Genomic DNA, 144,179 nt, shown 5'->3' with positions numbered 1-144,179 from the left:
CCAATAAAGTCAAGTACATAGAAAAAATTTTCATTGTGTATCTGTATATTTACCTAAGGGTTGCAGAGCAGTGTGGCAAACACTTTTCTGAGGGCAAAGTGAGATGACACCACCCTCGGAGAAGGGTGATTTTGAATGTTTGCCCATGCTGAGCACGTGAAGGTGTGAATTAAGAAGGAGCTAAATTTTTCTATATAAGGAAAGAATGAGAGACCAGAAGACAAATTTCTATGTAGAGAGTCAGCAGTCTGGGAGGTCAAGGCCAAAGGGAGAGGGGGCAGAAAAAGGAGAACCAGAGGTGAGAGGTAGCAGGGTCATTGCTGTTGACATTTGCAGTTGACTTTGCTGACACCATCTGAAATTTCCAAAGAAAGTTCTCTACAGGGCTTGATGTGAGCAGATTTATTTTTGAGACTACCCAGAAGTATGGCCTCAGTTGGCAAGTTTGATGCAGGCAAAAACAGACTTCTCTGGTGGATGACTTGCAACTTGACCTCAAAGTTAGGATTATCTGGGAAGCAAGAAGGATCGTGTTTCAGATTTGTGAGGCACTGGTTTGAACGTGTGGAATTGAGCAACATTGTGGATGTCAGGAAAATACGTGAATTTGACTCTGTACAAAGGATCTAGTGAGATACAGACATGGGCTGTAGATGTTGGCAACCTAAGAGCTTCTCAGAGAATTCAACTTGTGAGCCTGACTAGTGGGGGAGCCTTAGCTGTCACAGGCAGTATGGTAACTCCCCATGGGAGGTCCACCCAGGAGCCAATCTCACTGAACTCTCACTGAACTCATCAATCAGTGAAACAAAAACTTTTCCCTCTCTTATCAAACTTGCCTACCCTAAATATATAAATATATATATGTAAGACAGAAAAGCTTGTACATCATTAGGGAAAGAGCAGTATAGCTAATCATCCATCCAGGGCTGTAGTATGTGCCATTTTTACTGTAGACCCCCACAGAGTCTTGGACTGCTTGACAGCTATAGGACATTGGTGATGGAGCCCAGAAAAGGCGAGTCCAACAGAGTAATGGCGGTATCTGACTATCAGCAGTGCCTGCTTGCACTGTGGCATCTTGCATGATCTTCAGGCTAGTGGGGACCCCCAGCAGGAGAATAAGGTGGCAAGGCAGAGATGACTAAGCAGGACTAATTTGAGAATGACATTTGGTTTGCATTCACAGCATCTAGCTTCTTGCAATGCTCAAAGGAGCTGTGAGCTTACCCTGCCTGTGGGCCTGGGGAATAAGAGAAGTAGAATGGGAGAACCATAGATGGGAGCAGGGTAGCATCCCTGCCCAGTGAAAGTGAACTTGTTTTGAGGAAAAATGAACATCAGCTGGGGACTCCCAGAAATATCTGGGTAAAGTGTATACTGGGCTCAGGTCCTGAGCAATGTCTGTGAGGCCATGAGGCAGTGCTATTTCAGTTATTAATGGTAATGTGATCTCATTTGCTTCCATAGGCTTGTGTGGCCTGGGGAAATTTTGGTTATATTGTGTGTAATGGGGAGCTTCTCATTTTTAAAAGCAAAAGAGTTGGTATAATGGAAGTAATGTTTTAGAAAGATTAAATTCCAATTTGTGAGGAAAGAGAAATGACTTTAACAGTAGGAAAACATTAGTTACATTGCTTTAAAAATTGAGGGAAAAAAATTCACTGTTGGTTTTAAGCAAAGCCATGCCATTTAATTTATATACATACCTCAAAGAAAAAGCAAAATACCCAAAACTTTGGAATGACTCACAGAAGTCTAGGAAAATGTTGGTAATTAAGGTCTTCAGAAATTCTTTAGCTTGAAGCAAAGGCAACATGACTTCTCATCTGTGCTAATACCTCTGAATAATTGCTAATATCTTGTTTTCATGTATATATTGCCAACTTCATGCTCCTTGAGCTGGTTTGCGAATCTTACTGTTTATATACAACTTACAATGCTTCTCTTCAAGCTGTATAAGTGGTGGCAAATGACATCAGGTCAACTTCCTCCAGGCAGTACATGACAAATGGTGATTAAATCATTTCAACAGGCCTAAATACTTCTGTTTGACTATCTTAGACAAGTTGCTAATTCTCTCTTTGCCTCATCCTTATTCTGTGTAGAATAAAAATGTTCAGATGATCTTCAAGTCTTTTTCCATGCTAAAATAATATGATTCTAGAAAAATATAATTACTTGAGAATCATTTTATTTTCCCATATGGACAAGTTCCTCATGTACTTTTCTTTCAATCCAGGTTGAAAGATTCAAAATTTCTCTTAAACTACAATTGCTCTATCTTTCAAAAAGAAAAAGGTAGACAGCAGCTTTAGCTTAGAAAAAGGAGCAGAAAGGAAGTGAGGAGTAACTTCTGTCTAAATGAAAATTTCATTAGGAAAAATGAACTAATCAGTATACTCTGAGAAGTCTTCTGTTCAGAAGGGCATGCCTCTGCTGCTACATGTACTTAACATAATTTATATTATTATTATAATCACTATTTAAATATATAACCAGGTATATTTTTATTTATGCATTTGGAACACAGCTAATGGATCATATTTTACAATTTATATCATTTCTATCAGGAATTACTAGCTATTGTGATATTCCACTTAAATATGGATGAGATAATATATTTAAGCAAATATGTGCACTGTGGTGTTAGGAATAGGAAATAAATTTAGTAAACAGAATCTTCTGCAAAGTTCCACATTCTGAGGTGAGTCAGTACATGATAGCACAGTTGAAAGATCAGTCCAAGTCTCACCCAATAGCAATTTTTTGGATCAAAAGATATCCTAAAGATATTTATCTATGTTAAGACATAGCTGAAGAAAAATTCAGTACACAGAAATACAAATGCAAAATACTTATGAACAGTTATTTGGTTTGTCAAATACCCCAATTCAAAACTTAAACAGCACAGAATTTCACAAAATCTCAGAGAGTGTGCTTTAAAAGAAAAAAAAAAAAAAGGAAACAAGAGAAGAAAAGGAAAAGGAAAGAAAAAAGGCAGGAACCATCATAAAATATATGGTTACAAAGAGATATTGGAGACTTGTGGTATAAAAGAAATGATTTAATCATGGTTTAAAGATATGATAAAATTAATTGAATACAGAAAACAATTTTCTAACTAATTTCCCATAATTTTACAGGGGAAATGGAAGCAAAAGAGAACTAATATTTATTGAAGTCTGCTATGGATTTCAGTTCAGTTCAGTTCAGTCACTCAGTTGTGTGCAACTCTTTGCGACCCCATGAATCGCAGCACTCCAGGCCTCCCTGTCCATCACCATCACCCAGAGTTCACTCAAACTCACATGCATCGAGTCAGTGATGCCATCCAGCCATCTCATCCTCTGTCGTCCCCTTCTCCTCCTGCCCCCAATCCCTCCCAGGATCAGAGTCTTTTCCAATGAGTCAACTCTTCGCATGAGGTGGCCAAAGTACTAGAGTTTCAGCTTTAGCATCATTCCTTCCAAAGAACACCCAGGGCTGATCTCCTTCAGAACGGACTGGTTGAATCTCCTTGCAGTCCAAGGGACTCTCAAGAGTCTTCTCCAACACCACAGTTCAAAAGCATCAATTCTTCGGTGCTCAGCTTTCTTCACAGTCCAGCTCTCACATCCATACATGACCACTGGAAAAACCACAGCCTTGACTAAACGGACCTTTGTTGGCAAAGTAATGTCTCTGCTTTTGAATATGCTATCTATGTTGGTCATAACTTTTCTTCCAAGGAGTAAGCGTCTTTTAATTTCATAGCTGCAGTCACCATCTGCAGTGATTTTGGAGCCCAAAAAATAAAGTCTGACACTGTTTCCACTGTTTCCCCATCTACTTCCCATGAAGTGATGGGACCAGATGCCATGATTTTTGTTTTCTGAATGTTGAGCTTTAAGCCAACTTTTTCACTCTCCTCTTTCACTTTCATCAAGAGGCTTCTGAGTTCCTCTTTCCTTTCTGCCATAAAAGGGTGGTGTCATCTGCATATTTGAGGTTATTGATATTTCTCCCAGCAATCTTGATTCCAGCTTGTGCTTCTTCCAGCCCAGCGTTTCTCATGATGTACTCGGCATAGAAGTTAAATAAGCAGGGTGACAATACACAGCCTTGACGTACTCCTTTTTCTATTCCTATTTCCTACAGACATGGAACCAGTCTGTTGTTCCATGTCCAGTTCTAACTGTTGCTTCCTGACCTGCATTTAGGTTTCTCAAGAGGCAGGTCAGGTGGTCTGGTATTCCCATCTCTTTCAGAATTTTCCACAGTTTATTGTAATCCACACAGTCAAAGGCTTTGGCATAGTCAATAAAGTAGAAATTATTCTTTCTCTGGAACTCTCTTGCTTTTTCGGTGATCCAGCGGATGCTGGCAATTTGATTTCTGGTTCCTCTGTCTTTTCTAAAACAAGCTGGAACATCTGGAAGTTCACAGTTCATATATTGTTGAAGCCTGGCTTGGAGAATTTTGAGCATTACTTTACTAGTGTATGTGATGAGTGCAACTTTGCGGTGGCATTGCCTTTCTTTGGGATTGGAATGAAAACTGACATTTTCCAGTCCTGTGGCCACTGCTGAGTTTTCCAAATTTACTGCATATTGAGTGTAGCACTTTCACAGCATCATCTTTTAGGATTTGAAATAGCTCAACTGGAATTTCATCACCTCCACTAGCTTTGTTCATAGTGATGCTTTCTAAGGCCCACTTGACTTCACATTCCAGGATGTCTGGCTCTAGGTCAGTGATTACACCATCGTGTTTATCTTGGTTGTGAAGATGTTTTTTGTATAGTTCTTCTGTGTATTCTTGCCACCTCTTCTTAATATCTTCTGCTTCTGTTAGGTCTATACCATTTCTGTCCTTTATCGAGCCCATCTTTGCGTGAAATGTTCCCTTGGTATCTCTAATTTTCTTGAAGAGCTCTCTAGTCTTTCCCATTCTGTTGTTTTCCTCTATTTCTTTACATTGATCACTGAGGAAGGCTTTCTTATCTCTCCTTGCTATTCTCGGGAACTCTGCATTCAGATGCTTGTATCTTTCCTTTTCTCCTTTGCTTTTGGCTTCTCTTCTTTTCACAGCCATTTGTAAGCCCTCCCCAGACAGCCATTTTGCTTTTTTGCATTTCTTTTCCATGGAGATGGTCTTGATTCCTGTCTCCTGTACAATGTGATTAACCTCTGTCCATAGTTCATCAGGCACTCTGTCTAGCAGATCTAGTCCCTTAAATCTATTTCTCACTTCCACTGTATAATCATAAAGGAGTTGATTTAGGTCATACCTGAATGGTCTAGTGGTTATGTCTCAATAAAATGGGAAGAAACAACAACAACAACAAAAAAGAGACATTAAGCTCTCTTGGCACATTTTTAAAAGTGTAAAATAAATATAAAACTTACCATTTTAAGTCATTTTAAGTGTACAGTTCAGTGGCATTAAGTAAATTCACATTCATGTGGCATGAGTATCACTATCCATCTCCAGAACTTTCTTGTCATACATATTGAAACTCTATACCCACTGAACACCACTCCCCAGTCCCCCTGCCTGCTGTCCTTGCTAACTGTGGTTGTCCTTTCTGTCTTTATGAATTTGACTACTCTAGGTATCTCACATAAGTAGAATGACATAGAATTTCTTCTTTTTTTGTTTTTTTGGTAACTGGCCAAAATAAATATACTATGTTCTACTATGAATTCCACATGAAAAATGTTTGGAAGTGGAATACATGTATTAAACAGTTTGGAACATTTTGAGCATTTTATTTTGTCCTGGCAAATATTTTTCCAAAAATACATTGTAGAATTATCCCAATTCCTTAAATCCTCGAGAACATTAGACATTATTTAAGAATTAAAAGAAGACAAGGAGGAAACAAAGTTGAAGAACATTTTTGCTAAGCACACTGTCCAAAAAAACCTCATTTCATTGATTCACTTTTTAAACCCCCAAAAGCCATTATTATCTTTTGGCTTGCATGCAGTTTTGATGACAGGGAAAACATAGTCATTTTTTGGTTAATTTTTTTTTTCCTCATAAAAGCGTTTGCCACCAAATTACAGACCCATGTACATTATTCACTACTTTGAGGAAGAACTCTAAATTCTAACATATGGAAAAATTTGTCTATCTCTATTGGCCAAAGATTCCATAGAAGTAGTTGCTATACTAGCACCTTAGATTGACAAAGTCCAAAAGATAAGGTTAAAAAGTATATTCAACTTTGTCTTTCTCTTTTATCATACAGAAACTGACATGCCATCACCTGAAAGAGAACATCTGTTGTATCAGGAGTGAACACTTCCCAAGAATAATATTAGAATATGACAGATGAATAATCATCTCCCATCTTCATCACTGTGTCTTTATGTCTTTACCTCACCAGAGAGCTGAGTTAAAGGTGGACAGCCCCTGAAGAAGGTACAAGCCCATGAATCCACCAAGTGCTGAACTTCCTCCTGGCCCTCCTGTGCTTGGTAGACTTCAGCAGCATGTGAGCTCTTGCCTCAAGCTATTTACACCATGATCAGGCTAGTAATTAGCAAAATGTTTAATATAATATAGAAGCAATTAGGAGGTGATAACATGCAATTAAGATGTGTTTTCAGATTAAAGATTTTATAGTGCTCTTTTTCTTAAAAAGATAAAGTGCCTATCTCAAAATGTCAAACTGCAGTGATTTAATCTGAATTATTTTCAATTAATATGCATGTATTCTCGCGATGTGTTCACCGTTGTTATTGACATTGATAAATTAAGCTCATCCCAGCTGAATTTATCCCTGAGTCGCTCTATATTTCCTGAATGTCAGCTCTTCATTCGTGCTTTTTTCTTTGCCGACAAGCTGTGCATGATCTAACTATAAGTCCCTTGATTCATCTCTGGGATTACAGTGATGTGTCAGTCTGGAAGAACAATAATCTGAAAGGGCATTGTTATAAATAGAGTGTTAGAATATAATTGTTTGTCATGTCATTTCTCCTCTTTAAATTCCCTTGAGCTCTGTTGAAGTAATTTAGACAGCTAAGATGACAAGAGTCTTGAGACTGTACTTATAGAGTTGTCCAACACATCTTTAGCCTAGTCTGCCTTTTGAGACTGTGTTGTCTGCGAAGTAGGAAATGCAAACATCAAATGAGTTTTGACTACAGTGTGGATTTAATTTGAGAGTTTAAACAGGCCACTTTTCATATAATACAAGCATTATGTCTCCTAATTCATCTGTACTTGTTGGACAATGATGACAATGGCTATTAAATGCCATTTAAAATTAATTAGAAATTGTCATGAGCACAGCAGCTATTGCAGATAACTTAGAGGAATTAAGTATTTAATGTGTAGGACTTTGTTTCTGTTTTTTGTAAAGATAATGTGCAGATAATTGGGTAAGCAGTAAAATATATGATTTTTAGATGTTATTTTATATCAATTCACTAATTGTAAATTACTTAAGGAATAATAATTATAGCAGTAATATATGTCATATAATATGGTGATAAAATAAGAAACAAATTTATTATTTCTTTCTGAGCAAAATACACAGAAATGCCTCAAATTTGAGAACTTTTATTTATTAAGAAGCACTTCAACTTACAATTGGTTTAGTAATTAAAATTGTATTTTTGCAAATTATAAATAAGATAATTTAAGAGGCAATAGTTCATAGAATGATAAGTAGGCCATATCACGTGAAGTATTTATAAATACACTTATTGGCTCTAGTAAACAAACTTTTATTTTAGGTTCAATTGAATTTTTTTTACCTGTTTGGGTTCACTAAAGTGAAGAAACTAAATGTTTTGACAAAAATTGTAGTGTTTATAAAAAATAGTTTAACATTCTTTATTTGATAGGCGTTGTAAGCTTGACATTGTCAATGACTGATGCCCAGGGTCTTTGATGTGAGGTACATCCACCTGGGCTTCCCCTGTGGCTCAGCTGGTAAAGAATCCTCCTGCAGTGTGGGAGATCTGGGTTTGATCCCTGGGTTGGGAAGATCCCCTGGAGAAGGGAAAGGCTACCCACTTCAGTATTCTGGCCTGGAGAATTCCATGGACTGCATAGTTTATGGGATTGCAACGAGTCAGACAACACTGAACAACTTTCACTTCACTTGGGCTTCCCTTGTGGCTCAGTTGGTAAAGAATCTGTCTGCAATGCCTTAGACCTGGATTTGATCCCTGGGTTGGGAAGATCCCTGGAGAAGGGAATGGCTACCCACTCCAGTATTATGGCCTGGAGAATTCCATGGACTGTATAGACATCCATTTCTATCCACTGTATAGATATCCACCTAGAAGAGTTAGACAATCCTTGAAGTAAGCCAACAAAATATTCATTTAAATGATATTTACATTTCATCTAAAAATAAAAATATATTGAACTTCCAGTGTTGTAAACCACATTCCTCTCCTCATGCTGTCCCATGTCAAGGGCTCACACAGAGGCCAGGTCCTGTGTGTGTGGGCAATGGGTCCAGGCAGGAGGGGAGTTCACGACACAGAGGTATCAGGGAATCCTCAAGGCATTTGTTTGCTTTTGTTGTATTTCCATACAGTGCATATTTAAGTGGACTTGTGGACCATGTTTGTTTTAACAAAGCTAGCCCTCAATATTGACAACTGATTTTATAAGATGCCTGCAAAGAAAATGCATCTGAATATACTCATCATGCAAGTGTGAGTGAATTTAAATAAAAATTGTCATAATTGGAGATCGTGCTGAAAAATTAGCATCCTGACTTAGTAAGAAGGGCTGATGGCATTCTTCTTCTATTTGGGACTACCTGTCTTTGAGAAGTATCTTTTTCAGTGGTGATAATAATAATCATTAAGCAGATAACAAAGTAAACTGAGCTTACAACTAGGAATTTAAATAAATATCTATATTTCAAATTATTAAACTAAAAAAATTGAAGTAATGAATAAGAGCAAATGGCATTACTTTTCCATCATATATCACTCTAGTGATAAAATTAAGATGCAACATTCAATAAATAAAAAAGTAGACATTTAAAAATTATGTTTATTCTAGATGAATTTCATTTTCAGAGTATCTTTTATGCATTCAAAGAATGAATATGGATAGACAACAATAAAATATATTAGTCCAATTTAATATATATACATATTAAAACAAAAGTTATTTTTGTAAGCATTTGGCCTAATCAAGTAAAGTAATGTTTGATCCAAAATGTTTACTGACCACTGTTGTAGACCATGGGTCCTTTGCTCATTCAATATACTGAGATATGTAAAATGTGGTTAAATGTATGTGAACTTAAATACACACGTGTGTGTAAAAAAGTACACTCCTAAACCCATGTATAAGCTTATGTAGGAATGTAATTTTATTCAATACACTTTTATTAAATATTAAGATACTGTACTAAGTATAGGATAGAAAATATGTAGTAGGTTTTGCCTTCAATGGAACTATTGTGTGAATTCTCGTGTTTGCTGCAAAATTATTTGAAGAAAACATGATGGAAAGAAGGCCAATATCTTAGTGAAAATTATGTCTTAGAAAAATATCTGATAATTATCTTGTGGTAGAAAGTAAATACTTATTTTTTCTGTATAAATTATAATAATATTGTTTATAGCTTTACATCAATTATTCTAAAAATAAATATGAACAAAAATATAGTTAGATCCTATGCAATTGACATCTTTGCAGGTAAAAATTGTCATTCTGATGATTTATGTCCAAATCCCAAGGATGGGGAAGCCTGGTGGGCTGCCGTCTATGGGGTCACACAGAGTCGGACACGACTGAAGCGACTTAGCAGCAGCAGCAGCAAACATTATAGAATAATATTTCTCTTGATTTTGTACAACTTTCACATCTCTTTAAGACTGTAAATACCTAGAACAATGCCCTGCCCATGGTAGGTGCATAATAAATATTTGTTGAATAAACACTGGCATCAGTGCAGCACTTCTCATGCATTATTACCTAGTCATGCATATCCCCATTTCAGTCTCCTTCTTAGAGAAAGTATTGCTTGATGGCCACAGTTGATGCTCAGTTTTGGTTGTTGTCTTTTGTTTCTTTCTTTTTATTTTGACTGCACTGTGCAGTTTGCAGGATCTTAGTTCCCAGACCAGGGATTGAACTTGGGGCCACAGTGGTGAGGGCACCAAGTCCTAATCACTGGACTCCCAGGAGGTCTCAAATTGCCAAGTTTAATTCTTTCTCTTTCCAAAATGAGACACTGGCTGACCAGAGTGTGTGCATGCACGCTTAGCTGTATCTGACTCTTTGTGACCCAGTGGACTGTAGCTTGCCAGGCTCCTCTGTCCATGCAGAGAGGAGGCAGGCACAACGCATCTAATGAAGCTTGGTGAGATCTCTTGAGACCCAGACTGGATGAGGACGTGAAGCACTTGGTACATTCAGAGAATAAGGGTGATTAAACATGGTTTTGTTAATGTTGCTTTGAGAATTTTAATGAAGAGTATTCAGGGTCAACCAATTCACATAGACCTTAGGTGACCTTAGCTTTACACTGGACTAAGTGCAACTGGAAGTCCATAGACAGTGAATGGGCATTAAAACTCTAGTTATTTGATTTTTAAACTTCAGTGAATGATGTCATAGTGTAAGGATGCTTCCTCACTGCTGATCAAATAAGACTTTACTTAAAATTTTGATTGAGCTAGTTTTCTAGTTTCAAAAAAATTTCTCAGATGGTTTTTACTGCTCAAAGGAATGTGGGTAAATACTGTGTCTGATGTATAGGTCAGTTATTTCTGATTCTACAGTGTACTTACTGTCAGTCTTAAGAACACACACTCAACAACCAATTGTATCGGCAATATGATAAAGAATATTGGTCCATTTGAATGATACCACTTAAACAGATTTATGTATAAATCAGCCATTTTAAATAATCAGCAATAATTTTTTAGTATTAATTTTTTTGATTTGGTAAAATAATCTCTTGAATTTAATCAGGTCAATGAAGCATTGCTTTAAAATTCTAGCAACAAATTTTTAATTGACAAAATGCATTCTTTTCAGCTTATTCATGTCAATAAATAATGTTCTATCTACAAATCATTTCACTCATTTAAAAGTTTTTATTTTATATGAGTGTCTTGACAACAACATTTCTGCTACTATGTTATTATAAAACAAGAAAGTATGTTTTGAAGTTAATTTTTAGAAAATGTCCTACAAACTTCATTTTAAACCTCCTAAGCATAAGATGCTGTAGGAAAATTGCCACTACTTTTATCAGAGAAATAGCACCCTTTAAACACTAAAGTCAGTTTCTAATATTTGTATAATTTGAGGATAATTTTTCAACCACCTCCTTAAATGGCCTTGATCATAAAAAGAACACTCAGTCCTTAATTAGTATTCTGTATATTATAAAAATGATAAGTAAACTACTGGTATTCAGGACAGACCCATGATTTTAACTTTATGCTTTGTTTATTTTTAGCCAGTCAATAAGGGGTTAAGTGGCTCCCCACAGTAGTCAGTTTCTGTAGTTCATTGTGGCTAAACAGAATAATGGGACAATTATACTTATCATCTTAAAATAAATGTATTCATATATGTTACATATGTTCAGAAAAACACTTGAGAACATGCCATGTTTTTAATTCATGAAATGTTTCAGTGCATCAGCAACTTAGCTAAGAGTCTGCAAGGTAGTCTTTAAAAATCTTCCTGATCAAATTTAATTCTACTGGGTGATTTAAAGGGCCCATTTACATTTCTGACACTTTAAGGAAAATTGAAAGAAGAATTTTAACAACTGTGAGTTTAGTTACAATTGTTTGCTAATAAAAGACTGATTTTATTTCAGAGCAAGTAAAAATTACCCACAGCAGCAATGCCCCAACTAAAAACACAGACTGCATTATGTCCTACCTAGACATATGCATGTGTTTATAAAATGTGGACTTTCTACTTTACAATACATCGAATAACTAACTAATTTTGAAAATCCGATCTTAAAACCTAATTCAAGGGGAAAAACCTCTCAACCTGACAAAAGGAATTATTGCCGGAGATTAAACTGCTTGATGCTCTTCATTGTTCTAGTTGAGTCAGGAGGGAATATTAATTGAGATGTGCCATGGATTCCGGTGTGTGTTCCATAGTGGTTCACAGGTTTCCTGGTGGTCCTTCCAACAGGAATAGCATAAATGAGTGGAATAAGACGGATCATTCTGAACCACCGTAGTTAAGCCATTGTTCTGTTTGGCACAAAAGGTAATGGTTGGTTGATTTGCTTTATTTTTGTGCTGTTCTGATTTTTCCCCAGTACACCCTAATCTCTACCACTTCCTCTGTGAGTCATCAGCAGCTGGACCCAGAGAGACCACAGGAACTGGCTCCTGGAAAAGAGCTCTAATAGAGCTATTACTCAAGTTCAATTCTCTTTAAGTCTGGTAAGAACTTCGAGAAACAGGAGATAAAAAAAAAAAAAAAGAATTATTTTGCATTCTCTGCTTTGAAAAGCCTCCAAATCATGCTGATCTATTTATGTCTCTTTGCAGACACATGGATAGATGTATTTATCTCAATAGTTCATATGAACAAATACAATTTAGATAGAAAAATAAGAATATTTTACACTATTACCCACAGTCATTTAATTATTTCTGGTGGAGTTTCTTTGTTTCTTGGTTTTGTATTGTAGTAGTCTATATTTTTTTTGCAAATTCTTAAAGCAATATGTTAGTACTTTATTTCCCACATAGAATCTGTCCAATAGTTTCTGTTAGTCTACATCTGACAGTTACTATTATAGCCTCCATTAAACATAAACATTCCTATTTCCTCTCCATACAAGGGAATCTTGAATTAGATTTACAAAAATCAACTTGATTTATAATTGTTTTCTCTTATTTTAAAAAAATTAGCACAGCATCAGGCTTTGATATGAAGGAGTTCACACAGTCTATTGGGTAAAATCTCTAGTTTATGTGGTCTAGAGATTAGGCTAGAGATTTTACTAAAGGGGAAAGTGTCAGATACACCTGAAACTGTGGTTATGGTGCTGGGCTAGACAATGAGACTCTGAATCAGATCAGATCAGATCAGTCGCTCAGTCGTGTCCAACTCTTTGCGACCCCATGAATCGCAGCACGCCAGGTCTCCCTGTCCATCACCAACTCCCGGAGTTCACTCAGACTCACGTCCATCGAGTCAGTGATGCCATCCAGCCATCTCATCCTCTGTCGTCCCCTTCTCCTCCTGTCCCCAATCCCTCCCAGCATCACAGTCTTTTCCAATGAGTCAACACTTTGCATGTGATGGCCAAAGTCCTGGAGTTTCAGCTTTAGCATCATTCCTTCCAAAGAAATCCCAGGGCTGATCTCCTTCAGAATGGACTGGTTGGATCTCCTTGCACTCCAAGGGACTCTCAGAGTCTTCTCCAACACCACAGTTCAAAAGCATCAATTCTTCAGCACTCAGCCTTCTTCACAGTCCAACTCTCACATCCATACATGACCACAGGAAAAACCACAGCCTTGACTAGACGAAACTTTGTTGGCAAAGTAATGTCTCTGCTTTTTAATATGCTATCTAGGTTGGTCATAACTTTCTTTCCAAGGAGTAAGCGTCTTTTAATTTCATGGCTACAGTCACCATCTGTAGTGATTTTGGAGCCCAGAAAAATAAAGTCTGACACTGTTTCCACTGTTTCCCCATCTATTTCCCATGAAGTGATGGGACCGGATGCCATGATCTTCGTTTCCTGAATGTTGAATTTTAAGCCAACTTTTTCACTCTCCACTTACACTTTCATCAAGAGGCTTTTCAGTTCCTCTTCCCTTTCTGCCATAAGGGTGGTGTCATCTGCATATCTGAGGTTATGGATATTTCTCCCGGCAATCTTGATTCCAGCTTGTGTTTCTTCCAGTCCAGCATTTCTCATGATGTACTCTGCATATAAGTTAAATAAGCAGGGTGACAATATACAGCCTTGATGAACTCCTTTTCCTATTTGGAACCCGTCTGTTGTTCCATGTCCAGTTCTAACTGTTGCTTCCTGACCTGCATACAGATTTCTCAAGAGGCAGGTCAGGTGGTCTGGTATTCCCATCTCTTTCAGAATTTTCCACAGTTTATTTTGATCCACACAGTCAAAGGCTTTGGCATAGTCAATAAAACAGAAATAGATGTTTTTCTGGAACTCTCTTGCTTTTTCCATGATTCAGAAGATGTTGGCAATTTGATCTCTGGTTCCTCTGCCTTTTCTAAAACCAGCTTGAATATCAGGAAGTTCACAGTTCACATATTGCTGAAGCCTGGCTTGGAGAATTTTGAGCATTACTTTCCTAGCATGTGAGATGAGTGCAATTGTGCGGTAGTTTGAGCATTTTTTGGCATTGTCTTTCTTTGGGATTGGAATGAAACTGACCTTTTCCAGTCCTGTGGCCACCGCTGAGTTTTCCAAATTTGCTGGCATATTGAGTGCAGCACTTTCACAGCATCATCTTTCAGGATTTGGAATAGCTCAACTGGAATTCCATCACCTCCACTAGCTTTGTTCATAGAAGAAGCTGAAGTTGAACTGTTCTATGAAGACCTACAAGACCTTTTAGAACTAACACCCAAAAAAGATGTCCTTTTCATTATAGGGGACTGGAATGCAAAAGTAGGAAGTCAAGAAACACCTGGAGTAACAGGCAAATTGGGCCTTGGAATATGGAATGAAGCAGGGCAAAAACTAATAGAGTTTTGCCAAGAAAATGCACTGGTCATAACAAACACCATCTTCCAACAACACAGGAGAAGACTCTATACATGAACTTCACCAGATGGTCAACACCGAAATCAGATTGATTATATTCTTTGCAGCCAAAGATGGAGAAGCTCTATACAGTCAGCAAAAACAAGACCAAGAGCTGACTGTGGCTCAGACCATGAACTCCTTATTGCCAAATTCAGACTTAAATTGAAGAAAGTAGGGAAAACCACTCAACAATTCAGGTATGACCTAAATCAAATTCCTTATGATTATACAGTGGAAGTGAGAAATAGATTTAAGGGCCTACATCTGATAGATAGAGTGCCTGATGAACTATGGAATGAGGTTTGTGACATTGTACAGGAGACAGGGATCAAGACCATCCCCATGGAAAAGAAATGCAAAAAAGCAAAATGGCTGTCTGGGGAGGTCTTACAAATAGCTGTGAAAAGAAGAGAAGTGAAAAGCAAAGGAGGAAAGGAAAGATATAAGCATCTGAATGCAGAGTTCCAAAGAATAGCAAGAAGAGATAAGAAAGCCTTCTTCAGCGATCAATGCAAAGAAATAGAGGAAAACAACAGAATGGGAAAGACTAGGGATCTCTTCAAGAAAATCAGAGATACCAAAGGAACATTTCATGCAAAAATGGGCTCGATAAAGAACAGAAATGGTATGGACCTAACAGAAGCAGAAGATATTAAGAAGAGATGGCAAGAATATACAGAAGAACTGTACAAAAAAGATCTTCACGACCCAGATAATCACAATGGTGTGATCACTGACCTAGAGCCAGACATCCTGGAATGTGAAGTCAAGTGGGCCTTAGAAAGCATCATTACGAACAAAGCTAGTGGAGACTCTGAATAAGAGAGTCCAAATCTCAGATTTCTACAATTACTTTGCTCCTCAAGTGGAATCTCAGGTTCCTTCAAGTAAACAAGTTATTTTAAAATGTTAATAAGTATTAAAGAAAGTTTATGGATTAATAATACATTTCTCCGATAGGTGGTATAAGGGAAATATGCATGAATTACAACTACAGATGATAGTGTCTCTTCATTAACTATAAGCATAAGGAAATAAGATGAGATTTTGTGTGCATGCTAAGTTGCTTCAGTCTTGTCTGACTCTTTGTGACCCTATGACCATAGCCCAACAGGCTCCTCTGTTCATGGAATTCTCCAGGCAAGAATACTGGGGTGGGTTGCCATGCCCTCCTCTAGGGGATCTTCCTGACCCAGGGATAGAACCCAAGTTTCCTGAATTGGCAGGTGGGTTCTTTCCCACTAATACCACCTAGGAAGACCCAAGATGAGATCTCTGAAAGCAATTAGGGTAGTAGAGACTGTAGTTTTCTAGTATTGGAGGTTTCTCTACATATTATATCCTCCCTACCCATGTGGACTTGCCTTCTTCTATTAGCTCTTACACAAATCTCTTTGCTGTAGTTCCCATATCAGTAATCCCATCATGCCATGTGTTGCCCAAAAGGCTCTATCTGCTGAGCCCAACTTGACCTTTGTTCCATAAGGGTCATGTTTCCTGAAACTCTTTAGACATCCTTCTGTTTCTTTCTACAATTTAATGGTAAAATTGTTCCCCCCAAATCTAGTGATTTGCTCTACTTAGAAATATCTTCAGCCAAAAACAACTCCAAGAGTTTTTTAAAAAGCAACATTATTCTCTCATATATCTATATTTAAATCCTATTTCCTCTGAAGGGGATTAAGTCTAAATTATTGTGTCAGGAAGAAAATGACTTTTTTAGACTAGTTATATTAGGAATTGGGAAGTTTTAAATATCTGTATGTTAGCATTAATTCTTTCTAAAAGTGTATTTTTAGTACCACAGAAATGCCTACAAAAATGTAATGGTAGCTTTCTAGAGAATTTTAATGATCTCTATTTAAATTTTTTAAGAATCTTTGGGAAATTGAGAAATATTAAGGGATTTAAAGACTCAGTATTATAAATCCCACATCTGTCTTCAGCAATGGGTAGTTTTAAAAATAACCACCTCAAGCCCTGAAAATAGCTGTTTTTTTTCTTTTTTAAATATATGTGTTTTACATTTTATGGCATTGTCAGATATTCTAAGACTCATAATTACATACTGAAAATATCACTACACCTTTCTCAAAATGAGTGACATGGTAGATAAGCCCAATTTCACCAGTTCAAATGTAAATTAAGTTTTGGTTAGGAAAAAATAATTAAGATTTACTCATGTGTTTTAGAGACATTTACTAAGTTTTATAGCATTCCATTGCAAATTAATCCCTGATTAATGCTCATTTGCTTTCATGCATGATCTCTGGTACTAGGAATGCAATACTTTCCCCCATATGTTTTAGCTTTTATTCATACAGCATGGATTAGTTTTACATAATAAGACATCTGACAGATTTCAATCTTTTGATATAATAAGAGGTTAGGATAAGCCTGAAAGCCTTCTGGTTGTACTCAGTTTTAACAGATTTGTTTGTTTTATAAAGAAAATGGGTTTTTTCTTTAAAATTTTGAACTATTTAAAATTGCTTGTTTTCTTATGATAACATTTGAAATACTCTAGACATATAACTTGGCCTCAGTGACTTTTATTTTACATGAAACACAAAACAGATCACAATGAGAAATTCCAAAAGAGATGTGTATTCTATAAACTGATGTATAATGGTGATAGACAAATATCCCATATTAATCATTACTTCCCTTTTCTCATTATTTACTTATTTTCTCATAAAAATTTCTTAAGCTTCTTTTTTATATAAGGCATTGTTCTAGGTAGTTTTTACTTAAACACAAGTGGATAATTTTCAGCTTTACAAAAATGTATAAATGAGAGAATAGCAAAAGAGACACTGATGTATAGAACAATCTTTTGGACTCTTTGGGAGAGGGGGAGGGTGGGATGATTTGGGAGAATGGCATTGAAACATGTACGATACTGGATGCTTGGGGCTGGTGCACTGGGACGACGCAGAGGGATGGTATGGGGAGGGAGGAGGGAGGAAGGTTCAGGATGGGGAACACATGTATACCTGTGGTGGATTCATTTTGGTATATGGGAAAACCAATACAATATTGTAAAGTTAAAAAATAAAATAAAAAAAAAAAGAGAGAATAACCACCTGGTATTTGCTGTATAATTCTTTCTAAATTTTCCTGAATAAATTTGCAAATATTTTATTTCATGGAACCTCTGTACTCCAAGAAAACAGAAAGGAAAAGTCTTCTGTTGTCTTCTCTAAGTTCTCCCACTTCGAAACTTTTGCCCATTCAGCTTTTCCTAAACTAAATGTCTTATCACTTTATCCGTTTTTTTTTTTTTTTTTACATTCTAGAAACACAGTGTGAGGGAATTAAGTATCAGTCTCTCTAGTCACTCATGATCAAAATGATGATAAATTAAAACTGAAAAGTAGAAGGGGCCCTACAAAGCCATCTCTTCCTTCTGGCACTGTTTTGTATCTACCTGAGCAAAGTAAGGATGAAGACCCGTGATGACTCCTTGTAATACCTGCTCTTCAGTATCCATTACACCAGGTACTGACTCAAGACATAGGCACGTAGTTTTGTAATAATGGGTTCAGTGGTGAATTTGGGGATAATGTAGAAAATTTGAGCTAGGAATATAGTAATGGAGAGGGAAATGCTAGGAAACTTTCAAGTTACCACTAATAGGATGCTCTCACCAGTGCTGTCTGTATAGACCTGCTTTACTTGGTTCCAGTTGCATTTTTGGATGCTCAAGCAGACTATAGAAAATATGAGCCCAAGGGATATTTGATCAACAAGGGATTTGGGGACTGAATTAATGTTGGAGACAATAACAACATGAGAATAAACTTATGGGGAAATTCCATATTTATCGCATTTGAAATGGAATAGGACAGCTTTCCAAATATACTGAGATCTATTGGGAGATAGAAATCACTCCAAATTATGAAAGAAGATTCATTGCACCCACTACACACTTAGAATAAGAATGAAAATATGGAATATGTAAGTATTACCTAGAGACTACAAGTTTCAACATACACGCATCTATTAAAATATCAGTGTATGTGGCATCATATCATAAAACCAGGAAAATCAGAGAAGGTGTCCCACAAAAAGGACAGTAAAGATGTGGTTGAAAGCATGATTCTAGAATCAGACCAGTTTAGGTTTAAATCCAAGCTCTATCTTTCTTAGAAAGGTTACCTTTGACAAATTGCTTCTCTAAGAGCGAGTTACCTCATCTGTGCAATGGGAACAATGGTAGTCCCTGACACATAAACTGGTAATGACTATACAGTGATTCCTCAGTGCCTAGAATGGATTAAGTTGTCACTACAGACAACAGTTAGAATTGGACATGGAACAACAGACTGGTTCCAAATAGGAAAAGGAGTGCGTCAAGGCTGTATATTGTCACCCTGCTTATTTAACTTCTATGCAGAGTACATCATGAGAACCGCTGGGCTGGAAGAAGCACAAACTGGAATTAAGATTGCCAGGAGAAATATCAATAACCTCAGATATGCAGATGACACTACCCTTATGACAGAAAGGGAAGAGGAACTAAAAAGCCCCTTGATGAAAGTGAAAGAAGAGAGTGAAAAAGTTGGCTTAAAGCTCAACATTCAGAACACAAAGATCATGGCATCTGGTTCCATCACTTCATGGGAAATAGATGGGGAAACAGTGGAAACAGTGTCAGACTTTATTTTTTTGGGCTCCAAAATCACTGGGATGGTGACTGTACCCATGAAATTAAAAGACACTTACTCCTTGGAAGAATAGTTAGTTATGACCAACTTAGATAGCATATTGAAAAGCAGAGACATTACTTTGTCAACAAAGGTCCATCTAGTCAAGGCTATGGTTTTTCCAGTGGTCATGTATGGATGTGAGAGTTGGACTGTGAAGAAGGCTGAGCACCGAAGAATTGATGCTTTTGAACTGTGGTGTTGGAGAAGACTCTTGAGAGTCCCTTGGACTGCAAGATCCAACCAGTCCATTGTAAGGGAGATCAGTCCTGGGTGTTCTTTGGAAGGAATGATGCTAAAGCCGAAACTCCAGTACTTTGGCCACTTCATGCGAAGAGTTGACTCATTGGAAAAGACTCTGATGCTGGGAGGGATTGGAGACAGGAGGAGAAGGGGACGACAGAGGATGAGATGGCTGGATGGCATCACTGACTCGATGGACGCGAGTCTCAGTGAACTCCAGGAGTTGGTGATGGACAGGGAGGCCTGGCATGCTGTGATTCATGGGGTCACAGAGAGTTGGACACGACTGAGCAACTGAACTGAACTGAACTGAACAGACAAATCATTACTGCCTCCAGGATTTCCACAACAATTTATTAGTAGCACTGCAGTGTCTACATTGTTGGTGTTCTTTAGTTGCTCAGGCATGTCAGGCTCTTTGTGACCCCATGGATTATAGCCTGCTAGGCTCCTCAGTCCATGGGATTTCTTAGGCAAGAATACTAGATTGGGTATACATTCCCTTCTTCTGGAGATCTTCCTGACCCAGGGACCAAACCCACATCTCCTTCGTGGAAGGCAGATTCTTTACCACTGAGCCATCCAGGAAGCCCCAGTGTCTACGTTACATTATAGCTATTTGTCTATTTAGCTTATCAAGTGAAGTGAAGTAGCTCTGTCGTGTCCGACTCTTTATGACCCCATGGACTATAGCCTACCACTCTCCTCCATCCAGGCAAGAGTACTGGAGTGGGTTGCCATTTCCTTCTCCAGAGAATCTTCCCAACCCAGGGATCAAACCCGGGTCTCCCGAGCTGTAGGCAGATTCTTTACCATCTGAACCACCAGGGAGTCCTATTTAGCTTATAGTTTCTACCAAATTCTTTATGAAGCTTGGAGCCACATCTGTTTCAACTTTAAACCAACAATTTGTCTCAAAAACTGTTTTTCCCTGAAGATTTATTTGAAGTCGTTAGATTGATGTCACCAAAATTGCAGCACTGGAGACCTCAGTCTCCATCCAACTTCAAGACTAAGAGGTCATCCCAAATTTCATTTCCCATTTCCCAAGTTTCTCCGACACATTACAATAAAACTACTTAAAGGGAAAAAAAATTTCAAAACTTTTAAAGTTTTAAAACAAGAGAGAAAAAAATTCGATCTCATACAAAGGAACACCCCTTAAGGCTATCAGATTTCTTAGCAGAGACCTTGCAGGACAGAAAAGAATGGGGTAAATTCAAAGTGCTGAAAGAAACCGGCAGCCAAGAATAGTTAACCTTGCAAAGATGTCCTTCAAAAATGAAGGCAAGATAAGGACTTTCTTTAAAAAAAAAAAAAAATCCTGCTGAGTTCATCACCACTAGATTTACCTTACAAGAAGTGCTGAAAGAAGTTCTTCAAGCATTTTCTTGGGCTCCAAAATCATTACGGATGGTGATTGCAGCCTCAAAATTAAAAGATGCTTGCTCCTTGGCAGAAAAGCTATGACAAACCTAGACAGTATATTAAAAAGTGGAGCCATTTCTTTACCGACAAAGGTCTGTCTACTCAAAGCTACGGTTTTTCCAGTGGTCATGTACAGATATGAGAATTGAACCATAAAGAAAGCTGAGCACCGAAGAATTAATGTTTTTGAATTGTGGTTCTGGAGAAGACTCTTGAGGGTTCCTTGGACAGCAAGGAGATCCAAACAGTCAATTCTAAAGAAAATCAACCCTGAGTATTCATTGGAAGGGCTAATGCTGAAACTGAAGCTCCAATACTTGGACTACCTGGTGTGAAGAGCCGACTCACTGGAAAAGACCCTAATGCTGGGAAAGATTGAGGGCAAGAGAAGTGGGTGCCAGAAGATGAGATAGTTCGATGGCATCACTCAACGGACATGAGTTTGAGCAAACTCCAGGAGATAGTAAAGGAAAGGGAAGCCTGGTGTGCTACAGTTCATGGGGTCACAAAGAGTTGGACAAGACTTAGCAACTGTACAACAACAACAGCAAAAGGATGCTAATTAGTAACACACAAATGTATAAAAATACACAACATGCTGGTAAATATAAGTATATAATCAGATTCAGAATGCTCTCTTAGTGTAACATGGCAGTATTATGTGGCTCTGTTATACGGCAGTATTAATATGGCACTTTGATAAACAAGTAAACGGCAAAAGTGTGAAAAATAAATACACTAATTTGTTAACAGATACACAATACACAAATGTAAATTGTGATATCAAAAATATAAAAGAGGTTAGGAAAGGGTAAAATTTTGTAGGCAATTGAAGTTAAGTTATTAGCATAATAGAGACATATCTGTAAGGTGTTTTATATAAGCCCCATGGTAACCACAAAGTTATAACCTACAGTATATTCACAAAAGAAAAGTGAAATAAAGGCCTACGACCTCCAGTAAACATGACAAATTTGAGAACCTAGAAATAAGCTCTCTTATATATGGTCAACTAATTGTGGGCTTCCCAGGTAGCGCAGTGGTAAATTACCCACCTGCCTATGCAGGATATGCGGGAGAAGCAAGAGCTGCACGTTCGATCCCTGGTTGGGAAGATGCCCTGGAGCAGGAAAGGGAAACCCACTCCAGTATATTTGCCTGGAAACTTTTATGGACCCTGATGGGCTACATTCCATGGGGTCACAAAGAGTCGGACATGACTGAGCACCCACAAACAATGGTGACGATAGAGGCAAGAATATAACATTGGGACAAGATTATTTTGTCAATAAATGGAAAACCTGGATAAGCTCATGCAGAAGAACAAAATTGGACCCCTTATCTTACACCACTCACAAAAATGAACACAAAATGGGACTTCCCTGGTGATCCAGTGGTTGCCACATACTATGTGGCCAAAGGACACAAAATGGATTGAAAAATTAACTTAAGACCTGAAACAGGAAAACTCCTGGGAAAAGCAGGGGTAAAAATCTCCCTTACGTTGGCCTTGACAATTATTTTTTTGGCTATGACACCAAAAGCTTAAAAAAATAAAAGCAAAATTAAATAAGTGGAACAACATGAAACTGAAATTCATCTGCACAGCAAAAGAAAAATCAACAAAATGAAAAGGCAAACTACAGAATGGAGAAAAGATTTCAAGTTATGTATCTGATAAGTGGTTAATATCCAAAATACAGAGAGAACTTATATAATTCAATATCAAAAACAATAATTTTAAATAGAGGAACTGATTAGACAATTTTCCAAGGAAGACATATAAATAGCCAACAGGTACTTGAAAAGATGCCCCACATCATTAATCACCAGGGAATGCAAATCAAAACCACATAACTGTTGGAAACTCCCTTATAACTTAGAAAGGCTATCATCTAAAAGAGGGAACAAGTATTGGTGACAATGTGGGGAAAAGGACCCCTGCTGCACTGTTGATAGGAATGTAAATTGGTGTAGCCAATTGGAAAACCAGGTCATTTCTTCAAAAGTTAAAAATACAATTACCACATGATACAGCAATCCTACTTCTAGGTAATATCCAAGAAAAGAAAAAAAAATGAAAACAAGATATCAGAGAGGTATCTATACTGCCCTGTTCATTGCAGCATTATTCGTAATAGCTAAGATATGGAAACAACCTAAGTGCCCATCAAAAGGTGAATGGATAAAGAAAATGTGATACACATACAAATATACACAATGAGGTATTATTCACTCATGAGAAAGAAGGACATCCTACCACTTGCACGGACCCTGTGGGCTTTATAAGTCAATGAAAAACAAATTTCTTGTATGTGGAATCTAGAAAAGATGAACTCATAGAAACAGAGAGTAGAATGATGGTTACCAGGAGTCGGGGAATGGGAGCAATGGGAAGATGTTCATTAAAAAAGTATTTAAAAATTTAATAAACTGTTCAAAAATCTGTTTTCAAAAAGGATTTGAGGAGACTTTTTAAAAGTGTTTACAATTTTTTCATTTAAAGACAAGTATTTGTGTTAAGGTGTAAATCCACATTCCCTTTGACTCCTGCATTGCAGGCAGATTCTTTAGAACTGAGCCACCGGCGAAGCCCTAAGGTATGATCAATATTTATTTAATGAAATATTAATATATATTTGAATTAATTAACCAATCAAATAGATTGTGTTTTGAAATAAAATAAATGGGCTGAATTAGAGCTGAGAAAACTTTTGAAAAATTTTGAATCTAGAAACTCCTCTTATTTCAGTGTTTGAGAAAAGGCTTTATAGTCCCTGAACCTCAAAAACCGAAAATTTAACAAGATGCCATTGTGTAAAAGCACCCACTCATAGTGCTTGGCAACCAATAGCCCTTAAGAAAGTTTTGTGATATTATCTTTAATTTGATACACAAAATGGCTAGAACTATTTTGCTGTGTTTTCAGCTTTTTATGTTTCTCCCACAAAGTATGTATTCATTAAGCTAATTCATCTATGAAGCTGTACACAAATAACTTGAGATTAGTTATGGAAACAAAACAGAAAAATGAGAAAATTCTCCAAAACACAGATGAAAATGAGATAGGATTCTTTTCATAAATCCTTTTATTTCCTCCAAAGTAAATTTGTCCTGTAACTATTGATCAGAATATGATACATTTTTAATATGAAAATATAATTTATCTATGTTTTATTAAAGTTATTTACTAAATATGATAGTAGTTTCCCTGGAGAAGGAAATAGCAACACATCCAGTATTCTTACCCTGGAAATCCCATAGACAGAGGAGCCTGATGGGCTACAGTCCATGGGGTCACAAACAAGTTGGACAGGGCTGAGTGATTGAGAACACTTGCATGAATTAGTTTCCTTGTTTAGTCGCTAAGTCATGGCCAACTCTTTGTGATCCCATGGACTGTAGCCTCTAGGCTTCTCTGTCCATGGGATTTCCCAGGCAGGAATACTGGAGTGGGTTGCCATTTCCTTCTCCAGTTAGTTTCCTAGGACTAGGAGACAACAAAGAATAACAAATTGGAAGGATTACAAAAACAGAAACCTATTCTCTCACAATTCTGGAGGCTAGAAGTCTGAAGTAAAGTTTTTGATAGGACCAAGTTTTCTCTGAAACTCTGGATAGAATTCTTTTTTGTCTATTCCTATCTTCTAAAGGTAGGACTTCCAGGTGGCTCACTGGTAAAGAATCTGTCTGCCAACGCAGGAGACATGGGTTTGATCCCTGGGTTAGGAAAAACCCTAGAGAAGGAAATTGCAACCCACTCCAGTATTCTTGCCTGGGCAATCCCATGCACAGAGGAGCCTAGCAGGCTACAGTCCATGGGGTTGCAAAAAGTTGAACATGACTTAGCAACTGAGCATATGCATGGACTTCCAATGGTAGCCGTCAATTCTTGACATTCCTTGGCTTGAAGCTGCATCACTCTAATTTCTGTCTCATTATAACATGGTGCTCTCCTCGTATGTCTATGTGTTTTCTTATTTTGTTGGATTAGAGCTTACTAAAAAAAAATCTCAATTTAAATATACTTGCAAATACCTCATTTCTAAAGTTATATTCACAAGTAACAGAGTTTAGGATCTCAACATACTTTTTCAGGGATACAACTGAACCCACAATAGACCCTTATTATATTTGAGGCAATATTCAAGGCACGAAGGACACAACAGTTAAGAAGACAAAGAAAGAAATTTTTGTAATAATGGAAATAACATCATCTTTGTTTTGGGAAAAGAAGGTTTGGTTTCTATATCTGTTCAGAACTTCCTCCTTGCATAATTTCTCCATCACAGCCATTTTTCAATTTTTGGGAAACATCAATGTTCTTTACAAATTCAGCTTCCTATTTGTAGATTAGAAAAAAAAATGGTTTCTTTATATGTTCAGTTTAGTAGGTGATTACCCAATAGTAGATTAAAGCTAAAATATATCAAGGCACACCGACAAAATTCTCTTGTATCTGTTTAACAGATGTGGAAACGCTACCCATCTTATTACTCTGATTGTATCACAACATTTGTTAGGCAGCAACAATGGTGTGCACAGCCCTCCAATTACAGAATTAGACATGGTCCTGACTCGTTGGCATATTGCCAAATTGGACAAAGACTGAATGCAAACAAATATCAGGAAGATGTGAGTAATCATAGGGAAGAAAATTCAGTGAATTAGTGTTTGTTTCCAGTATTATTCATATTATAAATATTGAAATTCTGGGAGAGGTAAATAGAATGGAAAATCATATTCAGACCATTAGAGAAAATTAATACATACTTCCTAGAACATTTCAAGAAATTTATATAAAAAAATAATTTCTCTCTAGGCAGCTTTCAGTTCCATACCCTTTTTTGTATATTGTTGCATGGTTTTAGGTGTGGATACAATTTACAATTTTTTTCACTAACAGCTCTATCACATATGGAGAATGGTATGTTAAGATCATTATGATTTAATGATTACTAGTGATTATGAATTTACCAATTTATCCTGTTGACTCTTTCAGGTTTTGTTTTTTATATTTTGAGACTACATTATTAATTGCATACATTTGTAGGACTGTTATAATTTCTCAGTACATTAAAATATATAATCAAATCATTTTATCATATAAAATGTATCTCTAGTCCTACTAATATTTCTTGTCTTAAAAACTATTTGTTTGATATAAAGAAAGCTAAATCAGTTTTTTTTTTTTTAAGTTAATGTTTTCCACAGTTTGTTGTGATCCACACAGTCAAAGACTTTGGTGTAGTCAATGAAGCAGAAGTAGATGTTTTTTTCTGGAATTTCCTTGCTTTCTCTATGATCCGACTGATGTTGGCAATTTGTTCTCTGGTTCCTCTGCCTTTTCTAAATCTATCTTGTAGATCTGAAAGTTCTTGGTTGATGTACTGTTGAAGCCTAGCTTGAAGAATTTTGAGCATTTCCTTGCCAGTATGTGAAATGAGCACAATTGTATGATAGTTTGAACATTCTTTGGCATTTCCTTTCTTTGGGATTGCAATGAAAACTGATCTTTTCCAATCCTGAGGCCATGGCTGTTTTCAAAATTGCTTCCATATTGAGTGCAGCACTTTAACAGCATCATATTTTAGGATTTTAAATAGCTCGGCTGGAATTTCATCACCTCCACTAACTTTATTATGTTTTTTCCCCAGTTTCCAATGGATAGCTTTTATTTTCATTATTGAGTTTTGAGAATTCTTCATGCATTCTAGATATTAATCTTTTGTAGTTGTATGTGTTGTTTGCATATATTTTTCCCCCACTCCATTCAGTTCAGTCACTCAGTCATGTCCAACTCTTTGCGACCCCATGAACCACAGCACGCCAGGCCTCCCTGTCCATCACTAACTCCCAGAGTTTACTCAAACTCATGTCCATCCAACAATCTCATCGGTGATGACATCCAACCATCTCATCCTCTGGCGTCCCCTTCTCCTCCTGCCTTCAATCTTTCCCAGCACCAGAGTCTTTTCAAATGAGTCAGCTGTTTGCACCAAGTGGCCTAAGAATAGGAGTTTCAGCTTCAGCATCAGTCCTTCCAATGGACACTCATGACTGATCTCCTTTAGGATGGACTGGTTGGATCTCCTTGCAAACCAAGGAACTCTCAAGAGTCTTCTCCAACACCACAGCTCAAAAGCATCAATTCTTCGGCGCTCAGCTTTCTTTATAGTCCAACTCTCACATCCATACATGACCACTGGAAAAACCATAGCTTTGACTAGACGGACCCTTGTTGGCAAAGTAATGTCTCTGCTTTTGAATATGCTATCTAGGTTGGTCATAACTTTCCTTCCAAGGAGTAAGCGTCTTTTAATTTCATGGCTGCAGTCACCATCTGCAGTGATTTTGGAGCCCAGAAAAATAAAGTCTGACACTGTTTCCACTGTTTCCCCATCTATCTGCCATGAAGTGATGGGACCAGATGCCGTGATCTTAGTTTTCTGAATGTTGAGCTTTGAGCCAATTTTTTCACTCTCCTCTTTCACTTTCATCAAGAGGCTCTTTAGTTCCTCTTCACATTCTGCCTTAAGGGTGGTGTCATCTGCATAACTGAGGTTATGGATATTTCTCCTGGCAATCATGATTTCAGCTTGTGCTTCCTCCAGCCCAGCGTTTCTCAAGATGTATTCTGCATATAAGTTAAATAAACAGGATGACAATATGCAGCCTTGATGTGCTCCTTTTCCTATTTGGAACCAGTCTATTGTTTCATGTCCAGATCTAACTGTTGCTTCCTGACCTGCATTTAGGTTTCTCAAGAGGCAGGTCAGGTGGTCTGGTATGCCCATCTCTTTCAGAATTTTCCGCAGTTTATTGTCATCCACACAGTCAAAGGCTTTGGTATAGTCAATAAAGCAAAAATAGATGTTTTTTCTGGAACTCTTTTGCTTTTTCCATGATCCAGCAGATGTTGGCAATTTGATCTCTGGTTCTTCTGCCTTTTCTAAAACCAGCTTGAACATCTGGAAGTTCACGCTTCGCGTATTGCTGAAGCCTGGCTTGAAGAATTTTAAGCATTAATTTACTTGCGTGTGAGATGAGTGCAGTTGTGTGGTAATTTGAGTATTCTTTGTCATTGCCTTTCTTTAGGATTGGAATGAAAAGTGAACTTTTCTAGTCCTGTGGCCACTGCTGAGTTTTCCAAATTTGCTGGCATATTGAGTGCAGCACTTTCACATCATCATCTTTCAGGATTTGAAATAGCTCAACTGGAATTCCATCACCTCCACTAGCTTTATTCATAGTGATGCTTCCTAAGGCCCACTTGACTTCATATTCCAGGATGTCTGGCTCTAGGTGAGTGACCACACCATATTCTCTTCAAAGGTTGTCACAGAGCAAAGTCTTCATTTTTGATGTAATCTAACTGTAATTTATTGCGGAAGGTAGTATTTTCACTCCTACACAGATTATTAAATAAGTTGTAAGAAATTAAATGGTTTTTGCCTATGATCACTGAAGGCGTGAACATCTCTCTAGTGTTTTCCACTACAGCACATCAGCTCTGTCAACCATGACTGCATTCTTAGAAAATTAGAAAGATATGGAAATGAGCAGTTAACATACTGGATGTAGGACCTCACTACATCTACCACCACAACTACCATCATTTCTATATGGGAAATTGGGGATAAATTAGTGTCATTTCAGTGACTCTATATCTTGCTTTATTTCTTCCATCCAGACTTTTCTGAATGCAACTAGATTCAGCCACACTGGAAGACCTAAAAGCAACCAGCACTGGGACACATTGCACTTGAACACTTTTGGTGTTACAAGTAGTATAAATACACTAGGTTTTTGTTGTTTTTCTTTGTTTAGCTAGTTTTAACAGTTCAAAAATATCACTTTTATTGAATCAAAAGTTATCTCCTTGTCATTTTTTCCCTGAGAGAATGCCAAGACATAGAGAACAGATATTATTATTTGGAATCAGAAGTCATGCAGTTCACAGTGGGGTCTGCTGTTGGTGGGCCTGTTACCAGAAGCTCAGGCATATATGGATCCTGTCTGGTCCCTGGGTGCATGGGACTGCCTCTAGGACTTTGTTCAGAGGATTTGGGGGAAAAAATCAGTTCCAGGTCTGCAGGTGGGTCCACAGACAGTGAGGCTGTTATCAGGTGTATATATGGTATGTGTGTGTGTGCGCGCATGTGTGTGTGTGTGTGTGCTCAGTCATGTCCAGCTCTTTGCAACCCCATAAACTGTAGCTCACCAAGCTCTTCTGTCTATGGAATTTTCCAGGCAAGAATGCTGGAATGGATTGTCATTTCCTCCTGCAAGGGATCAAACCTGAATCTCAGACCTGCATCTCTTGTGTCTTCTGCATAGGCAGGCAGGCTTTTTACTGCTGCACTGCCTGGGAATCCCCATAGACTGTGTGGCTCCTGCCAAGTCCCTGAAAGGGCTCCTTCCAGGTTATTAGGTGTGTCCCTGGGCAGGAAGAACTGCCTCTGAACAAGTTCTATGGCTGCTTTAGGACTAAAAGCCCAAAGTCTACAGGCCTGACTCTAGAGGCACAGACATGAAGGTCTCCCATCAGGTCACCAGGTGGGCAGGACTGCTCTTTGACGGCAGCTGGGAAAGTAATGCTCAAAATTCTCATGTCAGGCTTCAGCAATACGTGAAGTGTGAACTTCCAGATGTTCAAGCTGGTTTTAGAAAAGGCAGAAGAACCAGAGATCAAATTGCCAACATCTGCTGGATCGTTGAAAAAGCAAGAGAATTCCAGAAAAATATCTATTTCTGCTTTATTGACTATGCCAAAACCTTTGACTGTGTGGATCACAGTAAACTGGAAAATTCTGAAAGAGATGGGCATACCAGACTAGATCACCTCACCTGCCTCTTGAGAAACCTAAATGCAGGAAGCAGCAGTTAGAACTGGACATGAAACAACAGACTGGTTCCAAATAGGAAAAGAAGTACATCAAGGCTGTATACTGTCACCCTGCTTATTTAACTCATGTGCAGAGTACATCATGAGAAACGCTGGACTGGAAGAAGCACAAGCTGGAATCAAGATTGCTGGGAGAAAAATCAAATAACCTCAGATATGCAGATGACACCACCCTTATGGCAGAAAGTGAAGAGGAGCTAAAAAGCCTCTGAATGAAAGTGAAAGAGGAGAGTGAAAAAGTTGGCTTAAAGCTCAACATTCAGAAAACTAAGATCATGGCATCTGGTCCCATCACTTCATGGCCGATAGTTGGGGAAACAGTGTCAGACTTTATTTTTCTGGGCTCCAAAATCACTGCAGATGGTGACTGCAGCCATGAAATTAAAAGACGCTTACTCCTTGGAAGGAAAGTTATGACCAACCTAGATAGCATATTCAAAAGCAAAGACATTACTTTGCCAACAAAGGTCCATCTAGTCAAGGCTATGGTTTTTCCAGTAGTCATGTATGGGTGTGAGAGTTGGACTGTGAAGAAAGCTGAGTGCCAAAGAATTGATGCTTTTGAACTGTGGTGTTGGAAAAGACTCTTGAGAGTCCCTTGAACTGCAAGGAGATCCAACCAGTCCATCCTAAAGGAGATCAATCCTGAGTGTTCATTGGAAGGACTGATGCTGAAGCTGAAATTCCAATACTTTGGCCACGTTGTGCGAAGAGTTGACTCATTGGAAAAGACCCTGATGCTGGGAGGGATTGGGGGCAGGAGGAGAAGTGGACGCCAGAGGATGAGATGGCTGGATGGTATCACTGACTCGATGAACATGAGTTTGAGTAAACTCCAGGAGTTGATGACGTACAGGGAGGCCTGGTGTGCTGTAATTCATGGGGTCACAAATAGTCTGACACGACTGAGCGACTGAACTGAACTGAACTGAACTGGGATAGCCTGGAGCCAAATTAAAGAACCATCTCAGTATTCTGTCAGACCAAGTTTGGCAGGCTTACCTCCAAGGACACTGACGGCTGTTTCTCCTGATGGGCTATGAGTAGGCAGACCTGCTTCTGGACCACAGCTGGGAGTTGCTGGAGCTGAGTCACAACACCATTTTAAGATCTTCTGTCAGATGGAGGTCTGTTGGCTTCCTTTCAGCATCACAAATAGGCATGTCTCCCTACGGTCTCCAGGCTGGCAAGACTGCTCCTGGAGTGTAGATGAGGGACTGGAGCCCAGTGACAGGGCCATTTCAGAATGGAAAGTTAGACTGAGTCTGGTGAGCTTGACTCAAACGGCTTCCAGATTACAGCTGAGTAGGGCTGGAGCCAGATCACTGAAACACTTCATGGTCGATTGCATGGGCAAGACCAAGGTCAAATGGTGGAGCTTAGTCCGCAGCAGGATGGAGTTGTTTCTTGGTCTGTAGCTAGGACCACACAGTTGGGCACAGGTTTGCCTTTTTGAAGACCCTTCCTTGGTTTTGGACTCCTCTTAATTTCACAGTCTCCTATCTAGATCCTGAGTTCCCACAGAGGTACATTTCTTCTGAGAATGGCTACCAAATTACTGATGATGGGAGAGGATATGAGTGAGGGGCTTCTTTCTATTTCATCGTCTTGCTGACATCGCTCCCTCTGAAGGAAATTTAAATGAGTATTACTAAATGAAAGAATCCAATGTAAAAAACTACATACTCTATGATTCTGACTATATGACATTCTAGAAAAGACAGAATTATTTTTACTATGATAAAAATTTTAGGGGTGGAAATTGCCAGGAGTTAGGGGAAACAAAGATGAGTAGTAGAACAGAGTATTTTTAGGGCAGTGAAACTACCTCATGTAATACTATCAAGTTGGCCAAAAAGCTGATTTGGGTGTTTCCACAAGATGTTATGGAAAATCTTGAGCAAACTTTGTAGCCAACCCAATATAATGATGGAGACATCTCATTATACATTTATCCAAACCTGGAATGTACAACATGGGGAGTGAATTCTGATGTAAACTATGTACTCTGGATGATAATCATGGGTCAGTGTATGTTCATCAGTTGTAACAAATGTACCACTCTGGTAGGAGATGGTGATCGTGGGAGAGGCTATGAATTTTTGTGGGCAGGAAGGATATGGGAAACTCCATACTTTCATTTTTGCTGGGAACCTAAAATATCTATAAAAAATAAGGTCTGTTAAAAATTCCCTCGTCCAAAATTTTACATGAAATGTTTTTTTCCCATTGGTGATAATAATATATTGAAAAAACTATGAAATAAACTTCTTAATATTAAATCACCCTTGCTTTTATGTTTTAACAAAACCCAACTAAATGATGCTGAAGCAATGGTACCTCAATATTAATACACTGATGAGTTCAGAGTATTTCTTAATCCCTAGCCATTTTACTAAACAACTGCTTCTCAAATTAACTTTATTTTCCTGGGTAGGCAATCAAATTATTGATCAATACAAAGTGTTACTCTTTATTCTTAACATTTATACAGTTTCTTTGTTTTCATAAATATTTTATTGGTTAGAAACTTCAGAAAACATTATATAATAATAGCTATGATAATAGGATTTTCTTGTCTTTTTGTTCAGTGGGATTCCTTCACATTTGGTAATATTTCATTTGATTTTTTTCTGTTTATTATATGTAATTTTGCAGCATAGTGTTTTTGAGCTATCCTGTTTATATTCTATGAGTTTAGCTTTGAAAACATATGGAGAAGTTTTAACTTGTAAAATAACCTCTCAAAAAGTATAACTAGATAAAACCTTTTGGTTCTTAAATATCTGAAAGAAATCAGTAGTGAAATTCTTTGTCCAGTGTCTTATGGAAGATTTTTGTTTTGTTTTGTTTTTGTCAGTTCCACCTATTAGGATTTTTTAAAATTTCTTATTGAATATTTAGAGTATCTATATTTTAATACAAATATGGTTCACATTTTGGGGTTTCCCTTGTGACTAATCAGTTAAGATCCACCTGCAATGCGGGGGCCACAGGAGATGAGGGTTCGATCCCTGGGTTGGGAAGAACCCCTGGAGGAGGAAATGGTAACCCACTCCAGCAGTCTCACTGATCTTGTAATACTATATGTTTTATTTAGTATCAAAAGTTAGAAGTAGCCAAATTAAAGGCAGTAACATTGCACAAAATACAAAAACCAGGTCAGACACAAACTTTAGGGACCTACAACCAAACTGAGAAACAGCGGGAAAAGTAACATTGACAAGCTAGACTATGGATTAACTGCAAAAGAACACATATGTTGTAACTGACATATTAATCTGAGCTTTATTTTCCTTTAATTTACTCTCATACTCCATGATCCAAGTGTTAGACACTGAATAAGCATTTACCTTTACCAGTTTTGCTGTATGTACTCATATTTCAGAAGCTATATATGACAAGCAGTTCTTACGACTAAGCTTAAGAGTGGCCTCTGTTTTATTGTGTAATAAAAACAGTGACTCAATTGTGTTTGCAATTCCTGCAAGGCCAGTATTTATCATAAAAAGTACCTTTAGTTTCTATTTCCCTCTCCTCTCTGTTGAAACATATCACTGATTACCAATAAGAGGAACCTTAAAATTTGGGGCAGAAGCTCTTCAAAACCTGTCATGTGATGGAACTGAACCTTTGAGTGGTCATCACACTGAGCCCATAACTGGCTCTTCCCCAGCTGATTCTGAAAATGACTGAATGTTTGTTGAATGGAAAGAAACTCCTTGAGTCAAGTCTTAAGAATTAATGTCATTGTGGATGAGAATAAGTCCTAAGGGGATCACCTCTATTATATGACAACTGTGGATTATCCCAGCTCCCAAATTTCATCTTCAACATCTGAATACAGATGATGAACCAGGAAAGACAAAGTCCCATATATGGTTGCCATACATGCAGCTGCATATGTTATTGTACTTTGGTCAAAGAACATTTGTTCAGTTGCTAAGTTGTGTCCAACTCTGCATGTCCTACTATTTGCAAGCTTGTGGACTGCAGCATGCTAGGCATTTCTGCTGAAGAACAGTAAGCATACTTATCATCTCAAGTTAGTTGACATTTACCTGAATACAAACTAGAGTTTATTAACTCTATTTACTCCCTTTAAACTTAGCTCTTTCTGTAATAAAATGGGAGTGCTAATTTGGCTTCTGACAGTGATGATAAACATAGTTTAGGAAGTAAAAGCCCTAAAATACAATTTTGATGAATGGAAACTTATCCTGTACCCAGAAGTCCCAGGAATAAACACAAGCAAGGGAGTGTTTTGATTTTCCTAACTAGGAAATGACCAATTATAAGGATTGACTTGTCAATGAATTCTTACCAAACTGATAAATAAGAAAATAAGACTGCATTCTTCTCTTGATCCAATGAAAGTAATTTTACTTTATTTTAGCTACTATTTTGATATGATAATTGTCGCTGGAAGGTCAAAAACAGACCAGGCATGGGAATCATTTTAGGGAAGAGGTTTTTTCTTCACTAGCAAAATATTCCTGTGATCTTTGCTGGTTATATCCAGAGCAAATTTAACAAAGATCATGTTTATTAAGAGTCCCTTTGGTTTATCCTAGATTATGTTTCAAGATCTAGTACTTTACTCTACTTATTATTTCCTCTTTAATATGTTTTCCCTCATTTTAAACTCTCCATTGAGACTGCTTACCAAGTCGATTATTCCCAAACTCTCACTTTATAAGTTAAAAAAATTGTATATTCAATAACCTTAGAACAAACATAATTTATAAAAATAATAATTTGCAGTGCCAGCTCTTTGGAGGGATTTTTCCCTCCTCTGTGAATGTGTCTAATGAGAGAATGTGTATCAGGAGGGGAATATACCATTTGGGTTCCCAGATTGCTTGCCCTATTTAGCATTATTATTTTCTTACAGTTGCAATTAGTATTAGCCTTAAGAAATGAATGAAAATTTGCGATGAATGAAAAAGTTAATAGATGTTAGTATTGTAATTAGCAAGAGTCTGATCTTGCAAGAGCAGTTTTACAACTGCAGCCTTTGGAGGACAGGCAAGTCTCTAGCCTGCCTGCCTGGAGCTTTGTGCCACATGTGAGAGAAGGATTTCAGTGGAAAAAGGATGAATTGCCCTGTTTTGCCACTTGTGATGATAGGGAATGCAAAAAAATGATATGAAGTCTGAGTCTCATTCAACCTCACAGACATAGCCCATCTTTTCCCCAGATAAGTGAGAACAGAATACACTGGAACTTTAAATGGGCTATGGGAGCAAACAAAATATAATTGAGGTGATGTTTTTATCACACGACAAAAAAAAAATGAGACTGTTAGATTGAAGAAAAGAAACATCTAAAAAAGTTGCTGGAAACAAGTTATCCCCTTATTTAGAGCAGAAACAACCTGAATTTCTCATTGTATGTTTTGTCTACCATTTACCCAGAGGGTAATTTTCTCCCTGCCATCGTCCTTTGCCTGAATGGCACAAGAAATGAACTAAGCTGGAAATAAGAAGTAGTAGAAAAGAGATCTAGAAAAACAGATACAAAGGACTGGGTATAAATAATGTCATTCATATTTGTTCTAAGTGTGAACACAAAACCTTACCATTGAAAAATAGATTTAAGACTAACAACACTCAGTGTTGGTAATGATGTCAAGAAATGACATCTCTTGTATACTGCCTGTGGGCGTGTAAATTGTAACAATACTCACTGAGGGTTGTGTGGCAGGGTTACACATGTAAAGTATTAAATACAAGAATGCTATTTGAACCTGTAATTATAAGACAAAATAAATAGCCAAAAGGAGACAGACATGACTAAAATAATGTGTGTAAAAGTTATGGATGTTCTATCAACACTGCTTAGAATTTAAATAAATACATAAATAAAAGAACACATGCAATAACCAATGACTAGGAATAGGCTAAAAAAACTGCGATGCATCAACAAACGGTACACTATGCACGAGTTTAAATACAGGGGAATTTATGCAAAGTGAAAATAAAATTATAGAGGAAGAGAGCCTTTCTAATTAAGCACAAAATGATTTTAGTTACCTTAAAATTTAAAATGCTTGCCTGCAGAAGTGGAAAAGAACATCAATAAAAAGATGACAATCTGTGGAAGACATTATAATACATAAAACCAGCAAAATGTATTGATTTACTTAACATGTAAAGAGCTCTTCTGAATCAATATCAAAAACAATAAACAATCAACAGTAAAACGAGAAGTGTTCGTGAACAGCCAATTTTCAGATACAGAAATGCAAGCTTCAGTAAGAATTATTTTACCATATGATTTTAAAATTTTAGTTTAAACAACTGTGTAATACCACTCTATCACCTATCATAGTGGTGGAGTTTTTTTTAATGGTGGTATACAGTGTGAAAGCATTCCATCAAAAAAATAAAAAGTGAAAGTAAAAGAACATAAGTGGCTTCATTCCATTTTTATGGATAGGGAATGGTAATGTCACTGTAGATCCACATGGCAATAGCTGTAAAATATTTTATTTATTTTTAAATTTTAAATTGAAGGCTTTATTTTCAGAAGTTGCAGTTCTCTTCAACTCGGGAGCTGTCTTTTGAAGGGAATGTCAGATCCACACTATTCAGCAAGTTCTGTTTCTTGCATCTAGAGGTCTTACATAATAATTCAATTTTAAAACATCCTCTAAAACCTTCCCTGCTAGCTCAGCAGGTAAAGAATCTGCCTGCCATTCAGGAGACCCTGGTTCCATTCATGGTTTGGGAAGATCCCCTGGAGAAGGAATAGGCTACCAAATTCAGTATTCATGGGCTTCCTTGGTGGTTCAGATGGTAAAGAATCCGCCTGCAATACAGGAGACCTGGGTTTGATCCCTGGGTTGGGATGATCTGCTGGAGGAAGGCATGACAACCAACTCCAGTATTCTTGCCTGGAGAATCCCATGGACAGAGGATCCAGCTATAGTCCATGGGGTTGCAAAGAGTCAGACACTTCTGAGCAACTAAGCACAGCAGCATAGTGTGGTGGCTTAGTGCTAAAGAATCCTCCTGCCAGTGCAGGAGATGCAGGAGATATGGGTTTAATAGAGGTTGGGGAAATTCTTTGGGAAAAGGAAAGGCAACCCACTCTAGTATTGTTGCCTGGAGAATCCCATGGACAGAGGAGCCTAAAGGGTGACAGTCCATAGGGTCACAGAGAGTTGGACACAACTGAACACACACACACACACATAAGTTTAATTAAAAGAACAATTTTTGTACAAATGTTTAAGACAAGTTTGTGAGACTACAGAGTTGGTTTCATTTTTAAATTTTCTGCAAGTTATTTTAGAAAAACACATTTAAATGTATTTATCTTTTTACTTCATAATTACACTTTCAGGTATTTATCTTGCAGAAATACTTAGACATAGATTATATTTGGGCTTCCCTGGTAGGTCAGATGGTAAAGAATCTGCCTGCAATGCAGGAGACCTGGGTTCAATTCCTGGGTGAGGAAGACTCCTGGAGAGGGAATGGCAGCCCACTCCAGTATTCTTGCCTGGAGAATTCCATGGACAGAGACTGAAGGGCTACAGTCCATGGGGTTGCAAAGAGTCGGACAATACTGAAGCAACTTAACACACAGAACACACTTTTAAAAATTCTTCTTATAACTTACTGTATTTTATAACACATAATTCCTATTTTCCTTTGCTTTCCTATATTTTAAAATATTTATTTTGTATTAATCTTTCATTAATCTTTCTTTTTGGGGGGAGTTTTGGCAGACCATATTTTATTTTATTGACTTTCTTTGTCTTCCCTGAATTTCTCCCTTTCTACTTTGAGGTCTCCCTTCAAAAAGGCAATTACTTCATTACTGAAAAATATTGGGTAATTATTGCTCACATCTTTCACAAACTAAGTAGCCACATTTTTCTGGTAAGTAGCCTTCATCTGTTGGAAAGTTCTGCTACTTTTTTCTTTTCTTTCATAATTATGGTGATATTTCATCCAAGCTCTGCTAGTGTCTTTTTAAAAGTTCATTGTTAAATCAACAAGGATCAGATCAGATCAGTCGCTCAGTCGTGTCTGACTCTTTGTGACCCCATGAATGGCAGCACACCAGGCCTCCCTGTCTATCACCAACTCCCGGAGTTCACTCAGACTCACGTCCATCGAGTCAATGATGCCATCCAGCCATCTCATCCTCTGTCGTCCCCTTCTCCTCCTGCCCCAATCCCTCGCAGCATCAGAGTCTTTTCCAATGAGTCAACTCTTCTCATGAGGTGGCCAAAGTACTGGAGTTTCAGCTTTAGCATCAGTCCTTCCAAAGAAATCCCAGGGCTGATCTCCTTCAGAATGGACTGGTTGGATCTCCTTGCAGTCCAAGGGACTCTCAAGAGTCTTCTGCAACACCACAGTTCAAAAGCATCAATTCTTCGGTGCTCAGCCTTCTTCACAGTCCAACTCTCACATCCATACAAGACCACAGGAAAAACCATAGCCTTGACTAGACAAACCTTTGTTGGCAAAGCAATGTCTCTGCTTTTGAATATGCTATCTAGGTTGGTCATAACTTTCCTTCCAAGGAGTAAGCGTCTTTTAATTTCATGGCTGCAGTCACCATCTGTAGTGATTTTGCTATTTGCAAAAGATTCCTTTGGGAAGTTGTTATCACTGTAGGCCCTAAATCATGTCTGACTCTTTTGCAACCTCATGGATTATAACCCACAAGGCTTCTCTGTCCATGGGATTTTCCAGGCAAGAATACTGGAATGGGTGGCCATTCCCTTCTCCAGAGGATCTTCTGATCCAAGGATCAAACCCACATCTCTAGCACTGCAGATGGATTCTTTACCGCTGAGGCACCACAGAAACCCATAGAGAGATACTTTAGTATCCCAGATGTTTGATTTTCATAATTCAAGTCTTAATGTCTGAGTTGTTTCACATCCTGTGTATCCATGGTACTTCATAGAATGCCACATTCTTTGTTTCTATAAACTAAACACAATCTGAAAGTCCTGCTTGTTCAAAAAAGGGACATGGATATTTCAGTTTTGGTTATATCTCTTATCTTCAGAAAGTACACATTTGCTGGTGTTGCTGGAATCTATTGTGACAACCCCTTGCAGAGTCCTGTCTCCACTGCTTTTTCTCTCCTCTTCCTCTAATGAAGCTCTTTTATCACATTTTTAGATTTCCCCAAATCGACTTGAAGTCATCACTATTGGAATTGAAATGAACTAATATGTTAATGCACTAAGCATTGACTTAAAAATTACTGAATAAAAAATTATTTAGTAAGTGCTAGTGTTCACCATCATTTTGTAGTAAGATTTACAGTTTATTGAAGACATGTGGACCATTGTTCAATTAATATATTATTAGGAAGAATATGTGGATACCTTCTCAGATCCTGCATATTTAGGAGTGTGTATGAGTTTTATTTCCCTTTAAAAACAGCAATGTGTGTGACAGGTTTTGTTTCCCCTCAAAATCTAGAAGGCAATCTCTGTTGATTTCTTGCTTTTAAAATGACAGAGATGTCTTGTGTGTGTGTGGCTCAGTCTGTGTTCAACTCTTTGTGACCCCATGGACTGTAGCTGTCAGGCTCCTCTGGCCATGGAATTCTCCAGGCAAGAATACTGGAGTGGGTTGCCATTTCCTCCTCCCAGGGATCTTCCCAACCTAGGAATTGAACCTACGTCTTTTGTGTCTCCTGCATTGGCAGGCACATTCTTTACCACTGTGCCACCTGGAAAGCCGAAAATGTCTTTAGCTAAACTCATTTTTTTTATTTCAAGTAGCCTAATTTGTTCCTTGGTGACATTATTTTCAAAGATGGACAGATTAGAGTAGCTGTGTTTAATATCATTGTATTGCTGCTGTAGCCACAGAACTTCATCAAAATTTCTTTTTGTTTTCTCTAGGACTTTTACTGACTTTTACCCTACCTTTACAGTCTAACAGTTATAGATTTACTGGGGATGTGGGCAGGTGCCAACTAAATACCTGTGTTTATAATGCTAGCCCCCTTGGCATCTACAAATTAATTCAAAAGAGATTAAACCTCAAAACATTAATGCTAATGCTAACCTGTAAAAGATTTATTTTTTCCAAACCACTTTAAGTTTTCCAATTTTAATAAGAAAACAAAAAACTTGAAACAGGAAATTGCACTTTAGTCTCTACAAAAGTATTTATGATGAAAATATCCCAAGAATTTCTTATTTGGCCAATTATCTTACTTTTAAGCTAATTTCAAAATATGATTATCAAATGTTCTTAACTGCTGAAATCATTATTGAAATAAACATACAGTATCTCAACATTATTCTCTTTACAAATATCAGTTCTCAGGATTTTTATGTTCAAATATGCATGTAAAAATCAATCTCCATACTTTACAGTCACATCTCAGGTAAAATTATACAGAAAATGAATTATTTAATACTCATTAAATCAGATTCTTCTAGTTCATGCACTATTCACTGTTTTAATGAAATGAATAGACCTCTAGTTGTCTCAAAGAGTTATTCAGCTTCCAAAAGTGCTTGGCTTCCACCCAGAAAGGAGTTTACACAGTGACACTTTATGAGCGATAAAGTGATATGAAGAGGTACTTATACACTCACAAGAGCACACATCTGCTAATAACTGGAATTGCTCTCAGTGTCTTTAGCGGCTTCTTTTGAATGTCTTCAATAGTGCAAATTTTCATCTTTTTAGGGTGGACCTGCTCTTTGGTGTCATCTTCTAGGAAAAAATGCACAGCTGCATTGTTCAGTTTGCAAAACTCACAGAAAATCTTTTTATTTTATTTTTTTAATTGGAGAATAATTGCTTTACAAAGTAGAAAATCTCCCAGTAAACTAAAAATAAAGGTACTGCACATGGTAACTTTATGACATTATTGGAAAAGCAAATTAAGAAGCTATAAACATTTTACATTTCTGAAGCAGGAATATCTTAAATTGAAACGCAAAAATAAAAAAAATTAAAGATTTACCTATGTCTTGTCTAGTAATGAGTTTTAACATCCAAGGAGATGGCAACTCATTCCAGTATTCTTGCCTGGCAAATCCCATGGATAGAGGAGCCTGGCAGGCTATGTGTATGAGTCCGTGGGGTCACAAAGAGTCAGATAAGACTGAAGCGACTTGGCACACAAGCATGGCCACATAAACGATTATCAATCACAGCATAAAATTTAGTTGAAAACAACCTTAAGGGGTACATATTCATAAATTTAATTTCTTTTTTTGTATTTTTTAAAAAAATTATTGGAATATAGTTGCTGTATAATATTGTATTAATTTCTATTGTACATCAAAGTGAATCAGCTGTATGTATGTATATATATATATATATATTCCCTCTTTTTTGGATTTCCTTCTCATTTAGGTCACCACAGAACACTGAGTAGAGTTCTCTGTACTATACAGTAGATTCTCATTAGTTATCTATTTTATACATAGTATCAATAGTGTATATAAATTAATCCCAGTCCCCCAATTCATCCCACTTCCCTTTTCCCCCTTTGCTATCTATTTGTTCTCTGCATCTGTTTCTCTATTTCTGCTTTGTAAGATCATCTGTACCAATTTTTACTCCTCTGATTTACTAGGAAGTGTATCTTTTCTCTTTTTAGACTATACCTATTGACTCCTACTTCTGAGATCTTGATTCTGCCATTACTACCTTTCTTTTTAAGATAGCTTTAATTTGTTTAATTTGTTTCTCTCTACTTCATCTGGTCTTCCATATTCAAGAATGTGGAGTTATCTTTTATGCTTAAACAACCCTTAATGGCTAACATCTAATGTCTTTTGGGGTTTAGTGAAAGGTAGAAGAGAGACCATTCTGAGTCTTGTATGCTCCATTAAGTATTTTAGTCTTTATTCTAAAAAAAAAAAATAAGGCATTTATAAGAGGAATGAAAAGGTACTGAAAGTAGAAGAAGTTATATGATAAGTTCTGGATCTCGAACAAATTATCCTTCCTATAGGAAAAATGGTTGGAGACACATTTAGAAACTAAAGGTGAATATGGGTTGACTCTTGAGTTTCTAGCTTACAGACCTAGATCCAAAGGGTATCTATTCCCTCAACTTGGGAATTTAAGTTTATTAGAGGAAAGATTCTAGAAGATGCCATGAGTTAATAGTACTTTGGAGATGTCTAGGTGGAACTGTAGAAAAGGTAGCTGGGCTTGTAGGCTTTAACAACAGTAAAGCCTGGGATAGAGATAAACATTTGGAATTCATGTATTAAACTATAGACATGAATAACATTGCACGAAATAAGATTGCATGAAAAGAGATTATAAAGTGATAAGACAATACGAGACTAAGCTTAGAATAATTACACAGTCAAGATAGGAAGATGTCTGCAATGGAGATTTAACAAATAGCCAGAGTTAGGAATAAGGAAATTTTAACATAAATTAAGCCAAAGAAAGATAACTATATAAGGAAAAATTGTCAACAACACCAAATCTGGCTTGGATTCAAAAAAAGCAAAAAATGTCCATTGAATTTTGGAACATGGAAATCCATGTGTATCTCAGCCAGAGCTATTTTGGTGGTATCATAGATTATCCAATTCCTTGTAGACTACTATACAAAAATTATATATTTATGCTGGTGACAGTGATTTACCAGTCAAAATAAATATTCTATATTCAGCTTTATTTCTCTTTGAACTCTGTTTGATGATGATATTAAGTACCCTTCTGTTTGTTTTTTTTTTTTTTTTAATGCCAAAATTCACTTCCAACTCTTCCTTCTTTCCTTGGTTCTTTCTGGTTCCAACCTAGGGTTTGGGCTTCCCAAGTGGCTCAGTGATTAAGAATCTGCCTGCCAATGCAGAAGACTTAGGAGATGGGGTTCAGTCTCTGGGCTGGGAATATCCCATGGAGGCGGAAGTTGCAACCCATTCCAGTATTCTTGTCTGGAAAATCCCATGGACAAAGAAGCCTGGTAGGCTAGAGTCCACGGGATAGCAATGAGTCGGACACCTCTGAGCAAGCTTGTTCATTTGGTTCTCTCTTCGACTAGTTTCTCTTCCAACTTTTCTTTGTAAAGATACTTTTAAGATGATAATAATTGCTTGGAATACTACTGTTGGTACAGGATAGGCACATACTAACGGCAAGACAGCCAATGAGACAATGATAATTTTTTAATTTTACCTACAGGAGATATCACTGTATTTCTCATTAGTTAATAATTTATGGATGAGATTATAGAATCTAACTTGTTATAAAATCTTAATAATTCCAGAGTCCAACTTTGAGAAGGCCTAGAATATTCTAATTCACCAAGTTTTAGAACCACTGATTTAAGCAAAATTTTCCTTTAGATTTTCAATTGTGTGATGACAAAAAAAGTTTGAAAATAGATGTAGTTTGAAATGAGTGTCAATAGAAAGGGTAATATTGAGCTCCTAGTGTAAGGCAGTGGAGAAGGAAATGGCATCCCACTCCAGTTTTCTTGCCTGGAGAATCCCAGGGACGGGGGAGCCTGGTGGACTGCCGTCTATGGGGTCACACAGAGTTGGACACGACTGAAGTGACTTAGCAGCAGCAGCAGCAGTGTAAGGCAGACATTGTTTTAGGTATTCTATGTGTTTCTCATTTTATCTTTACAAGCTTCTCTTTTAGATGTATTTTATTTATTTTTTTTTTCAATTCTGTTTATTTTTTTTAAAGTCTGTCTTGAAAGTACAACCATTGTGATTAATTGTGGCTTTAACAAAATCAGTGTAAACAAATCCAGTATCTAAACACATCTTCACCAATGAAATTAGGGAAAAGGGAAGGTATTTCAAAACATAGACAATCACAAAATATAGGTTTAATTACTACTGTTAAAATTGGGGGAAAAAAAAAAAAAAAACTACCAAGAAAACAAACATAAGTACTTGAGTAAGTCTTGCTATTCCAAAGAATGTAACATCTTTCCTAAGTTCTATAAGCAGTAGGTAGAAGTTCTGGAACACACAAACACTTAGGAAAAGAAAGGCTAGTTCCTTGGGAATGACTATCCAGTATGATACAATTACTTCAGGATAACATAAGAGGAACCTACCTTACAATCAGATTTTAACAAATGATTTTGCCACTAATAGAAATGGGGAATGAGTGAATGACAAGTTTTGCAGGGTGAAACAAAATAGACTAAAGGTAAGCACTGGATACAGAGCTGAGGTTTGCTTATTTTTCACAACCAAAAATAAGCAAGTTAACGATCTTGTACAAATAAAGCTTGATACTAAGTATGTGAAGAGAAGCATAAACATTACTAACTAGCCACACCCATGGAAGGCTGGGTTAACACCTTAAACACAGTACCGCCACTAGTGGGCAAACAAGGCAGAATGTCTAAAATACTGTTACACAGATGAGTCATGTTAGTATAACAATCTTTGCTTCAAGTCAGGAAATCAAGACTAGTTAATCACTTTTACTCAAGATGTAAAGCTAATAAATGACAGTAACAGGATTCAAATTTGGTTCACTAAAACTTCTAATTGCATGCTTTTCTCACTTTTATACTCAGTTCAGTTCAGTTCAGTTCAGTAGCTCAGTCGTGTCCGACTCTGTGTGACCCCCTGAATCGCAGCACGCCAGTCCTCCCTGTCCATCACCAACTCCCAGAGTTCACTCATTATACTCAGTAGGCTTTTTCAAAGTTGCACAATATTCCCGAAGACAAGAAAGTATGGATGGTTACATCAAGATCCTAATACTTCATTCAACAATTAAATTGTAAAAAGATTTCCATGGGTCAAAATCTTAAGTAATTTAGTTATATTTGGTGACTTGATATCTGTGTATACTTTGAAGTGAAAATGGATGGTTTCCTTTTGAGGACACAGCTAACCATGGGGTTCACTGCATTTCAAATACAATGAAGTCATGCATTAAACTCTGGCTCTGAAATTACAATGTGAATTATTCCATAAATAATCTTCTCTAGCCATCAAGTTTTAAGCATCAGTTTTTAACCTTTCAATTTCATTAATGATAGACTCTCAAAAGACCAACCCTCTAGTTGCATCGTTATAGTAGCTTGTACATTTATGGTGACTAACTAATAATATAGACTTCTAATATACAACACATAAAAGAAAGGCATGTGATGTCAAGTTTCCTTATTTTAGGAAGCTTTTGTTACATCAAGATTCTGTACAAAGTGAACTCACTATTTGTGTGAATCACTGTTCCCCCAAATTAGGCATTATCAATAACATGACAAAGTCAGTTCATCCCTTAAGTAGAAGGTGGAGGAGAACAAAATATCTCCTTAATAGGTATGATTATTTTTGAGGTCACTTAGAGCACAATATTAAGTTGATATCCTTTGAATATTTACCTTAAGATTTAAAATTGAGGTTGTAAATGTTAAACATTGAAAAGTATCTTTAGAAAAGAGAATAAGTGAAATTTAGGACTTTTTGATTGTTTTCTGTTGCTTCAAAACTTCAGTGATTCTTGCAATAATGTATATCTAGATTTTCCATATTTCCCATACTGAATAGAAAATAAATGTTTTCTGAAACTTACTAAATTTAAAGTTAATTTTTGTTTTACAGTTTAGAATAATAAACTCAAAAGGAATTCATAAACAAGGCCTCCATAAATAAAATTTGTATTACATTCCTGAAACTCATGACTTTTTGAGTAACAATAGGTCATTTAATTGCTTCTGTCTTTTGGAATTTGAATAATTCATTATTTTTTGGTCATAGGCATAAGTAGTCACCTAACCACATACTCTTACACATGTGTAATGCACGCTGTTTCCTTAGTGACAAACAGGAATCGTGTGTTTGAAGTGTACTGTAAATTATTATGAAAGTGTTTAAAATATACTTACAGTAAAATATACTTAGTTTCCATTTTTGCCATTTAAAAGTGAAGCTAAATCTTTCAGATTAGGAATGATTTTACCTTTAGGGTCTATTACAATTTATGACTTCACTCCACTTCTTTGTTTTGTTTTCCTGTTCCCCAGTTACTTTAAGGAATGTGAATCTCAGTAAGTTACATTTATTTTGAAATAAAAATATAGCTCAAACAATTTTCATTGCCAGTGGAAATTTTCTAAAGGTGTCTGTATTTTTTTAAGAAACTGTGATTTATTTACACATTCCCTCTCTGTAAGACACTCTGTTCTATCATAATAAAACCTACAAATAAAAGATCTGCTCTATGGAGCAATGTTGATATAATACTAAGAGTACAAACACAAGACTTGTTTGTCAAGAGGGTTTCCAAAGATTATTTCATCAAAGTAAAAATATAACACTTAGAAATTTCCATTATACACTTGAAATTTTGAAAATATTCATGGAAGATTATAATAACACATCCAATTTTCTTGCACATCTAATTAAGCACTGCTACATATTGATGAGGGAACTAATAATTTTACTGTATTTTATAATGACTTTGAAAAATAACCTGGTTTTTTACTTAAAACAATTATTTTCTCAGTGAATTGGCATCTTAAACCATTCAGATGGTTTTTTACACTAATTCAGAATTTAATTTCACTTTCTGCATCTGAAGAGGAAAGTATAGGTCCCACTTTACTTTCAAATATAAGTCTGATCCACATAATAATATATTTATATGTGTTCATGTGTCTATATTTAAAACATGAGTAGTAGAATTGACTATTTCTATTCTAAACAAGAAACTTAACTAATGCTTGCTCTTTTTGTCTGGGGAATATCAAAAGTAATTTTTCTTAGAGTTACTAGTTTATAATTAAAAATTTCAGCTCAGCTAACTTGAATACTCTCCCTTATATGTTTTGCAACCCAACCAACCATGACTCTTGCTGATTAAATTTATATTATTTTTTCTGTGGCATTGGCACAAACTCTAGAAAATCAAAGACTGAGTGGTAAGTAAAAAGGATAGAGACAAATACAAAATCCTCTTTGTAAGTGTAATCATAGCAGAAATGTAAAAAAGTATGAAAGCACTTTTAAAGTTTGTTAGGGATTTCAGTTTGACATAGTTATGTGTTAGTTGCTCAGTCGTGTCCAACTGTTTGTGATCCTATGGACTGTAGCCCTCCAGTCTCCTCTGTCCATGGAATTCTCCAGGCAAGAATACGGCAGTGGGTTGCTTTGCCCTCCTCAAGGGGATTTTCATGACTCAGGGTTTGAACCAGCATCTCCTGCATTACAGGCAGACTCTTTACCCTCTGAACCACCAGTAATTCAGCTCTATTTATACCTTGATTGCATCATCCTTGGGTTTTGGGGATTTGGTTTTGCTTACATAAATACAGTGTTCTCTGATGGATTTCTCACATAGTCTAAATAAATATTAAAAAGGTAAAGTTAAGAACCAATGTAATATGCAAAATCACCTGTCATGACTATCTGGAATATGGTAGGTATTTGTCAAATCAATTGAAAGATGGCACGCTAGTAATTAGGGAGACATATTCTATGTATTCTGAATATGTAGCAACTTGGTAGAGTTCTCGTATGTTTTCATTTTGAGAGTTTCAATGAAGGAGCTGTCATTTAATTTACTCGACTTTGTTTTAATTGATTTTTCAGAGAATTCCTTATGGTGGCAATGGTTCCCCAGGGTGCCAATTTTGAAGCATGCTATGCTTAATTTTTTAAAAATCAACCTGCTTAGGCAAATGCATTCATCAATCTAGGAAGAAAACTACTGAGATATTTCCTTTTAGACTGATATCTACTACGTGAGATTTTCTTCTGCTCATTTAAACTAGGCATTTTAAACAGTTTTAGTATGTTTTTTACAGCATTTATGTCTCATATAATCATCAAAGGTGTACTTAAAACTATCAAGGAGGGCAATACTCAGCAAGGTTGACACCAACTATGTTCTGACAGATTACACTGACGGAGTTAGAAACATTCTCAAGATTGAGTTGTGACCAGTGATGGGTTTTGTTTGCTTATTTGTCTTGGTATTTTTATCTGCTTTCCCTGTTTGACTCAGACAAAAGCAGTACTTCATTATATTGTGTGCAAAGAAACTTGATAAATAATAGAGATAACAAATAGAAGATTGTATGTATATATACTTTATGTATCTTACTAAGTGCTTTGTTAAAAAAGAAATCAGTATGGGGCTTTCACAAGTATTATCTAATTTAACCCCTATGCACTGTTGTGCTGGATGGACCAGCTCCTCTTGGCCCCACAGGAGATGACTGTTCAATGTTCAAGAATGTCTTGAGCTGAGTTGCTGAACACAACTATTATTATAATATAGATACATAAATTATAAAGACATGAAATAAATTATACTAAAAACAAAGGTAATAAACTCTTCAATTCCAAATCATTTTACTATATTCCACTAATATCTTTGCTTTTGAGGGTTTTTTTTTTATTACAATTACTACATCTGTATGGTGGAAATATTATTATATAAAATAATATAAGGTGAAGTACAGTATTATTCAATATAATGATGTGTAACTGTTCTCTCTTCCCAACTCTGCATTGGAAGTTTAACTTTGGCAGTGCTGGAAAGGATTTGTTGTTGCTTAGTCGCTAAATCGTGTTTGACTCTTGTGTCCCCGTGGACTGTAGCTCACCAGGCTCCTCTGTCCATGAGATTTCCCAGGCAAGAGTACCGGAGTGGGTTGCCATTTAGCTGGAAATGATTTTTACCATAAGAAGTGAGCAAATGCTGTAAACCACACCTTTGCAAGCATTTAATGTTACAGCCCAGGTCTAGCAGTTCAAGCAAAGATATAGACTATTTTACAGAAGTGAAAACTTAAACTTAGAGAAATTCACTGATTTACCAATGCCACACATAACTTTTTCACCCAGCATATTTTACCTGACTCTAAACCAAAATTTCTTCTTTTGATGCTTCATTACCTGGTAAATTCTAACAGCATCAAAGTGGCTAACTTCTTTGAACTCTTCCCTGGATGCCAGATTCTCTGATAAGAATATGATATGCCTTATCTTAATTGTTACAGAATAGCTTGCAACCTTCATCTTTATTTTATAGATGAATGAAGTGTGGCTTTGAGAATTTATTTGCTTTCTCCACAGTGAGGATTTGAACTGAAACCTAATTCTGAAGCCAGAACTCTATTCCCCTACCTACCCAAATAACATTCGAAGAGTGATTTAAAGCAAATAAAGTAGATGGAGACACTGTTTATACATGAACTTTTCCAATATTGGCATCAGACTTGAGTCTACTTTTATTTTTCCTTTGATTCTTACCTGTTTTTAAATAACTGCAAATCTGCTGCAAAATTCACCTTTCTCTTCATTCCTTTCTGATGCTGGTAAAGAAAAAAAAAAGACTTCCCCTCACCCTTCACTCAGTAAGGGCAAAGATGTCTCCTTGGGATTTTCTAATTTAAGCCTGTCCTTTGAAGAAGCCAAATTCTAACGTAAGTTGAGGCATTAAAAAGAGGCTTGGGTCTTATTTTAGGAAACATTTTCAGGAATTGCAACACTATTTAAACATAAAATATTACTTTTTAAATTCACTTTTCAAAGCTATTTTAAAACCAGTTTGATTCAATATTATGTTTAAATAATGAGAAAGACTAAAATATAAAATGATAATGTTAGAAAATGTTTTAATAAAAGAACAGAGTCCTTAATAAGACATCAAGGTTTTGGTTAAAGAAACTTTAAGAAACAAAAGTAATGAAATGCAGTTAAGAAAGGAGTGCTAAATATCATAAACTAAATAAATCTTTGTAACAGAAAAAAAAAATGAGAGAGAGAGAGAAAGTAATGAAAGGAAACAGAAACTCAGTCTGGTAACAACAAAGAAGCAAGTTGGTGTCTATAGTTTCCAGAATGGCCGCCAATCAATGAAGATGTTGTTATTTTGGGCTAATATAATCTTTTCTAAATTACACATAAACTCATTTAGAAATAAGCCATATTCAAATATATTTTGAAAATATATATTTACTCTTTTGTTGTTAACACATTTCTTTGATAATTTATTGTGTTCCTAGATGGAGTTATGTCAATAGGAAAAATTCCCCATTTAAAGATAACTTAATGCCTGAATTAATTTTTAACCTAATGATAGCCAGTACTTGAAAGCAATAAGATCATGTCCTAGTATCTATATGTATTGCTTACTGAATATCACTTTTTATCACTAACTCCATATAATTTGAATAGAGTTGAAATCCAAGTAATTGGATTCTAATTTTCTACCTTTCAAAGAATCATCATTTTTTATTGTGTCAAGAAATCATTAAAAAATATGTTGTGTTTTGTTTTGCTTATTTTCCCAGGACTTAAGGAAAACTCTTCACAGGTGAACTGTGAAATCTCTATGAGCATGTCACTTTCACCAAAACTTCACTAAAAAAAAAAATAGTATCTGGAATAATATAAAAAGCCTTTAAACATTCATAAATTTAGGTAGTGGTGCTAAAAGACATATAAACTATCCTTTCATAGCATGTATACAATTTTGAAACAAAAATGAATAATGCTGATATTTGAGGCTCAAGAAAAGATAGCTAAACAAAATTCATTTTTATTCTTTTCACAGACTGAAAAATCTTTTGTTCAGATGCTACAATAAGAATGGAAAAACTATACACTTACTCAGACTTTATATACTAAGTTGTTTTCTTGTCTGTTAGTTTTTCAGATAATACAAATACAAGCTAAATGATTAACAGACTCAATTATTTCAACTTGAAGTGTGTTAAGAATATGGTTTTCATATAGAACTGAAATCTAGTCCTTTTAATCATTCAGATTTTTTGGTTTATATGACATGCATTTCAGAGTATCACTAGGTCCAAAAAATGTCACAAATAATACATTCATAAACAGACATATTTCTTTGATTGGCAAACTGATTTTAGTCACATTTTCAGTTACAATTTTGCTTTTAAAATTATTTTCTAAAAATATTTCTTAAATTACCAATATTATGATGAAATCACTTTTAAGGTGTGTCATCTTCTCACTAGATTTATTAGTAATATTTATGTCTTGTAAATGTGCAAGTTCAAAGTTTTAGCTGTTTTTTTTTAATGACCTGAGTACTATTAAAAATAGTAAGCTATGATGCAGAGACAAAAAAACATTTTATTTTAATGATAGAATGATTTTATTCTTTTTTCTCTTACATTGTTTAAAACGTGATAAATTACCAAAAATTAATAAATTTAATTAAAAAAATTAAGATTTAGGTAACTAGGCATTTTAATTACTTTAAAACATACAATTCAACTTTTCAATGTTGTTAATATGTATTAACCAATGATACCAATAACTAACAAGGAAATATGACAAAGGTCATTTTTCCAAGGCACACACTCTCATACTGTTTCTTTTTATATTTTCTTAAACATTTAGGATTTTTTCCCACATGTAACAGACATTATTATTAATGAATGTTGAATCATTAAAAATCTTTAACAAAGTGATTCTATTAGATGATGTATTTCAATTTCAATTAGTAGCTTAATAAAACAGAATTTGAACAAATATCACATAATTTTATACTCAAGAATTGGAATAAATTTATCTTGAAACTATAGTCAGCAGAGTGGATAAGCAGAAGAGGTAAAAAAAAGAATTACATATAATTACATCAGTCCAATTAATTTATTGTTTATTAAATTTATTATGTGTATGACTTTTTTGGGTTAAAACATTACTGAGAAGGCAGTGCTAGACTTCTTTATTCATATTATCATTTGCAGATATACTTGAAGGTGACTATATCTGATCATGAAATCTTGGATTCTGTAAGGTGGAAAAGAAGTTTGACAAAATGGAAATTATCCTTCCCAGTCAGCTATTTTATAATTTAGATATTGCAATGATTGCTAAATATCTAAATACTAAATAGGAATACAAACCATGACTTGAGAGTTTAGAAGCAGAATGGGAGAGCAGAAGTGGAAGGAAATAGTCTCAGCTGCTGTATTTTGTTCAAGTCACAGTGACATATTAGGTAAGTGTACTGTTTATCAAAGATTGTCTTTTGGCTATAAATTGTTCATTAATAGATTTCCACTTGTTGTTTCACCATTTCGTGAATATGAAGGAGTAGTTAAATGATGATACATAGCTTTGTGCCAGGATGATACATAGCTTTGATGTATTAACTTAGTCTGAATTCGATGGAAATTTTTACTACTTCTTTGTCAAAAGTGAAACGATTTTAGAGGTTGAAAATATTACTGCTTGGATTTTTAATTTTGTAACAGTAAATCTTAGAGAAAACTATATATTTTGTAGAATATTAATCTTACTGTGAAGTTCTTGTTGTGTTACCCTTTTATTAACAAAAATAGCTGCTTTCAAAATATTAGACATTAAAAAAAACCAAAAAACCCTTGTCATACATTTGTTAACTGCATTGTAGAAATGGAAGAGGCCTCAGAGATTATCTAATCCCATCTCTGTATTTTCCTTGGAGATAGAGCTGAGGCCAGAGGAATGAAATAATGTATCCAAATTACATAGCTACTAAAAGGCCCTTGAAGGATATTTATCCTAGGAAATTTAGAAAAAGAATGATACCATGTAGCATCCATTTCCTTTTACTTATCTCAGAACTACTCTGAATCTGGGAAACTACAAAACATCTAGAGTATGATAGATGTCCCCTTGGGGGACAAAGTAGTAAGGCTTTATGCGTATGACTGTATGTATGTGTGTGTGCGTGTGTGTGCACACGTATGCGTGTGTGTGTGTGTGTGTGTGTATCTGGGGATCACTGGACTTCTCCAGTCTATGTTCTATGACCTTGTCTATAACTTTAAGTATCAATGACAAATATTCCTTTCTGTGGGCCTATTTTGAAGCTTCATGCACTTTTTGTTAGGGTTTTGTTTTTTTTATTCTTTCATTTAACTCTACTTTAAAGAATATAAGAAATAAGAGGTTTAAAACTAGGAAGAAGGCATATATCTATGTTTAAAAAGTGACCCAGAACTATACTTCAGCTGTTCCAAAGACAGTGTTGAGAAACAGAAAATTATCTCAGCACAGTGTGGTGAAAACTCAGTGCATATTGTGATTCCCCTGTTGTAACCATTGCTGATGCCAACACATGTTCTGCATAAGTAGAGAAACACAAATTGAACTCAAAATGCCCCGAGAGTATTGTCCTTCATAACACCCTGGTGTCCAGTGTGTAGCTGAATGAATAACAAATGACGGAGCTATAAAAATACTAAACAAAAGTCATCTAGGTCCCTAATATTGATGTAAAAGCATCTCAATACTGTATTAGCTTTCATTAATTTGTGTAGAACAAATCTTTCTATCTTAAAAAAAGAAATGCACTGACTTGGTGGTAATTTGCTCCAGGAATTTTTTTGAAGGGGAAACCTGCTATAGCTCTTTATAGTAGTTACACATGTTTAATATTACAAACATGTCTACGAATGTGTGATTATACAACTGCAAGGATTTTTATTCGAACAAAGTCTAGTCCTTGATGTTGACGTTTATCAGTTTATCTTCATCATAAACTCCAAATATGCAACTAAAATGGAATCTGTCCAATAGTTGAAATATACAGCATTTATGGCTGTATATGTGTCCCAGACTTTTTCTCAGTATGACTAAACTCAAAAATGTTCAAATTGATTTGAGAAAGCATGAGTTAAAGTAACAAAGTTTAGCGTATTAAAATATGTACATATATACACAGTCCCTTCTCTACAGAACCAAGAGGGAGTTTAACATTTTCCTTCCAAATGTGAACTCTGGTCCCAGTATTATGCTTGGGTAAACACAAGTGTGTTACATGTGGGTTGTGCTCACAGGGATATGAAAAAATGAGTCATAATATTCTAATTTCATTCATATTTCATAAAAATTCAAATTGCCAAGACCTAATAAATTACAAAACAGAGGATCTTCCATCGTCCGATACTTATAAAGGTTCATCTAAGTTTTAACATAGTAGCCCTCACTACCATAAATATTTCCTATAAAATAATATTCAATATGCATTCATGTGACCAGACTCCAAAAGCCCCATGATCTCTGTACCAATTTCCATAGTGCAGGCAGATGTGCTGAGAGCACCCTCCCCATTACATGGTATGTCGTTTTATCTATTTCCTGATCATCCTCTACGTTGGAAGAAATATCCTAGTTTTAAAATTATTTTATTATTACCTAGGCTCCAGTCTTTTTATAAAGGGAAAATTTTTCCTCTCAAATTAACACAGATATAAGATAGAAAGGCGAAGGCACATAAAGGCCAGGGGCTGCTTTTTGCAGGGGATAGGTTCTGGTTGAATGAGATCTGGGATGTGTGCCAAATTAATAGAAAAAAATCCTGTTCTTCCTCTCCAATAGCCACCATGTTCATTATTAGGAAAAGCATATGAACCACAGGATTTAATTTTAATAACACCAATGTCTTCATTAATCTGTGTGTTCCATTTAGCCTCATTATGGAGCAAATGCTGCATTAATGCGGTCCATATTCTTATTGGACTTCCCTTGCAAAATCTTTCTTACCTCTTTGTCATTCATTCAAGGACTATCAGGTGTATATGTTGAATTTTTCAACAGGCCTGTGGTTCTTGTGAGCTGTTTTCTTACTTCAGTTCTAAGAGGGGAGACTTTAGGCCTGGGGTGTCACCCAAAGGCAGCGGGGCACGCAAGTGCAGATTCTCATTCTAAACCATAATTATTTTTTCTGTCATTTTAATGCCATTCTGTCAAGAAGGCCTCTCTGTCACCTGCAACTGAGATGATACTTCCTCGATGGTTGCTGGGTCTCCTAAATCAAGAGTGGTGATAGCCAACCCTGCTTTGTGTCTGCGGAACAAATAGTGGCCTTTGTCCAGCACAAGTCCCTAAACAAACTTAATCTCTCTAACACTGTGACAGATGACATTTAGATGTCCTTGTTACCCTTAAAATGAGTTTTATTGACAATCAGAGAACAAAAAGAAGGCTCAGAGAAAGCCAATGTTTTATAGACTTGCTAACAACATCTTAGTGCAGAGGGTGAGGAAAAAGCCTGAAGTTGCCCCCGTTTTCGCCTGCTTTGCTATATCACCATGACAACAGATATAGAAATCACTTAGTGACTCCTAGAAAGAAAACACAGTGACACAGTACCCCTTGTATGGCGAATCAAACTAAAGCCTTCATTCAAATGGCTATTCAGCTTGGGCATTCATGTAGAGGATAGGGTGGGTTTTACACAGGTAACTACAAGGGAAAGGCCAGCAAACCCTCCAGCCAGAGCATATGGCAGCGTCTCTGTCTAATTAATGCATCCTCAATAGAATTGATCCATTTTAAATTTGTTTTCTTTTACTTGAAACATCATTAATGTAAAGGGCAACATTAATCAACATCGTGGAACTTAAAAGGGCATTAAAGAGTGATCTTTTTCCCTATGCAACAAGAATCTTTTCAAGTACTTGTGTTAACTGCCGCGGATGCCAGGCGCTTTCTGAGTTCTTAACCAGAAGGCAAATCTAGAGAGGCCTCTACTGGTGAGTGTCTCTCTGTGCAGTTGCCCATGTGGAATGGTGGGTCCTACACAAGCAAGCGAGAGGGTGACTTTCAGCTTCTACCGGAAAGTTGCACACAAGATGGATCGCCGATGAACGCACTGTACAAAACATTGAATAACAGCAGTCACACTTCTGAAGTTGGCATATCTGCTTCTTTTTTTTTTAGGTAATAAAGGGATTGTTGAAACTCTGATATATGAGGTGCTAGGATGTTGCGAGACGTCTTAAGATTTTCAACAAAGAAATAACAGATCATTTTTTTCTTTTCTTAGACTTTGTACATAAGACTCTCATGCAAGTTGGACACTTAAAGCTATTCTAATAGGAAATTATACTTCTTGACATGGTGTGTGTTGAGGAGGAGGGTAATAACACTATTTCCACATATACCCCTATATTTCCCTCAACTAGCAAATAAAATAAAATAAAATCTTTAGACAAAATAAAAGCATATAAAAATTATTTTTTGATTAGTTGCAAAGCAAAAGTTTACTGCCAAGATTTCTTAGTGAAAAATATGGAGCAAATAGAGTTCCCTCAAAGTGAAATTTGACGTGAAAATATCATTACATGTTTTCATCAGATAAGACCAGGAATATGTCTCTGTTTTACAGCAACTTTTGGGGAGAAAAGAAAAATTTTTATTTTTCCACCAGAAGTTTAATATTCTTTAATATTTCTTAGGATGAGGATGTATATGATCTGTCTCTGCATGGGGAAACTCATATTTCTTTTCCCTCATGAAAAATTGCCTGACTCCACAAGTGTCACTTTGAAAGTTTTCAAAAGGCAAAAATATCCTCTTTCCTTGTTTTCCAATAGTTATATTTTCATATTCAATATTGTTTGAAGTCTAATGACACCAGAATACTATTCCAGTTTCTTAAATTTTATCCAGAGTTTCTTAAATTATTTTTTCTTTGCAATGACTGATGTATCTTTAACTTCAGGATTATTCTCAGCATACTTTCAGTAGGGTCATTTCACATTTCAAATTGCTTCATGTTTATTTGAGATAGAATTTTAGTCAATCGTGTCTTTTCATAGGGTAGTTTGGTTAGCATGGCTCAGTAAATTATCTTTTCAATTATATAGGTAATACATGATCTTCTTTCCTGTAAATTCTGTTCTATGGCTTTGGGATCACTACCTTAAAGTCCCAATAGTGACACCTACTGGCAGAAACAGAACCAAAAACATTTTTAGTTTTCTTTTTTTAGAGAATGCTTCTAGGGACACGACTGAGTTACTGAACTGAACTGAACTTAACTAGGGACTCTATTGGTGTAAAATGGACTTTAGCCACAATTATCTTTTCAACTCTTCCACATTCCTAAAAACCTTATAAGTGAGAGGAAAAACCCAAACTGTATGACATAAATATTCAATTATGAAAATGAAAAAGTTGCTAGAAGAGGAATGCGTTCTAACTTAACAGAATAGCGTATAGATATGTAATTACAATCTTGTAGGGCCTTTTATAGCATAGATAGTAAGAGTCCAAAATTTAACAGTAGTCTTTCTGAAAGTGCCATATTTCACAAGTAGAACTAAAGATGGATAGTCAAAATGTTTAACAGAAATGCTTAAGATTTCTCTGAAGTTTTCTTAAATGTTTCTTAAATGTTTTAATTACAAAAGAGCAAAGCTGATCCTTTTTAAAAAAGAGTATATACTTCATAGCCCAATTGTCAACAATCTGAAATTTTATGCTAATTTTACAAGAAATGCTCTTCCAGAACCTAGATTTATTATTTATCAGAAAGAAACATTGGAGTCACATTGGAATGTGATAATTTCTCCTGAGGTAGGGGCACAGGGTTTGCAGAACATTGGATACAATAAGAACATTCTCTGTGCATCAGAGGATTCCACATAAAAACAAACTTTGTCAAAACAGATTCATAGCTATTGAGGAGAGGTATGACCTTCATTCCTCTATGAGGCTTCAGTGACACTCCCCTTAAAATATATTTGTTCTTGATTTATAATATCAATGCACAACACTTCAGAGAATTAATAAGAAACTGCTTTAGATAATTATCCAGAGGCCCCTACAGTACCTGTATCATCCAATTTACCTGTTAAACACTAAAACATGGTATCAATAATTTTGGAGTTTTATAGTGACATGAGATTAAACATGGCAGAATAGAAAGAAATCAATTTCCACACGTTGCATTGGAATAGGTATTTCCATGGAAAATGTTCATGATACTTCTTTCCAAAAACTCAGGGTCTTTATTGATGTTTTAGATTACAAAGAAAATATGGCTATTGGTTTCCAAAAATATTGTTTTGCCATGGGGATTGTGGTCAGGCATATGGTGAACCAGTGAATCGTTTAATCCATGGTACACATTTATGACTACTTTTGTGATAACACTGTGAGGAAACATGTGAAAATGCCTCACAAATTATGCGGTAGACAGTTATATTGGTGTCTTTGAAAGCATCTTTGGCTCTGTTGTGTGCCTTTGTTTGTACAACTTGAGCACATGCTTCAAAATGTCACCCAGATTACAAGCATGCAGGGGATGACGTATTGCTTCTGTATTGATATCAGAAGCATGCTACTTTATTTCATTAAATAGTTCATCCGCTAATTGCAATTGGTAAAATCACAAAATTCCTTCCTTGTATTTCTTGCAAGAGATATTTTATAATGTTGTTATCAGTGATCTGAGGAAAAAAAAACTTCCAAGATTATTCATGATAATGAAGATGGGGAAACAAAAGACTTTTAAAAATCACATGTATTCAAACATAAAAATCAGAAAGCACAGCAGTTGTACAAAATCATTTGGCCAACACTCTGGCCATTAGGTCGGGATATGGTGTGTTCAGAAATGAAAACAAAATAGTCACAAATATTGTAAAACTTTGGATTTTCCTGAGTACCTGAGATAGTAATTCAGCTGATCATTGACACAACCAGAAAGAAAGGCCCTCTTTTGCCTTTGGAGGAGGGTTCATCCAGAGATTGCATGAGGGATTTGCACAAAATAAAGCTTCACAAAACCCAAGGGCTGTCAGGAGGAAATGGTATCCAGGAGGACAGAGCAGGCCAAGCATCACTTCAACAGCAAAGCCACACAAGAGAGCCAGAGGCAGCACGGTGGCTGCCAGCACAACTGCCTACCACGCCTGCCAAGGAGCCAGAAACCGCTTGTGGGAAAATATCACTTACCCTTAGCATCTGGGTCCTGTGATTGTTATCCAAAGAGACATAGTGGTAAGATACAGTGGGATAAACAGCATTCCAATTAAACACACACATACACACAGATTCTCTTCACGTTCTCCTTATGTGTTCAGAGAGAGATACGCCGTCCATGGCCTTGAATTAGGAAGACTTTCTGTACTTGGAATTCTTTGAAATGACATCTATTCTTAGTTATATATTCACACTTCATGATGAGATGAGCTTTAGACATTGTTGTTCACCAATAGCTTTAATCTGCAAAATCCAGGAATTAGCTGTATGTGTAGATATTTGCAGATATGTGTAGTCCACTATATTTTTACTCACTTGGAGCAGCTTTTTGTTGCTGGATGATAGGATTATTGCAAAGTTAAATCTTGATCATGGATAAACAAACTAAAGTGGGCTTTTATGTTAAACTTTTTTTCCTGTTCTTGATATTGTATCATTATTTAAGAGGTCAGATTTCAAACATAACTCATAAAAGAACTGCTGAAAATTCTCAGTGTGTAGTATATTATAAACATACTGTGATATACATAAAAATATATATAGCTATGATCTGTATATTATGTATACAATATAATATTATGTATAAATATATTTAAGTTTGATGAAGTCTCTACTTTCAACTTACATCAGTACGAAAGTCTTTGAAGTTTCCAAATGTAATGATGTGGTCATATAGATTCACCCTGTATGGAATGGGGGAGGGAGGGAATCTAGAGAATTTAAAGGTTGGAGACACCTTGTGGATAGCGCAAACGCCTTAACTTTTTAGCCATATGTCCATTCTTTGAAGACTGTCATTACTGGAGAAAGCAAGTGATAGTCTTTTTTCTCTTTTGATTCAGCAGCAAGAGCAGAAGGAAAGCATTTTTCATTTTAAATATTCTACTCTGATATCAAAAACAGAAGAGTGCTGTTTTAAGTGTCAATGACACACAATGTACCTAAAGATAAGTATTTTTATATTTCAGTTCATAACAAATCAACTTTATCACACAGGTTAATGGAGAGCATTTGGAATTACAACTTTACTTATTTACACAGTTGGTTTGTTATTTAAATTATTTTATTTTCCATGAATGAAATCAAAATTTTAGTTGCCTTTGAGTGACTAAAAAATATGCATGTCAAAGCCATAAAATCCAGTTGCTTATTTATGCATGTTATATGAAACAGTATACATGATAAATTTGTGTTATATATAATAACATGCATTAACTACTCATAAATATATTACACATAGGCATAAAATATTATTATATTATACAGACATTTAATTTTTTATTTGTATACATAGTAAAGAAATCCAGAAATGTCTAACCATATAGTAACATGAAGACAGTACTCAAAAGAGATGAAATTTTATGGAAATATTAGTACAAAACTACATAGTAAATGATCTGTTTTATTTGTTTTTGTTGCTTTTTATTACCACATACACAAAAGAAAATTTGATTCTAACTGAGAGTCTTTAATAGATTATTTCTTTTCTGGTACTAAATAGTTCTCAAAATTATACAAATTTAGCTCCATATTTATTGCATTTCTATGCAAGCTAGAAAATTAGGGTGAAAAGTATTTTTTATATTGCATATTTGTATAATGGCAGAAGAGACTGCATTCAAAACAGTGCTCAGTTATGGGAGTAAGAAAGGACATAAGGAACAAATAGATACTAAACATTTCATTTCACTTAAAATTTTTGAATACTTAATTGAAATCTAAAATATTTTTCTAAAAATGTGAAATAACTTCAGAAAGAATTCAAAAGATCAATAAGAATTTATAAACACTTTTTCTGTGGTATGTGTTATTTCACTTCCCATAAAGGAAATGCACAGAAAGATATACATAAAATCACACCTTCTTTTTCTAAGGCATTTAAATCATTATACTGTGAAAGAATACTCTTAAAAGCAAGTTTTAAATTTTATGGTCAACTATTTGTCACTTTTTATTTGTCACTTTTATTAAATCTTTTTCTCAATATTTTTGTTTTCTTATCGATTTGTCTTTTCCCAATTTCATTTCTCATTGCTAAGGTTTGCATCAGTTTCAAGTTTCATTCTTCTAGTTACATTTATTCCTTGCCTTTAATCTTTAACAGCTTTTTTCCTTAAGTTTAGCTGATTTCTTAACTGACCAGTTTTAGTTAGGTATTCTTTAATATCACAGAATATATCAGAGGATGCAGTGTTATAAACAAAAACATTAGTATATTAAACCTACTGAATTTCAACTTCTTATAATTCCATGCGGCAGAACCATTTAACCCTTGATGATCTTAACATTTTAAATTGTGGAAAGGAGGCTCACACTCATTTACTAAAACCAGTACAGTTTGCATACTTAACACATAGCCATGATTCCCAGGGATTTGTTTTCCCCCTCTAAGATACCAGCTGAAGCTGTAGAGGACATGTCAGCCTCACATTCTCTGTGTTCATCCCATATTCTTTACAACTGTCCAAATTGTATTAGAATTTGCTTATAATGATGTTATATGATGTTCTTGTTGTGATACCTGCGTTTGTGGAGAACTTAATATTGATTTACTGTGTCTTTGGCCCATCTTGGAGCAGCCTAGATAGCAATTACAGCTGTTGGTGGTATCTATTTTGTCTTTTCATAATTGTCATTTCTTGTTCTACTTAAGATTAAAATATGAAAATTGTACCACGTGCATATCAACAGTGCATTAGCCAAGTTATCAGCAATATCTGCAAAGAAGCATCATTTTAACTGTGGTTCTTTATATGACCTCTTCATTTGATTTATGAAAATTGCACGCTACAACATCAACTTCCACAAGGAATACATTCAGTGAGCTTCCCTGACATCAAGTCCTCATCCGGACCATTACTATCTTCCTGAGAAATCACTAGTGTTTCCCCAATACCTGCTGCCTCTGCCAAATGCTTTCTCTCCCTCACACAGGGCTTTCTGACAAGCAGGGGTTGCTTTGTTATTTTTCAATTCTAACTTTAAAGAGCCCTCACACTTTTTGAACTCTGTCTACTACTCTCACTTCTTCATAAAAAAATAATGTATTTTTATTTACAAGGCAAGTCATTTTTTAATAATAGAGAAGACATGCAATAAGTTTTTTCCAATCACAAATAGATCCACCAGGTATAGATTTCTTCAAAGGAGTGTTCAAAACTGTTCCAAAATTCAAAAATGTCTCATTTGAAAACCAAATACACTTATGTGTATTTCCTCTCATTAGAAAATTTATCAAACAGAGACTGCCAAATACTTTTTTAAAAGGTGGACAGAGAAAACTCTTTTGAAACTAATTTGGAATTTTTTTCCTGGTCAATTTATATAAAATGCACAGTTGAAATAACTGAAGCATTTTATGATTCTCTCTTGACTCAACAATGCTTGAACTGCTTGAGAAGGATTTTTCTGTGTTGTGCAATGAAAATAAACATCATATTTCAAGATGAAACTGAATAAATATTTGAATACCATGCCCCTACACACACAGAGAGACAGACACACACATACATATGCACACACACACACACACACACTTCCTTACCAGCAGACTAAATCCCTAGTCCCTAAAAGGCATTCACTTGAAGAATCTCTATTGTTTTATTTTACTACATCTGTTCGAAGACTTTTAAAAATGACTATGTGCAAGAAAATAATAAATGCATCTGTAATCTCTAGCAGAAGCTCCTCCTTCCAAGACTATGTAGGGCATTTGTGGGTGTTGTTATTGTTGTTGTGGCAATCTAGCTAATAAAGGCTTTCTTTTGCACAAGAGAATTTTGACAGGGTTGACTCCAGACAGCTTTCCAGCTGAGGTCTGGGGCCTTGCTGAACCTTCAAAATTTTCCCATTTGAGCTGCATCAAAGTGAAGGAAATTCAAGGATCACTAACGTCTCAGATGGTAGCACTTGCCCTAACAACGAAGGTTCAGGAATTCTTTGGAGCAGGCTGAGGTCATTTTTCTCCCCTTTTCTCCTAATGCTTTTCTCTATTAATCAGAGCTCAGAGCTCAGATTGGTCTTCAACTTCCTCCCAATCCTTGCTAAGCCTGTCATTTCTAGCTATTATTTACTTTAATGGACTTTGGCTGATCCCTTATGAAGCTTTGGATCTGAGAATAATAAGGCTGGAGAGTAACGGGCATAGACATGGGTGTGGGTTTGCCTGCAGATTAACCGTGGCAGATGGGCTTTATTGCGGTTTCCTGTGTACTGAGTGTTGATTGAGAGGGTATAATGGGAGAGGTGGTGTCTACACAATGGTCACAGCCACTTCATTGCACTTTGCGTCTAAACAACCCCATTTTTCTAAATCTTTGGGTTGTGAAATTTTAGGAAGTCAGAGCACAAGAACAAGTACAAAAACAACTGTAAATAACCATGAATGTTAATCCAACACTAATTGGTCCCTTCTTTCAATATTAGTTCATTTTGCTCAGTTTTTAAAATTCTGGGTAAATTAACGGCAAAGATGGTTAAACAAAATGTTATTGCATTAGGTAGTTTGGGATGAAATTGTGAGCAATGTGTATTTTCTGTGTGTGTCTTTTATTTGCTTGGAGTTTCTTATTTGTTTTCTTTGTTATATACATGCTCTATTTTTGGCTCTGTTCTTACCACAGACAGAAAAGTCTTCAGTTGGAATTGTTTGCAGATGTTTTGGGAGTTATCACCTTGGGGATATTTTTCTGAATTAAGCTAGACAATGTTCAAAAAATAACATCAGGGCAATTGTTTTATCTGAGGCATATTAAACCAAAGATTTTGTACCTTTGTTTCCTGCATTTGATGCCAAGGTCTGTTCTAATGCAACTTGCCATGCCATTAAAACATTTTTGTTATAGGTGCTGGTGAAAGGTCTTTTACACATTCCTCATTTTTAAGATTTTACTTAATTCCTCCCTTTCACCAATGGATTAAATCACAACTATTGATTCCTTTCTTCCTTTGGGTCTTTACCCATCTGTCTTAATGCTTTCATCCTACACCCCTTGGTCTCACAGGGGTGTTCTGACAATGAACCGCCAAAACCTGGAGAAGACTCTAGGTCAAGTTTGTGTACAAGAGTTTAAATTTTTAGTGACAGTCCTCTCTCACAGCCGCCTGAAAGTTTCCACACAGAGCTGCACAAGCGAGCACCACCAATTATCCTCCTCCTTTGAAAACCATTATCAAGTTTTTCAAAACTTCTTTCATTTCACTGTTGTCATTCAGTGAAAAGGAAACTAACCACCATGTCAAGACAACTCCGCTGCCTAGCAACACAGGGCCACATTTTAATTCTGACTTGCTTCTGGTCTTGACTAATAGAAAGTGACTATGTTAAGCCAGTCACAAGAGCTGTTTGTCACTTCTGAAATGCAAACAAAACTATATTGTTTTCCCAAGTATTGGGTGTGATTGATGTAAAGATTTACAGTAACATCATTCATTTTCTCTTGTGTTTTAGTAGGATTGATGTCATATCTTTTCATGCTTTATTAATGCCTTAAAAGAGCTCAAAAAACTTGATGCTTTTTGTCCTTTAAGGAGTCTAAAGAGGGTTTTTTTTTTTTTTCCCCAGTGAACTAGACTCCAACAACTTGTGAAATTTAATGAATCTATTCAACTAGTGTCAGGCACGTCAATAAATAATTTAATAAGAAGCCATCATCCATGAAGGAGAGTATAATTCAGACAATCAGAGAGGAACAGACCAGACCAAGGTCAACATTATGGGTGAGGGGAGGAAAAGTTAAGCTTTTAAGTTGTGAATCTTCCAGTTTGATTTGTCAAATTTTCCCACACCCCTGTACTTTCATGACTTTCTGTATGAAAAACTGGTTGCTACCCATGTGATTTAAACTGTAAATTTTTCCAGCCATATATGTTGCAAAGTCTATACTAAAAAGCACAGCATATTTAAATTCCCTCAAATCATATGAAATGGTTATTCAAACTGAGAACTTGCAGCTGTGCTCAAAAGCAATTTTGCTGCAATTGACTGGAAGCCAATTAATAAAGTAGAAAGGTATTGCTATTTTATTTTAAATGCTTTCTAAAATTTCTGATACTTCTCATATTTTATATAAACATATAGTTGAACTTTATTTATCAAGTACTTTAAAATATGCCAACTTATGTGACTTGAATATATGTAATAGAGAAAAAGATAATACTCTTCTTTAGAATAAATCTGAGTATAAAAGAGAAAGTATACGTATTATTATAATTTCTTAATGATATTTTAATATTCTAAGCAATATTACAATAATGTTAATCATTAAACAATTGCTTATAAAAAATATAGCTTAGGAAGGTCAGAATCACACATGAAAAATTCAACTAGATGTTAGCATCGTGGACAAACAGTAGAAATGCCTTTTCCTTTCAATTCTGATTTCAAATACCATCTTTCTCTATGAAACCTCACTCATATTTGGAAATGGAATCCAGTTATTAAGAAGTACAAAAACATACAGCTTAAAACTGTTTAAATAATAATAGATATATGTTTTGAAACTAGTAAAAAGTATTTCATAATAACTTCACCTATAAAATAAAATTAGTAGTAACACCAACATCTTAAGGTAATTGTGGGCATTAAGTAAAATATTGCATGTAAAGTACTTTCAAATTGGCCATAATGGTAAATAAACAGTAAGTAAATGTTAGTTGTTCATGTTATAATTATGTCTGTGTTAATATTTTCTTTGTAAGATATTAAAAAACTTTGATTCCTCACATTTTTTGTGATAAAATGAAAAGCTTTGTTTCCACATCAGTAAGCAGATTGCTGAAACTAACAAAGTCCATTTGGTAACAGAAGGAGTAGAAAGATAAAAGTAAGCTTTTTACATATTGATTATTCTATCTGCATTTTTAATCAAATACCATCATGAAATATAATAGAGCATTACTGTAGTATGTCTTGGCAAACCTCATAATATTCTAGCTCCAAATCAAAGGTGCTTTGCCAAAATAAGTCTAATTATTTTATACAGCCAATCACCATGCAGTACCAGTAATAGCAGGAGACAATAGTAGGCACAAAATCTGATACTTCGAAGCCCACGCTTGGTTTTCTCAGAATTTTCAGCAGCAAAACATATTTATGAGCCAAATGCAACCCGTGGGCATATTTTGTTTGTTCTATATAGATTTACTATTGTTATTATTGAATTAATTCACAACATCTGAAATTAAAATTTTCCATTAAAATCGACATTTCTAAATTCTCAGTCAGGCCTGCAAGGGTGAGCCGGCTTTACTGGGAATGTCTGAGTGATCACGGATCCTTTAGATGCGATCTGAAGCTGTTCACTTCCCCCTCATCCACCCTTGCCCTCTCAGGGCACATCCATCTGGATTCACGTATTTAAGCAAGGTGACTGGCCTTCAGAGACATTTTAGATTTTTAGCACAAGAACTCAAATTAGAAATCACGAAAGATTGATTAGCCAAATCCAACCTTACCTACAACATTCGAGGCCCATGGCACTTTGTAATTTCTTTGCTCTCCCTCTAGTATCTTCCAAGGATATTCAGTTTAGCTACTCTTGAAAAGTGTTAAAGATTTCTACTCTCCAGTTGTGAAAGTAGGATATCTTTTCTCTTTGTATGAGTTTTTTCTCCTGACTAGATAGAGAAGAAATTAAGTCCCCACTTAGGAGTTGCAGGCAGGCTGTGAACAGCACAGAGCTCTGAGGTCTGTCTTGTGGAAGAGTGCTGTCTGCCCAGAATTGTACCTGTGTCTACAACAAGCGTGGTGGTTTTTCAGTTTCTTCTGCCACACCACACCAAAAACTTTGTGCCAAACACATAAGGTGACACCGTATGAAATGAGACCAGTAGCTTTTAGAGAATCCAACTGATGGCTTCTCTGGTGGCAATGAGGCTGGGCACATAAAATTATCTTGATGAGAATATATGCGTATATTAACACCATTATCTAGACATTAATGTTTCCTTTATAGTTTTTTAAAAAATTAATTTAGGCTAGTTAATAATTGTTCTGATGAAAATAAGTATCATAATAGCATTTACATAATACTTTTAGACTTTTTCATAGTATTTTCTAAATGCCTTGATTTGGAAAAATAGACTATATGAGAAACTAATTTCTTTTAAGTTCCAGTACTTCTTCCTATGAGCATCATCAAATCTCATTTACAACAAAGCAAGTGAACAAACCTATTAATTAAAGATCAAACTGCAAATAAAGGAAGAATATAAGAGTAGAAATTTCTGATCCTCTTGCTACATAAATCTAACCTCTTACTACCGTCAGTACAAAATGTGCTTCCAGTTGATTTGTTGAATTGTAGGATTGAGTTGCTGAGGACGTGAGAGTGTGTTTGGTACCACTGAGTAGAATATGGAGTGTTGCTAGTGGCCTCTGGATCGAATAGATTTATTTGCTTGCCTTCCACTTGGGATTGTAGATTCTTCTTTATTTGCACAGGGCCCTAATCACTGAAGCAAATTATCTGGCCTACCCTTCAAGATGGGTTAAATAGCTCATTACTTCTTTAAATGCAGACATTGCTGGTATCAAACTTGAATTCCCAGAATTAAAAAATACCCACAAGCTGTTCATGCAGCAATTTCAGTTAAAAATAACGTTTCATACATTATTTGCTATACCTTCTTTGGAGGTATTCTTATTGAATTCTAAACAACACTTTTTTATTTACCAAGAAGTTTAAAGTAAATATCTGCATAAAGAAATTTCCTTATAGGAAAATATAGTGAATTTTCATATGATGTCTCGTTGCATGTTTTTTAAATGCTCTGTTCATTTCCTGTCACAAGATGTTAACCTCAAAGAAACATTTGGTATTACTGAAATGAAAGATTTTTTAATGTTATTTTCAAACCACGGAAATTGCTTTTGATATATGTGCCAGTTGAATCATCATATTGCGAAAATATTTAATCACACTTGTCATGATATATAGCAACACAGAAAAATCATCTTGATATGAGAAGAGGATTTAAGGAAAAGTGGCAATATCCAGTGAAGATTTTGGCTGTTTAAGCCCATAGCTAGATACATAATTCCTATTCCCCAGCTTAAACTAGGCTGTTTTTAAAAAAGAGACACAGAGTGAAGTAAGCCAGAAAGAAAAACACCAATACAGTATACTAACGCATATATATGGAATTTAGAAAGATGGTAACAATAACCCTGTACGAGACAGCAAAAGAGACACTGATGTATAGACCAGTCTTATGGACTCTGTGGGAGAGGGAGAGGGTGGGGAGATTTGGGAGAATGGCATCGAAACATGTATAATATCATGTATGAAACAAGTCGCCAGTCCAGGTTCGATGCACGATACTGGATGCTTGGGGCTGGTGCACTGGGACGACCCAGAGGGAGGGTATGGGGAGAGAGGAGGGAGGAGGGTTCAGGATGGTGAACACAGGTATACCTGTGGCGGATTCATTTTGATATTTGGCAAAACTAATACAATATTGTAAAGTTTAAAAATAAAATAAAATTAAAAAAAATGAGACACACAAAGACATGACTAATTTCTAGTTGAAAAGAAAAACAATAAAACATATGACTTGTATAAATAAATAAGGTTATTATTCTAGGTGGAGATTTTTGTGCATAAATAGTTACATAGGTTCTAGTTTGGAAGGAGTTTGAAAATCACACATTGCAGCTTCATAAACAATGAGGAAACAACTCTCTGCCCCATTCCCTCACCATACGTGTGTCGTAGCCAACCAGGTTCCTCTGTCCGTGGGTTTCCCCAGGCAAGAATATTAGAGTGAGTTGCCTTTTCCTCCTCCAGGGATCAGGGATCGAACTGGCATCTCTTATGTCTCTTGCATTGGCAGGGAGGTTCTTTACCACTGTCGCCATCTGAGAACCCTATCCCCTCACCTACTGGGTTGCTTTCTTCCTCCTTCCAATAACGAGAAGGAAGACTGTTGCTTTTTGAGAAAGACTGTTTCATAGGACCATTCCAGTTCCTTTTAGGGGGTCCATCTCACAAGGCAAGTGGAGCTGAGGTTTGCAGAGCCACTGATCTCACTACAATTATCAGCAATTCACATGATGAGTCACACAATATACATTCAACGATACGAGTGAGCCTTGGTCCATGAGTTAGATTCTTCTGTTATCTGGGACTTATTTGCCTTAAGGTAATAATAACTGTGTTGTTCCTTAGCTGTGTCCCCCCAAATTGGCTCTGCTCAAAGAGTGTTCTTAAGGGCAGGAGAGGGCAGTAATCGCAGAAAATGTGAAATTCACATTCAATCACTATTCTGCCTCTTTTCTGCTTCAGAATTTAACCTCATTCCCTCATTCCCCCACGCAGCTGCTACCAACAGTTTCCTTTTTGCACGAGTCCAGACAGGTTGGGTCCATTCATGGGATGCAAGGGAGCAACAAAGCAGTCAAGGCCATGTGTTCATTTTCGTCTTCTTATCCCTTAAAATAACATTGAGGCCACAAGAGTTGGCTGAGCCTTGGGCAACGCTGGTCAGGACTTACTGTGTTGTTTCTAATTTTATCTTCTTATCCAAATGTCCTCAAGTCATTGTTTATTTTGGTGAACATTTATAGAATGTCTGTTAGATGTCAGGCATTTCACCAAGTACAAAAAACACAAAAATGAATATGACTTAGTTCCTGCCCTGAAGTTGTTTACAGTCTCCAAGACAGACAGATAAACAAATCTTTTCAATTAAAAGAGCCCCAAAAAGAGATCAGCACCTTCAGCTAAATATAGGAGCAGTAAATGCCTATGATAGGTGGGGAGAAATGATGGGTCAACAGGGTAGTTTGGGCCTTAGTAGAGGGACTGGAGTGCAGGTCCATGGCTATTAAAAGGAACTATATCTTCAATAGTCTGCTGGTATTTACGAATATAGGGCATGCTGGAGAGATGGCAAGTAATCTGTGTGATTGAAAAACCGGGCAGGGATGATGGAAATTAGACTAGATTGGAAAGATAGTTTAGGGTTATTAACACAATGTGATTGCTTCCATTAGCAACAAGATATTTTATCCAGACTATAAATATACTTTTTAAAAAATGAATTAATCACAAGGGCCTGTTGAATCTGCTTTTTTTCATGAATATACTTTAACCTAAACAAGTTTTTATTTACATGTGAAAAAGGGGCAATGCAAGAAGATTAACTTAGTAACACATGTTTTATACAAATTTTAGCATATATATGATTGTTGAGATTTTAAAATAATGACAATTTTCAGACTGTTTATCATCAATAGAGTGTTGATGAAATGAATTTTGGATTATCTATGCCTAGAATATCATGGATTCAGTAAAATGAGGTTTAGGAGAAGATTGAAAGTGAAAGTTGCTCAGTTGTGTCCAACTCTTTGTGACCCCGTGGCCTATATAATCCATGGAATTCTCCAGGCCAGAATATTGGCGTGGGTAATCTTTCCCTTCTCCAGGGGATCTTCCCAACCCAGGGATTGGACCCAGGTCTCCCTCATTACAGGCAGATTCTCTACCAGCTGAGCCACAAAGGAAGCAATGGATTGATAGTCATATAGATTATTAGGAGATAAAAAGAAGTTTTTAAAATACACAGGAAAAATATCTTGAAATACGTATATAAATATTAGTGGTGGTCATCTCAGAATGGTCAGATTAGGGATTATCATAACTTTCTTTAGTGTATCTTTAAAATTTTTCTACAATAAATGTGTTTTTCATTGAACTATAATTGCTTTATAACGTTGAGATAGTTTTTGCTGTACAACAAAGCAAGACAGCTATATGTATACATGTATTTCTTCCCCCTTGGACCTCCGTCCCACCTGCTCCCCACCCAACCCTCTAGGTCACCACAGAGCACCGAGCTGAACACTCTGTGCTATATTGCAGGTTCCTTTCTATTTCATCCTACAAGGGATAAAAATGAACCCTTTAGTAGTAACAAGGACCTTTGTCAAACACTCATGCCCAGTTCATCTTCATGCATAGATGAAGCAGAATAATGTCAAGATGTTTCAACTAGTCATTTGATGCAACATTCATGTCTGTCTTCATGATGTTACAATTGAGTATGACTCAGTCTGTACATAGTAAGGGCAATTCTGTCCTGAAAGTGTTTTTCTAGTTAGGTGAATTTCTGAATTTCTCCTGCAAAACAAAAGTTGGTTGAAATTCATTAGAACTTATCTACCACTTGCTACATATATATATATATAAGTATATACATATATATGTTTATATATATATAGTTAGTTTTAGGGCTTCCCTGGTGGCTCAGAGGGTAAAGCGTCTGCCTGCAATGTGGGAGACCCGGGTTCAATCCCTGGGTGGGGAAGATCCCCTGGAGAAGGAAATGGCAACCCACTCCAGTACTCTTGCCTGGAAAATCCCATGGACAGAGAAGCCTGGTAGACTACAATCCATGGGATCGCAACGAGTCGGACACAACTGAGTGACTTCACTTTCACTTTCATTTAGTTAGTTTTAGGCATGATATTCTTTAATAATTCACTTTGCTTTGATAATTATACAAATAAATAAGGGTTCAGTCCCTGGGTTGGGGTGATCTTCTGGAGGAAGACATGGCAACCCACTCCGATATTCTTGCCTGGAGAATAGTATGGACAGAGGAGCCAGGTAACCTACTGTCCACAGGGTGGGAAAGAGTCAGACACAAATGAAGTGACTTAGTACACATGCACGCATAAATGAAAAAATATATACCTTCTTCATTTGTCCTTATAGGTGCTGCTTCAGTTGCAAAGCATTCCCTCCTATCACCCATGAATTAACTTGGAAGACTTGGCCATACTTTTCCTGATTTTGTTTAGATTGAAAATTTCACGGTTTCTACTTAGCATATAACTCAAATAAATAGCCATACATTTAACTACTTTATTATATAAGTGCAAATTCATATTTTATATTGACTTTGAAATATGATTAGACCTATTTCTTATTCTCTGTAGAATAAGAAAGAAAATTTACCTAATATCAAATTTTAAGTAGAATATTTTTGTCTACTTCCAAAGAAATTTTAGAAAAAAAAAATTGTAAATGATATGATTCTTTGTATTTTATTGGTTCCTTGTAAATGAACATGAAGATTCAGTGATAGCTAAGACTATTAAAATATTACTTCACTTTTGAGTAAGTAATTTGCGGAAGGGATATTTATCTAAAAGGCAGCCATAAATCATCATTGTATTCTTTTGCAAGCAAAAAGTAGAAGCAATACATAGTTTGTAACCAGCAGTTTCATCTTCTCTTCATGTTGTGGCAGATTAATACCAGCTTAGCCCAAACATCCAAAGTTATGCTGTTGGCAATGTAGCCATCTGTTTTTAATGAATATCTGGGGTCCATTTTTCAGTTAAGCTTCTCTTATTGTGTGTGTATGTTGCTTTTTCAGAGCTATCTGCATAATTGCTTAAAGATTTTACTACAAAATTAATATCCTTGCTGTGAACAAGGGAACAGGGCAAAAACCAGGATGACAGAGCCTGAGATGAGGTGAAAAGCAAATCCAATTTTTCCTTGCACCATAGAAACCTCGTCAGGACTAGCTTTATCTGGTAATCCACATTTAAACTTTAACCTGTAGGGGGGCTCTTTGTGTTAGATAATGTAAGCACAAAAGGAGGCTGAATCACTAATCAGATTAATCATATTTTGTAAGACTCAAAAGCTTCATTAAAAAGACCTGGTATCCAAGTTACAAATTTTTGCTAGTGGAAGTGGTGGAGGAGGAGTTTGTCATTAAAAAAAAAAAAAAGTCATGGAAATGCTCAAATGTCTTCAACTTTTAATGATCCTATAGCAAGCAAGACTGAAGAACAATGTAATATCCTAATTTACAAAATCATACCTTCTCAGAATTAGCCCATATTTTATTGCATTTTCTTCATATTTTAATATAAGAAGGTACCATTGGATAAAACCTTTCATTGCTATTCATAGCTTCTTCATATTTTGAGCATATGTTGATATATTTGTATTATAGGTACCTATAATTTATATTTATATAAGTAACATTATAAATGCAATATACATTATATATATAAAATAACTACCGACTGTTAGTTGATGACTTATTATTCTAAGTCATTTCTCAAAGCATTTTATAAACTTAACTGTTCAATTAAGGAGAATATTTGATGGAAATGGGGACCCTTCTGAGAAATAAAGTGGAAAGGAGAAACTTTGTTGGCCAAGAATTTTATAAAACATGAAGCAAAGAAATGCAGTCACAAATTTCTTTGGTTTGTTGAAAAAGAAGGAAGGAAGAAAAATATGTCATTAAATCTTTGCAAGCAAAGCAAATCTTTAAAAAAAAAATAAATGAGTTCTCTGGTTGACAGTCTGTAGCATGACTAGGTAATTATGGGGAAAATGCAATTGCATGTGTAACTTTATGCACACCAAAATCTCCTCTTCAAAAACTCAGCCCTCATATTTTAAATCAACAAATAGTTTTTGGCATATGGTATGTTACACAAATGCTTCCTAGCAAAACTGCTTCGATAATAATCTTGGTGAAAGAGCATGCCTAGAAATAGCTATTGAAAATTGTTTCATGCTACCTTTTGAAGATACCATGTAATTCTGATGTCTGATTAAGAGTGCAAAAACATTGTATCAGTTCATTTTTCTCAGCACATCCTCAAGAGAGATCCATTTATAAAATTATATATTCAAATCTGTGGAAGTCTCTATCTTAAAATGAGCTATGCAAAATTACTAAGGAAAATGCACAGGTCTTTATAACCAAGTCATTTGGGATGAGGAAACTCAACCAAATCAAATGACAATATATTGACAACAAAAAACAAACAAGACTTATAACTAGTTGAGCCAACTGTGCTCTTTTCCCCAAGCAGGCTCAGTGTGCAATGGCTTGCAAACAGCAGCCTCCTCGGTAGTGTAGGCAGCCTGCTGCCCGTACAGGTTGCCCTAAGGGACCTTGGAGACAACTCTTTCCAGTGGACATTCATGACTAATTGGCTGTCCCCAACTAAGGCTCCAGACAAGTATGTGTGGTACCTTTAGGAAGCCCCAGGGCACAGTGGCCAAGGGCCATACTGACCAAATCATAAAGTTCATCCACACCAAGCTGCAGAACAAGGAGCATGAGACTGAGGTCCTCCGGGGCCAACTTCAAGTTCCCTGGCCACCAGAAGGTCCACATCTCCAAGAAGTGGGATTTACCAAGTTTAATGTGGGTGAATTTGAAAACATGGTGGCAGAAAAACAGTTCATACTGGATGGCCGTGGGGTCAAACATATCCCTAATCATGGCTCTCAGGACTCATAAGAGCCTTAGCACTGTCTCCTTCTTAATCATGCCACTAATGAATCCTACTTTCCTGTCAACAAAACCCCAAAAACCAAGAAACAGAAGCAATGTCAATAACTTTCTTAGCATATGATGAGATTGGATATAATATTTAAATTACTGAATATTTTAAATTGCACCACACAAGGTCCAAGTCTACTAACAAATCTGTAGGTTAAATATCAGATGTAGTAGTTTCTGAATGAACCATTGATAAGTCTGGTGCATGAGTTCTCAGTATTTGACAATACCAGAATGATCTAAATTAAGAATATCTGCATTTACAGATCTTTGTATCTATTATTTATTATTCACAATAATACAAAAGTATATTTCTAACTTATCCCCAACATTTCAGTAGTGCCTCTTGCCATGGTATATGAATACCACCTTTGGACACTGAGGCATAAGCTCTTCCCTATGGAGCTGGAATCTGCATGACTTATATTTTGCTACCTCTATCACAATGGCTAAGTGAAATATTGAAAGTGCCTACCCTTAAAAACAATGGTATATAAATTTCATTTTTAGATTTTTTTTAATGCTTTTTACCTATGACTTTGAATTATAAAAACCTTCAAAAATTCACTATTACGTTCATCCCATAAAGAAGTAGACTCTTTCAACATATAAGCACTTGCTTTACACAAATGTTTTGACCATTTCTCCTCAAAACAAAAACATAAACAAATGAATACAAAACCATATACACACTCCAAAAAATAAAGATAACAAGTCCTTATTTTTTTAAGGATCTAACATCTGAGATCTTGAGCAATTTTAACCTCTGACAAGCTTAAGTCAATGAAGGGCAATGAATAAAGGGCTGGTGACCTATTTATCAATTTATTGGGCAAACAGTTCTTCCAGAGCATCAGCCCAGCTCCATGTTTTCATGTAAGTCATATTAGCATCCTGGCTGTCACTGTGTCATCTATGAGAGGGGAAGATGACCTTAGTTCTCTGTAAGGCCACCCATTGTTTGAATATTCAGTGACACTAAATGTTGGATATGGATGAAGGTTGTATAAAAGGTCTTCCTTATACAAATATAAATATTTAGAGGTTTCTAGAGGAATAAAGCGAAAAACATAACTGCCATAACTCAGGTTCAATTAATTGAATTATGTGGTCATCCTACCACACAAAGAAAATCAGAACTCTCAGAAGCCTAGTGGCTGCAGAAAATAGAGGCAGCAATTTGAATCGTTTGTTTCCCCTAAGCCTCAAGCTGTTCTCAAATTGGCAATTTTGCCTAAACTAGGCATTTATTTGATTGATTTTTTTTTCTTTCTGTCCTGAATGAATCATGACAGTTTTTATCTGTGTCAGCATACCAACTCAGTCACAGAAACAGGAGGTGGGAGATTCCACTCCTGGGTGATTACAGTTCTTGGGCCTCCAGTATGCAAAACATTTAGTGAAATTCAAAGAATGAGCAGAAATACAGATAGTGTGCTCTATTTTCAGATCATTCTTGATTCAGTTCTCAAGACTATCTTTCAGGTAAGATCTTTTTCTTTTTCCCCTAATGGAGGGAAAAAAATCTTTACAGTGTTTTAAATAAAAATAAAATGAACGCAAAACAAAATAACAAAAAACCTTACATGACTGCTTCTGAGTAAAAAAAAGAAAATTCCCCTTTGGAATAGAGAGCAGCTGTGAAGACATCTGTGGGCTGAACAGAGTCCTAAAAGAACAATTGTGCATACATCTGTGGAGATAAAATAAGTGATGGATAAAATGTGAATCAAGAGCTCACATTCTGTAGATACTATTATGCATGTATAAGAATAAAACGAGACTCATAAAACATCCTTTTTTACTTCATCATCGACTACGGTGAATTAAAATGTGACCATAAAAGAGTAAAATAAGTACTGGATTACGAAAGGTCAGCTGGAGGGGCATAAAACTGTTTGGTCTTTGTTTTTTTCAAAGTAGACCTAAGGGCACGTATACCTTCTCCCAGTGAATCACATACATTTTCATTTGACCATCTGTACGGAGAGAAATTTCAGTAGTATCCAGCATACCACTTGTGTCTTAATGCAAATATGCTCTCATTCCTCAGAAACCTAGAATATTTTTCTAAGTCTTTGCAATGCAGTTATGTGAAATTTGAAGTGGACTGCAAATAACTAAATATAGTTAAGATACTGAGAAAATTAAATGTTTTGTAAAATCACATAAGAAATATACTTTTAGATGTCATCAGTTTCTACCTTACTTTCCAAATATATTAATAATTTTAAGTCCAGAGCAGCAAAGTGACTTGACCAAAAACACATGGATAGTGGCAGAACTCGGATAAGAATGACACAAGGACACGAGATGTCCTGGCTTTCAACCTAAAGTGCTTTATAGTTAGCTATCTTGGAATTATTTTACACGTTTTGTTAAATAGCATTTGGTCTCTGGACATAATTTAAAACCAATTAGATTATAAACACCCTGCAATGGAGCATGCCCATGTTACTGAGTTGTACCAACCCTTAATATTCCGATAATTTATTATGTTATTTTAATTGTTCCAGATCATATGAAAGGATGGAGTCTTTCCTGGAATGTTTAGTGTACTTTCAAACTCCTCTTGCCAAAAACTAGGCAATATACCATACAAAGAACATAAATCAATCATAATTATACTTATGCATGAGGTTAGAAAATCTTTCTATAAACCATTAGCAAGTCAAACTGAGCAGGATATTATATGAATAGCATAACTAAGGAGGTTTTATTCCAGGAATTTAGGGGTATTTACTCTAAATGAAAAAAATGATGTAGTCTTTATTAGAGGAAGGTGATAAATTTAATCAATGTTTCTTTTCAAAACTATTCCAAAATCAGAAATCAAAAATACATCTTTCACATGATAAAGACTATCATAAAAAAATAAACAGCATAATTTTGTAATTGTTAAATTCTGGAGTCACTTCTGCTATTAAACACAAATATTCTAGTTAATTGCTATAAAATACAATCACTTTATAGCTATAATTAAAAGGAAGAGACAAATCTAGTACTATACTTATACATCGTATGCTTTTTACTTGGAAAGTCCAAACTAGTCAGCTGAATCAATTGAAATATTACAAGCTATAGCATATTAAGTAAAAGTGACAGTCACAAAAATAATCCAAGAATTAACTGCTCAATAACAATCTGGAATCTGTCAGAAAGAAAACTTTTCAAAATAGCAACTGAAAGTGTAACTTATAGAGAGAAAAATAAATAACTTCAATATTGACTTAAACATAGAAAATTAAAAGCTTCACTAAGAATATATCAAGGCTCAGATATATAGAGTCTTATTATGGTCCTAGATTAAAGGACTTAACATAAAGAGATACATTCCCCAGAGGTAATCTATGAATTTGTATAAGTCACCCAATATGCCAAAGGGAGTTTTCTTCAGAATTTTGCAAAATGATTTTAAGTAAATTTGGAGAATAATAACAGAAAATATAAGAATTGCAAAAACATTATTGGCAGGATAATTTGAGAGCCTAGTTGTATAAAATATTAACTTACATTCTAAAGATATAGTAATTAAAACAGTATGATACTGACATAAGTATCAATGTAAAAAGATAGAAAATTCAGAAACATGCCCAAGGACATGTATTAAGTACATGATAATGGAAATATCTCAAATCACTTAGAAAAGTAATAGAATTTTTAATAAATGACATTATATAGCTTATTACAGTGTATAATAAAATTAATCCCTGATGAATTAAAAAATAAAGTAAAAAATGTGCTCTTAATAGTACTATGATAAAAAGAAAAACTAGGTCAGTAGAGATTGTCATACTGAAGTATGTCAGACAGAGAAGGAGAAATATTGTATGACATTCTTTACATGTGGAATCTGAAAAGAAATGTACAAATGAAGCTACTTACAAGACAGAAAGAGACTCATAGAGAATGAACTTATGGTTGCTGGGAGGAAGTATGGGGGAAAAGGGTAGTTAGGGAATTTGGGATGGACATGTAAAGTGGTGGTTTAGTAGCTAAGTTGTGCCCGATTCTTGTGATCCCATGGACTATAGCCCACCAGGCTCCTCTGTCCATGGAATTTTCCAGGCAAGAGTACTGGAGTGGGTTGCCATTTTCTCCTCATGGGATCTTCCCAATCCAGGGATCAAACCTGGGTCTCCTGCATTGCAGGCAGATCCTTCACCCCTGAGCCACCAGGGAAGCCTGGACATGTACACACTGTTGTATTTAAAATGGATAACCAACAAGGACTTACTGTATAGCACATGGAATTCTGCTCAACTGTTATGTGGCAGACTGGATGTGAGGGGAGTTTGGGGGAGAATGGATACACATGTGTATATATATATGGCTGAGTCTCTTTGCTGTTTACCTGAAACTGTTAAAACATTGTTAATTGGCTATATGCCAATATGAAACAAAAAATTAAAAATAAAATTTTAAATTTTTAAAATAGGTCAGGAATTATATAAACTTGGATTATGAATGCTTTTCTAAGTATACTATGAAAAGTAGAACTATTAAGGTGAAAATTAATAGATTTGTCCTCTTCTCATCACTATACTATAACCTCCTCAGCTAAGATCTCCCTATGGGTTTGTTTGATGCTGCTGAAACCCTCAAGGCAGACAAATACCTAAGGACTTGGGAGAAAATAAAGTGAGAGAAGTGTTCAGAAAAAGAAATGGGAAATTTCCAGTAAAAATATTTCTTAAATTGGTATGCCTATAAAATTCAAAGGCAATGTAAAATCACAGTTAACTAGTATACTAATTACAATGATAATTTACTATATGAAAGAATCATTGATATCACTACTTTACTTCTACACAATGTGTCTCATCGTATCAGTATTTAGGATTTAGACAATCAGTAATTTAATTCAGCTGCATTATAAATGAAACTGAGTTTTTAAAATGATCTGTAAACCTAACCACTCTGCTAAACATATGGGTCTGTGGGAAAATATGTTTTATTTCCAAGTGTGACTGATTTTTAAATGGACCTTGGAAATATAACCTATTAGCAAAGCATGAAATACTCATATTTTATGCATATATGTCTACACATGCATACACATATATATGTTACTATATAAGTTATTGGAGATGGCAATGGCACCCTACTCCAGTACTCTTGCCTGGAAAATCCCATGGACGGAGGAGCCTGGTGGGCTGTAGTCCATGGGGTCGCCGGGAGTCAGACACAGCTGAGTAACTTCACTTTCACTTTTCACTTTCATGCATTGGAGAAGGAAATGGCAACCCACTCCGGTGTTCTTGCCTGGAGAATCCTAGGGACGGGGAGCCTGGTGGGCTGCCGTCTATGGGGTCACACAGAGTTGGACACGACTGAAGCGACTTAGCAGCAGCAGCATATAAGTTATTTATATGTTAATATGTTACTATATTTTTTGAAGGTTTTTCTCTTTTTGTTTTAGGAATGTCATTCCATATAAAAACAATAGAAATATAATAGTATAAAGAAGAAAGTTACAATTGAATATTCAAGTGGAAAATCTGCACACATTATCATTTACCATAATTTTAAATAATTAACTGATTGCAAAAAACCCCCAAATGTTCTTCCTAAATCCCTCTGCTGTCTTAACTCTTGGAGTATTATAGGCAGAAGTCCTACCTAGTGTTATTTATAAGTATCAAATTAAAACTGAATATGTACAGAAAATCCATTAGTTTAAAGGTCAACTTAATATCTTTAACTATTCCCACCTTGACAAAAGGACAAAATGAAGATTCAGTAAAGATACTGAAGTATCCAATTCTGAGACTATTCAGTCAGTTGCCAATAAAGAAATCTGGTGCTAGATTGGTCCCAGGACCAACAAAAAAGATATAGTTAAATCCAAACCAACCATCTGAAAAGGGGCAACTTAATGTCTAAAATACTTGTGGAAAACCAGTCAAAATATACTTGCCAGCTTAATTCAGAGGATAGTAGGGATTAAGCAATTAACTTGGTTATAAGTTTTATATATATATACTTTTTATATACTAATATGTATATACACACACATATATGTACAACACATAACTCACATGTACCAGGCAGCGTAGTGGTAAGGAATCCTCCTGCCATGCAGGAGACCCAGGAGATGTAGTTTCTATCCCAGGGTCAGGAAGATCCCCTGGAAAAATAAATTGCAATATACTTCAGTATTTCTGCCTGGAAAGTTCAATGGACAGAGGAGCCGGGTAGACTACAGTCAATGGGGTCGTGAAGAATAGGACATGACTGAGCACATGCACACACACACACACAATCATAACTCAAACATAATATAGTATGATCACATCACAATGACCAGTTTTATGTAAGACATATAAAGTATAATGTGAAGTCAAGTGGGCCTTAGGAAGCATCACTACGAACCAACCTAGTGGAGGTGATGGAATTCCAGTTGAGCTATTTCAAATCCTGAAACATGATGCTGTGAAAGTGCTGCACTCAATATGCCAGCACATTTGGAAAATTCAGCTGTGGCCACGGGACTGGAAAAAGTCAGTTTTCATTCCAATCCCAAAGAAAAGCAATGCAGAAGAATGCTCAAACTACCGCACAATTGCACTCATCTCACACGCTAGCAAAGTAATGCTCAAAATTCTCCAAGCCAGGCTTCAACCATACATGAACCGTGAACTTCCAGATGTTCAAGCTGGTTTTAGAAAAGACAGAGGAACTAGAGATCGAATTGTTAACATCTGCTGGATTATCGAATAAGCAAGAGAGTTCCAGAAGAACATCTATTTCTGCTTTACTAACTATGCCAAAGCCTTTGACTGTGTGGATCACAATAAACTGTGGAAAATTCTTTAAGAAATGGGAATACCAGACCACCTGACCTGCCTCCTGACAAATCTGTATGCAGGTCAAGAAGCAACAGTTAGAATTGGATATGGAACAACAGACTGGTTCCAAATAGGAAAAGGAGTACGTCAAGGCTGTGTATTGTCACCCTGCTTATTTAACTTATATGCAGAGCACATCATGAGAAACGCTGGGCTGGATGAAGAACAAGCTGGAATCAAGATATTGAGAAATATCAATAACCTCAGATATGCAGATGAGACCACCCTTATGGTAGAAAACAAAGAACTAAAGAGCCTCTTGATGAAAGTAAAAGAAGAGAGTGAAAAAGTTGACTTAAAGCTCAACATTCAGAACACTAAGATCATGGCATCCGGTCCCATCACTTCATGGCAAATAGATGGGGAAACAGTGTAAACAGTGAGAGACTTTATTTTGGGGGGCTCTGAAATCACTGCAGATGGTGACTGCAGCCATGAAATAAAAGGATGCTTACTCCTTAGAAGAAAAGTTATGACCAACCTAGACAGCATATTAAAAAGCAGAGACAATACTTTGCCAACAAAAGTCCATCTAGTCAAGGCAATGGTTTTTCCAGTAGTCATGTGTGGATTTGAGAGTTGGACTATAAAAAAGCTGAGCACTGAAGAAGTGATGCTTTTGAACTGTGGTGTTGGAGAAGACTCTTGAGAGTCACTTGGACAGCAAGAAGATCCAATTAGTCCATCCTAAGGGAAATCAGTCCTGAATGTTCATTGGAAGGACTGATGTTGAAGCTGAAACTCCAATACTTTGGCCATCTGATAAGAAGAACTGGCTCATTTGAAAAGATCCTGATGCTGGGAAAGATTGAAGGCGGGAGGAGAAGGGGACACTAGAGGATGAGATGATTGGATGGCATCACCAACTCAATGGACATGAGTTTGAGTAAACTCTGGGTGTTGGTGACGGACAGGGAGGCCTCCGTGCTGCAGTCCATGGGGTTGCAGAGTCAGACACAACGGAGCGACTGAACTGAACTGATAAAGTTTAAACAGTTGAATTTTGAAAATATTTGGAAATTATAACTCTTTTTTTTTCCATTAAATTTTCTTTCCTTTTAGCCAAAATATCTATAATTGGTATCCTATGGCTGTCCCACCATTGCATTTTGGGAGCATATAAGTTGGTGTATGAATTTCTCAGGTTCAAAGATGAAGCTGGATTGTTTCTCAAGATGGATTATACTGCCCAGAGTCTCATGCATATCTAATTTAGAAAATTTGGGTGATGAGATTTGGGACTTTTGAGTTTATGAAATTTAGGTGAGCTTTTTGGAGTTGAATTGATACTGTCATGAGTTGAGACCTTTAGAGGATGAATGAATCTTGCTTGTGCAACGGACATTAATCTGGAGGTCAGAGGTAGAATGTTGTAGGCAATAATAGAATAATATTCTATCAAAAATGACCCTGTCCTAACCCACAGAACCTGGGACTATGTTAGATAACATAACAAAGGGGAATTGATACTGCAAATTTAATTAAGGTTGCTATAATCAGCTGATCTTGAAAGGCATCCCAATGTTAATACAAGGGTCCCTAGAAGTGAAATAGAGAGGCAGAAGAGAGAGAACCAGTGATATGGAACTGTGAAAAGGATTTACTGTAGTGTTGCTGGTTTGGAGATGGAGAAAAGAGGCCAAAAGCCAAGGAACATGAGTGGCCTCTAGAATCTGAAAGGAACAAGAAAAAATTTGCCCCTCGTGCCTCCAAGAAGAAACAACACTGCCAACCTCTTGATTTTAGCTCAGTAAAAATCATGTCTGGATGACTTCTAGAACTTTAAAATAATGGACTTCTGTGGTTTTAAGACACTAATTTTGTGATAATTCTTTACAGCAACAATAAGTAACTAATGCAGATTTAGATATATTCAAAAGATTTAGTGCTTCCAGTAGTCATGGATGGATGTGAGAGTTGTATCATAAAGAAGATTACTCAATCTGCTTTCAAATTGCAGTCTGGAGAAGACTCTTTAGAGTACCGTGGACAACATAGAGGTCAAACCAGTCAATCCTGAAGGAAATCAACCCTGAATATTCATTGGAAGGACTGATGATGAAGCTAAAGCTCCAATACTTTGGCCACCTGATGTGAAGAGCCAATTCATTGGAAAGACCTGATGCTGGAAAAGATTGAAGGCAAAAGGAGAAGAGGGTGACAGAGAATAAGCTGGTTGGATAGCATCACTGGCTTGATGAACATGAGTTTGAGCAAACTCTGAGAGACAATGAGGGATAAGGAGGCCTGGTGTGCTGCAGTCCATGGAGGTGCAGAGTCAGACATGATTTAGTGACTGAACAACAACAACAAAAGAGTTACTGTATCTTAGACACATGCTAGCTCTAGAGATCAGATTTTAGAAGGGCTTCATTGCTTCACTTTCAACAGAAAGTGGTTTGTAACTTTACATGGAATTTGGGGGCATAATTATTTTTATTATTGGATTGTGATAGATTTTCAATGTTTACATTTAAAATAAAGTATAAATTAATTTGTGACGTATCCATAAAAAGTCAACATTTCTACTTAGCCTTGACTTTTCTGGGTGCAAGAATTTTGAGTTTCATCATTCATTTATTCAGCAAATATTTACTGGGCACTTATTCTGGAATTTGAAAATAGTATTGAATAATACTCTTTGACCTCATTGATCTTATATTCTAATGATGGAAGAAAGATAATAAACCAATAATTGAGTAAATAAGAAAGTTATTGCGTGTTCATAGTGTTAAAATACTATAGTATGACTGCAGTGTGAAATGGACGGTTAAGGAAGACCTCTGATAAGTGACACTCAAAATGAGATTTGAATGACAAGTAGAAGCCAAGGATGTGAGGACCTGCATAAAATCATTATAAGACAGAGAAAATAGCTAGTGGAAAGGTCTTTAGTTAGAGTTCCAAAGCCAAGAGAAGAAGGGGAGCGATATTAACTGGGTCAAATATTCTTGGGAATTACAGAAAGATCATGGCAAAGGAACTATTGGATTTGGCAAGGTGATGCCTGATCTAAGAAGGTCTTATTAGAGTGAGCAGAGAGAGCAGAGAGCAGAGATGGAGTGAGCAGAGAGGAAATGCTAAGGAGGGGAAGAAGTGGAGACATGAACTATAGATAATTTTTTCAATAAATTTTGCTATAAAACAGACAGAGAAATCAGACAATAACTGCAGGGTTGATTGACATCAAGCAAACATTTTTTAAAGGAAATTCTAAAGCATCCTATATATTGATGGAATGATTGGTGGAAGAGAGAAAGCATGCAGAAGGATGTGGGGATAGTCAGAACAAAGTCCTTGAGCTGGCAAAGGAGAGTGGGTTTGAAACCCATGTGGAAAATTTGCTATTTGAAAGAAGCAGACAGAACACACTCATCTGAAATATGGCAAGGGAAGGTTGAGGGAAGATGTAGAATTTAACACATTAGTTGGCTTCCCTCGTGGCTCAGATGATAAAGAATCTGCCTGCGATGCAGGAGACCTGGGTTTGATCTCTGGGTTGGGAAGATCCCCTGGAGAAGGGAATGGCTACCCATTCCAAGTATTCTTGCCTGGAAAATTCTATGGACAAAGGAGACTGTCCATCTACGGAATGGACAGACTATAGCCCATGGGATCACAAAGAGTCAGACATAACTGAGTGATTAACACTGGGAATTCCTGTAGTAGGAAGATAAGTTCACTGTCCATTTTCTTCCATTTTTCTCAAGCATATGAAATATATTTATATTCATTGTAGAAGATTTGAAAAGAGAAGATAACTTGAAAAGGTTGATGCCTTTTGGTGACTCACCTGGTTCAGGCATGGATCTTTAATGTGTTTGAATGGTTCTCTTTTCTCAAACCTCATAAGGACAAAAGATTTGTTATGAATAGATCATTTATGCAATTATTCTCCCTCCCTCTCTCTCTCTCTGCACACACTCACACGCTTTGTATGAACAAATATGAAATAGATTCAGTGAATACAGTAGCACTTTGACAATGTGAGGGAGGTTATCAGCCACATTAACAGAAAGAGCCTCTTCTTAATTGGGGCCCAAACGTAAAATAGTTCTTTAGCTTGGGCATAACCCTTCCTGTGCAACATCATTAACACCCAGGCAATTATGGATTCAGACACTGAGTTTGAATCATTTCACAAGACACTATGAAAATGCAGAATAATTAAATTATCCATTGCTCACACTAGTGGCCAATAATCAACAAAGAACTTTTGTGTCCTCTGTTTGAAAATGGGCCATTTTTTTTTATCCCCAAGTGTCCTGAGGGAGATCTTCAGAGAAATTTGAAAAAAAAAAAAAAATGTTAAAAAGGGTATTCTGTATAATTCCCATGTCCTCTTCTTGCCACTATGAAGACAGTAATAGTAGCATAAGTGTTCAATCTTACTGAAAAACCACAGATATATTCTGGGTGGCCTGTTTGTTCTAAATGCATCTGTCTATTCTTTTTCACATTCAAGGGTGGATTGCTCAGATTTTTTGCTTCTCCAGATCCTTGGCTCATAAATTATATCTTTCTTGGCTGGAAAGAACCTCATAGTATAGCATGTGTAAAATACTCCATGTGTTAATGAAGCTATAATGATTATTTTCTCAGAGTCATGCAATTTTTCCTGTGTTAATGACTAAAAATATAAAGAGAAATAAATCACATACTGAGTCTTGAGCCAACTAAGGATAAAAGTGCAGTTGAGTAATGGCTGGATTAGCCAAGAACCTAGCTGGGATTAGTATGGAAAAACATGTATTTTGTGTCTTATACTGAATTTCTAGCACAGGTTTGGAGTAAGAGATGGAAAGTTAGGGTTATAACATGGCCCTCCTGGGATGTCTGGCTTGCTGGCATAAGTTCTTTCGAAGGAGGTCACCATTACCATCATTACCCCTACCATAGGTTGGCCTCAGACCAAACTACAGGGTGGGAACACAGCCCTACCCATCAGCAGAAAATTGGATTAAAGACTTGCCCACCAGAATAAGGTCTTGCCCACCAGAATAAGACTTAGCTTTCCCCAGAGACAGTCCCACCCATCAGGAAGCTTCCATAAGCCTCTCATCCTCATCCATCAGAGGGCAGACAGAACAAAAACCACAATCACAGAAAAGTAACCAAACTGATCACATGGACCACGATCAGAAAAATATCTACTTCTGCTTCATTGACTATGCTAAAGCCTTTGACTGTGTAGATCACAACAAAATCTGGAAAATTCTTAAAGAGATGGGAATACCAGATCACCGTACCTGCCTCTTGAGAAATCTGTATGCAGGTCAGGAAGCAAGAGTTACAACTGGACTGGGAACAACAGACTGGTTCCAAATAGGAAAAGGAGTACGTCAAGGCTCTATATTGTCACCCTGTTTATTTAACTTATATGCAGAGTACATCATGCAAAACACCAGGCTGGATGAAACATAAACTGGAATCAAGATTGCTGGGAGAAATATCAATAACCTCAGATATGCAGATGACACCACTCTTACGACAGAAAGAAAAGAGGAACTAAAGGGCCTCTCAATGAAAGTGAAAGAGGAGAGTGAAAAAGCTGGCTTAAAACTCAACATTCAAAAAACAAAAATTATGCATATGGTCCCATCACTTCATGGTAAATAGATGGGGAAACAATGGATACAGTCACAGGCTTTATTTTCTTGGGCTCCAAAATCACTGCAGATGGTGATTACAGCAATGAAATTAAAAGAAACTTGCTCCTTGGGAAAAAAAAAAAAAAGCAATGACAAGCTTAGAGAGCATATTAAAAAGCAGAGACATTACTTTGCCTACAAAGGTCAATATAGTCAAAGCTATGGTTTTTCTAGTTCTCATGTATGTATGTGACTGCTGAACAATAAAAAAGGCTGAATGCCAATGAATTGATGCCTTTGAACTGTGGTGCTGGAGAAGACTCTTGAGAGTCCCTTGGACTGAAAGATCAAACCAGTCAATCCTAAAGGAAATCAATCCTGGAAATAAATTACAAGGATAACTGATGCTAAAACTGAAGCTCCAATACTTTGGTATAAAGAGTCAACTCATTTGAAAAGACCCTGAAGCTGGGAAAGATTGAAGGCAAGGAGGAGAAGGGGAGAACAGATGATGAGACAGTTAGATGGTATCACTGACTCGATGGACATGAGTTTGAGCAAACTCCAGCAGATGGTGAAGGACAGGGAAGCCTGGCATGCTACAGGCCATGGGGTAACAAAGAGTCTGACATTACCAAGTGACTGAACAACAAGAATATTGTGATAAAAATACGCATAAATTAACTTACATCAAAGTCAGCATCAAAGACAAAATGGCAGAACCCTGGTCAGTCATTTAAGCACCAGACTTCAGATCTTTCTCATTCCGTGTCTTCTAATGGCCTGTCTTGGGAAAAGCTTCGAAAGATGGTCCATGACAGGCCAGGCATGTGGAGACAAGAGCCAGAAACAAAATTAGATTGATGCTTTTAAGTAATAACCCACTAGCCACTTCAGCCTGCCATGAATCAGAGCATTAGTATAAGGAGAGGGTGGAAAGTTTCATTTTACTAAAAAGATGATGAAAAATCAAAGCAACGTGTCAGTCCAAACAAGCATTAGGAAAAGAATAATTATTGCAAATGTCAGGAACCTTGGTTTGTACTAATTGAAATGTTACAACTACAGAAAAAAAGGAGTCACTGTAAGGATGACATTTGCTATAAAATTGTTGCTAATAGTTTTTTTCTGAAGCATAAATATATAAACTGAAAGTTTATTTGGTGAGTCATTGGCTTCTTAAACCCATATAAATGGTATGGCTGTAATGCCTCAGCAAAGAAAGAGATGCTTTGAACACTAAAGATTATTGGTGATATTTTTGGTAGTTTAATTAAGAAGGCCGTTGCTGCTTGTGTTAATAAATTGGCACAATTTCAATTCAGCATGACAGTGTTCAAGGGAAGACCTCTCTCTTTCTCTGTCCTCTTTCCCTTTTTTATATAAGATATGGCATATAACACACAGGAAAATGCTTGATGTCATTCCTGTGAGAAGCAAACATAGAAATTTAAAATTTCAAACCCATTTCTTAGAGAAATGGAGCAGATTGAAATGACCTCTCTCAACAGATTGTGTCAGAGGAAAAGGGAAAGAGGCCATTCCTCTAAGACAGCAAAATCACATGAAGTGACAGAACCTGATGCCTTAAACAATTTATGTACATCAGCAACAAACTGAACTAGTAGAGGCATTTGTGCAGATCACATAAACCAGTGGGGAATCAAATTAATCAAGTCAATCAAATCAGCATGTTAATTTCAATAACCAAAGACATAGGGTAAAGAAAAATGTTTCAAAAGGAAGACTCAATCCAACCACAAGTTGACAATAAAATATTATGTGTGTCACAACAGAAGATCCCATGTGCCACAACAAAGACCCGAATTAGCCAAATAAATAAATATGAAAAAAATGAAATCGAATGTTTTGATAGTCCATTGCTGGCTTTATTGTAAGAGCTTTTATGCGGGTCTATGAAAGCATTTCTGGATTACTAGAGAATAAAATTCTGTCTTCCTGGAATGGTGCTGTCTCCTGTTCTCTCCTTTGGAGGCATGAATCCTGTCGTGGGTTCACACATTGTAATAAAATCATTAAGGCATCATCAGTTCAGTTCAGGAGCTCAGTTGTGTCCAACTCATGGACTGCAGCATGCCAGGCTTCCCAGTCCATCACCAACTCCTGGAGCTTGCTCAAATTCTTGTCCATCAAGTCAGTGATACCATCCTCTGTTGTTTCCTTCTCGTGCCTTCAATCTTTCCCAGCATCAGGGTCTTTTCTAAGGAGTCGGTTCTTCACATCAGGTGTCCAAAGTATTGGAGCTTCAGCATCAGCACCAGTCCTTCCAATGAATATTCAGGACTGATTTCCTTTAGGATTGACTGGTTGGATCTCCTTGCAGTCCAAGGGACTCTCAAGAGTCTTCTCCAATACCACAGTTCAAAAGTATCAGAGTTCACAGCAAAATTCCTGAGATTCTTGCATTTCTAGTTGACATAAAATGCCATTTTTCACTTCCATAAGAATAGTGCTTATATTGGAGAAGGAAATGGCAACCTACTCCAGTGTTCTTGCCTGGAGAATCCCAGGGACAGGGGAGGCTGGTGGGCTGTTGTCTCTGGGGTCACACAGAGTCAGACACGATTGAAGCGACTTAGCAGTGCTTATATTATATCCATCATGACTGAAATCTGGCTAATCTGACTTGAAATTTACTGCAAAATCAAAAATACTAAAACTGAATAGAAACTCAAAATCAGTTTAGTCTGAAGACATACAGAAAAGAAAATTGAGGCTCAGAAAAATGGAAAGGGTTACCAGGTAGCCATAGGGATTTAGCATAAAGTTAAACATCTCCTACTCAGAGTTCTTATATTCTTTTTTTTTTTTTTTTGATTTTTAATTTTATTTTTAAACTTTACATAATTGTTTTGGTTTTGCCAAATATCAAAATGAATCCATCACAGGTATACATGTGCTCCCCATCCTGAACCCTCCTCCCTCCTCCCTCCCCATACCCTCCCTCTGGGTCGTCCCAGTGCACCAGCCCCAAGCATCCAGCATCATGCATTGAACCTGGACTGGCATCTCGTTTCATACATGATATTTTACATGTTTCAATGCCATTCTCCCAAATCTTCCCACCCTCTCCCTCTCCCACAGAGTCCATAAGACTGTTACATACATCAGTGACTCCTTTGCTGTCTCGTACACAGGGTCATCGCCATCATCTTTCTAAATTCCATATATATGCGTTAGTATACTGTATTGGTGTTTTTCCTTCTGGCTTACTTCACTCTGTATAATAGGCTCCAGTTTCATCCACCTCATTAGAACTGATTCAAATGAATTCTTTTTAATGGCTGAGTAATACTCCATTGTGTATATGTACCACAGCTTTCTTATCCATTCATCTGCTGATGGACATCTAGGTTGCTTCCATGTCCTGGCTATTATAAACAGTGCTGCGATGAACATTGGGGTACACGTGTCTCTTTCCCTTCTGGTTTCCTCAGTGTGTATGCCCAGCAGTGGGATTGCTGGATCATAAGGCAGTTCTATTTCCAGTTTTTTAAGGAATCTCCACACTGTTCTCCATAGTGGCTGTACTAGTTTGCATTCCCACCAACAGTGTAAGAGGGTTCCCTTTTCTCCACACCCTCTCCAACATTTATTATTTGTAGACTTTTGGATCGCAGCCATTCTGACTGGTGTGAAATGGTACCTCATAGTGGTCTTGATTTGCATTTCTCTGATAATGAGTGATGTTGAGCATCTTTTCATGTGTTTGTTAGCCATCTGTATGTCTTCTTTGGAGAAATGTCTATTTAGTTCTTTGGCCCATTTTTTGATTGGGTCATTTATTTTTCTGGAGTTGAGCTGGAGGAGTTGCTTGTATATTTTTGAGATTAGTTGTTTGTCAGTTGCTTCATTTGCTATTATTTTCTCCCATTCTGAAGGCTGTCTTTTCACCTTGCTGATAGTTTCCTTTAATGTGCAGAAGCTTTTAAGGTTAATTAGGTCCCATTTGTTTATTTTTGCTTTTATTTCCAATATTCTGGGAGGTGGGTCATAGAGGATCCTGCTGTGATGTATGTCAGAGAGTGTTTTGCCTATGTTTTCCTCTAGGAGTTTTATAGTTTCTGGTCTTATGTTTAGATCTTTAATCCATTTTGAGTTTATTTTTGTGTATGGTGTTAGAAAGTGTTCTAGTTTCATTCTTTTACAAGTGGTTGACCAGTTTTCCCAGCACCACTTGTTAAAGAGATTGTCTTAATCCATTGTATATTCTTGCCTCCTTTGCCAAAGATAAGGTGTCCATATGTGCCTGGATTTATCTCTGGGCTTTCTATTTTGTTCCATTGATCTATATTTCTGTCTTTGTGCCAGTACCACACTGTCTTGATAACTGTGGCTTTGTAGTAGAGCCTGAAGTCAGGCAGGTTGATTCCTCCAGTTCCATTCTTCTTTCTCAAGATCGCTTTGGCTATTCGAGGTTTTTTGTATTTCCATACAAATTGTGAAATTATTCTAGCTCTGTGAAGAATACTGTTGGTAGCTTGATAGGGATTGCATTGAATCTATAAATTGCTTTGGGTAGTATACTCATTTTCACTATATTGATTCTTCCAATCCATGAACATGGTATATTTCTCAATCTATTAGTGTCCTCTTTGATTTCTTTCACCAGTGTTTTATAGTTTTCTATATATAGGTCTTTAGTTTCTTTAGGTAGATATATTCCTAAGTATTTTATTCTTTCCGTTGCAATGGTGAATGGAATTGTTTCCTTAATTTCTCTTTCTGTTTTCTCATTATTAGTGTATAGGAATGCAAGGGATTTCTGTGTGTTGATTTTATATCCTGCAACTTTACTATAGTCATTGATTAGTTCTAGTAATTTTCTGGTGGAGTCTTTAGGGTTTTCTATGTAGAGGATCATGTCATCTGCAAATAGTGAGAGTTTTACTTCTTCTTTTCCAATTTGGATTCCTTTTATTTCTTTTTCTGCTCTGATTGCTGTGGCCAAAACTTCCAAAACTATGTTGAATAGTAATGGTGAAAGTGGGCACCCTTGTCTTGTTCCTGACTTTAGAGGAAATGCTTTCAATTTTTCACCATTGAGGATAATGTTTGCTGTGGGTTTGTCATATATAGCTTTTATGTTGAGGTATGTTCCTTCTATTCCTGCTTTCTGGAGAGTTTTTATCATAAATGGGTGTTGAATTTTGTCAAAGGCTTTCTCTGCATCTATTGAGATAATCATATGGTTTTTATTTTTCAATTTGTTAATGTGGTGTATTACATTGATTGATTTGCAGATATTGAAGAATCCTTGCATCCCTGGGATAAAGCCCACTTGGTCATGGTGTATGATCTTTTTAATGTGTTGTTGGATTCTGATTGCTAGAATTTTGTTAAGGATTTTTGCATCTATGTTCATCAGTGATATTGGCCTGTAGTTTTCTTTTTTTGTGGGATCTTTGTCAGGTTTTGGTATTAGGGTGATGGTGGCCTCATAGAATGAGTTTGGAAGTTTACCTTCCTCTGCAATTTTCTGGAAGAGTTTGAGCAGGATAGGTGTTAGCTCTTCTCTAAATTTTTGGTAGAATTCAGCTGTGAAGCCATCTGGACCTGGGCTTTTGTTTGCTGGAAGATTTTTGATTACAGTTTCAATTTCCGTGCTTGTGATGTGTCTGTTAAGATTTTCTATTTCTTCCTGGTCGAGTTTTGCAAAGTTTTACTTTTCTAAGAATTTGTCCATTTCTTCCACGTTTTCCATTTTATTGGCATATAATTGTTGATAGTAGTCTCTTATGATCCTTTGTATTTCTGTGTTGTCTGTTGTGATCTCTCCATTTTCATTTCTAATTTTATTGATTTGATTTTTCTCCCTTTGTTTCTTGATGAGTCTGGCTAATGGTTTGTCAATTTTATTTATCCTTTCAAAGAACCAGCTTTTGGTTTTGTTGATTTTTGCTATGGTCTCTTTTGTTTCTTTTGCATTTATTTCTGCTCTAATTTTTAAGATTTCTTTCCTTCTACTAACCCTGGGGTTCTTCATTTCTTCCTATTCTAGTTGCTTTAGGTGTAGAGTTAGGTTATTTATTTGACTTTTTTCTTGTTTCTTGAGGTGTGCCTGTATTGCTATGAACTTTCCCCTTAGGACTGCTTTTACCGTGTCCCACAGGTTTTGGGTTGTTGTGTTTTCATTTTCATTCGTTTCTATGCAAATTTTGATTTCTTTTTTGATTTCTTCTGTGATTTGTTGGTTATTCAGCAGCGTGTTGTTCAGCCTCCATATGTTGGAATTTTTAATCATTTTTCTCCTGTAATTGAGATCTAATCTTACTGCATTATGGTCAGAAAAGATGCTTGGAATGATTTTTATTTTTTTGAATTTACAAAGGCTAGCTTTATGGCCCAGGATGTGATCTATCCTGGAGAAGGTTCCATGTGTGCTTGAGAAAAAGGTGAAATTCATTGTTTTGGGATGAAATGTCCTATAGATATCAATTAGGTCTAACTGGTCTATTGTATCATTTAAAGTTTGTGTTTCCTTGTTAATTTTCTGTTTAGTTGATCTATCCATAGGTGTGAGTGGGGTATTAAAGTCTCCCACTATTATTGTGTTATTGTTAATTTCTCCTTTCATACTTGTTAGCATTTGTCTTACATACTGCGGTGCTCCCGTGTTGGGTGCATATATATTTATAATTGTTATATCTTCTTCTTGGATTTATCCTTTGATCATTATGTAGTGACCTTCTTTGTCTCTTTTCACAGCCTTTGTTTTAAAGTCCATTTTATCTGATATGAGTATTGCTACTCCTGCTTTCTTTTGGTCCCTATTTGCATGGAAAATCTTTTTCCAGTCCTTCACTTTCAGTCTGTATGTGTCCCCTGTTTTGAGGTGGGTCTCTTGTAGACAACATATGTAGGGGTCTTGTTTTTGTATCCATTCAGCCAGTCTTTGTCTTTTGGTTGGGGCATTCAACCCATTTACGTTTAAGGTAATTACTGATAAGTATGATCCCGTTGCCATTTACTTTATTGTTTGGGGTTCGAACTTATACACCGTTTTTGTGTTTCCTGTCTAGAGAATATCCTTTAGTATTTGTTGGAGAGCTGGTTTGGTGGTGCAGAATTCTCTCAGCTTTTGCTTGTCTGAAAAGCTTTTGATTTCTCCTTCATACTTGAATGAGATCCTTGCTGGGTACAATAATCTGGGCTGTAGGTTATTTTCTTTCATCATTTTAAGTATGTCTTGCCATTCCCTCCTGGCTTGAAGAGTTTCTATTGAAAGATCAGCTGTTATCCTTATGGGAATTCCTTTGTGTGTTATTTGTTGTTTTTCCCTTGCTGCTTTTAATATTTGTTCTTTGTGTTTGATCTTTGTTAATTTGATTAATATGTGTCTTGGGGTGTTTCGCCTTGGGTTTATCCTGTTTGGGACTCTCTGGGTTTCTTGGACTTGGGTGATTATTTCCTTCCCCATTTTAGGGAAGTTTTCAACTATTATCTCCTCAAGTATTTTCTCATGGTCTTTCTTTTTGTCTTCTTCTTCTGGAACCCCTATGATTTGAATGTTGTAGCGTTTAATATTGTCCTGGAGGTCTCTGAGATTGTCCTCATTTCTTTTAATTCATTTTTGTTTTATCCTCTCTGATTCATTTATTTCTACCATTCTATCTTCTAATTCACTAATCCTATCTTCTGCCTCTGTTATTCTACTATTTGTTGCCTCCAGAGTGTTTTTAATTTCATTTATTGCATTATTCATTATATATTGACTCTTTTTTATTTCTTCTAGGTCCTTGTTAAACCTTTCTTGCATCTTCTCAATCCTTGTCTCCAGGCTGTTTATCTGTGATTCCATTTTAATTTCAAGATTTTGGATCAATTTCACTATCTTTATTCGGAATTCTTTATCAGGTAGATTCCCTATCTCTTCCTCTTTTGTTTGGTTTGGTGGGCATTTATTCTGTTCCTTTATCTGCTGGGTATTCCTCTGTCTCTTCATCTTGTTTAAATTGCTGATTTGGGGGTGTCCTTTCTATATTCTGGCAGTTTGTGGAGTTATCTTTATTGTGGCTTTTCCTTGCTGTGTGTGGGTTTGTACAGGTGGCTTGTCAAGGTTTCCTGGTTAGGGAAGCTTGTGTCAGTGTTCTGGTGGTGGAGCTGTATTTCTTCTCTCTGGAGTGCAATGAAATGTCCAGTAATGAGTTATGAGATGTCTATGGTTTTGGGGTGACTTTGGGCAGCTTGTATCTTGAAGCTCAGGGCTGTGCTCCTTTGTTGCTGGAGAATTTGCTTGGTATGTCTTGCCCTGGAACTTGTTGGCCCTTGTGTGGCGCTTGGTTTCAGTGTCGGTATGGAGGCGTTTGATGAGCTCCTGTCAATTAATGTTCCTTGGAGTCAGGAGTTCCCTGGAGTCAGGGTTTGGACTTAAGCCTCCTGCTTCCAGTTATCGGTCTTATTTTTACAGTAGTTTCAAAACTTCTCCTTCTATACAGCACCACTGATAAAACATCTACATTAAAGATGAAAAGTTTCTCTACTGTGAGGGTCACTCAGAGAGGTTCACAGTGTTACATGGAGAAAAGAAGAGGGAGGAGGGAGTTAGAGGTGACCCAAATGAGATGAGGTGGAATCAATAGTGGAGAGAGTGGGGTAGCCAGTAGTCACTTCCTTACGTGCACTCCACAACTGGACCACTCAGAGATGTTCACGGAGTTATACAGAGAAGAGAAGAAGGAGGAAGGAGACAGAGGTGGCCAGAGGGATAAAAGGGGGAATCTAGGCAGTAATCAGTTCCCTAAGTGTTCTCCACCATCTGGAACACACATAAACTCACAGAGTTGGGTAGAGTAGAGAGGGGTTAGGGAGGAGACACAGGCGACCTGGTGGAGAAAAAGGAGAGTCCAAAGGGAGAGAGAGCAGTCAAGCCAGTAATCTCACTCCCTAGTGAAAAATGGGTCCTGAAGATTGGGTTCTTAAAGGTACAAAATTGGTAACAAATATATAAAAGCAAAAATTAAAAATCTAGAGTAGAGTTTGGAATTTCAAAAATACGATGTTAAAGAAAAAGGAAGAAGAAACATAAAGAGAGAAAACAAACAAAAACAATGTCGCAAAAATTATAAAGAAAATACATGTACAAATTTGATATCAAATACAAAAAAGCATAAATTAAAAATCTAGAGTAGAGTTTGGAATTTCAGATATACAATGTTATATAAAAGAAGAAGAGAATGAAACAGAAAAAAAAATAAAGTCACAGAAATTGTAAAAAAAAATTGTAGGTACAAAATTGATAACATATACCAAAAAGCTAAAATTAAAAAACTAGAGTAGAGTTTGGAATTTCAAAAATACAATGTTAAAGAAAAGAAGAAGAAGAAGAAAAAAAAAACAAGGTCAAAAAATTATAAAAAATATATATATATGAAGTTTGCTGAAGAAGAAAAAAATAGGGTCTTTTTTTTTGCAAAGTAATAGATTATAAAAGTGAAAATTAAAGGAACAATAGAGGACTTAAAAAAGAAAGAAAGAAAGAAAGAATGATTGTAAAAATAGTAAAAATATATCTAGGACTTTCTCTGGTTTTGTTGTATTGTGGGTTCAGTTCAATTTTTGGCTAGTTCCTTGGTCTGACTTATATTTCTCAAGATCTATAGGCCCCTTCCTATGTAGTCCGTAGTAATCACGGGGTTTTAATCTATTGCCCGTAGCTTCCAAGGCGTTTGCCTCTGTTATAACTTCTTCTGTTTGCTGGTCTCTTCAGTGTCTGGCTTCCGCCCTGACACAAAGGGGACGGTGGGGGAAACTTTTTTTTTTTTTTTTTAGGCTCACTTGTTCAGTCGTGCTGTGGGGAGGGAGGGAGGGATGCTGCAAACAAATAACACTGGCGTGCGCTCGCAGTGCCTCAGCCTCACTGGGTCTGCCCCGACTCACGGCGCGTGTAGCCTCCCTGCCCACACTGCTCCGGCTCTAGGTTGTTCCGCCGAGAACAATCCGAGGCCGGCCTTGGGCTGCATGTACCTCCCAGGTCCAAGCCGCCCAGGTTCAGGCACTCGGGTAGTCCTCAGAGGCGCAGACTCAGTTGGGCCTGCATTTTGTGCTCTTCCCAGGTCCGAGCAGCTCAGGTGATGAGGTGTTTGGCGAGCGCCAATGCTGCGATTTATCGCCTCCCCGCCACTCGGTTATCTGGGTGTAAAACCGGCGCACCTTCTCGGGCAGATGTTGACCGTCCAGACCCCCAAGAAGTTTTAGTTAGCAAAGAAGCCTGCTTACAGTTTTATAGATAATGTCTCTCTGGGGCTGCAATTGCCCCCTTCCGGCTCTGGCTGCCTGTCACTGGAGGGGGAAGGTCTGCAGCCGGCTATCTCTGTTCAGTCCTTTGTTCCGTGCGCAGGCCTGGCGGTGTCTTAGGTTGGGGCTGGCTTTTCGCGTGGTAGATATCCCGCAGTCTGGTTTGCTAGCCCAAATTATTTTACTCAGATAGTGCTCAGGGTATTCAGGCCAGATTCTTACTCTAAGCGATGCAGCCCGCGCCACGCCTCCCTGCCTAGCCCCCACTTGCTAATGGCGTGTGCAGGCGTCTGCGCTGCTTCTCCGCTGGGGGAGTTACCGTAGGGCTCGCAATCTGCGAGTTTTACTTGTTTATTTTTTCTCCCTGTTATGTTGCCCTCTGTGCTTCCAAAGCTCGGCACAGATTCGGCAGTGAGAAGGTTTCCTGGTGTTTGGAAACTTCTCTCTTTTTAAGACTCCCTTCCTGGGACGGAGCTCCGTCCCTCCCTCTTTGTCTCTTTTTTTGTCTTTTATATTTTTTCCTACCTCCTTTCGAAGAGTTGGGTTGCTTTTCTGGGTGCCTGATGTCCTCTGCCGGCATTCAGAAGTTGTTTTGTGGAATTTACTCAACGTTTAAATGCTCTTTTGATGAATTTGTGGGGGAGAAAGTGTTCTCCCCGTCCTACTCCTCTGCCATCTTGGCTCCTCCTCTGAGTTCTTATATTCTTCAGTGATGCACACAAAAGCCTTTTCCTTGGAGTATGGTGTTGATCGAAAGCAGTCGCTATAATCATTTTTCAAAAATTGAAATAATCACTGAAAGTTAAATTTATTAAATTTAGTAATAAAAATGCTTAAAACTCACATACACTTAAGATTCAAATTTATAAAAATATACAATGCTGGAATGAATGAAATGTAGTCTCAAATATTAAACAGATAAATCGTGTTATCTGTTTTTCCTTTTCCTTTCCGTTCTTACTTTCCCCCTTTTTTCATTGTCTTCACTGCCTCCTCCTCCACCTTTTCCTTCTGCTGTTCTTACTTCAGTTCTTCTGTTGGTACTGAGGTGGCTTTCAAATGTCCATAAATTCCTCGACACTTTTCCTTTATAAATGTGGAGCCTATTTTCCAGTGATATAGACTTGGTTACTCTATTTCAATGAATAAAAAAGTGTGGGGGATGTAACTTATGTAACTTGTGACACCCGGTCATAATTCTTGGGTCATTTGCTTTGGAAGAAGCCAGTTACCACGTTGAAAGATGCTCAAGCAGCCCTCTGGAAAGACCCATGTGGTGAGGACCTGAGGCCTCCTGCCATTAGCCATGTGAATGAGCTGTCTTGGAAATGAATATTAAGGCTCCCAGTCAGGCCACCACCTTTCCCAGTGGCTTAGTGGTAAAGAATGCCCTGCAGTCCTGGAGATGCAGGAAGATCTCTGGGTCACGAAGATCTCCTAGAGGAGGGCATGGCAACCCATTCCAGTATACTTGCTGGGAAAATCCCGTGGACTGAGGAGCCTGGTGGGCTATATTCCACAGGGTCACAAAGAGTCAGATACAACTGATCAACTGAGCATGCGTGCACAGGCCATCGGAGGTCTGCAAGCCCAGCTGGTTGAAACTAGAATGTAAACTCTCTCCTGCATTTCAGACAGATTCTTTATTGTCTGAGCCACCAGAGAAACCCCCTAGAAGAGTTTACTTTCTAATAACTCAGATCATTGACTGTTTTCTTCACTGACTGCAACTTCTTGAGAGTTTCTGAGCTGGACCCACCCAGAAGAGCTGTTCATGATATCCTTACTTACAGAAACAATAGATAACATGTATTTGTTCCTTGAGCTTCTAAATTTATAGGTAACATTACATAATTGTTGTTGTTGTTCAGTCGCCCAGTTGGGTCCGACTCTGTGTGACCCCATGGACTGCAGCATGCCAGGCCTCCCTGTCCCTCACCATCTCTTGGAGTTTGCCCAAGTTCATGCTCATTGCTTTGGTAATGCCATCCAGCCATCTCATCTTCTGACGCCCTATTTCTCCTTCTGCCCTCAATCTTTCTCAGCATCAGGGACTTTTCCAATGAGTCATCTGTTTGCATCAGATGGCCAAAATACTGGAGTTTCAGCTTCAACATCAGTCCTTTCAGTGAATATTCAGGATTGATCTCCCTTAAGATTAACTGGTTTGATCTCCTTGCTGTCTAAGGGACTTTCAGGAGTCTTCTCCAGCACCACAGTTTGAAGGCATCAATTCTTTGGTGTTCTGCCTTCTCTACAGTCCACCTCTCTCAACTGAACGTGACCACTGGGAAGACTATAGCCTTGACTGTATGGACCTTTGTTGACAGAGTAATGTCTCTGCTTTTCAGCGTACTGTCTAGGTTTGTCATCAACAAACATTATGTAATAGGAGATATCTTATATAGATATCCTACTTTTATCATGTCAAATTTTATGATAGGCTTCCTAAAATTAATTTTCTTTAACAAATGTAATTATATAATTATCACATATTTTCTCTACAAAAATAAAGAATTCAAATAAACAAATAGAAACAGGAAAACACTTATAATTGAAGCAGTCCAGATAACAATTACTCACATTTTAGTATAGCTCTTTGAGGATCTTTGCTAGGCATTAAATTAAGCCTAATAAGGCTACCAGGTGGGGCCACAGTAAGAGAATTAAGAATGTGAACTCTGGAGCCAGGCTGCTTGGATTTGAATCCAGGTCACACCACTAACTAGCTGTGTCACCTTAAATAAGCTATTTAACCTTTTTTTGCTCAGTTTTTACATCATAAAAATAAAGATAATAACTGTGTTATACAAGCCAGGCTTCCAGGCTTATTGTGAGGTTAAGTTAATGGAATTAATATACATAAAAGCAATTGCAAAAGAATTTCATTTGAATCATGGAAATCACTCTATACATTTGTGCTGTTATTATTGTTAGGTTGTCACAGACAATGAATTTTTTCCTATTCCACTGTTGTCTTTTATTTTCATTTTTAGCAGGCTTTGGCACAGTCTCACCACTTGCTCCTTGAAACATCTTCTCTTTTGTCATTAGCTCCAATAACCTTTCAAATGTTTTTATTTAACCAGCTGTCCTTTATTACTTTGCTTATTTCTCCTCTTCGCATTCTAAGATCTGGAGTACCCCTATATCTGTCTTTGGATTTTGCCTTTTCCTTTCCCAGAATATCTGCCCAAGAGGTCTCTTTTAGTCTGATGGTTTCATTCACCAAGGACCTGAAAAGCCTGGATCCCAACTCTTCATGCAACAACTTTTCTTTTCCTTTAAAATTAATTAATTTTTATTTTTTGCTACAACCCACAGTGGGTATCATCGTTACCTGACCAAGGATAAAACCCATGCCCCCTAAATAGAAGCACAGAGTCTTAGCCACTGGACTGCTAGGGAAGTTCCCAACAGTCTTTCTCCTCACTCACTTCATAGTAACTACACTGGCTTCTTTTCTGCTCCCCAAACAGACCAGGCACTTCAGTGCCTTCAAGTCTGTGCAAGTACTATTTCAGACATTTTCCTCCAGCCCTCTGTAAGGCTTGTTTTAATTCTTTATCTTAGAAAAGGCCTTCCTGACCACCTCAATTTTTTTCCCTTGCAAAATCTCTCAGTTTACCCAAGAGCCAGTGGGAATGCATTGTGCCTTTTTTTAAAGTACTTTTTTTTTTTTAATTTTTTCCCAAACGGCTTTTCCTTGCAAAATGCCTGATGTGACACTAGAAGGGAACCTGCAAGTGGAGGATATCTGAGGGGGCAGTCCAGGACTTAAATACAAGCTGGAGAGCAGGGCACAGGTGGGACAGCTGACAGCACAAGGGACATGGATTCCTAGGTAGAGAGCAAAGTATGTTTTTCTTCGGGAAGAAGCTATGCCAGAGCACAGGGATCTAGGATCTTTGGTAGGAGGGGGTGAACAGAAAGGTTTCCCCAACTTGGGGTTCATCCACATATCCCAGGGGATAAGAACCAAAAGGGAATGAGGATCTGCCCTTGTAGGCTCCAAGGGACAGGAGGGCGAGAATTAGCCAGATGTACTGCCTCAAGGGAAAACTCTTCTATTTCTCTCTTTTATACAATCTAATTATGTTGCTATGTTTTGCTATGTTATGTTTCATTTACTTTTGTCACACACAAACACTTTTGAGTACCTGCTATGTGGCAGGCAATATTCTAAGTATATCAGTGAAGAAAACAGTCAGTGATCTGATCTGAAACAGTCTAGTTTCAATAGTCAACTAGTAAATAAAAGACATAATAGATTTGTAAATTACATATTATATAAAAGGTCGTAAGTCCCACATTTAAAAAGAAAAAGGAAATGGAAGAAGAGGGTATGGATTGGGGGTCAGGCAGGAGAACAGAGATTGTAATATGAAATAGAGTATTAGGGTAGGACTCTTTGCTATATACTGTGTTGTTGTAGCTCAGACGGTAAAGAATCTGTCTGCAATGCAGGAGACCTGGGTTTGATCCCTGGGTGTGGAAGATCCCCTGGAGAAGGGCATGGCAACCCACTCTAGTATTCTTGCCTGGGGAATCCCATGGACAGAGGAGCCTGGCAGGCTATAGTCCATAGGGTCACACAGAGTCAGACTCGAGTGACTTACACACACACACACACACACATCCTTTGCTATGGTAAGATTTGGGTTAATTCTTGATTATGTCTTTTTGGAGGAAGATGATTCCAGACAGAGGGAACAAATGGAGCAAGGACTGTAATGTAGAATTGTGCCTGGATATTCAACCAACTGCAAGAAGGCAATGCTGAAGAGACAGAGCACAGGAAGAGATGAAGTCAAAGAAAAAAATTGAGAGTCAGGAGAGACCATTAATGGGGAAGTTGTAGGTTGTTTTAAAGACAAGGACTTTTATTAAAATTTCCTTATATTTTACTTTGTTTGTTAGTTAGGCAAGTCTATTTATTGATAAAGATTAATTTGGCCAGCATATTTCTAGGTGCCTCGGAACTCAGTAAGACTGTTAATCTAATCATCCAGCAATGTTTTCAACTCATGAAAGATTTCTTTAACTTGGAATTTAATTTTTGTTTCTGTTACATTTGTTCAGATTTATCTGTTAGGGATTCCAATGATCCACACGTTGGATGTTCAAACCCTCTTTTAAACCATTGTGTTCTCTGGCATTATTTTTGCCTTCTCTCCTACCTTGGCATTCAGGACTAGTTCTTAAGTTTACCTTCCACATCAGAATTTAGTTTCCTGAAGTATCAGCTCTGCTTTTTTATGCTTTGAATACAGATCTCATATTGTGATAATATAGTGTTGCTGCTGCTAAGCTGTTAAGTCACTTCAGTCGTGTCTGACTCTGTGCGACCCCATAGACGGCAGCCTACCAGGCTCCCCCGTCCCTGGGGTTCTCCAGGCAAGAACACTGGAGTGGGTTGCCATTTCCTTCTCCAGTGCATGCAAGTGAAAAGTGAAAGTGAAGTCTCTCAGTCGTGTCCAACCTTTAGCATGGACTGCAGCCTACCAGGCTCCTCCATCCATGGGATTTTCCAGGCAAGAGTACTGGAGTGGGGTGCCATTGTTAGTCACTTTTAATTCTTACTTTACTGCAGACAGTAGTCTCTTCACATCAACTGGCTATATTAAAAGTCTCCTTTCATCTCTTTTTCCCCCCTGCAAAGGCATTTATGACTAAGAAAGCAGTCAATCTTTCTAAAACTACTTCCTGTTTCCCATAATATTTTCTTAATAAATATTCCTTTTTTAAAGCAATGGCCTATTTTATGTTACATAATCATTTCCTTGCCTATGTTTGTTTGTTTTAGTCTCCCCTTGAGAAAGAACAGTCTACCCATGCTTGACATTTTACAAAACTCCACTTGAATGGATTCTTCCTGTTAGTCTTCAATAAAAAAATAAACTTTAGATATCCCTCCTATCTTAATTGCCAGAGTTGGTAAGCCTGAGTGTCCATTACCAGGACAGTGATCTACAATTGAATGCAGGAGGAAACTTGGCTGGTCCAAGCAGGGAAACTACATGTGCAGTCCTTGCTCTGGATTTGATAAAATGTGGTACTTCCAACCATTTATGTCCTGTGGTTTTCTTTCTGGTTCAGCCTCTGCTCTAAGCATGTACACTGCACTTTATTGCCTGATGTACTCTACTCACCATGTCTGGAAAAAGTCACACCAGAATGGGTAAAACCTCGCCAACCTACATTTCTCAGTGGTGACACTGAGACTTTATGGCTCTCCTGTCCAATAGTGGCCCCTCCAATGACAGAAAGTCATACCAGTGAAGTGTGCCTCGTGGTTCTCTGTTGACACCAGCCCTCCAGTTTGAGCTGTTTTCTCAAGAACACCTTGTAGCTGTAAAACAATATTTCCTGTCATATCAGTAAACAAGGATGTCACAGCCGTCAGTTATTTAGGGCCTCCAAATGTGAAGCTTGGTGTCAGGAGGGCTCCCAAAAGGGAAAATAATGCCTGCAATCCAGCAGCTGTGAAAAACCAAGAAGCAGGATGCTGGCCTCAGGTAGCTGAGATGCGTAAGAAAGGGATGATTTCAGTGAGCCCAGATGCTTGCATCTTCTGTACATAGAAAAGCACTAAATTCCTTGGGATATCTGGTTTTCCTTAATCAACAAGGAAATTGTTGTTGTTCAGAGTACCTGCTCCTTGCTACAAACTTCTGTATGACTTGACTCCTCCCCTGCCTCTTCTGAGCAGCTTTCTCCAGGTCACTTGAGAAGCTGTCTCCCCAGGTTTGAAAGACTAACGATTCCCACCAAAAAAAAACGTAACTTTCAACTCTTAGGTTGTGTGTATTTTTTCAGCTGAAATGGCTTCCTCAAAAGAGGGCACTGTTGTTAATCTTGGAAGTTATTCCTCTGGTCTCATTCTCTTACTCTGTAATGATTAAACAAAATTAAATAGGAAAGAGGCTTTGCTCCCAAATGTACACATTTTAAGCAGATGAGGAAGTAGTTCTGTCCCTACATTTCTCTTCCACAAATGCTCAGAATCTCCTGCCAGAGGAAGAGTACAGAATACATCCTTAAATTTTGAACTTTTCTCACCAATTCTATCATGCCCCAAAAGCTATTTATCCTTTTTATACACTATGTCTTAAACATCTAGAAAAACACCAAACACAAATTGTGATATGGATGAAAAACTGTATCTTGCCATTTGGAAGTGAGTTATAACCCAACATTTGCATTCAAACCAGTGAGCCTCTGAATCATTAAATCTGATTCAAGCTCAAAAGAAATGATGTTACTCACACCATTCTGTGGCTTTTTTAGCTCCCATATGGTTGTCTTGAGGTAGGAGGCAGGTCAATAAAATTCAAGCAGGAATTGCACTGAGATTTCAGACAGTCCCTGCAGACATGGCTTGGTAATTTCATCTTCCAATTTCAAAGTTTGCCCTTTAAGTTTAAGGGAAAGAAAGGGCAGCAAGAAGTTCATCCTGAAAATGTAATCACTATCAATAAGAAAAAGAAATTCATATAATATGTTAAATTTAACTTAAATCAACTTAGAGAGTTGGAAATCTAATGAAGCTAATACATTAAGGAGCTGGACTAATACAGGACTCCAGTGGTTCTGTAATTGTTAAGTCTGTTTTCAAACAATAATTATTTAATTACATTTTGTATTTGTTTGAACTCCCAACTATATGACAATTGATATAGTTGAGACAAGTAGCAAAATATTTTGTCCACCTTAAATTGCATTATGTTTTGTTTCTAATGATAGGTGTTGTCAGCTATTAGTTTTGTGAAGAAGATGTATCTTGTTTTATTTCAATTGCATGTGTAGTTTGTATAGAATGATTGTATAATCAATGTAGATTACAGAATTGATGCTCATGCATCATTAATGTCATACCCTTTCCTTTGCCTCTGCTTTAACTCTAACACTATAAGACAAACATGCCTCTTCTTTTCTTTCTATTGTGCTGCATGTCATTAAAACTGAAAAGAAATGCCATATTTAGCTTAATATATATTAAAAAATAATGAAGAGGATAATTATCAAGGCTGCATTGCAATTTCACAGAATGGCTGTCAGTTTTGAACTGCCCAATCCATACTGTTTTAGTTCATAATGTCAGGGTAAAAAATTGTGTGATTGAAATATAGTCATTTAATTAATTCTTCTCTATTGTGGCTTTAAGTGCTATACTTTGATATGGGCTCAGGGATGTGAAATGCAAGTTTGGAAAAGGAGAAGACTATGAATGCTGGTCATTCATTTTGGTTTTATTTGGATAATAATCTCTTAGCCCTGAGTGGCATTTGAAATGCTACAGATTTCAAAATATCCAACTTATAGTTAGATGTCAACAACAGCCATATTGACAGAATAGTTTGCATTTGCTGGCTCTTAACTACAAAAACTATTTGGTTTCAATTCAGTTCAGTCACTGAATCATGTTCAACTCTTTGCAACCCCATGGACTGCAGCACACCGGCCTCCCTGTCCACCACCAACTCCCAGAGTTTACTCAAATTCATGTCCATTGAGTCAGTGATGCCATCCAACCATCTCATCCTCTGGCATCCCCTTCTCCTCCTGCCCTCAATCTTTCCCAGCATCAGGGTCTTTTCAAATCAGTCGGTTCTTTGTATCAGGTGGCCATACTACTGGATTTTCAGCTTCAGCATCAGTCCTTCCATGAATATTCAGGACTGATTTCCTTTAGGATGGACTGGTTGGATCTCCTTGCTGTCCAAGTGACTGTCAAGAGTCTTCTCCAACACCACAGATCAGAAGCATCAATTCTTTGGTGCTCAGCTTTCTTTATAGTCCAACTCTCACATCCATGCATGACTACTGGAAAAACCAGAGCCTTGACTGGACAGACTTTTTTGGCAAAGTAATGTCTCTGCTTTTTAATATGCTGTCTAGGTTGGTCACAAATTTTCTTCTAAGGAGCAAGCTTCTTTTAATTTCATGGCTGCAGTCACCATCTGTGGTGATTTTTGAGCCCCAAAAGATAAAGTCTGTCACTGTTTCCACTGTTTCTCCATCTATTTGCCATGGAATGATGGGACCAGATGCCATGATCTTCGTTTTCTGAATGTTGAGTTTTAAGCCAACTTTTTCACTCTCCTCTTTTACTTTCATCAAGAGGCTCTTTAGTTCTTCTTCACTTTCTGCCATAAGGGTGGTGTCATCTGAGTATCTGAGGTTATTGATACTTCTCCCAGCAGTCTTGATTCCAGCTTGTGTTTCATCCAGCCCAGCATTTCTCATGATGTACTCTGCATAGAAGTTAAATTAGCAGGCTGACAATATACAGCCTTGACGAACTCCTTTTCCTATTTGGAACCAGTCTGTTGTTCCATGTCCAGTTGTCACTGTTGCTTCTTGGCCTGCATACAGATTTCTCGGGAGACTGGTCAGGTGGTCTGGTATTCCCATCTCTTAAAGAATTTTCCACAGTTTGCTGTAATCCACACAGTCAAAGGATTTGGCATAGTCAATAAAGCAGAAATCAATGTTTTTCTGGAACTCTCTTGCTTTTTTGATGATCCAACGGATGTTGGCAATTTGACCTCTGGTTCCTCTGCCTTTTCTGAATCCAGCTTAAACATCTGGAAATTCAAGGTTCATGTACTATTTAAGCCTGGATTGGAGGATTTTGAGCACTACTTTGCTAGTGTGTGAAATGAGTGCAATTGTGCAGTAGTTTGAGCATTCTTTGGCATTGCCTTTCTTTGGGATTGGAATGAAAACTGACCTTTTCCAGTTCTGTAGCCACTGTTGTTTTCCAAATTTGCTGGCATATTGAGTGCAGCACTTTCAGAGCATCATCTTTTAAGACTTGAAATAGCTAAACTGGAATTCCAACACCTCTACTAGCTTTGTTCATATTGATGCTTCCTAAGGCCCTCTCATATTGATGCTTCCTAAGGCCCTCTTGACTTCGCATTCCAGGATGTCTGGCTCTAGGTGAGTGATCACACCATCATGATTAATGGCATTCATTTCAATGTGTGATAAATGCTGATGAGCATCCATGTGGCCATGAGAATGCTGCTTTCCCATTTTAGAGACAGAATTTTTCACTACCAAAGCTTAATATGGCTTCCAAGGTAGCTCAGTGGGTAAAGAATCCAATTGTAATGCAGGAAACCCAGACATGCATTCAATCCCTGGGTCGGGAATGTCCCCTGGAGGAAGGCATGGCAATCTATTCCAGTGTTCTTACCTGGAGACTCCCATGGGCAGAGGAACCTGGCGGGCTACAGTCCATAGGGTCACAAAGAAGCAGACATGGCTGAAACGACAGCATACATGCATGCAAGGCTTAGTACACATGAAACACAAGACTGTCTTTTTTCTTTGATCTATCAAAATAACCACATACTGAAAGAGGTGTCTTTTGGAAATATTAATCAAAAGTGAATGTGCTACTAGATTTATGAAACACTCTGATAATGGTTTAAAATAATTGTCAAATGCAAAGTCCTCTGACCTCTATTATAATGAAGAGTTCTTATAACTGAAGTTTCCTAACTTTTTAAATAGGAATCTTGTGTTATGGTCATTAAATCTCGATTGGATAGTTATCTGATAAGAATATAGACATAAATGGTTCAATAGAAAAAGGGATCAAGAATCCATATAAAAGAAATTCAGAAAATAATTGAAGATAATTGACATTTATAAGAGTAATAAAAAATACTGAGTGCCAAAGAATCGATTCTTTTGAATGTGGTGCTAGAGAAGACTGTTGAGAGTCCCTTGGACAGCAAGGAGATCAAACCAGTAGGTACTAAAGGAAATCAACCCTGAATATTCATTGGAAGGATTGATGCTGAAGGTGAAGCTCCAATACTTTGGTCACCTGATGGGAAGAGCCAACTCATTGGAAAAGGCCTTAATGCTGGGAAAGATTGAAGGTAAAAGGAGAAGAGGGTGGCAGAGGATGAAGTGGTTAGATAGCATCACTGACTCAAAGGACTTGAATTTGAACAAACTCTGGGAGATAGTGAAGGGCAGGGAAGCCTGGCATGCTGCAGTCCTTAGGGTTACAAAGAATTGGACACAATTTAGCGACTGAATAACAACAACAGTGAGAGTAATATTGAGTATGGATTAGTTATGTACTACCTTTTCATCTTCCCTTTTCATTGTTTTACTGGAACTAGCTAAGTGAGTTAAGTTCAGTTTGCCTTCTCTTTGTGTATCTTATGCGGAGGAATCTATTTTCCTCTACCCTTTCAGGTTTTTCTGGCTTGTTGAAGAATTAAATTGATGTGAGACAGATTAGCAGGAGGAAATCAAACAAATTCCAATAACATGCATACATAGGAGAGATCCAGGAAAACAGAGTAACTCATCAAAATGGATCAAATCTTCATCTTCAGTACCATCTTCAGGAGAAGATGATGAGGATGGTGGGGGTAGTGGTTCAGAACTTCACAGGCAATTCACAGGAGAGGAAAAAGCAAAAGTTTGGTAAATAAATATTTGTTGAGGCCCTGCAGAGACAGATTTTAACTGACTTTTCCAGATTCCCCCCTGTCTGCAGACCTAGTTCATACATTAGCTGTCTATGGTGATAGCTCCCTTCCTGACACAGATTTCTGTCTACATTCGTTAGGCAATTCCAGGGAGAAGGTCAAAGTTTCTTCTTAAGTCTTTTGGGCCTTGATTGATTTCAGCTCAAAATAATCCACATGCCAAAGGGACATTTTGGTGTGGAAAGTACTGCTCTCCAAAATCCTATTTCTATAAATTACTATTAAAATGACTTTTCATTTCGTAACAAAGTTTATCACTGCAGTGTTTGTAATTTATCTCTTGATTAGCTTAAGCATTAGATGGAAACTGTCTTGAAGGCAAAATTCATATTGTAATTATCTTTTTATCTTCATCAAGGAGTGCAACCCTCTTTGGTTATGTTTGTATTGTTGGTTTTTAGTCACTGAGTCCATGGGACAGCACAGACTATGCCTCACCAGGATCTTTGTCCATGGGATTTCCAAGGCAAGAAAGGGGAGTGGGTTGTCATTTCGTACTTCAGGGGATCTTCCTGATCCAGGGATCAAACACAGGTCTCCTCATTGCAGACTGATTCTTTACCAACGAGCCACCTTTTGGTTAGCTGCCAAATAAGTTTCTTAAGTTTCTCATATTTAGCAAATATTGTGTATTACAGCATGTTTAGCTATTTTCCACTCTTCAACTGTCCCTATTGCTATAATTTTCCAAGTATTTTGACTTCATAGCCATTTTAGGTTTTCCATAAAAACTTTAAAATCTACCTCTTTTTTTTTCTAAGTGCTCCATGTTCTCACTATATTTATCTGCTTAAAAAACCTTAACTCAGTACAGTTCACTTCAGTTGCTCAATCGTTTCCAACTCTTTGAGACCCCATGAATCACAGCATGATAGGCCTCCCTGTCCATCACCAACTCCCGAAATTTACTCAAACTCATGTCCATCGAGTTGGTGATGCCATCCAGCCGTCTCATCCTGTCATCCCCTTCTTCTTCAGCCCCCAATCCCTCCCAGCATCAGGGTCTTTTCCAATGAGTCAACTCTTCACACCAAGTGGCCAAAGTATTGGAGTTTCAGCTTCAGCATCAGTTCCTCCAATGAACACCCAGGGCTGATCTCCTTTAGGATGGACTGGTTGGATCTCCTTGCAGTCCAAGGGACTCTCAAGAGTCTTCTCCAACACCACAGCTCAAAAACATCAATTCTTTGGCGCTCAGCTTTCTTTATAGTCCAACTCTCACATCCATACATGACCACTGGAAAAACCATAGCCTTGACTAGACGGACCTTTGTTGGCAAAGTAATGTCTCTGCTTTTGGATATGCTATCTAGGTTGGTCATAGCTTTTCTTCCAAGGAGTAAGCATCTTTTAATTTCATGGCTGCAGTAATTATCTGCAGTGATTTTGGAGCCCCCAAAAATAAAGTCTGACACGGTTTCCACTGTTTCCCCATCTATCTGCAACGAAGTGTCCGATTCTTCGCGACCCCATGGACTGCAGCCTAACAACCCCTCCATTCATGGGATTTTCCAGGCAAGAGTATTGGAATAGGTTGCCATTGCCTTCTCTGATACAGCCTTGATGTACTCCTTTTTCTATTTGGAACCAGTCTGTTGTTCCATGTCCAGTTCTAACTGTTGTTTCCTAACCTGCATATAGGTTTCTCAAAGGCAGGTCAGGTGGTCTGGTATTCCCATTTCTTTCATAATTTTCCACAGTTTATTGTGATCCACACAGTCAAAGGCTTTGGCATAGTCAACAAAGCAGAAATAGATGTTTTACTGGAACTCTCTTGCTTTTTTCATGATCCAGTGAATATTGGCAATTTGATCTCTGGTTCCTCTGCCAGCTTGAACGTCTGGAAGTTCACGGTTCATGTATTGCTGAAGCCTGGCTTGGAGAATTTTGAGCAGTACTTTACTAGCGCGTGAGATGAGTGCAATTGTGCAGTAGTTTGGGCATTCTTTGACATTGCCTTTCTTTGGGATTGGAATGAAAACTGATCTTTTCCAGTCCTGTGGCCACTGCTGAGTTTTCCCAATTTGCTGGCATATTGAGTGCAGCACTTTCACAGCATCATGTTTCAGGATTTGAAATAGCTCAACTGGAATTCCATCACTTCCACTAGCTTCATTCAGAATGTGATCCACTGGAGAGGGAATGGCAAACCACTTTAGTATTCTTGCCTTGAGAACCCCATGAGCAGTATGAAAAGGCAAAATAGTAGGATACTGAAAGAGGAACTCCCCAGGTTGGGAATGCCCAATATTCTGGATAGCAGTGGAGAAATAACTCCAGAAAAAATGAAGGGATGGACCCAAAGCAAAAACAATACCCAGTTGTGGATGTGACTGGTGATAGAAGCAAGGTCCAATGCTGTAAAGAGCAATATGCATAGGAACCTGGAATGTTAGGTCCATGAATCAAGGCAAATTGGAAGTGGTCAAACAGGAGATGGCAAGAGTGAACATCGACATTTTAGGAATCAGCGAACCAAAATGGACTGGAATGGGTGAATTTAACTCAAATGACCATTATATCCACACTGTGGGCAAGAATCCCTTAGAAGAAATGGAGTAACCATCTTGGTCAACAAAAGAGTCCAAAGTGCAGTACTCGGATGCAATCTCAAAAATGACAGAATGATCTCTGTTGGTTTCCAAGGCAAACTATTCAATATCAGTGTAATCCAAGCCTATGCCCCAATCAGTAACACTGAAGAAGCTGAAGTTGAATGGTTCTATGAAGACCTACAAGACCTTCTAGAACTAACACCCAAAAAAGATGTCCTTTTCCTTTTAGGGGACTGGAATGCAAAAGTAGGAAGTCAAGAAACACCTAGAGTAACAGGCAAATTTGGCCTTGGAGTACGGAATGAAGCAGGGCAAAGACTAATAGAGTTTTACCAAGAGAACGCACTGGTCATAGCAAACACCCTCTTCCAACAACACAAGAGAAGACTCTACACATGGACATCACCAGATGGTCAACACTGAAATCAGATTGATTGATTATATTCTTTGCAGCCAAAGATGGGGAAGCTCTATACAATCAGCAAAAACAAGACCAGGAGCTGACTGTGGCTCAGATCATGAACTCCTTATTGCCAAATTTAGACTTAAATTGAAGAAAGTAGAGAAAACCACTAGATAATTCAGGTACGACCTAAATCAAATCCCTTATGATTATACAGTGGAAGTGAGAAATATATTTAAGGGACTAGATCTGATAGACAGAGTACCTGATGAACTATAGATGGAGGTTCGTCACATTGTCCAGGAGACAGGGATCAAGACCATCTCCATGGAAAAGAAATGCAAAACGGCATTTGGCTGTCTGAGGAGGCCTTACAAATACCTCTGAAAAGTAGAGAAGTGAAAAGCAAAAGAGAAAAGGAACGATATAAGCATCTGAATGCAGAGTTCCAAAGAATAGCAAGAAGAGATAAGAAAGCCTTCTTCAGCCATCAATGCAAAGAAATAGAGGAAAACAAGAGAATGGGAAAGACTAGAGATCTCTTCAAGAAAATCAGAGATACCAAGGGAACATTTCATGCAAAGATGGGCTCGATCAAGGACAGAAATGGTATGGACCTAACAGAAGCAGAAGATATTAAGAAGAGGTGGCAAGAATACACAGAAGAACTGTACAAAACAGATCTTCACGACCCAGATAATCACGATGGTGTGATCACTCACCTAGAGCCAGACATCCTGGCATGTGAAGTCAAGTGGGCCTTAGGAAACATCACTATGAACAAAGCTAGTGGAGGTGATGGAATTCTAGTTGAACTATTTCAAATCCTGAAAGATGATGCTGTGAAAAACCTTAAGTAGTTCAGCTTTTTTTAAAAAAATCACTTTAAATCTTTCCAAATCTCAGCTCAAACTGAAAATTAACTAAATGATTTTATAATATTTGAGGATAGGTTAATTTCACATTTGTGATGCTTTTGTCCTAATGTTTTCAGGTCATACTATTATTTTTGAGCTTTACTGACTAGTAGTATCCTTTGAAAGGGAATGAAGTCTTTGAAACAGATATAATCCTTAGTAGTTCAGCTGGTCAATGTGGCCAAGGAATATATTCTTTTTTTCAACAGTCAATGGAAAAAAAAAAAATACAAGACAAGAGGATACCAAAAGTTTCAAGTGTTTAAATGTTGGTGTTTCTGCTTTCCTTATGATGACACATTAGGTTATTGATAGGTAAATTTATGATAATAAGAGGAGCCTATAAGAAGGAGTTGGGGGTGGGGGGAGGAAGAAAGAAATAGAAAACACTTAGGCCCTATACAGCAAAAAGCTTTAAGAAAATAATGGAGGAAACAGCAGAATGATTTGACATCCCCAGTAAAGTGATTACTATAAACTATGGAAAACTAAATATGACTTTAAACTTTTCCTGAAAATATTGCTATTACAGACAGCATCACACGTTGAATATGATATTGGCTTTGGCTTTTCAAAAAAATCTGTATTTGGAAAAGGAGCAACTTTTCCTCCCATTCTACCCTATTTGTAAATATGAGCAACTGATGTAACATTTTCTTGCTTACAGTATTAAGTATATTTGTGGTATTGTGCTGACTGTGGCTCAGATCATGAACTCCTTATTGCCAAATTCAGACTTAAATTGAAGAAAGTAGGGAAAACCACTAGACCATTCAGGTATGACCTAAATCGATTCCCTTATGATTATACAGTGGAAGTGAGAAATAGATTTAAGGGACTAGATCTGATAGATAGAGTGCCTTATGAACTATGGACTGAGGTTCATGACATTGTACAGGAGACAGGAATCAAGACCATCCCCATGGAAAAGAAATGCAAAAAAAGCAAAATGGCTGTCTGGGGAGGCCTTACAAATAGCTGTGAAAAGAAGAGAAGCGAAAAGCAAAGGAGAAAAGGAACGATATAAGCATCTGAATCCAGAGTTCCAAAGAATAGCAAGAAGAGATAGGAAAGCCTTCCTCAGTGATCAACACAAAGAAATAGAGGAAAACAAGAGAATGGGAAAGACTAGAGATCTCTTCAAGAAAATTAGAGATACCAAGGGAACATTTCATGCAAAGATGGGCTTGATAAAGGACAGAAATAATATGGACCTAAGAGAAGCAGAAGATATTAAGAAGAGGTGGCAGGAATACACAGAAGAACTGTACAAAAAAGATCTTCATGACCCAGATAATCACGATGGTGTGATCACTCACCTAGAGCCAGACATCATGGCATGTGAAGTTAAGTGGGCCTTAGGAAGCATCACTATGAACCAACCTAGAGGAGGTGATGGAATTCCAGTTGAGCTATTTCAAATCCTGAAACATGATGCTGTGAAAGTGCTGCACTCAATATGCCAGTAAATTGGGAAAACTCAGCAGTGGCCACAGGACTGGAAAAGGTCAGTTTTCATTCCAATCCCAAAGAAAGGCAATGCCAAAGAATGCTCAAACTACTGCACAATTGCACTCATCTCACGCACTAGTAAAGTACTGCTCAAAATTCTCCAAGCCAGGCTTGAGCAATATGTGAACCGTGAGCTTCCAGATGTTCAAGCTGGTTTTAGAAAAGGCAGAAAACCAGAGATCAAATTGCCAACATCCTCTGGATCATAGAAAAAGCAAGAGAGTTCCAGAAAAACTTCTATTTCTGCTTTGTTGACTATGTCAAAGCCTTTGACTATGTGGATCACAATAAACTGTGGAAAATTATGAAAGAAATGGGAATACCAGACCACCTGACCTGCTTCTTGAGAAATCTGTATGCAGGTCAGGAAGCAACAGTTAGAACTGGACATGGAAAAACAGACTGGTTCCAAATAGGAAAAGGAGTACGTCAAGTCTGTATATTGTCACCCTGCTTATTTAACATATGCAGAGTACATCATGAGAAATGCTGGGCTGGAAGAAGCACAAGCTGGAATCAAGATTGCCAGGAGAAATATCAATAACCTCAGATATGCAGATGACACCACCCTTATGGCAGAAAGTGAAGAGGAACTAAAAAGCCTCTTGATGAAGGTGAAAGAGGAGAATGAAAAAGTTGGCTTAAAGCTCAACATTCAGAAAACGAAGATCATGGCATCTGGTTCCATCACTTTATGGGAAATAGATGGGGAAACAGTGGAAACAGTGTCAGACTTTATTTTTTGGAGCTCCAAAATCACTGCAGATGTTGACTACAGCCATTAAATTAAAAGACGCTTACTCCTTGAAAGCAAAGTTATTACCAACCTAGATAGCATATTGAAAAGCAGAGACATTACTTTGCCAACAAAGGTCCATCTAGTCAAGGCTATGGTTTTTCCTGTGGTCATGTATGGATGTGAGAGTTGGACTGAGAAGAAGGCTGAGCGCTGAAGAATTGATGTTTTTGAACTGTGGTGTTGGATAAGCCTCTTGAGAGTCCCTTGGACTGCAAGGAGATCCAACCAGTCCATCCTGAAGGAGATCAGCCTTGGGTGTTCTTTGGAAGCACTGATGCTAAAGCTGAAACTCCAATACTTTGGCCACCTCATGCGAAGAGTGGACTCATTGGAAAAGACTCTGATGCTTGGAGGGATTGGAGGCCGGAGGAGAAGGGGACAACAGAGGATGAGATGGCTGGATGGCATCAATGACTCTCTGAGTGAACTCCAGGAGTTGGTGACAGACAAGGAGGCCTGGCGTGCTGCAATTCATGGGGTCGCAGAGTCAGACATGGCTGAGCGACTGAACTGAACTGAACTGTGGCATTTGAAGGCAAAGTGTTTGAGAATTACTCAACCATTATCACTGAACACTTCTTCTCAGTGCTTTAAAATGTAAAATGATTTATTTTTCCTTAAATATGCTCACTTTCAAAAACTTAAAATTCTCCAGCATCAAATAGAACAATCATGAATAGTTTTACCTGATGCCCCATTCCATGTGACATTTTTTTCCTGCATAAACCTGTACAGGTATAATTTCAAATCATACTTGAGTTTTAAGCCGACCTAGTTCTTCTTTAGAATAAGGTTGTAAAGGAGATTAAATTGCAGCAGGCATGGAGAAACCATGCCTTCAAAAATGTTGAAGGAAGAGAATAAGATTTTATCATCAGCTACATTTGAAAATCCGAGAATAACCTTAGATATGCAGTAGGAATTATTCGAGACTTAAATTGGTCGTAAAATTGACCCAGTTTTCTCAGAATCTTTTTTGACACAGGATTCACTAGTTCTTTCAACAAAAATCTATTTAATGAACATTATTGAATAGTTGCTGTAACAGACACTAGAAATAAAATGACGAATTAAAACAGACATGGCTCCCAGTTTCAGGGAAGTAACAACCTAGTTGGAGAGAAAGACATCACATTACTACAAATGTGTAATTATACAGTGTATTCAAAGTAGAGAAATATGATTCCATAAAGCATGTAAGAAAGGATTCTATGTTATACAGTGTTACCTGAAAACTGGGTTCACCTCTTGGTCTCTTGAGACAAAAGACACAGCTCAGCCAAAGAACTGGAGAAGGAAAGATTTATGGCTTGCATCAAGTAAAGAGAATACCAAGAATCTTTCCTGAGTCAGTGTCATCCAAAATAGCAAAATTGGGGAAGTTTTAAGCTAAAAGAGCACATACATATTTGTAAAGAGGCTTAGGCCATCAACACATCCTTCCCCAGGGTATCTGCCCAATCTAGGGGTCAAACCCATGTCTCCTGATTGGCAGGCAGATTCCTTACCACTAAGCCACCTCAATATCCTTTAGGTTCCAGTTGATCTGGTAGTTGAGCACTTCAGGCTGGTCTTTATCATTGAAACAGAACCAGGACTCTTTAAAACTAATATATTATCTTTACTATTGTTACTTCTCTTGCCTGATAATAGTCCTTTGTTTCTGCATTCTTTTGTTCCCTTAAGATTATTAATACAGAGGCCTATTCAAGGACAAACATTGTGGCCAGGCTTAGATCACATAAAGGCTTAGGTCCAAAATGGCTTCACTTATGTTAAGAAAGCCAGGCCTGGTTCTCTTACTCTGGGGACCCTCTAACCTTCTTGGTTGCAGTAGAAAAGCCTCCCGAGGAAGCAATATTTAAGCCAAATGAAGGAGACAGAGGTAAATGGTGAATAGATAAAGAGGGCACAGAACAGGTATGTGCAAATGGCTTCTAGTAGGAGAATGAAAGTTGGTTGGGTTTGGGAACTTGCTTTATAAATATATGTGGCACCACAAATCAAATGAGTAAAGAAAGTATTATTTAATTTAGGGTCTACATGCAAATTATAGCCCATACTACAAATCTAGCCCTTCTGCCTGATTTTGCAAAAAATGTTTTTATTGGAACTCAGCTACTCCTTTTTATTTATATATTATTTATGGCTGCTTTGGTACTACCGTATTAGAGTTGAGGACCATTTTGTCTCAGAAATCAAGATATTTACTTTCTGGCAGTTTGTAAAAAATTGCTGACTCCTGGCTTAATAGACAGTGTTAAAGAAACTAATTTTATACACCTGATGTACAAAGGTGACTTGCAGGTGTCAACGGTGCCTGAATAATCTAACAGGGGGGAAAATGTAGTAAAGTTTTGTGTCTTAGGCATGAAAAAGATTCCTTAGCAGCCTTATAAATTACAACCAAAAGAAAATTGGATGTTTTGACTCTACCAAACTGAAAATTTCTACTCAAAAAAGTATCCCTCTGGAATTCCCTGGCGGTCCAGTGGTTAGGACATGGCACTTTCACTGCCATGGGCACAGGTCCAATCCCTGGTTCAGAAACTAAGATCCCACAAGCCATGTGGCACTCTCCCCTCCAAAAAGTGCCCAGAGTATTCCTCAGAGAAATTATCAGATGTGTGACTCACTGGAAAAGATGCTATAATTTCTACAACCAATAAGAGACTTATGTAGAAATGCACAGGAAACTCCTTCAAGGAAAACACCAATATCTGATACAAAAATGGGCAAAAGATATGAATTAGCAAATCACACACACACACACAAAAAGGAATCTGTATGGGTAAAAAGTCTGTGAAGATATGCTCAAACTCAGTAAAAAGAGAAACACAGTTAAAGTAAAAACCCTATTGCAAACATTAGAAAACAGTAAAATACCAAGTGTTTGCAAGGATGTGGAGAGTCAGGGATGTGTATAGAGTGCTACTGAGTATTGTAGCAATTCCATAAAGCAATATATTTACTGAAATTATAACCCAACCATTATGTTCTATAGGCCTGCAGCACCACTTGAAGCATGCATCCCAGAAGAATGACGGCATTGTCTGTGAAGGAAGAAGCTCAAGGATGCTCACTACATTGTTGCTTACAGTACTGAAGAGTTGGGGGCACCACAGTTGTCTATCACTCTGTCACTAGAGGAATACATAAGAAAAGAGAAGGGATAGGTATTGAAATGCCATACAATAGTAAAAACATAGTGTTGAATGAAAAGTAAGGTTGATAAATATATATATATATATATATATATATATATATATATATCCCTGGAGGAGGGCATGGCAATCCACTCCAGCATTCCTGCCTAAAGGATCACATGGACAGAGGAACCAGGTGGGCTATGGTCCATAGCGTTGCAGAGTTGGACACAACTGAAGCAATTTAGCACACAATACACATATATATTTGTTGTTATTTAGCCATGAAATTAAAAGACTCTTACTCCTTGGAAGCAAAGTTATGACCAACCTAGATAGCATATTCAAAAGCAGAGACATTACTTTGCCAACAAAAGTCCATCTAGTCAAGGCTATGGTTTTTCCAGTGGTCATGTATGGATGTGAGAGTTGGACTGTGAAGAAAGCTGAGTGCCAAAGAATTAATGCTTTTGAACTGTGGTGTTGGAGAAGACTCTTGAGAATCCCTTGGACTGCAAGGAGATCCAACCAGTCCATTCTAAAGGATATCAGTCCTGGGTGTTCTTTGGAAGGAATGATGCTAAAACTGAAACTCCAGTACTTTGGCCACTTGGTGCAAAGAGTTGACTCATTGGAAAAGACTGATGCTGGGAGGGATTGGGGGCAGGAGGAAAAGGGGACGACAGAGGATGAGATGGCTGGGTGGCATCACTGACTCGATGGACGTGAGTTTGAGTGAACTCTGGGAGTTGGTGATGGACAAGGTGGCCTGGCGTGCTGTAATTCATGGGGTCGCAAAGAGTCGGACACGACTGAGCAACTGAACTGAACTGAGTCACTAAGTCACGTCTGACTCTTTGAGACCTCATGGACTGTAGCCCACCAGGCTCTTCTGTCCATGGGATTCTCCAGGCAAAAATACTGGAATGGGTTGCCATTTCCTTCTCCAGGGGATCTTCCAGACCCAGGGAAAGAACTCCCATCTGCCGGGGTCCAGCCCTGGTGGATCCAGGGAAATTTGAAGGAGAGATGGCTTCGGCGATCAGGATACGATAGCTTTAATTAAATATTAATTAGAGATATAAAGAGTAATAGAATGAGGATAGCTCAGTAGGAAAATTTAGTGGAGAAAAGAGGCTGACTAACTTGGTTTATGTGGAAAGCTAGTAAAATTCCAAGGCAAGGAATTTATGTCACCTATGTAGGCCGCAGGCGTCCTCCCGTTCTCCCGAAGGAGAGGAGACACTAAGGCCTCCCCGGTCAGATCTTAGAAGCCCAGGCATAATTAGTAGGCTTGACGAGCCTCCACGTTCCAGATAATTCAGCCGGAAGGTGAGAGAAAGAATGACATGGGGAGACCAGTCTTTCGAGGAACTGATCCTATTTTTTATCTGTCCAGGGTCTGTTTTTATACACTGAGATGTTATACAAAAGTCACGTGGGGTCAGCAGTCCTGACTTTTATTAAAGTCAGGTGCTTCATACAAATGTATACAGAGGTCTTAGGGGTGTTACATCATCTTCTGGCCAGGGGGGGCCTGCTGACAATTTATGACCCTCTCCTTGTGACAGCGGTCAGTCAACCAGAACACTTATTTTTCCAGGGGTGATTATTCTTAAAACAGATGCCACCTTCCGAAGTTACCAGATAAAGTTACATTCCTATAGGGTGAGGGTGTAGTGGGTTTTAATTAAGGAAAGAATTTGCTTAGCCTAAGGTCTAATGTGGTTAAAATCCAAAGTTAATACTTATTTCTTCTATATATTCATTAATGCGTATAAGGGCAGGGGATGTGGAGACTTAGCAGTAAACATTGGCTCAACAAATGAAAAACCCTTCACCAATACAATTTCTAATCAGCCTACTATACTATACTAATAGTTTTTTAACTTCTCTAAAGAACCTGTTTTTAGAAGGTTTAAAGCATCTTGTGCCTCTCACGGTTGGGAGGCTGTGAACAATCACATGTGGCCGGACAAGCCTGTCAGGCAGGCTAGAGAACCTTCAGAGGAGTTTGTAGATTGAAACACTCCTGTCACACCCAGTAATTATTATTAACTGGAGCTGTAAGTTAACTCTTTTTCAGAGAGAGGTGGTGGGGGACAGCCCCCCATAAAGTCAGAGATGTAGGTGAAAACACAAAACAATAAAGTAGACAGACTCTGGTTTTAGGGGTAGATGCTCGAAAATTTCCAGGGAGACTCCTGAGGCTCCATCCCACCTTTGCGTATGTCGAGCCTCCTTCCTCATGACCTTTGCCACGGGTGGAGCTCCTCACACTGGCTCCTGACACCCATCTCCTACATTGACACACAAATCCTTTACAGATGAGCCACCAAGAAAGCATATATATATATATATATATATATATATATATATATATATGTATAGATTTCCCATTTTATGATTATTAAAAACATGTTTCAAACATATTAGAAGCAGAGAGAAAAATAAGAGACCAAGCATGAAGGGGAAAATGACATTATAAAATAGTGAGGCTTCCCACAAAATGATGACAGCATGTTATAAGGTAAAGCATGTTATTTACTCAGCTTCCCACACAGAGGTACAGTGTCACTTTTTGAAAAGTCACTCTGGTTACTTTGCAATATGCAGATGAATAGGGGGCAAAAGAAGACACAGAAACAAGGTAAGAGTGAGATAAGAGGATGGCGATGAAAGATTAGAGGAAAATGCCAACTCTGGAATTTGTCAAACGTGGCACATTTCCAAAGGACACCGTGTAAGGATTTAGGATTTGAGGGAGAAGAGAGATGCTTCAGTTTGAGGTTAAATATAGCTTCCCAGAGATACTGGTATTGTAGGACCAGTACTGGAGAACTGTGCTGGAGAATTGCCACTTTGGGCAGGGACTAGTGAATATAAGGAGGAAAAGTGTAGAGTTCTAATGTTCAAGAGGACATGGATTACTAGGCCTGGGGACCATATGGACGTAAGATTAACCCATGTAGTCACTGCTGGAAAAGCAGATCACAATCAGAATGAACCATCATGTTCTGTTGAGCATATTATATACCAGGTCCTCTGCCAGTGCTTTACACCAGGGGTCTCCAACCTCCGGGATCTAATGCCTGATAATATGAGATGGATCTGATGTAATAAAATAGGGATAAAGTGCAAAATAAATGTAATGCACTTGAATCATCCTGAAATCATCCTTCCCTCCCACCCCTCCAACCCCTGTCAGTGGGAAAGCTGTCTTCCACTTACACAAAACTGGTCCTTGGTGCCAAAAAGGTTGGGGATCACTGCTTTACACTATCTCACTTAATCATTAAAATTACCTTCTAAGGTAGTGTTATTATAATTACTAACGAAGAAGACAGACTAATTAGCCAGCCCAAGGAATTCTAGACATCTTTCTTCATATTTACCCTTCTAGAGCTCTTAGCAGGTTATGAAGAGCTACAGGAATACTGCTAATGCTTTTGAGTAGCTTCTGCCACATTTTAAAATAGTATGATCTTGTGTGTGTGTGTGTGTATGCATGAGCTGGGGTAAGGTAAAAGAAAGATTTCTAAAGATGCTGGTTGCTGAGTCTCTATCAGGCTTACATATGTCTCACACTCTTTGCAAGTTCAGATGCCAGTGTATGAACAGCCATGAACATCTAAGTTTGCGAAAAAAGGCCTTTATGAACTTAAGTTTCTCTCATGTCTATTCCTGGCTTGATAGCTCATTTATTTTTGTGTTGTTATTGTTCAGTCACTAAGTCATGTCCAGTTCTTTGTGATCCCATGGACTGCAGCATGCCAGCATTCCCTGTCCTTCAAAATCTCCCAGAGTTTGCTCAGATTCATGTCCGTTGAGTCAGTGATACTAATAATGATTTCTGTTACTCTCTTCTCCTTTTGCCTTCGATCTTTCCCACCATAGGGTCTATTTCAACAAGTCGGCTCTTCGCATCAGGTGGCCAAAGTATTGAAGCTCCAGCTTCAGCATCAATCCTTCCAATAAATATTCAGGGTTGATTTCCTTTAGGATTGACTGGTTTGATCTTGCTGTCCAAGAGACTCTTAAGCGTCTTCTCCAGCACCACAATTTGAAAGCATCAATTCTTTGGCACTCAGCCTTCTTTATAGTGAGAAATAAATAGGCAAAACACAGAAAGATTTTACGGCAGGAAAACTATTCTGTATGATACTACAAAGGAAGATACATGTTAATATACAGTTGTCAAATATTCATAGAATATACAGGGCTTCCTTGGTGGCTCAGAGGGTAAAGCATCTGCCTGCAATGCAGGGACCCAGGTTCGATCCCTGGGTTGGGAAGATCTCCTGGAGAAGGAAATGGCAACCCACTCCAGTATTCTTGCCTGGAGAATCCCATGGACAGAGGAGCCTGGTGGGCTACAGTCCACGGGGTGGCAAAGAGTTGGACATGACTGGCACAGTGGTAAAGAGTCTGCTTGCAATGCAGGAGACTCAGATAACATAGGTTCGAAGATCCCTGGAGGAGCAAATGACAACCCACTCCAGTATTCTTCCCTGGAAAAATACCATGGACAGAGGAGTCTGTACCCCAGTCCATAGGATCACAGAGTCAGACACGACTGAGGGAGCACATACAACATGCAATGCCAAGAGTGAACCATAATGTAAAGTATGTACTTTGGGTGATGATAATGTGTCAGTGCAGGTTCATTAGTCGTAACAAATTCATCACTCGAGTGGAAGATGTTGATAATGGGGGAGGCTATGCATGTGTAGTAGCAGGGGTATATGGAAATTTTCTCTTCTTTCTGCTCAATTTTCTTATGAATTAAAACTGCTCTCCAAAATAAAATCTATTTAAAAATGCTCCTTTAAAAAAGACCTTTGCAAAGAGCCCATGTATCAGGAAAGATTTATGTTTCAATGTAAAGGTTTTATTGTCAATCATTCTTTGAAGAATAGTTTTTAACTGTAAAAATTTTTAGTAAAGCAACTCTTCATATAGAATTATATTTTTAAAAATGCCCAAAGTACAAACAGAGCTCTTGCTACTGAAAGGGTGTCTGAGAGAACAGAGTCCAGCTCTTTGTTTTTTCTTTCCCTTTATTCTTATTCTAAAGCACCTTTGCTGAATCCTTGGTGCTCTGAGAAGAAAAGAAGTTCTTCTATGGATTAAGAGATAATATCAACAAACACTTTTTACTAACCTCAAAAGGAATGTACAGGTGGCTGTATCAAATCTCACCAGTAAAAGAATTAATAGATAAGTAGAAAAAGAAAGCATGCTTGAGTGCTCTTACACCCTTGGTAAATTCTATTTCTAATTATGTCCCTCAAATCATAAAACATAAAGAGCTATCTTTTGTCCATATAGAATTCAAAACATCTGAATAAAAATAAATGAACAGTATTTAATATTCAGATATAGCTGACAAAGAGAAAATAGGAATATTGTTTTTAAACAATGGGGGCAAATGTTCATAAGCATCATAATAATATATAAAACACTTAAAAAATATAAAGAAGGGATCACAGCAATAGAAAAATGATCAATGTTTAAAATTACTTAAAGAGAAATACACATAAAATCATAAGAAAATCTTAGAACTTACTAATTACCAAATACATGAAAATTAAAACACTGAGATATTTTTTCTCTTATACAGGCAAAGAGTAAAGGGATTGTTAATACTTGGAGAAATAGGCATTCTTACACACTAATGATCATAGCTGAGTGACCAACGCTTTGACTTTTCATACACTACTAATGGGGATGTTAATTTGTACAATCTGTCTGGAAGGCAGTGTGTTGATATGTGGGTGTGTGCTCAGTTGCTCAGTCATGTCCAACTCTTTGCAACCCCATGGACTGTAGCCCTCTAGGCGCCTCTGTCCATAGGATTTTCTAAGGAATAATACTGGAGTGAGTTGTCTTTCTCTTTTCCATGGGATTTTCCTGACCCAGGGATCAAACTCATGTCTCCTACCTTGGCAGGGGGATTTTTACCACTGAGCCACCTGAGAAGCCTGTGTTGATGTGTATCAGAACATATATTGTACACTCTTTGACTCAAAAGTCTCATTTCTAGGAATGTACCCAAAAGAGAGAAACAAACATGGTAAACAAAAAGCATATAAGAAGAGTGGTCATTGCGATCCCTCACACTTGAATTTCATAAGAAATATCTAGAAGGTCAGTTGTATATTCTTCACTCAAGTCTTATTTTTATGCCTAGATTCAAGAAGAGACATTGCTTCAAACTTTTAGGAAGACATTTTAAGTTATAAGTAGTTTGTACAAAGTTCTTGGAAGAGTTTTAAAACATTCAGTAAAGGTTTTGATACTTGATCAAAACACCATTTTCTTCATTTTGATATCTTAAAGTCCCCACCCCATCCCTGTGGAGATAAAAGAGAGCAAATACACACTATTGCCAGCAGGTAGAGAATAAGCCATTTCAATTTTTTTTTTTCCTCATATGAGATCAGACTAATGGGTGCAATGATCATATCCATAATATTTACGTCTTCTAGTGGACACACCCATCACAATGTCCTATCTTAGTAGTTATATTACACATGAGTGTGAGATGGGAATCTATGCAGAGCATACATGTATCAAACTATTTGCTTTAGTTTGTCTTAATTCAAGCCATCTGCCTTATCCTTTTCAGCTTAGTCCACAGATCCTGGACACAGTATTTTCAAGGGTTGGTTATCTCAAATTTCAAATTCTAGGAAGTCATTTTATCTCATTCTCTTTTTGGTGTTTAGTGAAAAATTTTTCTTACTTTCCAGTTTCTCTACCTTTGTAACTGGGGAAACACCACCAGCATGACTCACTGGGGTGTGGTGACAGTTATTTTTTCTTAATTAGTCAAAATGTGCAATGTGCTAATTACTTGATTCACAAGGAAGAAAAATTATTATATAAAAATCAGATTCGAGTGGTTTTAGCATATTACAGTATATATTTTTATTTAAATGCAGAGAGCATCTGAATGTTAAATAAGCCACAAAATATGTTCTTGGTGAAACTAATTAACACTACAACCATGAGCACAATTCCCTTATGGGTTAATTTCTCAATGAAACTCAAAGATACTTTTTGACCTACTATAATGCTCCTTCTGCCAAGGTTAAGAGAAAGATATCACCATAATTGGAGCATATGAGTCTATATTAACCTGATTTAGTTTGGGGAATCAAAGATTTGCACAAGGAAGGAATTCATAATAATTAGGGTGTAAAACATGCAAGCATAGGGTCTTAAACACAGCATGAATTAATTATTCAGTGTTGTTCAGTCCATTTGGACTTATAAATTACAAAAGGTCACAGAGAAGATTATTCCCTTTCCAGTCTAATAGCCTGAGATTTCTTAAGCCTTGGTCCTTGCAGAGCATGGGCAAGCATATTTAAAACTGTGAAATAATAATATACAGAGAAAAAAATAGGTAGATACATAAAACATAGGTGGGGTCAAATAAAAGCCATGTACCCTTTTTAGGTAATCCTAGGAATCAAGAATGCTTAAATTTCACATATCACTATATTAATTTTCACTTTTTTGGTAATCTATATTATAATTAATGTTGTTTGACTAACGATTTAATTGGAAAAAAAATGGTATAATCCTTCCTTGGTGATGCAAATCTCAGAAGATTGATGATTACATGATTTATATGTATAATTTGTATTGTGAAAAAAACGCACAAACTAACAAAAATAAACTTGGAGAATGTGGTAGACTGAATAATGGCCCCCACAAAATATCCACAACCTGTGAATATTTTACCTTATATGGCAGAAGAGAACTTCACAGATGTGATTAATTAAGAATCTTAAAGTGGAGAGATTAACCTAGAATATCCAGATGGCCTATTATAATCCCCAAGAGTTCTTATGAGAGTCAAAAGGGCCACATTCAGAGACAAGAACATGAAATGATGGAAACAGATGTGGAGGGTGATGAGATATGGGACAAGGATGGAAAGAATGTGAGCAGCCTCTAGAACCTGGAAAAGGCAAAGAATTGATTGTTCTCTAGAGCCTCCAGGAAAAAATACAGCCCTGACAACACTTTTAATTTTAACCCAGAATGACTGTTTTGGCTTCTGATCTAAGAAGTATGTGATAATCAATTTGTGTTAATTTAAACCACTACATTGGTAGGAATTTGCTGGAGAGTCAATGGGAAACTAATGTTAAAAACTATAAGAAGTCCACAAGACACAAAACATCTCCTGCTACCTGACTGTATTAGTGTATAATGTATGATATCACTCCCCCAACCCCCAGCCTCCACAAAGTAATCAATGTGAATATTAGAACTAGAAGAAGATTTGAGAATTTCTTAAGGGTCCATGTCTTTGTTATTAGAGAAATATTGAAACTAAACACATCATTTTCCCCCTACAGTTAGCATTAATTTAATTCAAATCAACAAAAATATATGAAGGACTTTTTAGAGCAATGTGATCTATTGAATTACAGTTGAGGATAAAACCATAAAAATCATGTTTTTCTCTCTTTAGGCTGCTTTTAGTTTAGAAGAGATAAATGCAAAATCCATGTAGAATAGGAAATGACACGTGAGATTTGTATTTAAATAAAGTGCTGAGAGCTTACAGATTACAGGGTCCAATTTTACAGAGAAAAGACAGCATTAGCTATTGCAAGATGTGGTAATGCAGTAAGAAAGAAGCAAGTAAAAAGAGTAAAGATGGTGAAAACCAGATTAGAGATGGCTGAAACCTGAGGAGTGAGGAAGTGTTGAGAGTGTAAAAGCATTATTGTTTCAATAAGTTTTGTTAAACCTTTACAAAATTCTTTACTGTGGATTCTACTCAGCCTATGAACATGCTTGACCCTCTCCCAATTTTTAAACCCCACTGTCTTCTCCCCCAACACCTCAGGTATGATCTCATATTTCCATCCCAACCACAGGCAGCATTTTTGAGAGACTAGAAAACAATTGGTGCCACCAATTTCTTAATTTTCATTTTCTCTGAAATCCATAGCAAACCTGGTTTTCAGTCCAGCCATAACCTATAACTTTCCTGCCAAAAGTCATTTATGTCCTTGACGTACTGGAGTTAACCAAGAGTTAGCCTTGATTTCTCTCTCTCCCCTTCTCTTCCTTCTGGCTTTTCCAGATCTCTCCTACTTTCTTTGTTTCATTCTTTGTCTCATTATTTTGCCCTGTTCATTCAACTTACTTTTTTCAGTCACTCAGTTGTGTCTGACTCTTTGTGACACTGTGGACTGTAGCCTGAAAGGCTCCTCTGTTCATGGGATTTTCCAGACAAGAATACTGGAGTGGATTGCCATTTGCTTCTCCAGGGGATCTTTCTGACCCAGGGATTGAACTCACGTTTCCTGTGTCTCTTGCATTGGCATGCGGCTTCTTTACCACTGTGCCACCTAGGAAGCTACTTACTTTGGATTATCTCAAAACCACCGTGTGGCAGATACTGTAAACTTCCCTAGTGCCATGTCTTATGGGTACTGTAATTCATTCTTTGGCTTCTCTGTGCTTTACTCTTAATGGTTGTCATTTCCATCCTTCTTCAAAGGACTTCTCGAAGGCTACCGGAAACTTTTTGCCCTTTGCAGAGATCTGAAAGTACTTGATTGTATATATACCCTTGGTGGAAGCCTATAACTATGACTGACTGACACAGAAATAAGACAATCTGTCTTCCTTGTCTTCACGTGAAACAAATGCTGAAGTATTGTTTAAGCTTCAAAACTTAAGGGAGAAAACTCAGTATTTTGCCTAAAATTGAGCTCTTCTGTGCCTTCCCCTTCCATCTCTGTTTCTCTCTCTGTCATGTTGATTTTATTTTTTCCTAGAAGCACTTTTTCAATAAATCACTTGCTCATGAATCTTATCTGCTTCTGGGGAAAATTCCCTAAGACATTCCACATGCTATTGGTTGTACATTCTGTATTATGCTAACCCCTAGTAAGTATCTTTAGTTTTAATCTCTTCACTGAAGAAAGCTTCATACCGCTGCTGCTGCTAAGTCGCTTCAGTTGTGTCCAAATCTGTGAGACCCCATAGACGGCAGCCCACCAGGCTCTCCCGTCCCTGGGATTCTCCAGGCAAGAACACTAGAGTGGGTTGCTGTTTCCTTCTCCAATGCATGAAAGTGAAAAGTGAAAGTGAAGTTGCTCAGTCGTGTCCAACTCTTAGTGACCCCATGGACTGCAGCCCATCAGGTTCCCCCGTCCATGGAATTTTCCAGGTGAGTACTGGAGTGGGGTGCCATTGCCTTCTCCAAAGCTTCATACTGGGGATCCTCAAATCAAGGAGATGTCTTCACTTGTTTGTCCAAAGTGGACAACTCAGACTTAGCTTGCTACTGCTGCTGCTAAGTCACTTCAGTATGTCCAACTCTGTGTGACCCCATAGACGGCAGCCCACCAGGCTCCCCCGTCCCTGGGATTCTCCAGGCAAGAACACTAGAGTGGGTTGCCGTTTCCTTCTCCAATGCATGAAAGTGAAAGTGAAGTCACTTAGTCATGTCCAACTTTTCTTGGCCCCATGGACTGCAGCATACCAGGCTCCTCCATCCATGGGATTTTCCAGACAAGAGTACTGGAGTGGGGTGCCATTGCCTTATCTGCAGACTTAGCTTAGAACAATCTGTATTCCTATCACTTTCTTCCTTATTGTCAACATTATTCTTATTCCTGTATTTACTATTTATCTTTGCTAATAGGGAACACAATAATATGAATTGGCAATGAATATTTGTAAAAAAGGAAATTCAGTAGCAGAAACATAAAATGAAGCATAATTAAGACTAAAAAAAAAAGACACACCAAACACTTTTATACATTTCCAGAAATGTAGCTGTAAGCCTTAAGGCAGCTAGAAGTTAAACAATTGAATACTGGAGAAGGCAATGGCACCCCACTCCAGTACTCTTGCCTGGGAAATCCCATGGACCGAGGAGCCTGGTAGGCTGTAGTCCATGGGGTTGCTAAGAGTCGGACACGGCTGAGCAACTTCACTTTCACTTTTCACTTTCATGCATTGGAGAAGGATATGGCAACCCACTCCAGTGTTCTTGCCTGGAGAATCCCAGGGACGGGGGAGCCTGGTGGGCTGCCATCTATGGGGTCTCACAGAGTTGGACACAACTGAAGCGACTTAGCAGCAGCAGCAGCAAGTAAAAATTAATCAGTTTCTTAGAAACTTAGTTCACTTATATTTGAACTAGTTAAAAAGAAATTTCCTGGATACCCTCTTTAAGAGAACATGAGTTTTCCCCGAAACATAGAAATATTCAAAAAAATGATGCTGATATTTATCATATCAAGGTTAAATTTATTTAAAAGAGACTAATAAGGGACTGAGAAGGCAATGGCACCCCACTCCAGTACTCTTGCCTGGAAAACCCCATGGACAGAGGAGCCTGGTAGGATGTAGTCCATGGGGTTGCGAAGAGTTGGACACGACTGAGCAACTTCACTTTGACTGAGCAACTTCACTTTCACTTTTCACTTTTATGCATTGGAGAAGGAAATGGCAACCCATTCCAGTGTTCTTGCCTGGAGAATCCCAGGGACGGGGGAACCTGGTGGGCTGCCGTCTGTGGGGTTGCACAGAGTCGGAAACGACTGAAGCGACTTAGCAGCAGCAGCAGCATGCTACATGAAATTTATTATATTATTGTGTAGACTTAATGTTCCAGACACTTGGGATGTAGCAGTAAACAAACAGACAAAAAAGATATTTAATTTTATGGAGCTTCTACCTGTTAAAAGAAAACAGGCTCCAAGCGGAGTCACTTTGCTAAACACACATCACCAAACCAATATTTAATACCTATCTTAATTGCAGTTTCAGCTTCCCCCAGGAAAGTAATCTTAGTGAGTCAGGGGGGAATTTCTTGGTCAGAACTAGTGAGATAATCCATTAGATAGACCCTTGCCATTCTCCAAAGGAAGGTGACTTTACCTGAGATAATTCACTCTTTGCTGATAATTTCCATATCTTATCTCCTCCTGCACATAAACGTCTTCCATTTTGTACAGCTCTTTGGAGCTTCTTTATTGCTAGATGGAATGCTGCCCTGTTCATGAATCATTAACTAGAGACAATTAGATCTTTATATTTATTCAGTCAAAAATTTTCAGCATATCTTAATGGGGGAAGATAGACAGTAAACAATAATTATAACAAATAAATAAGTAGTGTAGTTTAGTGTAAGGGGACAAGTACAATATAGAAATATAAGAGTAGGTAAAGAAATCAAGAGAATGTGTGTTTGGGGTGAGGCTATGATATTAGGTTCATTGAGAAGCTGCTACTAGGGAAATTGGAATGTAGTGAAGAATAAGTTATATGGATATATGGGGAAAGATCATTCCAGGCAGAGAGAACAGCCAGAATAAAGGCTATTTCTAGAAGATTTTATAAGATCTATCAGGCAAACATGGCTGAATCAAGGTAAGTATGGAGGATGGTTGTAGCATGCAAGGTGAGAGGGGTCATGAAGGCCAGAACAGGTAGGTCCTTGAAGACCATTGCAAGGACACTGGCTTTTACTCTTAGTAAAATATGAACTATCACGAGGGGATCACTATCACATTGTGTTGAAAATAGAAGGTGGTCAATAAGTATAAGAAGCAATGAGACCAGTTGGGAGACAATTGCAATAGCACAGAGGAGAGATAATTGTGGCTAAACCAGTTTGGCAGTAGAAGGGGTGGCATGAAATGGTTGGATTCTGGTTGTAGTGTTAGAATCAATAGGATTTCCTCAGAGGTTGGATGCAGGATGTGAGAGAAGAATGCTATGCTATGCTAAGTCACTTCAGTCATGTCCAACTCTGTGTGACCCCATAGATGGCAGCCCACCAGGCTTGTCCGTCCCTGGGATTCTCCAGGCAAGAACACTGGAGTGGGTTGCCATTTCCTTCTCCAATGCATGAAAGTGAAAAGAGAAAGTGAAGTTGCTCAGTCGTGTCCAACTCTTAGCGACCCCATGGACTGCAGCCTACCAGGCTCCTCTGTCCATGGGATTTTCCAGGCAAGAGTACTGGAGTGGGATGTCATTGCCTTCTCCAAGAGAAGAATAAACAGACTTTAAGTTTTTGGCCTGAATGAATCAAAAGATTGAGTTGCCATCAATTAATGTGGGAAAGGTGGAACAAGTTGGGGCAGACCCGGTTTGAAATGCCTGTCAGACAGCTGCATGGAGATGTCAAGAAGGCAACGTATATGTGAGTCGAGAGTTTGGCACTACGGAGGATTTCTAAAAGAAAACAACCAAGGGTTGAGATCTGAGGTCTAGAGGAGAGGTATACTAGCCAGGAGAAGGAAAACAAACAAACCAACAAAACAACAAAAAAACCCAAACATATTTGGGAAGCCAAGTAAAACAGATATGTCAAAGAGGAGAGAGTGATCTACCGAGTCAAAAGTTGTTAACAGGTCAAGTAAGATGAAGGTTAAATGTTTACCATTGGATTTAGGAACATGAAGTTTATTGATGACTTGAGGAGATCATTTTTGGTAAATTGATAGAGGTGAAAAACCTGATTGGAGGGAGTTTGAGAGAAGCTGGGGAGAAAAGAAACAGGAAACATATCTTTCATACGTAGATAGTTATCTTACAAAGGACTATTCCCAATTCTTCCCTCCTGTCCTTTGTGACATTTCTATCTTTCATTTCAGTGATATAACAGTGTATGTTGTAATCACTCCTTATGTTATTACCACTATTACTTTTAAAAGTTATCCTTTAAGTCAATTAAAAAGAAGAAATATAAAATATTTTATCTTACCTTCATTTAGTCCTCCTCAGACACTCTTTCTTTCTCTACATAGATCCAAGTTTCTGACCTATATCATTTTTCTTTTGTCCAAAGAACTTATTTTAACATGTTTTGCAGGGAAAGTCAGCTGGAAATGAATTCCTTTCATTTTTATTTGTCTGAGAAAGGTTTTATGACTTCTCTTTTGAAGAATAATTTCACTGGGTAAAGAATTCCATGTTGTTTTTCTGTTTCTCTCAATATTTAATTATCTTTTGTTTGCATTCTATCTGATGAGAAGTCATTTTCCTCTATAAGTAAGGCTTGTTTCATTTTCTTTTGTTTGTTTTTGCTCTAGTTTCTTTCTGGAATTTTCCTTTTGTCTTTGGTTTTCTTAAAATTGAGCACAGTAATCCAAGATATGGTTCTGATTTATTTGTTTTAGTATTTATCAAGGTGATGGTGGTTGGTGGTTTAGTTGCTAAGCCGTGTCTGACTATTGTGACCCCATGGACTGTAGCCTGCCAGGCTCCTCTGTTCAGGGAATTTCCCAGACAAGAATACTGGAGTGAATTACCATTTCCTTCTCCAGGGAATCTTCCCAACCTAGGGACTGAAGCTGGGCCTCATGCATTTGTAGGCAGATTCTTTACTGACTGAGCCACCAGGGAAGCAAGCATTTATCATGCTTGTAATTTGAGATTCTTGGATCTGTAGTTTGGTACTGTTCTTGACTGTTATTTCAATAATATTTTTTTCTATTTTGTTCTCTCTTTTCTCTCATATATTGTGACTATATGTATGGTACACCTTTTGAAATTGTCCCACATTTCTTAAGTGTTTGGTCAGTTGTTTTTGTTTTCACTTTCTTTTTTTTTTTCTCTTTGCATGTCAATTAGCAGAGTTTTTATTGCCTTTTCTTCAGGCTCACTGATTCTTTCTTTGGCTATGTCAAGAATACTGATGTGCTTACCAAATACATTCTCCATTTCTGTTATAGTGTTTTTTCTTTTTTTCTTAGCATTTTATTTTGATTCATTTTTAGTGTTTCCATCTCTCTGCTTATATCATCCATATGTGTTTGCACATTTCCACTTGTTCCACTCGATGCTTTAACATATTAATAAGAGTTATTTTAAATTTTCTGATAATTCCAGATATAGGTCACATCTGAGTCTGGTTCTGATGATTGCTTTGTCTCTTCAGACTGTGGTTTTTTCTTGCTTCCTGGCATGCCTTGTAAATTCTTTCATTAAAAAAAGTTGTATCTAGTAATAGAAATTAAGGGAATTAGACTTTTAGTGTAGGGATTTGTGTTAATCTGGCTATGACTTGGTTTTTGTTTCTTATTTGCTGCAGAGGCTTTAAATTCCTCTGGTGACCTTGTTTCCACCTACACCCAAACCCCCATCCACAATCTGTCTTTATTTTTTAGTTTTCCTGAGTGCTTCTCCTCAGTGAGATTGTGTGTTTAGTAGCTTTTTCAGCTGTTATCTAATGTTTTTATGTTAGAGCCCATTTGTTGTGATGTTAAAGTGTGTGTGGCAGGGGTAGGTTGGGATGTTATACTCTTTAGACTCTCAGTCTTTTAGTGGGTTTGTGTCTTGGGCTGAAATCTTTACAACTGTTTATACCATGCTATGGATTTTTTTTTTGGGGGGGGGGTCATCCGTCCCCCTAATCCTTTTCCTTACTGTAGAGTACTAAATTTATTTTCTTAAAGATCTAACCCATATTTTTAACTTTTTTTTCTTCTATTAGGTGAGCCAGAAGGCTATAAGAGACAGGACTGGAAGGAATGCCTTTCTTCTAATTGGAATAAGGCTTTGAAAAAATATCTTCTCTTGGACATAGGCTTTTGCTATGAAGAAAGCTCTGGGTGCATTTTGCAATGATTATACGTCTTCTCTTCTGGCCAGAGCCACAAGGGAATCTTTCTCAGATCTTCCCAGTGAGAACCTGGTGAATCCCTGGAGGTAAAAGCCAAGAAAATGTAGGAGATCCTCTAGACTGCAGCCCTCAGAAGTTTCTCACTAGCATACTGGTTCAAACTCAACCTTTAAATATTTGCAAAAAATTGTATGTATTCCTATCTGATTGTGGCTTCTGCAGCTTCTGCTTCCAGGTAAGCAGAACTCAGCCATGTCTTTTTGGATGAATTTCTCTCCAAAGTTTAAAGTGGTAATTTGCCCTGCGATTCTCTGGTGTGTCCAACTTTTTATCAAAAGCCAATTACCACACAGTTGCACTCATCTCACATGCAAACAAAGTAATGCTCAAAATTCTCCAAGCCAGGCTTCAACAGTATGTGAACTGTGAACTTCCAGATGTTCAAGCTGGATTTAGAAAAGGCAAAGGAATCAGAGATCAAATTACCAGCATCTGTTGGATCATCAAAAAAGAAAGCGAGTTCCAGAAAAACATCTACTGCTTTATTGACTACTCCAAAGCCTTTGACTGTGTGGATCACAGCAAACTGGAAAATTCTAAAAGAGATGGGAATAGCAGACCACCTGACCTGCCTCCTAAGAAATCTGTATGCAGGTCAAGAAGCAACAGTTAGAATTGGACATGGAACAATAGACTGGTTCCAAATTGGGAAAGGAGTATGTCAAGGCTGTATATTGTCACCCTGCTTATTTAACTTATATGCAGAGTACATCATGTGAAATGCCAAGCTGGATGAATTACAAGATGGAATTGAGATTGCCAGGAGAAATATCAATAACCTCAGATATGCAGATAACACCACCCTTATGGCAGAAAGCAAAGAAGAACTAAAGAGACTCTTGATGAAAGTGAAAGAGGAGAGTGAAAAAGCTGGCTTAAAACTCAACATTCAGAAAACTGAGATCATGGCATGCATCCAGTCCCATCACTTCATGGCAAATAGATGGTAAACAGTGGAAACAGTGACAGCCTTTATTTTTTAGAGGGATCCAAAATCACTGTGGATGCTGACTGCAGCCATGAAATTAAAAGATGCTTGCTCCTTGGAAGAAAAGCTATGATTAACCTACACAACATATTAAAAAGCAGAGACATTGCTGACAAAGGTCCATCTAGTCAAAGCTATGGTTTTTCCAGTAGTCATGTGTGGATGTGAGAGTTGGACTATAAAGAAAGCTGAGTGCTGAAGAATTGATGCTTTTGATCTGTGGTGTTGGAGAAGACTCTTGAGAGTCCATCGGACTGCAAGGAGATCCAACCAGTCCATCCTAAAGGAGATCAGTCCTGAGTGTCCATTGGAAGGACTGACGTTGAAGCTGAAACTCCAATAATTTGGCCATCTGATATGAAGAACTAACTCATTTGAAAAGACTCTGATGCTGGGAAAGATTAAAGGTGGGATGAGAAGGAGACGACAGAGGCTAAGATGGTTAGATGACATTACTGATGCAATGGACATAAGTTTGAATGGAAATAGGCTTCAGGAGTTGGAGATGGACAGGGAGGCCTGGAGTGTTGCAGTCCATGGGATCACAAAGAGTAGGACACTACTGAATGACTGAACTGAATTTGTTCAGCTTTTTCTTATTGTCCAGCTGGGAGGGATGACTGCTAAACTCTTTGTATGTTGGAATTAAAACAAGGGGTCCTTTAACTGACTTTTTAAACTTTAACAACGTAGTTTTGTGATTTTAAACAGTGTGCTAAGGACTCTTCCTACAAAGAGAGTAATGTTTGAATAAAAACTTTAGGTATAATGAAGATGAAAATCAAGTGCAGATTTGAGGATGAAAGTCTAAGAAAGAAGCAATGTCCAGTGTAAGGATTATGAGGCAAGTGGCCAGAGCAGACTGAGTGATGGGGAACATAATAAAAGACTGACCCAGAGAGGCAATGAGGAAAATGGTGTAAATCTTTTAAAAGCAATTGTAAGGCTTTCGGTTTATATTCTATGAAAAATGCAGTCTTTGGAACATTTTTAACAGAGGGATGACATGGTCTGATGGGTTTTAATAGAATTGTTCTGGTTCCTGTAGTAATTAGAATAGAAAAGAACAAGGGAAAAAGTGGAGAGTCCAGTTAGGATATAATTGCATAATCCTTGGATAGGATCATGGTGATTTTGACCAATGTGGAAATGGTGGGCATAGAACTTCTCAGTTTCTGGACATAAGATTAAGGCCAATAACATTTGCTGGGCTGGAACTGGGTTGTGACAGAGAGTATGGCATAAAGCAGAACTCCATATAACTTTTCACTGAGCAATTGAAATAATTGACTTCTTCCAGATGACAAGATAGTTTCCTATTTATTTATTTACTTATTTATGGTTGTGCTGGGTCTTCGGTGCTGCATGCGGGCTTTATCTGGTTGCAATAAGCAGGGACTGCTCTTCGTTGCGGTTCTCGGACTTCTCATTGTGGAGGCTTCTCTCATTGCAGCGCATGGCTCTAGGCTCATGGGCTTCAGTAGTTGCAGAATGCAGGCTCAGCAGTTGCTGCGCACAAGTTTAGTTGCTCCCTGGCAAGTGGAATTCTCCTGGAACAGGGATCGAGCTTGTGTACTCTGTATAGGCAAGCAGGTTCTTAACCATTGGACCACCAGGGAAGTCCCACAAGGTGGCTTTCTAAACCATGTGTCTGACTAAATCTCATGCATGATTGAAGTCATTGAACACCTCTCCACTATGTCCAGGCCAGTTTGCTCAGTAGGGCCCCAAGTACTCTATGCCCACCATGACTTGGCATTTGGTTTTTGTCCAACTTTCTAGTCCCAGACCTACACTTCCCTGATTTTTGTACCATTCATGCTGAGATCTCTGAGGTTCTACTAAAATGCCATGTTGTCTTAGATTTTAGCATATTTATAGCATCATTTCTTTTATTCTTCATTCCCCTCAGATGGCTAACTCCTGCTGATCTTTATAGATTCAGTTTAAATGTTCCTGCCTCTAGAAAATCTTCTGTTCTTTTGGGCTCACTTGTTCCAAGTCTAGGAAGGCTGCTTGTGTCTCCGATGTTCCTGGGACCCTGTGCTTACTGCATGGAAAGTGTCAGGCTACCAGAGGGACCCCGCATGACTGTGATTATCTTTGAGGGTAACAATGAACAAAGACCCTATAACATTCATCAGTGTGTGATGACAGCAGCTGACAGAGTCTACACACTCTATATTCATTCATGGGGTAAGAATTGATAGTGTCATTTTTTGGTTTTGTTTATTTTATCCTGTTTTAAGTTTTGGACTTCAGAGGGCTCAACAAGCTTTGGAAAGTGTAACATGTAGAGAAAAATTCTTTTCATTATTTCATGGGCAAAACTAAAGGCAAATAACCAGTGCTTACTGGGTAGCACACTCTGTTTAACAATTATAATGTCACTTTCAGTTTTAAGAGAGAAAGAAGAACTCACATGTGTGCAATTTTATAGAAATGAAAATCTTAGGCGTGTTATTAGTAGCTAAAAAAATATATTGGCAGATTTTCAAACACTTTTCCCTGAATATTAATGGAACCTTTTATTTTGGACAATTTAATTCACTCATATTGCTTTTATTCTCATAGTTGATAATAAATAGCCATGACTACTCTGGGTTTTTCCTTAGAACACCATATTTTATTTTTTCAGAATCAAATAATTCTATGAAACAATGGATAATTATATAGTGAGCTCAATAAAGTCTGCTGTGTATTCATTGAAAAATAGTGTGAATCCATAACTTGGAGAAAGAACTGCCTTCTTTGACAGTGTTCACTAAAAAGAAAATAATAAGATAAAAGGTGTAATAAGATAATAAAATAATAAGATAAAATGACCACAATCCAGGAAAAGCCAGATGAAATTTGTGTTTACACTTCAAAATAAAAGGTCTAGGTATCAGTTAACTAGGTCAGCAGTACCAGCCAACACTCAGCTTTTAGAAATTAATTAAAATTCAAAGACAGATTTATGGATGTCAAAAATCAGTTTTGAAGGAAATCGTATCTTAATGAAAAAACATGTGTATGTTGTGTAATAAATGCAAAGGCCAAATGTGTTACAATAATTTACTTCAGGAGTTAGTCTGTTCTTTCATGAGCAAAAGATATATATATACATATATACAGTTTGGGTTTTTATAGTTACAAGACTACAGAAGAGAATCAATATGTCAAAATGCATTGTTCTGTGTTCAAAATCAACTTGAACTTCAGGGGTTCTGATTCTTTGGTGAAACTGTAATGTCAGGTCTTGAGTTTCTTTTAAGAGTAGGAAATAAATATTTTTTATTATAGAAAGATTGAGGTACAGGGAAGGGGGACTCTTTGACATGAACAGTCTTTGAAAACCCAAACATTTTGATGTTACACATACCACTCAGAACACTTATTGTTCTCTTTTCTGATATTTTCCTTTGAGGAAATGGAGAAGAATTTGGAAGATAATCTACAAAGATGTGCCTAAGAAATTCATCTTACAAACCTTCCTTTTCCTCTAAGGCCCTGGCACCATAGACCCTGGAGTTAGAGGGAGTTGGGAGATTGGATGAGTAGAAAGACACACAGGGTTTTTTTTTCTTTTAAAGACTTCTTGACTGTGCCCACTGATTATGTATGACAGGGCAGATGCCTGTATCCAAGGCAACTCTGGGACAGTAATCTAGGCAATTTGGATATACTCAATAAAGACATATCCCTTTTGTGCTCCCGAAAAATTAATAACAAGCAGCACTTTTTTGACAAATGGAGAACTAGCACAAAATTAAATATGCATTTAATGACTAACAGACAAGTTCAATATTTGCATATTTGGAATCAAATCTAATATAGTAACTTGTTTAGAGGATAATTTATTAAATGCGTACATACTTAATTGTCCTATTTATTTTTAATTACTCAGTGAAAATATATGTTCTTCATGTAATGTTTAATCAATAAAGAACTCATTTTGATTAACACTCTAAGTGCAGAACCATAATAGAAATAAGCAGTGTTATCAGCTTTTACACATACATAAGAATATGTTAAAAATATACACTTTGTACAGTTTTTGACTGATGTCACTCATTATACATTATTCTACAACTTGCTTTCCTCCTTTTCCACATGGTTAAAAAATCTTTCCGTGTCAGGGTATATATATGCAATTTCTGCTTTCTTACTTAATTTCTGGGTAATATTGTATGAAATGGATTATCTATAGTTCATTTAAACCATCCTCTCTATTGGTGGGTATTTAAATATTTTTCTCTTCTTTCTGTTATTCCCTCTCTCCTGTTATTTTTTAAATTTATTTTTTAATTGGAGGAAAATTGTTTTACAATGTTGTGTTGATTTCTTCCTCTTTATAAAAAGTTTTTTTTTCCTATTAATACAATGTCTCTCCATAATTGAGCCAAGAGGGAAAATTTCTGTATTAAAGGATATATGCATTTATATTTTTATAGGTATTTACTAATTATCTTCCCAAAATTTATATTGAATTATACTTCCATCAGCACTATATAAGAATACTAATTCCTCCCCACCCCAATAACACTCAATATTATTATGTGCCCCGTGGATAAAATATGTACCTCATTGTTGTCTACACCTACTCTGTTCTCATGAATAGTAAAGCTGAGTATCTTTTCATATGTTTATTGGCCATTTGTACTTCCATGACACTGTATAAATATTAAATAAATGAATGATTAAATTACTGAATGAAACAATACATTTAGAGTGCTAAAGAAATGAAAGTTAATCACTCACACCCAGGAAAATGAAAATGTTTCCCTGGCATAATGATTACAATCTTATTATGCCAAACACAGAAATTAAATAGCACAACTTTATTTTTATTATACACAGAGAGGTCATATGTGATTCCTGGTTAACAACTGGACTACATTTAATATGAGTTTACAAGCCCACTAGGTATCAAAATTCATCCCCATTATATTTATTTTCCTTTTGTGTGTATGGAGGGAAAATTCTAGATTTAGCACCTGTAATTCAGTGCATTATACTACAACTCATTACATTTGGTTGTAAATTAGTTTCATGGGTAGTGTGTGTGTTTACATGCTCATTTTATTTTTTATCTTTGAAAGAATTGTGTGACAGTTCACATTTGAAGTTCTTTTCTTTCTCCCATCATCTTACAATTTCCACATCTCCTTTTCTACTCGTGAGCACGATTTCCTCTTTTTCTCATCTCTTTACATCACCATAATATGCTTTCAGAATCTTCATATACACTGGGGACTCAAAACATTACCTCGCCCAATAGTACTTTATTCTAACTGTAATCCAAATCTTAAGATAAATGACAGAAATTCCAAACGACAAAATTGCTGAAATCAGCTGGTGTAGGAGAAGGTAGTGTACTTCTGATCAGTAGGAACAGTTCTGAAGCTAATATCTATTTGTTAAATAGGCTATTGTCCAATATTAGATTAATTGAATTTGACCATTTAATTGCCTTTGGTATAGCTAACTTACTATGCGTGAGGTAATCCTTGACTGCAATTTGAAAATTTAATCCTTATGGCATCCTGTTCATCTCTTTAAGAGGTTAGGAAACTGAGGCTTGAGCACATAAACATGAAAAGAATGTATGAAATATGCCTTTTATAACTAATGTAGTGCTCATTCTCAAAGCTGCTTTGTTGGAGGTCAAGTATAATATTAGGACACTGCAGATGGTCATGAGATCATGAAAATTCTGTAAACACTCCCAAGCATTTAAAGTGTCTCAACTTTATGCAGAATTATATAAACAACTGGAATAAAAGCCATTTCCAAATTAGGCAAACTCTTTCATTTTAGAACACTGATTGAGTTCCTTTGACATTGCATTAAAAAACAAGGAACAAAAGCATAATATAAAAACCAACAACACACTAAACTGGAAGGATCTTGATCTTGAAGGATCCAGCAGAGAAAAGGAAAGCACCATTAAGCATGTGGCATATCTGATGTCGAATTTCTTCATATAAGGACATTGCTATAAAATGTAAATATCTTCAAAGGATTAACCCTTCGCCATCATGAAAATATGCACATTTTCAAAGGGGGTGAAGCATTTTCTAATCTGAACATCTTTAAAGGGGGAAATCAATAAATGGCATGAAAAACTTCAAAGCAGGACCTCCTGTCAATGACAGAAGTTCCTCAGCAATGCAGAGGCTTTGAAGGAGGACTCCCAGTGCTGGGAAAGCTTTGAAGTGACTGAAAACAGACATTTATAATTATGGAAAGGTGCAGTGTCCAGCAGGGATCGTACAAAGACACGTCTGAGGTAGGTACAGATGGAGATTGGAAGGTGGCAGGGACACTGACCTTGCACCTCCCAACCTAAAAGTCTTTTGGGTCAACTCAATAATCATATGTAAAACAGCAAGTGTGGAGTGAGAACAGTGGTGAGAGGCAAAAAACCAAATTATTTTAGAGCTCACATTTCAAAAAAGAAAAAACCCTTGGCACCCCCAAAGCAGATCTTAATACAGACCGCCTGTGCTGGTTTCTTGTGTTGCTGCCCAATCTATTAAGCTGTTATCACCACTCAGCTTTCTGCTAAGTGTCCAGAGTGTGAAAAAGTCTCAGAAGCAGCTTTTTTAGGTCCCTTAGTCCCCATGTTGATGACATTGAAATTTTTTCCATATAGTTATTATAAGTCAGGCAATGTTCTAACAGGTAAATATTATTAAGATCTATGACTTCTCTGTTGTTTAATTTGAGTCCGAAGTATTCTGAGCCATGAGTCAGTATCTATTTCCCAGAAGTCAAATAATGACATTTTTGAACACCATAATAGGTGGGATAGCACTGCCCTGGGTGTCAAAGGCAACCTATGCAAAGTCATAGGAGGCTGATTTTAATGTCTTATTTCCTAAATGAGTTTTTTTTTTTCCCTTATTTTGCCTGACATCCTTGGGGTGCAGTGAGCTAATGACATCCTTTTATTTCTTTGTGCTATTTATTATGGAGTCTGCTTTCCCCAAATGACTCTTTCATTCATTGATAATTTTTGAATGTAAAGCATTCTAAGCTCTCAGTAATTGCAGTACAGTGCCATGTAAAGACACTGTCTTGTCCTCATGAAAATTGCAATTTAGGGACACAGACATTATCTAATAAATGAACAGAAAAATGTGAGCTATACTGTGATGGGGTTTGAAAGGAAGGGTACATGAAGGCTGTGGGATGTTCTGAAGAATCAAGTAGGTTGCCCTAAGGAACTGAGAGCTAACTGAAATCTAAAGGATGAGCAGTGAGAAAGCAGGAGAACTTGGGGGTATCTGGGTGCATCAGGATTGGATGGCAGGTGCAGCTAATACAAAAGTCATGACAGGAGGTCAAAATGAATGATGCTTTTATGGAGGAAGAGTGGACAAGGCAGGGAGAAGCCAGATGGAGGAGACCTTGTTTAGGACTCTGATCTTCAACCTAAAATCAATCAGAAACCTTTGAAGAATTTTAAGTACATGTTTGGTAGAATCAGATTTGCATACTGATCTATTCAAAGAGTGGACATGATTAAAGTGATTTGGCACAAACGCACGAAGAGGAACCATATGTGAGACCAAAAAACACTAATCAAGGGAGACGAAGAAAAGCTAGGGAATGTGCTATAAAACAGGGAGGAAAGTTAAGCAAAAAGGAAGGCAAAGTCAGCATGCAGATACTTCCTCTGAAAAGCACTTACTTGTATCAACTCAAGTTCTGCCTCCTGGAGCACCGCCTTCTCTCCCACACAGTTTTAGGAACCCATATCCTTCCAACGGCTTCATACATATACCTTGATGACTGGAGTTTCTTAGGTGATGGAATTCCAGATGAATTATTTCAAATCCTAAAAGATGATGATGTGAAAGTGCTGCACTCAATATGCCAACAAATTCAGAAATTCAGAAAACTCAGCACTGGCCACAGGACTGGAAAAGTCAGTTTTCATTCCAATCCCAAAGAAAGGCAATGCCAAAGAATGCTCAAACTACTGCACTATTGCACTCATCTCACACACTAGTAAAGTAATATTCAAAATTCTCCAAGTGAGGCTTCAACAGTACGTGAACCATGAACTTCCAGATGTTCAAGCTGGATTCAGAAAAGGCAGAAGAACCAGAGATCAAATTGCCAACATCCACTGGATCATCAAAAAAGCAGAAGAGTTCCAGAAAAACATCTATTTCTGCTTTATTGACTATGCCAAAGCCTTTGACTGTGTGGATCACAGCAAACTGTGGAAAATTCTGAAAGAGAACGGAATACCAGACCATCTAACCTGCCTCTTGAGAAATCTGTATGCAGGTCAGGAAGCAACAGTTAAAACTGGACATGGAACAACAGACTGGTTCCAAATTGTGAAAGGAGTACGTCAAGGCTGTATACTGTCATCTTGCTTATTTAACTTCTATGCAGAGTACATCATGAGAAATGCTGGACTGGAAGAAACACAAGCTGAAATCAAGATTGCTGGGAGAAATATCAATAACCTCAGATATGCAGATGACACCACCCTTATGGCAGAAAGAGAAAAAGAACTAAAGAGCCTCTTAATGAAAGTGAAAGAGGAGAGTGAAAAAGTTGGCTTAAAGCTCAACATTCAGAAAACTAAGATCATGGCATCCAGGCCCACCACTTCATCGGAAATAGATGGGGAAACAGTGGAAACAGTGTCAGACTTTATATTTTGGGGCTCCAGAATCACTGCAGATGGTGACTGCAGCCATGAAATTAAAAGACACTTGCTCTTTGGAAGAAAAGCTATGGCCAACCTAGACAGCATAATAAAAAGCAGAGACATTACCTTGCCAACAAAGGTCCATCTAGTCAAAGTTATGGTTTTTCAAGTCATTATGTATGTGTGTGAGAATTGTACTATAAAGAAAGTCGAGTGCCAAAGAATTGATGCTTTTGAACTGTGGTGTTGGAGAAGACTCTTGAGAGCCCCTTGGACTGCAAGGAGATCCAACTAGTCCATCCTAAAGGAGATCAGTTCTGGGTGTTCATTGGAAGGACTGATGTTGAAGCTGAAACTTCAATACTTTGGCCACATGATGCGAAGAACTGACTCATTTGAAAAGATCCTGATGTTGGGAAAGATTGAAGATGGGAGGAGAAGGGGACGTCAGAGAATGATATGGTTGGATGGTATCACCTACTCAATGGACATGAGTTTGGGTAAACTCCAGGAGTTGGTGATGAACAGGAAGGCCTGGCATGCTGCAGTCCACAGGGTCGCAAAACTGAACGGAACTGAACTGAATATGCACACTACTTGTATTTTGTTTTCTTCCCTATTACAACCATCATCAGGTTCTTCCAATTCTGTTTCATCATTTTACCTTTGAATTAATCTGCTTCTCTTTGTCTCCCCTCCAAGTGTTTCCCCTGAAACTACTCTTGTCTCTGTCCTAGGAATAGTCTCATAACCTCTTTCTCTCATGGCTTTTGTCACCCACATCTCTCTCCCACACTACATCTTGACCAGGGTTTTAAAAGTGTAAATTTCACCATACTCTGTAATTTTTCCTTCAGAAAACATTTTCTTCTGATGCATGAGGTACAGGCGGAAAAGTACTGCACCTATCATCACTGTGCCTGCGTGCTAAGTTGCTTTAGTCGTGTCCTAGTCTGTGTGACCCTATAGCCTGTAGCCCATCAGGCTCCTCCTCCATGGGATTCTCCAGGCAAGAATTGTGGAATGGGTTGCCATGCCCTCCTCCAGGGGATCTCCCCAACCCAGGTATCAAACCTGCATCTCTCATGTTTCCTGCATTGGCAGGTAGGTTCTTTACCACTAGCACCACCTGGGAAACTTATTATCATTATACAGCTATTTAAATATGACAAGTTAAACAGACTCACAAAACCAAAAGCAAAACAATAATAAATTCACCAGA

The 144,179-nt window shown here is 37.3% G+C and overlaps 1 non-coding gene across 1 annotated transcript; it reads left to right on the top strand.

Moving 5' to 3' along the window:
* Window positions 1-73,555: 73,555 nt before the first annotated feature.
* Window positions 73,556-73,691, top strand: LOC133255240 (small nucleolar RNA SNORA70). Its single transcript, XR_009738905.1, has one exon. It is a non-coding gene; the product is annotated as a small nucleolar RNA SNORA70 (small nucleolar RNA).
* The last annotated feature ends 70,488 nt before the right edge of the window (window positions 73,692-144,179 follow it).

This window comes from Bos javanicus, chromosome 1, assembly GCF_032452875.1.
Source record: "Bos javanicus breed banteng chromosome 1, ARS-OSU_banteng_1.0, whole genome shotgun sequence".
Lineage (NCBI taxonomy): Eukaryota > Metazoa > Chordata > Mammalia > Artiodactyla > Bovidae > Bos > Bos javanicus.
This window is presented reverse-complemented; position numbering and strand designations above follow the sequence as displayed.